The 133,663-nt window shown below is 41.1% G+C and overlaps 2 protein-coding genes across 5 annotated transcripts in view; one reads left to right on the top strand and one right to left on the bottom strand.

The window, feature by feature from the left end:
• The first annotated feature begins 16,092 nt into the window (after nt 1-16,092).
• Nucleotides 16,093-97,351, top strand: LOC129831697 (F-box/LRR-repeat protein 16-like). 4 transcript variants are annotated; one of them, XM_055895075.1, is made up of 6 exons: nt 16,093-16,544; nt 44,042-44,771; nt 71,274-71,516; nt 72,794-73,059; nt 73,717-73,801; nt 89,849-94,999. In XM_055895075.1, the coding sequence occupies exons 2-6, from the start codon at nt 44,049-44,051 to the stop codon at nt 90,224-90,226; spliced, it is 1,695 nt and encodes a 564-aa protein (XP_055751050.1). In that variant the 5' UTR covers nt 16,093-16,544; nt 44,042-44,048; the 3' UTR covers nt 90,227-94,999. The 4 variants fall into 4 exon arrangements, with proteins under 4 accessions (XP_055751050.1, XP_055751075.1, XP_055751058.1 ...); XM_055895100.1 differs by lacking the exon at nt 89,849-94,999 and adding an exon at nt 95,046-95,158 and having other exon boundaries at nt 16,101-16,544; XM_055895083.1 differs by lacking the exon at nt 16,093-16,544 and adding an exon at nt 41,187-42,781.
• An 8,410-nt stretch (nt 97,352-105,761) lies between these two features.
• The window catches only part of LOC129831719 (neuronal-specific septin-3-like), a 74,090-nt gene continuing 46,188 nt past the window's right edge, over nt 105,762-133,663 (bottom strand). Inside the window, exons 7-10 of the mRNA XM_055895113.1 lie at nt 132,812-132,907; nt 131,711-131,807; nt 128,855-128,906; nt 105,762-109,133 (exon numbers count right to left, since the gene is read on the bottom strand). Of these exons, the coding sequence (XP_055751088.1) occupies nt 108,941-109,133; nt 128,855-128,906; nt 131,711-131,807; nt 132,812-132,907 (438 nt within the window). The 3' untranslated portion in view covers nt 105,762-108,940. The remainder of the gene's footprint in view (nt 109,134-128,854; nt 128,907-131,710; nt 131,808-132,811; nt 132,908-133,663) is intronic.

Here is a 133,663-nt window from a genome sequence, read left to right as displayed (position 1 = left end):
TATTGTTTTAACCCAAGTCGTCACTCAAGGCATCGGCCAACGGTACAGTTCAATCTTTAACCAATATGTTCCAATATGGGGTTACCTACTGATCATAACAGGCTTGTATTAGAGACTCCATCTGGGGTTACCTACTGATCATAACAGGCTTGTATTAGAGACTCCATCTGGGGTTACCTACTGATCATAACAGGCTTGTATTAGAGACTCCATCTGGGGTTACCTACTGATCATAGCAGGCTTGTATTAGAGACTCCATCTGGCGTTACCTACTGATCATAACAGGCTTGTATTAGAGACTCCATCTGGGGTTACCTACTGATCATAGCAGGCTTGTATTAGAGACTCCATCTGGGGTTACCTACTGATCATAACAGGCTTGTATTAGAGACTCCATCTGGGGTTACCTACTGATCATAGCAGGCTTGTATTAGAGACTCCATCTGGGGTTACCTACTGATCATAACAGGCTTGTATTAGAGACTCCATCTGGGGTTACCTACTGATCATAGCAGGCTTGTATTAGAGACTCCATCTGGGGTCTAGGGTTACCTACTGATCATAACAGGCTTGTATTAGACACTCCATCTGCGGTCTGGGGTTACCTACTGATCATAACAGGCTTGTATTAGAGACTCCATCTGGGGTCTGGGGTTACCTACTGATCATAGCAGGCTTGTATTAGAGACTCCATCTGGGGTCTGGGGTTACCTACTGATCATAGCAGGCTTGTATTAGAGACTCCATCTGGGGTTACCTACTGATCATAACAGGCTTGTATTAGAGACTCCATCTGGGGTTACCTACTGATCATAACAGGCTTGTATTAGAGACTCCATCTGGGGTTACCTACTGATCATAGCAGGCTTGTATTAGAGACTCCATCTGGGGTTACCTACTGATCATAACAGGCTTGTATTAGAGACTCCATCTGGGGTTACCTACTGATCATAGCAGGCTTGTATTAGAGACTCCATCTGGGGTTACCTACTGATCATAACAGGCTTGTATTAGAGACTCCATCTGGGGTTACCTACTGATCATAGCAGGCTTGTATTAGAGACTCCATCTGGGGTTACCTACTGATCATAACAGGCTTGTATTAGAGACTCCATCTGGGGATACCTACTGATCATAACAGGCTTGTATTAGAGACTCCATCTGGGGTTATCTACTGATCATAGCAGGCTTGTATTAGAGACTCCATCTGCGGTCTTGGATTAGTTAATAACCTTTTCGCAATAGGGGGTGCTGTTTGCACTTTGTAATAATTTCGTTCCCAAATTAAACTGCCTCGTACTCAATTCTTGCTCGTACAATATGCATATTATTATTACTATTGGATAGAAAACACTCTCTAGTTTCTAAAACCGTTTGAATTATATCTGTGAGTAAAACAGAACTCGAGTTGGAGCAATTTTCCTATGAGGATGTGAGAATGCTGAATTCTGCTGGCTGTTCTGAGGTCGGTTTATTCATTTGCCTGTCTTCTATTGGTTGAGATGCACTGCATACGCCTTCCCCTGGATGTCAGCGAATAGTGAGAATTGAAATGGAGTTGCTGGGCAGATCTGAGAGCTTATAAATGGGCTGGCAACGTGGGGTCCTTCCTTTCTTCTCTTCGCGATGACGCAAAAAGGACCTCTGGATGTCGTTCTAGAAAGCTCCCGTTATAGCCCTTAGATATATCCGGCTCTGTTTTTATTCGATATAGGTGTTAAAGACATCATAATGTTGTTATTTTAAACCGAGTTATATCAGTTTATATCAGTATATTGCGATTTTCAGATATTTATTAGTGCTGCGTTATAGTGAGTTGGAAACGTCTTTGCCACATGGCTAATGTTTACTGCTAATTTCAACGTTGAAGACTACATTCTACAACCGAGCAACGATTCTTTTGGACAAAGGACAACTTGCCCAAGATTCTGATGGAAGCACATCAAAAAGTAAGAACTTTTTATGAAGTTAATTCGTTGTTCTGTTGAAAAATGTTAAACTCATGTTCCGCCATTAATTTCGGTGCGGTCTCGTTTTAACGCACGCTGTATGTCGTAGTAACGTTAATTTTAAAAATCTAACACAGCGATTGCATTAAGAACTAATGTATCTTTAATTTGCTGTCCAACCTGTATTTTTTAGTCAAGTTTAGGATTAGTTACTGATTAGATTAGGTGCCTCTCCCAAGATTTCTCCCGACATAATGTTGGCAGCTTGGCTACTTTTCTCATTGTATAACCACGATTTGTGCCGCTAAATATGCACATTTTCGAACAAACTCTACATGTATTGTGTAATATGATGTTATAGGACTGTCATCTGAAGAAGTTTGAGAAGGTTAGTGAAAAAATTAATATCCTTTGCTGGTTTATTCGTTATCGCTATTGTTGGCCTGAATCAATGCTGTTGTGTGGTTGGCTATTGTAGTAAGCTAATATAATGCTATATTGTGTTTTCGCTGTAAAACACTTAAAAAATCTGAAATATTGGCTTGATTCACAAGATCTTTGTCTTTCATTTGCTGTACGCTGTGTATTTTTCAGAAATGTTTTATGATGCGTATTTAGGTAATACACAATGGTCTCTGTAGTTATTCTAGTTGCTTTGGTGAGAGTTGTGATGGTGGCTGCAATGGTAAACTATGATTTATACCTGAAATATGCACATTTTTCTAACAAAACATATGCTATACAATAAATATGTTATCAGACTGTCATCTGATGAAGTTGTTTCTTGGTTAGTGGCTATTTATATCTTTATTTGGTCGAAATTGTGATAGCTACCTATGTAGGAAAAAAATGGTGGAGTAAGGTGTGTAGGGTGCCGTCTTTCGGATGGGACGTTAAACGGGTGTCCTGACTCTCTGAGGTCATTAAAGATCCCATGGCACTTATCGTAAGAGTAGGGGTGTTAACCCCGGTGTCCTGGCTAAATTCCCAATCTGGCCCTCACACCATCATGGTCACCTAATAATCCCCAGTTTACAATTGGCTCATTCATCCCCCTCCTCTCCCCTGTAACTATTCCCCAGGTCGTTGCTGCAAATGAGAACGTGTTCTCAGTCAACTTACCTGGTAAAATAACGGTAAAAAAAAAAAAAAAAAAAAAAAAAATTGTGTCTTTTGCTATCGTGGTTAGCTAATAGATTTACATATTGTGTCTTCCCTGTAAAACATTTTAAAAATCAGAAATGATTGCTGGATTCACAAGATGTGTATCTTTCATCTTTCATCTGGTGTCTTGGACTTGTGATTTTTTTTTTTTTTTTTTTTTTTTTTTTTTTAATTTTACCCCCTTTTCTCCCCAATTTTCGTGGTATCCAATCGCTAGTAATTACTATCTTGTCTCATCGCTACAACTCCCGTACGGGCTCGGGAGAGACGAAGGTCGAAAGTCATGCGTCCTCCGAAGCACAACCCAACCAAGCCGCACTGCTTCTTTAACACAGCGCGCCTCCAACCCGGAAGCCAGCCGCACCAATGTGTCGGAGGAAACACCGTGCACCTGGCCCCCTTGGTTAGCACGCACTGCGCCCAGCCCGCCACAGGAGTCGCTGGAGCGCGATGAGACAAGGAAATCCCTACCGGCCAAACCCTCCCTTACCCGGACGACGCTAGCCCAATTGTGCGTCGCCCCACGGACCTCCCGGTCGCGGCCGGCTGCGACAGAGCCTGGGGGCGAACCCAGAGACTCTGGTGGCGCAGTTAGCACTGCGATGCAGTGCTCTAGACCACTGCGCCACCCGGGAGGCCCCTGGACTTGTGATTTAATGATATTTAGATGCTAGTATTTACTTGTGACGCTATGCTAGGCTATGCTAGTCAGCATTTTTACTAATGGGGGTGCTCCCGGATCCGGGATTGTGATGAAGTAGAAGTTTAATCTAAATACCAGAAGTTTGATTTCAAACATGGATCTGATTGAAATTCTGGCTCCTTAATCCAACGTGGACATTCGGTAGTTTCTAAAACTTGGTTGAGTCATTCTGTGCTGGACTCTGATGTGTCTCTGTCCGGTTATAATGCTTACAGGTCAGACAGAATTGTCAGAGGTGGGGTTGTTGTCATAGTTACAAAGGACCATAGAAATGTTTCTGTATCTCACGTTACCTCAGTCCCCCAGCAGGTAGACTGTCTCATTGTTAATGTGGTTCTTGGGTCATAATAACCAGATGACACCAGTAGGACTGTATCACCCTCCTTTTGCTCCCTCATGTGCTCTTAACAAATGATCTGAATCGCTTTCTAAGTATGCTACATCTAAACTATTTATTTATTTTATTATTATTTTATTTTTTATTATTTATTGAATATTCAAAACATACAATATACTTGCAGTGAAGCCGCTCAATAACCACATCATACCAGTCATCCAACAGATTCCCATTCAGAGAGACACACAGAAGCATCCAGGGTCAATGCCCTGCTCAAGGGCATGTTGACCGATCTACCACCAGGCCAAAAAACGTGAACCCGAACCCTCCACGATCCCCCCACAGTTCCCCAATAGCTGTCCCTCAACCAATCGAGACCCCTCCCACAGTCCCCCCCCAGGAATAAAAATCAAATAAAAAATACGATTAATTCCAATCCCCACCCTCAAGAACCCCCCAATGCACCAACAACCAAGAGAACTAAAGAGAAAAAGGAAAAGACAGAAAACAGCAAACAACAATGAAATAAATAAATAATAATAATAATACATTTAAAACCAAGGACATCAAGAACAACTAAAATCATAACAGCAATGCCAACTGTATATGTTTGTGTGCATGTCTGGCACTAGTACATGTATGTGTGTGTTCTTGTCTGTGTTTATTTGAATGAGAGTGTGTGTATATGCATGTGTACAAACACCTGCACGGCATCAGTCTCAGGCAAACCGGCATTAGTTGTAAAAACATTGCCACTTAGTGTCATTCAAATGTACTTTTATTATGTTTTATTTAGACTTTTTTCCCCACTTTTTTACTTCTATCTTTGATCATCATTCTATCTCTCACACAGCAACTCCACTCCCACTTGTCTCCAATTCCACATCCAACCCTCAGCTTCCCTCAGCCCATCCCATCTATCTCTGCTGGCCACCCACTTCGGGTTTCTACGCAACACATATCTTTCAACTATGCTGTGATGTTTAACGTACAATTTCAATCTATCTAATCGAATAGAATCTACATATTGCGAGTTGAAGTTAAATACTTTAACTAAGAGTATTAGTATATTAGTAATTGACTGACCCGGTCTCTCCAGATCTCCTAACAGTACTGTTTCTAGGGTCAATTTTAGATCAATGCTATGCATTTTCAGAAATTCCTGAACCTGAGACCAGAAACAGGCTACCTGAGGGCAATACCAAAATAAATGGTCTATTGATTCTGTATCCTCACAACAAAATCTGCAGAGCTTCGATGATTTTATGCCCCAAATATTCAACATTTTGTTGGTGGCAAGAATTCTATATAAAACTTTTAGCTGAAAAGCACGAAGTCTTGAATCTTGCGTTGTTTTATATATCAACTCATACACCCTGTACCATGGAATCGGTACATCAAAACTGGCTTCCCAACCATTTTGCAATCTGTATGGCACAGTTGTCAACATTCTGGTCCTCAAATGAAACTGGTATACTTTCCTATTTATGCAAAAAAAATTCCCTCCGCCAGTTTTGATCCTTTATATTGGGCAGACAGAACAGTTACCTACCTCCTCCCGCTGCCACCCGCCTCCTCCATTTTCGGGGCAATGCTGTAATCAATTGGTTGTACTCCATAAAGGACATAACTCTTCCATTCCAATTTACAATATTATTTAAAAACAAAATACCCTTTTCAAACATCTTTCCCATAAATACAGGTATTTTATCAAACAGCACATTTTAGTTCAGCCATAATATTTGTTGTAATATTTGTTCTATCTTTTCAGGGGGATGAAATTGTAGCCAGCTCTGAAATGCTTGTTTGAAAAAGAGAGATACATTGAAAAAACGTATAATTTTCAATTAATCGAAAATGAGACATGGCAATCTGCTCAAAGGTAAAAAGGGCATTTTTAAACAATGGATGAGCTTTTCTTAGTAATCTACTTGAGAACCATTTAGGGTTCAAATAAAACTTTTGAATGAGTGAAGCTTTCAGAGAGATGATCAGTGGTTGTATATTTAATAATCTCAACCCACCCAATTCATATTCATGATATTGATAGGCACATTTTATTTTGTCTGGTTTAGCGTCCCAGATAAAGATAAATATTTTTTGCTCATATGATTTGAAAAACTAATCATCAGGAGTAGGCAGCACCATAAGTAAGTGAGTAAACTGAGATATGACTAAGGAGTTAATCAGGGCAATTTTTCCATAAATAGACAGGTTTTTACCTCTCCATGGTTGCAGGGTCTTGTCTATTTTTACAAGTTTTCTATTGAAATTCATTGTGGAGAGCTTATTTATATATTTTGTGATATGAATACCAAGTATGTCTACTTCACCATCAGCCCATTTTATAGGTAAACTGCAGGGTAATGTAAAAGTATTTTTTAAAGATCCAATACTTAATAGTGTACACTTATCATAATTAGGTTTTAGTCCAGAGAGTACAGAAAAGTTATCTAGATCTTCAATGAGACATTGCAGGGATCTAGCTTGTGGACTTAACATAAAACTTGAAGTATCAGCATACATGGACACCTTTGTTTTTAAGCCTAGGATTTCTAATCCTCTAATGTTGTTATTGGATCTGATTTTAATAGCTAGCATTTCAATGGCCATAACGAATAGATATGGTGACAGCGGACACCCTTGTTTAACTCCTCTTGACAATTCAAAACTCTCTGAGAAGTAACTGTTATTTACTATTTTACACCTGGGGTTGCTACACATTATTTTCTACCCATTTTATAAGAAAATTACCAAAATTGAAAAATTCCAGGCATTTATAAATAAAATCCAGTCTTACTCTATCAAATGCCTTTTCAAAATCCGCTATTAATACCATTCCTGGCTTCTTATATGTTTCATGATGTTCTATTATTTCTAGTGGTTGTTCTATATTATCTCCAATGTATCGTCCATGTAAAAAACCTGTCTGATCAGGATGAACAATACCTTGTAAAAGCCTTTTAATTCTGAGTGCTATGCATTTTGCTAGTATTTTGCATCACAACATTGACGTGTAAGGGGCCTCCAGTTTTTTAGCTAGACTGGGTCTTTATATTTGCCATCTGGGTCTGTTTTAATAATAGAGAAATCAGACCTTCCTGCTGAGTACCTGACATACTACCATTTCTATAGGAGTAGTTAAAACAATCTAACAAAGGAGCTTTAAGTATATCAAAAAATACTTGATATGTATGCAATCAAGCCCTTGGGTTTTTCCAGACTGAACAGATTTAATAGCCTCAAAAAGTTCTTCCTCTGTAATTTGGCCTTCGCACTGATCTTTCTGTACATTTGTTAATTTTCCATTTTTTATATTATTTGGAAAGAATTCCTTACCATAATCTTCATTCAGTGGGGAGGATGAGACGGAAAAGAGAACATCTGCCTGAAATAATTAGCTTCCTCTTTTAAAATACCATTCGGATAATCATAGATGACTCCGTCTTCAGTAACGAGTTTCTGCAAATTATTTTTGTTAGCGTTCCTGTATTGGATATTCAGGAAGAATTTTGTGCATTTTTCTCCATATTCCATCCAGTTTGCTTTATTTTTGTAATATATTACATTAGATCGTTCTTGAATAAGTTCCTCAAGTTCTTTTTGTTTTTCCTCAAACTTCTTTTGTATGTCTGTAGTATCATTTTTATTGCCATCTACCTGTACTGTTAGTTCATGGATTTCCCTTGTTAGTCTTGTCTCTTTAGCCAGAAACTGCTTTTTTATTGTTGATGAATATTGAATTGAATGACCCCTGAAGGTACATTTAAAAGGTATCCCAAACAATAAGGGGATTTGCTGAACCTATATTATACTGGAAAAATTCAGTTATAAATTATTTTGTCTTCGTTAAAAATAACTTATCCTCCAGTAAACTTTGATGAAATTTCCAATATCCCCATCCACGTGGAAAATATATAAGAGTTATGTGAAGGCCAATTAGATGATGATCCGATCACATTCTGTCTCCTATTAAAACTTTTATAACCTTTGCTTCAAGATAGAAAGAGATAAGAAAGTAGTCAAGACGACTAGCTTGATTAAGTCTCCTCCATGTATATCTCACTAGGTCGGGATATTAAGTCTCCTCCATGTATATCTCACTAGGTCGGGATATTAAGTCTCCTCCATGTATATCTCACTAGGTCGGGATATTAAGTCTCCTCCAGGTATATCTCACTAGGTCAGGATATTAAGTTCCTCCATGTATATCTCACTAGGTCGTTTTTTTTTGTCTCCTCCATGTATATCTCACTAGGTCGGGATATTAAGTCTCCTCCATGTATATCTCACTAGGTTGGGATATTAAGTCTCCTCCAGGTATATCTCACTAGGTCAGGATATTAAGTCTCCTCCAGGTATATCTCACTAGGTCAGGATTTTAAGTCTCCTCCATGTATATCTCACTAGGTCGGGATATTAAGTCTCCTTCATGTATATCTCACTAGGTCGGGATATTAAGTCTCCTCCATGTATATCTCACTAGGTCGGGATATTAAGTCTCCTCCAGGTATATCTCACTAGGTCAGGATATTAAGTCTCCTCCAGGTATATCTCACTAGGTCAGGATATTAAGTCTCCTCCATGTATATCTCACTAGGTCGGGATATTAAGTCTCCTCCATGTATATCTCACTAGGTCGGGATATTAAGTCTCCTCCAGGTATATCTCACTAGGTCAGGATATTAAGTCTCCTCCAGGTATATCTCACTAGGTCAGGATATTAAGTCTCCTCCATGTATATCTCACTAGGTTGGGATATTAAGTCTCCTCCATGTATATCTCACTAGGTCGGGATATTAAGTCTCCTCCAGGTATATCTCACTAGGTCAGGATATTAAGTCTCCTCCAGGTATATCTCACTAGGTCAGGATATTAAGTCTCCTCCAGGTATATCTCACTAGGTCGGGATATTAAGTCTCCTCCATATATATCTCACTAGGTCGGGATATTAAGTCTCCTCCAGGTATATCTCACTAGGTCAGGATATTAAGTCTCCTCCATGTATATCTCCTAGGTCGTTTTTTTTTGTCTCCTCCATGTATATCTCACTAGGTCGGGATATTAAGTCTCCTCCATGTATATCTCACTAGGTTGGGATATTAAGTCTCCTCCAGGTATATCTCACTAGGTCAGGATATTAAGTCTCCTCCAGGTATATCTCACTAGGTCAGGATATTAAGTCTCCTCCATGTATATCTCACTAGGTCAGGGTATGAAGTCTCCTCCATGTATATCTCATTAGGTCAGGATATTAAGTCTCCTCCATGTATATCTCACTAGGTTGGGATATTAAGTCTCCTCCAGGTATATCTCACTAGGTCAGGATATTAAGTCTCCTCCAGGTACATCTCACTAGGTCAGGATATTAAGTCTCCTCCATGTATATCTCACTAGGTCGGGATATTAAGTCTCCTCCATGTATATCTCACTAGGTCGGGATATTAAGTCTCCTCCAGGTATATCTCACTAGGTCAGGATATTAAGTCTCCTCCATGTATATCTCCTAGGTCGTTTTTTTTTTGTCTCCTCCATGTATATCTCACTGGGTCGGGATATTAAGTCTCCTCCATGTATATCTCACTAGGTTGGGATATTAAGTCTCCTCCAGGTATATCTCACTAGGTCAGGATATTAAGTCTCCTCCATGTATATCTCACTAGGTCAGGGTATGAAGTCTCCTCCATGTATATCTCACTAGGTCAGGATATTAAGTCTCCTCCATGTATATCTCACTAGGTCAGGATATTTAGTCTCCTCCAGGTATATCTCACTAGGTCAGGATATTAAGTCTCCTCCATGTATATCTCACTAGGTAGGGATATTAAGTCTCCTCCATGTATATCTCACTAGGTCGGGATATTAAGTCTCCTCCAGGTATATCTCACTAGGTCAGGATATTAAGTCTCCTCCATATATATCTCACTAGGTAGGGATATTAAGTCTCCTCCATGTATATCTCACTAGGTCGGGATATTAAGTCTCCTCCAGGTATATCTCACTAGGTCAGGATATTAAGTCTCCTCCAGGTATATCTCACTAGGTCAGGATTTTAAGTCTCCTCCATGTATATCTCACTAGGTCGGGATATTAAGTCTCCTTCATGTATATCTCACTAGGTCGGGATATTAAGTCTCCTCCATGTATATCTCACTAGGTCGGGATATTAAGTCTCCTCCAGGTATATCTCACTAGGTCAGGATATTAAGTCTCCTCCAGGTATATCTCACTAGGTCAGGATATTAAGTCTCCTCCATGTATATCTCACTAGGTCGGGATATTAAGTCTCCTCCATGTATATCTCACTAGGTCGGGATATTAAGTCTCCTCCAGGTATATCTCACTAGGTCAGGATATTAAGTCTCCTCCAGGTATATCTCACTAGGTCAGGATATTAAGTCTCCTCCATGTATATCTCACTAGGTCAGGATATTAAGTCTCCTCCATGTATATCTCACTAGGTCAGGGTATGAAGTCTCCTCCATGTATATCTCATTAGGTCAGGATATTAAGTCTCCTCCATGTATATCTCACTAGGTTGGGATATTAAGTCTCCTCCAGGTATATCTCACTAGGTCAGGATATTAAGTCTCCTCCAGGTACATCTCACTAGGTCAGGATATTAAGTCTCCTCCATGTATATCTCACTAGGTCGGGATATTAAGTCTCCTCCATGTATATCTCACTAGGTCGGGATATTAAGTCTCCTCCAGGTATATCTCACTAGGTCAGGATATTAAGTCTCCTCCATGTATATCTCCTAGGTCGTTTTTTTTTTGTCTCCTCCATGTATATCTCACTGGGTCGGGATATTAAGTCTCCTCCATGTATATCTCACTAGGTTGGGATATTAAGTCTCCTCCAGGTATATCTCACTAGGTCAGGATATTAAGTCTCCTCCATGTATATCTCACTAGGTCAGGGTATGAAGTCTCCTCCATGTATATCTCACTAGGTCAGGATATTAAGTCTCCTCCATGTATATCTCACTAGGTCAGGATATTTAGTCTCCTCCAGGTATATCTCACTAGGTCAGGATATTAAGTCTCCTCCATGTATATCTCACTAGGTAGGGATATTAAGTCTCCTCCATGTATATCTCACTAGGTCGGGATATTAAGTCTCCTCCAGGTATATCTCACTAGGTCAGGATATTAAGTCTCCTCCATATATATCTCACTAGGTAGGGATATTAAGTCTCCTCCATGTATATCTCACTAGGTCGGGATATTAAGTCTCCTCCAGGTATATCTCACTAGGTCAGGATATTAAGTCTCCTCCAGGTATATCTCACTAGGTCAGGATTTTAAGTCTCCTCCATGTATATCTCACTAGGTCGGGATATTAAGTCTCCTTCATGTATATCTCACTAGGTCGGGATATTAAGTCTCCTCCATGTATATCTCACTAGGTCGGGATATTAAGTCTCCTCCAGGTATATCTCACTAGGTCAGGATATTAAGTCTCCTCCAGGTATATCTCACTAGGTCAGGATATTAAGTCTCCTCCATGTATATCTCACTAGGTCGGGATATTAAGTCTCCTCCATGTATATCTCACTAGGTCGGGATATTAAGTCTCCTCCAGGTATATCTCACTAGGTCAGGATATTAAGTCTCCTCCAGGTATATCTCACTAGGTCAGGATATTAAGTCTCCTCCATGTATATCTCACTAGGTTGGGATATTAAGTCTCCTCCATGTATATCTCACTAGGTCGGGATATTAAGTCTCCTCCAGGTATATCTCACTAGGTCAGGATATTAAGTCTCCTCCAGGTATATCTCACTAGGTCAGGATATTAAGTCTCCTCCATGTATATCTCACTAGGTCGGGATATTAAGTCTCCTCCAGGTATATCTCACTAGGTCAGGATATTAAGTCTCCTCCATGTATATCTCCTAGGTCGTTTTTTTTTGTCTCCTCCATGTATATCTCACTAGGTCGGGATATTAAGTCTCCTCCATGTATATCTCACTAGGTTGGGATATTAAGTCTCCTCCAGGTATATCTCACTAGGTCAGGATATTAAGTCTCCTCCAGGTATATCTCACTAGGTCAGGATATTAAGTCTCCTCCATGTATATCTCACTAGGTCAGGGTATGAAGTCTCCTCCATGTATATCTCATTAGGTCAGGATATTAAGTCTCCTCCAGGTATATCTCACTAGGTTGGGATATTAAGTCTCCTCCAGGTATATCTCACTAGGTCAGGATATTAAGTCTCCTCCAGGTATATCTCACTAGGTCAGGATATTAAGTCTCCTCCATGTATATCTCACTAGGTCGGGATATTAAGTCTCCTCCATGTATATCTCACTAGGTCGGGATATTAAGTCTCCTCCAGGTATATCTCACTAGGTCAGGATATTAAGTCTCCTCCATGTATATCTCCTAGGTCGTTTTTTTTTTGTCTCCTCCATGTATATCTCACTGGGTCGGGATATTAAGTCTCCTCCATGTATATCTCACTAGGTTGGGATATTAAGTCTCCTCCAGGTATATCTCACTAGGTCAGGATAGTAAGTCTCCTCCATGTATATCTCACTAGGTCAGGGTATGAAGTCTCCTCCATGTATATCTCACTAGGTCAGGATATTAAGTCTCCTCCATGTATATCTCACTAGGTCAGGATATTTAGTCTCCTCCAGGTATATCTCACTAGGTCAGGATATTAAGTCTCCTCCATGTATATCTCACTAGGTAGGGATATTAAGTCTCCTCCATGTATATCTCACTAGGTCGGGATATTAAGTCTCCTCCAGGTATATCTCACTAGGTCAGGATATTAAGTCTCCTCCATGTATATCTCACTAGGTCGGGATATTAAGTCTCCTCCATGTATATCTTACTAGGTCGGGATATTAAGTCTCCTCCATGTATATCTCACTAGGTCGGGATATTAAGTCTCCTCCAGGTATATCTCACTAGGTCAGGATATTAAGTCTCCTCCAGGTATATCTCACTAGTTCGGGATATTAAGTCTCCTCCAGGTATATCTCACTAGGTCGGGATATTAAGTCTCCTCCATGTATATCTCACTAGGTCGGGATATTAAGTCTCCTCCAGGTATATCTCACTAGGTCAGGATATTAAGTCTCCATGTATATCTCACTAGGTCGGGATATTAAGTCTCCTCCATGTATATCTCACTAGGTCGGGATATTAAGTCTCCTCCATGTATATCTCACTAGGTCGGGATATTAAGTCTCCTCCAGGTATATCTCACTAGGTCAGGATATTAAGTCTCCTCCAGGTATATCTCACTAGGTCGGGATATTAAGTCTCCTCCATGTATATCTCACTAGGTCGGGATATTAAGTCTCCTCCATGTATATCTCACTAGGTCGGGATATTAAGTCTCCTCCAGGTATATCTCACTAGGTCAGGATATTAAGTCTCCTCCATGTATATCTCACTAGGTCGGGATATTAAGTCTCCTCCAGGTATATCTCACTAGGTCAGGATATTAAGTCTCCTCCAGGTATATCTCACTAGGTCAGGATATTAAGTCTCCTCCATGTATATCTCACTAGGTCGGGATATTAAGTCTCCTCCAGGTATATCTCACTAGGTCGGGATATTAAGTCTCCTCCAGGTATATCTCACTAGGTCAGGATATTAAGTCTCCTCCATGTATATCTCACTAGGTTGGGATATTAAGTCTCCTCCAGGTATATCTCACTAGGTCAGGATATTAAGTCTCCTCCAGGTATATCTCACTAGGTCAGGATATTAAGTCTCCTCCATGTATATCTCACTAGGTCGGGATATTAAGTCTCCTCCAGGTATATCTCACTAGGTCGGGATATTAAGTCTCCTCCATGTATATCTCACTAGGTCGGGATATTAAGTCTCTTCCAGGTATATCTCACTAGGTCGGGATATTAAGTCTCCTCCATGTATATCTCACTAGGTCGGGATATTAAGTCTCCTCCATGTATATCTCACTACGTCTGGGTTTTTTAGTCTCCAAATATCCACTATTTCTAATGTGTCCATCATATTTGGGATTTCCTTAAGGGCACGGTGATGATAGTTTATAGAGTGATTACCTTTACGGTCCATTGAGGTACTTAACACTGTGTTATAGTCTCCTACCATAATGAATAGATAATTTGTTGCCTTGTAAGTTCAATAAATTGGTATAAATGTTTTCGAAGAAGTGTGAATCATCCAGATTTGGACCATATAGATTAATGAGCGAAATCTCTTTTTCGTCCACTTTCATATTCAAAAGGATCCACCCTCCTTGCGAATGATTCCTGATTATTTGCACATTCAGATCAAATTTTTTGTTAATCAATATCATCACACCCTTTGAGTTCCTTTGTCCGTGACAGAAAATTATTTCACTTCCCCATTCCTTTTTCCACGCAACTTCATCTAAGGATGTAGAGTGAGTTTTCTGTAAACAGTATATGTTATATTCCTTTTCTTTTTGCCATGTAAAGACTGATCTTTTTTTATAATCTGCTAAACCGTTACAATTATAACTAGCTATACTAATTTCACCCCTTACCGTAACTAGATACTATTCTCAGTCTAAATTGACCATAATTAGTGCTTGTAAAGTTACTGCCATCAGAGGTATTATGAAGGTCAAAACTAGAGCTTTCAAATGTCTGATATTTAGAATTCAAGAAATAGGTTCTAGCAATATTTGTTTTATTCCCTTGCCTGAACTATCTGAACTATCTATTAATTCTGGCAGATTTTTTAAATATTGATTGAAGGACGCCAGTGTAAGATACACTGAAAGATATTTGCTCTGAGCTTAAGAAATATTCCAAAAGTATAGAAAACACATTATGTACCTGCGTTTAAAAAAACCACACAAATGAGCTTAAGAAACTAAGATTTAAAGTGAGCTTTATTTATTTTATTTTTGTTACAGAACCAGACCTCTCTCTAGTCACCAGGTTTAAAGTGAGCTTTATTTATTTTATTTTTGTTACAGAACCAGACCTCTCTCTAGTCACCAGGTTTAAAGTGAGCTTAATTTATTTTATTTTTGTTACAGAACCAGACCTCTCTCTAGTCACCAGGTTTAAAGTGAGCTTTATTTATTTTATTTTTGTTACAGAACCAGACCTCTCTCTAGTCACCAGGTTTAAAGTGAGCTTTATTTATTTTATTTTTCTTACAGAACCAGAACTCTCTCTAGTCACCAGGAAGCTGATGGTGCAGCCAACCTTTCTACCTGTTCTTGATTTACACTGAAACTGTTTATCAAAGAGGAGCTGCCTCTATTTTTAACCCCTTGGATGCTGTTTTTCATAGGATTTTTTAATATAATGAAGAATGTGTTTTGTTTTAGTTGACTGTGTTTTGTGTATATTGTGTGTTTTAATGTCTGTCTACGCCGTATATGTTGTGGTGTATTTTAGTAGTTTTATATTTTATTTTTTTAATCTATTTCATGAAATTGTACATGCAGGGCTCCCTTGTAAAAGAGACACTGGTTTCACTGGTGACTCCCTGACAAAACAAAGGTGCATAATGGCTGTACATGACAATATGAATGTTCAATACGCACAATAAACTGACTGGGAAGGTGATTTGCACAGTTAAAGTCTTGCAAAAAGACGATGACAGCTCTTTACAGGTGTGTTCTGTGGGTGTCACTGAGTAGGCTCATAGACCGTTTCATGGACCCCAGATCCATAGGTACGGCTGTACATTGTAATATAACTATGCCCCCAATGCAATCCTAAAGTCTATACATCCACAATGCGATTTCAACACATGTTTTTGTTCTTGTCAAATTGACTAATTATTGTATTTATTTGTATTTATATAACAAAACTCCAACCTTGTTTTGCGTGCTCTCGAGCAATTGTGGCAGGATTCCAATATTTTCACCCGTTTGCGTAGGTTTCAATACTATCTTTTATTTTGAAGGCGAATCGCCGATTCCACAAATTGTTGCTCAGGCTAATGTTGTTCACGACGTACACGTGAGAGGACGGCCAATAGGAGAGAGGAGGAGAGAGGAGGAGAGAGCGAGCAATCGAGAGAGAGCGAGAGAGGAAAATCACGCTTTTGTGTGACAGTGGACGCATATTGAATGAAGAGGTATCGGATGCCCCTTATTTGAGCGTTAACGGAGAGAGTAAAACATCTATTTTGCATAACAGACGCGTTTTTTTTGTATCCGCCTCCGGATTTAAGGATCGGATTGAGGCATCGATGGCATCAGTACCGGAGGGTGTCCCTCTTGCCTCCACCAGGCACAACCGGTAACGGGAAGGACTGCTGCTACTGCCGTTTTGGGGGTTATATATTTATTTATTCTCGTGCGAGCTGCAACGTTGAGGGAAACGTGACCAGAGTAAACCGGGACATTTCGCCGATCATGGAGTAATGCCCGAGTGAGCAGCGTATGAGAGGTAAGGGATGCACAGAGCATTCGGCGGTTTGATTCCTCTTATTCTCACCGAAGGACTGATGCTGATGAGCTAAACGGATACGTTGTGATCAGCCCTCTCAACCTGATAGCACATAGGCTACATTATCGATCATGTACCCATCCTGTCGTCAGTGAGATCATTCAGCGCCAGAGGAGTTTGGTCTAGCCTGCGGTCGGCTGGATGGATAACCGTTCATTTCTCAACAGCACAGAGATAGCCTAGGCTATTTATCTATTATGATTGGTAACGGGATTAGCAGATATAACATCGATAGAAGTGATTATGAAAACACAGAAAGTATCATTGTATTCCTGTTATCGCTGTATGTGTAGATGATGTCGCGAGTCTTTGTCCTGCCTCGGTACGCAGCACAGCGCGAGCCGCAGCAGCGGGCTGGGTAAATAGGACCAGCAACCGCAAACATATGACGCCAACCTTTCCCACGTCATTGACGTAAACGCGCTAATAGGCCTATTCTGTAAATTGTGCAGCCTTGTCTATTCTATACAGTATAATTGTATAACGGCGATTAGTCAGGCTTTTCTGACTATCTCCATGTGTTGGGCTACCAGTCCGAGGCCACACCAGTCCCCTCCCCTGTAACATAGGCATATAACAGTAGGCTATGTAACCGTGTTACAACATAGTTTATTAGGCTATTATCAGTGCAGCGTAGCAAAGCATAGGCCTAAATCAGTTCAGCCTAATGGTATTATAACATAGCTACAGTGCAGGGGAACTATATCTGCTATAGGATAAACGTCTGATTCTACATGAGGAACTGTTTCTGCTATAGGGTAAACGTCTGATTCTACATGAGGAACTGTATCTGCTATAGGATAAACGTCTGATTCTATATGAGGAACTGTATCTGCTATAGGATAAACGTCTGATTCTACATGAGGAACTGTTTCTGCTATAGGATAAACGTCTGATTCTACATGAGGAACTGTATCTGCTATAGGATAAACGTCTGATTCTACATGAGGAACTGTATCTGCTATAGGATAAACGTCTGATTCTACATGAGGAACTGTATCTGCTATAGGATAGACGTCTGATTCTACATGAGGAACTGGACATAGAATATAATAAAAATAGAATAGAATAGAGTTGATTGTCCTCACAGGAGGAAATTCTTTCCCACAGGTGTGTACATTCCACACCAACAAACCAACACCATCACCCAGACATTTACAAGTACACCCCCAGTTCCCAATAGTCCAACACCATCACCCAGACATTTACAAGTACACCCCCAGTTCCCAATAGCCCAACACCATCACCCAGACATTTACAGGTACACCCCAGTTCCCAATAGCCCAACACCATCACCCAGACATTTACAGGTACACCTCCAGTTCCCAATAGCCCAACACCATCACCCAGACATATACAAGTACACCTCCAGTTCCCAATAGCCCAACACCATCACCCAGACATTTACAGGTACACCCCAGTTCCCAATAGCCCAACACCATCACCCAGACATTTACAGGTACACCTCCAGTTCCCAATAGCCCAACACCATCACCCAGACATATACAAGTACACCTCCAGTTCCCAATAGCCCAACACCATCACCCAGACATTTACAGGTACACCCCAGTTCCCAATAGCCCAACACCATCACCCAGACATTTACAAGTACATCACCAGTTCCCAATAGCCCAACACCATCACCCAGACATTTACAAGTACACCCCCAGTTCCCAATAGCCCAATACCCAACACATACTGTATATTATAAATAATTGTAAAGTGCATATCATTCCAGAAGACAGGAGTCTACCCTTATGAATGCTGTATTCTCTGTAGAGTACAGTGCAGAAGAACTCCATCGACCAAGATGCAATAGGGCTATATACAGTACTTCCTGCTTGATCCCTAGAGAAATGGACAGCTGGAGGACACACCCTCCCTCTCCTCTCTAACTGCTTTCCCCTCCTTCCCTCTCCTCTCCCTTCCTCTCCTCCCTCCTCCTCCCTTCCTCTCCCCTTCTCTCCCCTCCTCTCCCCTACCCTCCTCTGTATCCCTCTCTAACCCTGGTGTGTTTAGCAGCCTAAACACAGGAAAATACCTTCTTAGTCCAGAGAAGCTTTCAGGAGACTGAAAGAGCTGATTAGCATTCTCTAAACAACTAAGCTAATGAAAGAGATGGAGAGGGAGAGAGAGGGGGGGTTGTTTATTTTTGACACCCCTATTGTTTTTTTCTCTCACTTTTGTTTATTATCTATTTCACTTGCTTTGACAGTGTTAACATATGTTTCCCATGACAATAAAGCTCCTTGAATTGAAATTGAATTGAATTGAGAGAGATTGAGAGAGCGGGAGGAAAGGGGGACAGAGAGCGGGGCTGTTGGGGAGAGAGGGGCTGGTGGGGAGAGAAAGAGAGAGATAGGGGGAGCGAAGAGGGACAGAGAGCGGGGCTGTTGGGGAGAGAGGGGCTGGTGGGGAGAGAAAGAGAGAGATAGAGAGAGGGGGAGGAAAGGGGGACAGAGAGAGGGGCTGTTGGGGAGAGAGGGGCTGGTGGGGAGAGAGGGGCTGGTGGGGAGAGAAAGAGAGAGATAGAGAGAGGGGGAGGAAAGGGGAGCAGAGAGAGGGGCTGTTGGGGAGAGAGAGATAGAGGGAGGGGGAGGGAAGAGGGACAGAGAGCGGGGCTGTTGGGGAGAGAGGGGCTGTTGGGGAGAGAGGGGCTGGTGGGGAGAGGAAGAGAGAGATAGAGAGAGGGGGAGGGAAGGGGGACAGAGAGAGGGGCTGTTGGGGAGAGAGGGGCTGGTGGGGAGAGAAAGAGAGAGATAGAGAGAGACAGAGAGAGAGAGAGAGACAGTGAGAGTAAGACAGAGAGACAGAGAGAGGGGGGACTTGTGGTGGGAGAGAGAGAGAGAGAGAGAGAGAAAACTACAGGCAGTGCATGCAGGGCAGAACTGGGACAATATCCACTAATAATACAACTAAAAAATTAGCAATTCAGTTTTGGAAACATTTAAAATACAATGACCTCCTTTCATGTCATTACCAAGCCCTGTAATGTCAAGAGCTGAGCAAAGAAAAGAGTCCCCTCTTCCAGCTGGTCCTGGGGCTGAGTTCACAAACCTGTTCTACTAACACAGATTATTTTGTGCCCAACAGAGATAAAAGTGACTCCAAAATGACACAGTACATTATGCATCCAACAAGTTTGTAGAGTCACAAGCTGGTTTCTGTAGTAATGAAACCAGCAGGTCATAAAGTATATGCAGTGGTATAAATACTTGGTAGAGCTGTAGTACTGAAACCAGCTGTTCATAAAGTCTGTCAGTGGTATAAATACTTGGTAGAGCTGTAGTACTGAAACCAGCTGTTCATAAAGTCTGTCAGTGGTATAAATACTTGGTAGAGCTGTAGTACTGAAACCAGATAAAGTCTGTCAGTGGTATAAATACTAGTTAGAGCTGTAGTACTGAAACCAGCAGCTCATGAAGTCTGTCAGTGGTATAAATACTTGGTAGAGCTGTAGTACTGAAACCAGATAAAGTCTGTCAGTGGTATAAATACTAGTTAGAGCTGTAGTACTGAAACAAGCAGCTCATGAAGTCTGTCAGTGATATAAGTACTTGGTAGAACAGCTGCCCTCTGAATGTACACATAGTGCTCTATTGGTGTGTAATCTTGGAAAAAATCATACTCTACTGAAAATAGTATATTAAAAATACCATAATTCCTATAACATCCTCCAATATTCTTAATGTGCAACTTGTTAAGGTGTTTTGGGTGCTTTAACATTGGTTTAAAGGATTTTGGTATTTTAAACCATGCTGCCAAAGCCTCTACCACTCCCAACAGTGATGCTAGTGCACCAGTCCCTCCTACAGCAAAGCACCCCCAAAACATGATGCTGCCACCCCCGTGCTTCACGGTTGGGATGGTGTCTTCTAAATAAAGAAAACTAAGCCTTATTTTTGGTCGCTGTCTCTCAGGATCACTTTTTGATGTGAATTGAATGCATTTTTTATCAATACAATTAAGTATAATTCAAATGTTGGTGTACTGCCACTTTAAATGGCAGTCGTTTTTACAACATAAATGACTAAATTAATATTTTCAGAATTTTGACATTTTGAAAAACTAAATGATACTATACTATATCACCCCCGCCCTTCGCTTCGAGTCCTTAGGAAACTGTGCACTATTTGTTTTTTTAATGTATTATTTCTTACATTGTTACCCCAGGAAATGTTAAGTCTTACTACATACAGCCGGGAAGAACTATTGGATATAAGAGCGAAGTCAACTTACTAACATTACGACCAGAAATACAACTTTCCCGAAGCGGCTCCTCTGTTTGGACCACCACCCAGGACAATCGACCTAGAATTCCTTACAATCCAATGCCGGCCATATTACCTCCCAAGAGAATTATCGGCATTTATCATCACAGCTGTGTACATTCACCCTCAAACAGACACCAAGACGGCCCTCATGGAACTTCACTGGACCCCATTGTAAACTGGAAACCATAAATCCTGAGGCTGCATTTATTGTAGCTGAGGACTTTAACAAAGCAAATTTGAGAACAAGGCTACCTAAATTCTTCCAGCATATTGATTGTACTACGCGCAGGGGTAATACACTCAATCACTGCAACTCTTAACTTCCGCGATTCATACAAAGCGCTGCCCTGCCCATCCCTTCGGCATAGCCGACCACGACGCCATCTTTCTCCTACCGTCTTATAGGCAGAAACTCAAACAGGATTTACAAGTGACTAGAACCATTCAACGCTGGTCTGACCAATCGGAATCCACGCTTCAAGATTGTTTTGATCACGCTGACTGGGATGTGTTCCGGTCAGCCTCAGATAACAACATCGATCTATACGCTGACTCGGTGAGTGAGTTTATAAAGAAGTGCATTGGAGATGTTGTACCCACTGTGACTATGAAAACCTACCCTAACCAGAAACCATGGATGGATGACATCATTCGCGCAAAACTGAATGCGCGAACCACCGCATTTAACCAGGGAAAGAGGTCTGGGAATATGGCTGAATATAAACAGTGTAGTTATTCCCTCCGCAAGGCAATCAAACAAGTGAAATGCCGGTTCAGGGACAAAGTGGAGTCGCAATTCAATGGCTAAGATACGAGACGTACAGTTGAAGTCGGAAGTTTACATACACCTTAGCCAAATACATTTAAACTCAGTTTTTCACAATTCCTGACATTTAATCCGAGTAAAAATTCCACTTCATTTTAAGAATGTGAAATGTCAGAATAATAGTACAGAGAATGATTTATTTAAGCTTTTATTTCTTTCATCACATTCCCAGTGGGTCAGAAGTTTACATACACTCAATTAGTATTTGGTAGCATTGCCTTTAAATTGTTTAACTTGGGTCAAACGTTTCGGGTAGCCTTCAACAAGCTTCCCACAATAAGTTGGCCCATTCCTCCTGACAGAGCTGGTGTAACTGAGTCAGGTTTGTTGGCCCCATGGCTTGCACACGCTTTTTCAGTTCTGCCCACACGTTTTCTACAGGATTGAGGTCACGGCTTTGTGATGGCCACTCCAATATCTTGACTTTGTTGTCCTTAAGCCATTTTGCCACAACTTTGGAAGCATGCTTGGGGTCATTGTCCATTTGGAAGACCCATTTGCAACCAAGCTTTAACTTCCTGACTGATGTCTTGAGATGTTGCTTCAATATATCCACATAATTTTCCGACCTCATGATGCCATCTATTTTGTGAAGTGCACCAGTCCCTCCTGCAGCAAAGCACCCACACAACATGATGCTGCCACCCCCGTGCTTCACGGTTGGGATGGTGTTCTTCGGCTTGCAAGCCTACCCCATTTTCCTCCAAACATAACGATGGCCAAACAGTTCTATTTTTGTTTCATCAGACCAGAGGAAATTTCTACAAAAAGTACGATCTTTGTCCCCATGTGCAGTTGCAAACCGTAGTTTGGCATTTTTTATTTTGAGTAGTGGCTTCTTCCTTGCTGAGCGGTCTTTCAGGTCATGTCGATATAGGACTCGTTTTATTGTGGATATAGATACTTTTGTACCTGTTTCCTCCAGCATCTTCATAAGATCCTTTGCTGTTGTTTTGGGATTGATTTGCACTTTTCGCACCAAAGTACGTTCATCTCTAGGAGACAGAACGCGTCACCTTCCTTAGCGGTATGACGGCTGCGTGGTCCCATGGTGTTTATACGTGCGTACTATTGTTTGTACAGATGAACGTGGTACCTTCAGGCGTTTGGAAATTGCTCCCAAGGATGAACCAGTCTTGTGGAGGTCTACAATGTTTTTCCTGAGGTCTTGGCTGATTTCTTTTGATTTTCCCATGATGTCAAGTAAAGAGGCACTGAGTTTGAAGGTAGGCCTTGAAATACATCCACAGGTACACCTCTAATTGACTCAAATTATGTCAATTAGCCTTTCAGAAGCTTCTAAAGCCATGACATCATTTTCTGGAATTTTCCAAGCTGTTTAAAAGGCACAGTCAACTTAGTGTATGTAAACTTCTGACCCACTGGAATTGTGATACAGTGAATTATAAGTGAAATAATATGTCTGTAAACAATTGTTGGAAAAATTACTTGTGTCATGCACACAGTAGATGTCCTAACCGACTTGCCAAAACTATAGTTTGTTAACAAGAAATTTGTGGAGTGGTTTTGAGTTTTAATGACTCCAACCTAAGTGTATGTAAACTTCCGACTTCAACTGTATGTGGCAGGGTCTACAGGAAATCACGGACTACAAAAACAAAACCAGCCACGTCACGGTTACCAACATCACGCTTCCAGACAATCTAAACACCTTCTTTGCCCGCTTTGAGAATAATACAGTGACACCGTCGCGGCCCGCTAACAAGGACTGCGCCCCCCCCCCTATCTCCTTCTCCGTTGCCGATGTGAGTAAAACATTTAAACGTGTTAACCCTCGCAAGACTGCTGGCCCAGACGGCATCCCTCGCCGCGTTCTCAGAGCATGCTCAGACCAGCTGGCTGGTGTGTTTACGGATATATTCAATCTTTCCCTATCCCAGTCTGCTGTCCCCACATGCTTCAAGATGGCCACCATTGTTCCTGTACCAAAGAGGGCAAAGATAACTGAACTAAATGACTATCGCCCCATAGCACTCACATCTGTCATCATGAAGTGCTTTGAGAGACTAGTCAAGGATTATATCACCTCCACCTTGCCTGACATCCTAGATCCACTCCCCAACAGGTCCACAGACGATGCAATCGCCATCACACTGCACACTGCCCTAACCCATCTGGACAAGAGGAATACCTATGTAAGAATGCTGTTCATTGACTACAGCTCAGCATTCAACACCATAGTATCCTCCAAGCTCATCATCAAGCTGGAGGCCCTGGGTCTCAACCCCGCCCTGTGCAATTGGGTTCTGGACTTTCAACAGGCTGCCCCCAGGTGGTGAAGGTAGGAAACAACAACTCCAATTTGCTGACCCTCAACACTGGGGCCCTACAAGGGTGTGTGCTCAGCCGCCTCCTGTACTCCCTGTTCACCAACGACTGCGTGGCCATGCGTGCCTCAAACTCAATCAATGCAGACGACACAACAGTAGTGGGCTTGATTACCAACAACGACGATGTTACGGCTGTCTAATTCCTCCTCCTCGGACGAGGAGAGGCGAGAAGGATCGGACCAATACGCGGAGTGGTTAGTGTCCATAATTTATTAGCATTGAACTGAACACTATATGAAGCAAGATAACAAAATGAAAATCAAAACCGATAAACAGTCCCGTGTGGCACAACGACTACACGGAAGACAAACACCCACAAAACACACGTGAAACCCAGGCTGCCTAAGTATGATTCTCAATCAGGGACAACGATTGACAGCTGTCTCTGATTGAGAATCATACCCGGCCGAACACAAACATCCCAACATAGAAAATCAAACATAGACAAACCCACCCCAACTCACGCCCTGACCAACTAAATAAATACAAGAAAAAGGAAAAACAGGTCAGGAACGTGACAGACGAGACAGGGAAGACTACAGGGAAGAGGGGAGGGAGAGTGTGGTGTCAGGAAAACAACCTCTCACTCAATGTCAACAAAACAAAGAAGATGATCGTGGACTTCAGGAAACAGAGGAAGGAGAACCCCTCCTATCATGCCACATCGACGGGACAGCAGTGGAGAAGGTGAAACATTTTAAGTTCCTCGGCGTACACATCACAGACAAACTGAAATGGTCCAACCACACAGATAGTGTGGTGAAGAAGACGCAACAGCGCATCTTCAACCTCAGGAGGCTGAAAGAATTTGGCTTGTCAGGTGTCACCCAAAACCCTGACAAACTTTTACAGATTCACAATCAAGAGCATCCTGTCACAGCCTGGTACGGCAACTGCACCGCCCTCAACTGCAAGGCTCTCCAGAGGGTGGTGCGGTCTGCACAACGCATCATCGTTGGCAAACCACCTGCCCTCAATGACACCTATAGTCGTGGCCAAAAGTTTTGAGAATGATCAAATATTAATTTCCACAAAGTTTGTTTATTCAGTGTCTTTAGATATATTTATCAGATGTTACTATGGAATACTGAAGTATAATTACAAGCATTTCATAAGTGTCAAAGGCTTTTATTGACAATGACATGAAGTTGATGCAAAGAGTCAATATTTGCAGTGTTGACCCTTATTTTTCAAGACCTCTGCAATCCGCCCTGGCATGCTGTTAATCAACTTCTGGGCCACATCCTGACTGATGGCAACCCATTCTTGCATAATCAAAGCTTGGATTTTGTCAGAATTTGTGGGTTTTTGTTTGTCCACCCGCCTCTTGAGGATTGACCACAAGTTCTCAATGGGATTACGGTCTGGGGAGTTTCCTGGCCATGAACCCAAAATATCGATCTTTTGTTCCCCAAACCACTTAGTTATCACTTTTGCCTTATGGCAAGGTGCTCCATCATGCTGGAAAAGGCATTGTTCGTCACCAAACTGTTCCTGGATGGTTGGGAGAAGTTGCTCTCGGAGGATGTGTTGGTACCATTCTTTATTCATGGCTGTGTTCTTAGGCAAAATTGTGAGTGAGCCCACTCCCTTGGCTGAGAAGCAACCCCACACATGAATGGTCTCAGGATGCTTTACTGTCATCCTCCAAAAGTCTTTGCCTCACTATGCGTGCAAATGCACTCACACCTGCCTGCTGCCATTCCTGAGCAAGCTCTGTACTGGTGGTGCCCCAATCCCGCAGCTGAATCAACTTTAGGAGACGGTCCTGTCACTTGCTAGATTTTCTTGGGCGCCCTGAAGCCTTTTTCACACCAATTGAACCCTTCTCCTTGAAGTTCTTGATGATCCGATAAATGGTTGATTTAGGTGCAATCCTACTGGCAGCAATATCCTTGCCTGCGAAGCCCTTTTTGTGCAAAGCAATGATGACGGCACGTGTTTCCTTGCAGGTGACCATGGTTGACAGAGGAAGAACAATGATTCCAAGCACCACCCTTCTTTTGAAGCTTCCAGTCTGTTATTCGAACTCAATCAGCATGACAGAGTGATCTCCAGTCTTGTCCTCGTCAACACTCACACCTGTGTTAACAAAATAATCACTGACATGATGTCAGCTGGTCCTTTTGTGGCAGGGCTGAAATGCAGTGGAGATGTTTTTGGGGATTCAGTTCATTTGCATGGCAAAGAGGGACTTTGCAATTAATTGCAATTAATCTGATCACTCTTCATAACATTCTGGAGTATATGCAAATTGCCATCATACAAACTGAGGCAGCAGACTTTGTGAAAATGTATATTTGTGTCATTCTCAAAACTTTTGGCCACGACTGTACAGCACCTGATGTCACAGGAAGGCCAAAAAGATCATCAAGGACCACAACCACCCAAACCACTGCTTGTTCACACCGCTATCATCCAGAAGGCGAGGTCAGTACAGGTGCATCACAGCTGGGACCGAGCGACCGAAAAACAGTTTCTATCTCAAGGCCATCAGACTGTTAAACAGCAATCACTAACTCAGAGAGGCTGCTGCCCACATTGAGACCCAATCACTGGCCACTTTAATAAATGGATCACTAGTCACTTTAAACAATGCCACTTTAAATAATGCCACTTTAATAATGTCTACATATCTTACATTACTCATATCACATGTATATACTGTATTTTATACCATCTACTGCACCTTGCCTATAACGCTCGGCCATCGCTCATCCAAATACTTATATGTACATATTCTCATTCACCCCTTTAGATTTGTGTGTATTAGGTAGTTGTTGGGAATTGTTAGATTACTTGTTAGATATTACTGCATTGTTGGAACTAGAAGCACAAGCATGTCGCTACACTCGCATTAACATCTGTTAACCATGTGTATGTGACCATTAACATCTGCTAACCATGTGTATGTGACCATTAACATCTGCTAACCATGTGTATGTGACCATTAACATCTGCTAACCATGTGTATGTGACCATTAACATCTGCTAACCATGTGTATGTGACCATTAACATCTGCTAACCATGTGTATGTGACCAATAATATCTGCTAACCATGTGTATGTGACCAATAACATTTTATTTGATTTATAATCAAATGATTTTAGTACTGATGTGGAAAAAAGCGGCACATTCTATAAAGGACAATTTTATATTTTAGTTTTTCAGAATATGCAAATGAACTAATTTTGTTAAAATAACAGTCTGTTTTGGCCATTTTCTATTTCAGATAACATTAATTACTTGTGTAATGATGTTTTGATAAGAAAGAAATTTATATTTTTTCTGTGATTGTAGCTTTTTCTAAAATCGTTTCTTCTTGGGGTCAAAATTACACCAGTTGTAACGGCTTTCGTCCTCTTCGTCTGAGGAGGAGTAGGAAATATCGGAGCAGTTGGTCCAGTTGGTAATCGATGTCAAATATGTCAATAACTTGAGGGTTAATATTGTAAATGAATCACTTAATTTCCAGAGTACGCTTTGGTACATTGTTACATCATGCCAGTAAAGCAATTTGAATTGAATTTAATTGAGAGAGAGAAGGAGAGGGGGTGGAGAAAGAAGGAGAGGGGGTAGAGAGAGATGGAGAGGGGGTGGAGAGAGATGGATAGGGGGTGGAGAGAGATGGAGAGAGAAGGAGAGGGGGTGGAGAGAGATGGAGAGGGGTGGAGAGAGATGGAGAGAGATGGAGAGGGGGTGGAGAGAGATGGAGAGGGGGTGGAGAGAGATGGAGAGGGGGTGGAAAGAGATGGAGAGGGGGTGGAGAGAGATGGAGAGGGGGTGGAGAGAGATGGAGAGAGATGGAGAGGGGGTGGAGAGAGATGGAGAGGGGGTGGAAAGAGATGGAGAGGGGGTGGAGAGAGATGGAGAGGGGGTGGAGAGAGATGGAGAGGGGTGGAGAGAGATGGAGAGAGATGGAGAGGGGGTGGAGAGAGATGGAGAGGGGATGGAAAGAGATGGAGAGGGGGTGGAGAGAGATGGAGAGAGATGGAGAGGGGGTGGAAAGAGATGGAGAGGGGGTGGAAAGAGATGGAGAGGGGGTGGGGAGAGATGGAGAGAGGGTGGGGAGAGATGGAGAGGGGGTGGAGAGAGATGGAGAGGGGGTGGAGAGAGATGGAGAGGGGGTGGAGAGAGATGGAGAGAGATGGAGAGGGGGTGGAAAGAGATGGAGAGGGGGTGGAGAGAGATGGGGAGAGATGGAGAGGGGGTGGAGAGAGATGGAGAGGGGGTGGGGAGAGATGTAGAGGGTGTGGAGAGAGATGCAGAGGGGGTGGAGAGAGATGGAGAGAGATGGAGAGGGGGTGGAGAGAGATGGAGAGGGGGTGGAAAGAGATGGAGAGGGGGTGGGGAGAGATGGAGAGGGGGTGGAGAGAGATGAAGAGAGATGGAGAGGGGGTGGAGAGAGATGGAGAGGGGGTGGAAAGAGATGGAGAGGGGTGGAGAGAGATGGAGAGGGTGTGGAGAGAGATGGAGAGGGGGTGGAGAGAGATGGAGAGAGATGGAGAGGGGGTGGAGAGAGATGGAGAGGGGGTGGAAAGAGATGGAGAGGGGGTGGAGAGAGATGGAGAGGGGTTGGAGAGAGATGCAGAGGGGGTGGAGAGAGATGGAGAGAGATGGAGAGGGGGTGGAGAGAGATGGAGAGGGGGTGGAAAGAGATGGAGAGGGGGTGGAGAGAGATGGAGAGGGGGTGGAGAGAGATGGAGAGGGTGTGGAGAGAGATGAAGAGGGGTTGGAGAGAGATGGAGGGGGGGTGGAGAGAGATGGAGAGAGAAGGAGAGGGGGTGGAGAGAGATGGAGAGAGAAGGAGAGAGTGTGGAAGGGGGTGGGGAGAGATGGAGAGGGGGTGGAGAGAGATGGAGAGAGAAGGAGAGGGGGTGGAGAGAGATGGAGAGGGGTGGAGAGAGATGGAGAGGGGGTGGAGAGAGATGGAGAGGGGGTGGAAAGAGATGGAGAGGGGGTGGGGAGAGATGGAGAGAGATGTAGAGGGGGTGGAGAGAGATGGAGAGGGGGTGGAGAGAGATGGAGAGGGGGTGGAGAGAGATGGAGAGGGGATGGAAAGAGATGGAGAGAGATGGAGAGGGGGTGGAGAGAGATGGAGAGGGGGTGGAAAGAGATGGAGAGAGATGGAGAGGGGGTGGAGAGAGATGGAGAGGGTGTGGAGAGAGATGCAGAGGGGGTGGAGAGAGATGGAGAGAGATGGAGAGGGGGTGGAAAGAGATGGAGAGGGGGTGGGGAGAGATGGAGAGAGATGGAGAGGGGGTGGGGAGAGATGGAGAGAGATGGAGAGGGGGTGGGGAGAGATGGAGAGAGATGGAGAGGGTGTGGAGAGAGATGGAGAGGGGGTGGAAAGAGATGGAGAGGGGGTGGAGAGAGATGGAGAGGGTGTGGAGAGAGATGGAGAGGGGGTGGAGAGAGATGGAGAGGGGGTGGAAAGAGATGGAGAGGGGGTGGAGAGAGATGGAGAGGGGGCGGAGAGAGATGGAGAGAGATGGAGAGGGGGTGGAGAGAGATGGAGAGGGGGTGGAGAGAGATGGAGAGGGTGTGGAGAGAGATGGAGAGGGGGTGGAGAGAGATGGAGAGGGGGTGGAGAGAGATGGAGGGGGGGTGGAGAGAGATGGAGAGAGATGGAGAGAGAAGGAGAGATGGAGAGGGTGTGGATGGGGGACAGAGGAGAAATATGGAGATGAGGAGGGAGGGAGGGAGGAGGGGCTGGGAGAGAACTGAGAAATCCACCCCTTCTTAATTTTCTCTCATTCTCTGTCTCTCTGTACTTCACAACTCTGATCTCTCTCCTTCTCTCATTCTATGTCTCTGTATTTCACAACTCTGATCTCTCTCCTTCTCTCATTCTCTGTCTTTCTGTACTTCACAACTCTGATCTCTCTCCTCTCTCTTTCTCTCCCTCTCCCCACCTCCCTTGCTTGACCGCCCCTGAGAGAGAGAAAAATACAAATAAACATGTTTTTCCTGTTGCAAAGAAGCAGGTTGGAATGGATTTGCAATGAAGCTGTGTTCTTGTCTATGTGTCAAGGCTGTACACATTGTCCAGCTGATCAATCCTTCTCCTTGGGATTAGAAGAACCTTGTTTTGGCTTACTCCAGAAACTTCTGCTTTCAGGCTTTGATTGAACAGCAGTGTCCTACACTTCAGGTCACCAGCTGGTCTAACACTGATAAGGCAGACTACTCTCTCCCTCCCCTCCCTCCCTCCTTCGCTCCCTCCTCTTCTCCATCTGCACTGGTAGAGAGAAAGTGGACAGAGAAATGCTTTTAAAGATCAAATCCTCTCAGACACTAACTGCCAAGACCATCCACTCTGAGGAACCTCTCTCTCCTTCTCTCACCCCCTCCCTCCATCCCTCCCTCCACCCTTCCTCTCTCTCCCCTATCCCCCACTGCTGAGTTGCCCTGGCACATATGGCAGTGGTCTCTCTTTTCTTTTTCTTTTTTCTCTCACACACTATCAGAACTCAGGATAAGATGCAGACAGTTCGAATCACAGATGTTTATTAACAAAACAGGGGGAAGGCAGAGGTCAGTAATCCAGGGTAGTGTTCGACAGGTACAGAACGGCAGACAGGGTCAGGGTCAGGGCAGGCAGAGGTCAGTAATCCAGGGTAGTGTTCGACAGGTACAGAACGGCAGACAGGGTCAGGGTCAGGGCAGGCAGAGGTCAGTAATCCAGGGTAGTGTTCGACAGGTACAGAACGGCAGACAGGGTCAGGGTCAGGGCAGGCAGAGGTCAGTAATCCAGGGTAGTGTTCGACAGGTACAGAACGGCAGACAGGGTCGGGGTCAGGGCAGGCAGAGGTCAGTAATCCAGGGTAGTGTTCGACAGGTACAGAACGGCAGACAGGGTCAGGGCAGGCAGAGGTCAGTAATCCAGGGTAGTGTACGACAGGTACAGAACGGCAGACAGGGTCAGGGCAGGCAGAGGTCAGTAATCCAGGGCAGTGTTCGACAGGTACAGAACGGCAGACAGGGTCAGGGCAGGCAGAGTAGTCAAAACCAGAACAACTAGAAAAACAGGAGTACAGGATGTCTGGTGGGGTAAGTGTGTGTGTCACATCCTGATCTGTTTGTCTTCTGTTTTTCTCCAGCCCCCCCCCCCCCAGGTGTCCCCATTTCCCCCATTATCCCCTGTGTATTTATACCTGTGTTTTCTGTTTTTCTCCAGCCCCCCCCCAGGTGTCCCCATTTCCCCCATTATCCCCTGTGTATTTATACCTGTGTTTTCTGTTTTTCTCCAGCCCCCCCCCCCCCCCAGGTGTCCCCATTTCCTCCATTATCCCCTGTGTATTTATACCTGTGTTTTCTGTTCGTCTTTTGCCTGTTCGTCTTGTCTCGTCAAACCATCGTGTTTTTCCCCACCAGTGGTCTTTTCACAGTCCCCAAATCCAGAACAAATTCAATAAAGCCGACAGTATCATATAGAGACATTATTGCATGGATCTCCCTTCCATCTCATGTTGCTCAAATTAACAGCAAACCTGGTTTTAATAAACAGATAAAGCAACACCTCGCGGCACAACGCCTCTCCTCTATTGGACGTAGATACTGTGTGTCTGTATTGATATGTAGGCTACGTGTGCCTTGATTTATAATTTTTTTGTATCTAGTTCTGTTCTTGTCTATTAATATTCTGTATTATGTCATGTTTCATGTTTTGTGTGGACCCCAGGAAAAGTAGCTGCTGCTTTTGCAACAGGCAATGGGGATCCTAATGAAATACCAAAAAGTTTCATCCTGGTCCTGGGGACCCAAAGGGGCCAACACTAGACTAGTTTCATCCTGGGGACCCAAAGGGGCCAACACTAGACTAGTTTCATCCTGGTCCTGGGGACCCAAAGGGGCCAACACTAGACTAGTTTCATCCTGGTCCTGGGGACCCAAAGGGGCCAACACTAGACTAGTTTCATCCTGGTCCTGGGGTCCCAAAGGGGCCAACACTAGACTAGTTTCATCCTGGGGACCCAAAGGGGCCAACACTAGACTAGTTTCATACTGGTCCTGGGGACCCAAAGGGGCCAACACTAGACTAGTTTCATCCTGGTCCTGGGGTCCCAAAGGGGCCAACACTAGACTAGTTTCATCCTGGGGACCCAAAGGGGCCAACACTAGACTAGTTTCATCCTGGTCCTGGGGTCCCAAAGGGGCCAACACTAGACTAGTTTCATCCTGGGGACCCAAAGGGGCCAACACTAGACTAGTTTCATACTGGTCCTGGGGACCCAAAGGGGCCAACACTAGACTAGTTTCATCCTGGTCCTGGGGTCCCAAAGGGGCCAACACTAGACTAGTTTCATCCTGGTCCTGGGGACCCAAAGGGGCCAACACTAGACTAGTTTCATCCTGGTCCTGGGGACCCAAAGGGGCCAACACTAGACTAGTTTCATCCTGGTCCTGGGGACCCAAAGGGGCCAACACTAGACTAGTTTCATCCTGGTCCTGGGGACCCAAAGGGGCCAACACTAGACTAGTTTCATCCTGGTCCTGGGGACCCAAAGGGGCCAACACTAGACTAGTTTCATCCTGGGGACCCAAAGGGGCCAACACTAGACTAGTTTCATCCTGGTCCTGGGGTCACAAAGGGGCCAACACTAGACTAGTTTCATCCTGGTCCTGGGGACCCAAAGGGGCCAACACTAGACTAGTTTCATCCTGGTCCTGGGGTCCCAAAGGGGCCAACACTAGACTAGTTTCATCCTGGTCCTGGGGACCCAAAGGGGCCAACACTAGACTAGTTTCATCCTGGTCCTGGGGTCCCAAAGGGGCCAACACTAGACTAGTTTCATCCTGGTCCTGGGGACCCAAAGGGGCCAACACTAGACTAGTTTCATCCTGGTCCTGGGGTCCCAAAGGGGCCAACACTAGACTAGTTTCATCCTGGTCCTGGGGACCCAAAGGGGCCAACACTAGACTAGTTTCATCCTGGTCCTGGGGTCCCAAAGGGGCCAATACTAGACTAGTTTCATCCTGGTCCTGGGGACCCAAAGGGGCCAACACTAGACTAGTTTCATCCTGGTCCTGGGGTCCCAAAGTGGCCAACACTAGACTAGTTTCATCCTGGTCCTGGGATCCCAAAGGGGCCAACATTAGACTAGTTTCATCCTGGTCCTGGGGACCCAAAGGGGCCAACACTAGACTAGTTTCATCCTGGTCCTGGGGTCCCAAAGGGGCCAACACTAGACTAGTTTCATCCTGGTCCTGGGGACCCAAAGGGGCCAACACTAGACTAGTTTCATCCTGGTCCTGGGGTCCCAAAGGGGCCAACACTAGACTAGTTTCATCCTGGGGACCCAAAGGGGCCAACACTAGACTAGTTTCATACTGGTCCTGGGGACCCAAAGGGGCCAACACTAGACTAGTTTCATCCTGGTCCTGGGGTCCCAAAGGGGCCAACACTAGACTAGTTTCATCCTGGGGACCCAAAGGGGCCAACACTAGACTAGTTTCATCCTGGTCCTGGGGTCCCAAAGGGGCCAACACTAGACTAGTTTCATCCTGGGGACCCAAAGGGGCCAACACTAGACTAGTTTCATCCTGGTCCTGGGGTCCCAAAGGGGCCAACACTAGACTAGTTTCATCCTGGTCCTGGGGACCCAAAGGGGCCAACACTAGACTAGTTTCATCCTGGTCCTGGGGTCCCAAAGGGGCCAACACTAGACTAGTTTCATCCTGGTCCTGGGGACCCAAAGGGGCCAACACTAGACTAGTTTCATCCTGGTCCTGGGGTCCCAAAGGGGCCAACACTAGACTAGTTTCATCCTGGTCCTGGGGACCCAAAGGGGCCAACACTAGACTAGTTTCATCCTGGTCCTGGGGTCCCAAAGGGGCCAACACTAGACTAGTTTCATCCTGGTCCTGGGGACCAAAAGGGGCCAACACTAGACTAGTTTCATCCTGGTCCTGGGGACCAAAAGGGGCCAACACTAGACTAGTTTCATCCTGGGGACCCAAAGGGGCCAACACTAGACTAGTTTCATCCTGGTCCTGGGGACCCAAAGGGGCCAACACTAGACTAGTTTCATCCTGGGGACCCAAATGGGCCAACACTAGACTAATTTCATCCTGGTTCTGGGGTCCCAAAGGGGCCAACACTAGACTAGTTTCATCCTGGTCCTGGGGACCCAAAGGGGCCAACACTAGACTAGTGTCATCCTGGTCCTGGGGTCCCAAAGGGGCCAACACTAGACTAGTTTCATCCTGGTCCTGGGGACCCAAAGGGGCCAACACTAGACTAGTTTCATCCTGGTCCTGGGGTCCCAAAGGGGCCAACACTAGACTGGTTTCATCCTGGGGTCCCAAAGGGGCCAACACTAGACTAGTTTCATCCTGGTCCTGGGGACCAAAAGGGGCCAACACTAGACTAGTTTCATCCTGGGGACCCAAAGGGGCCAACACTAGACTAGTTTCATCCTGGTCCTGGGGACCCAAAGGGGCCAACACTAGACTAGTTTCATCCTGGGGACCCAAATGGGCCAACACTAGACTAATTTCATCCTGGTTCTGGGGTCCCAAAGGGGCCAACACTAGACTAGTTTCATCCTGGTCCTGGGGACCCAAAGGGGCCAACACTAGACTAGTTTCATCCTGGTCCTGGGGTCCCAAAGGGGCCAACACTAGACTAGTTTCATCCTGGTCCTGGGGACCCAAAGGGGCCAACACTAGACTAGTTTCATCCTGGTCCTGGGGTCCCAAAGGGGCCAACACTAGACTGGTTTCATCCTGGGGTCCCAAAGGGGCCAACACTAGACTAGTTTCATCCTGGTCCTGGGGTCCCAAAGGGGCCAACACTAGACTAGTTTCATCCTGGTCCTGGGGTCCCAAAGGGGCCAACACTAGACTAGTTTCATCCTGGTCCTGGGGTCCCAAAGGGGCCAACACTAGACTAGTTTCATCCTGGTCCTGGGGACCCAAAGGGGCCAACACTAGACTAGTTTCATCCTGGTCCTGGGGTCCCAAAGGGGCCAACACTAGACTAGTTTCATCCTGTTCCTGGGGTCCCAAAGGGGCCAACACTAGACTAGTTTCATCCTGGTCCTGGGGACCCAAAGGGGCCAACACTAGACTAGTTTCATCCTGGTCCTGGGGTCCCAAAGGGGCCAACACTAGACTAGTTTCATCCTGGTCCTGGGGACCCAAAGGGGCCAACACTAGACTAGTTTCATCCTGGTCCTGGGGTCCCAAAGGGGCCAACACTAGACTAGTTTCATCCTGGTCCTGGGGACCCAAAGGGGCCAACACTAGACTAGTTTCATCCTGGTCCTGGGGTCCCAAAGGGGCCAACACTAGACTAGTTTCATCCTGGTCCTGGGGACCAAAAGGGGCCAACACTAGACTAGTTTCATCCTGGTCCTGGGGACCCAAAGGGGCCAACACTAGACTAGTTTCATCCTGGTCCTGGGGTCCCAAAGGGGCCAACACTAGACTAGTTTCATCCTGGTCCTGGGGTCCCAAAGGGGCCAACACTAGACTAGTTTCATCCTGGGGACCCAAAGGGGCCAACACTAGACTAGTTTCATCCTGGTCCTGGGGACCCAAAGGGGCCAACACTAGACTAGTTTCATCCTGGTCCTGGGGACCCAAAGGGTCCAACACTAGACTAGTTTCATCCTGGTCCTGGGGTCCCAAAGGGGCCAACACTAGACTAGTTTCATCCTGGTCCTGGGGTCCCAAAGGGGCCAACACTAGACTAGTTTCATCCTGGTCCTGGGGACCCAAAGGGGCCAACACTAGACTAGTTTCATCCTGGTCCTGGGGACCCAAAGGGGCCAACACTAGACTAGTTTCATCCTGTTCCTGGGGTCCCAAAGGGGCCAACACTAGACTAGTTTCATCCTGGTCCTGGGGACCCAAAGGGGCCAACACTAGACTAATTTCATCCTGGTTCTGGGGTCCCAAAGGGGCCAACACTAGACTAGTTTCATCCTGGTCCTGGGGACCCAAAGGGGCCAACACTAGACTAGTTTCATCCTGGTCCTGGGGTCCCAAAGGGGCCAACACTAGACTAGTTTCATCCTGGTCCTGGGGACCCAAAGGGGCCAACACTAGACTAGTTTCATCCTGGTCCTGGGGTCCCAAAGGGGCCAACACTAGACTGGTTTCATCCTGGGGTCCCAAAGGGGCCAACACTAGACTAGTTTCATCCTGGTCCTGGGGTCCCAAAGGGGCCAACACTAGACTAGTTTCATCCTGGTCCTGGGGTCCCAAAGGGGCCAACACTAGCTCTCTATATGTCCAGCTCAGTTGTAGAGGATGGTTCCAGGGTGGCACTGTGTATTGTGGTCTCTCTCTCTCTCGCTCTCTCTCTCTCTCTCTCTCTCTCTCTCTCTCTCTCTCTCTCTCTCTCTCTCTCTCTCTCTCTCTCTCTCTCTCTCTCTCTCTCTCTCTCTCTCTCTCTCTGTGTCTCTCTCTATCTCTCTCTCTCACTCTCTCTCTCTCTCTCTCTCTCTCTCTCTCTCTCTGTGTCTCTCTCTGTGTCTCTCTCTCTCTCTCTCTCTCTCTCTCTCTCTCTCTCTCTCTCTCTCTCTCTCTCTCTCTCTCTCTCTCTCTGCTGTGAAGTGTTGTAGTTTGGTTCAGTACTGTGTGTCCAGGGAACTTGATGACAGTAGCACTAGCCGTAGCTTTGACTATAACTGCTGTAAAGCTGTGCTGCTCTCCTTGGTGCTGAAGTTACCCTGAGAAAGGCCCTCTTTCTCTCTCTCATCCTCCCACTCTCTTTCTCCTTCTCTCTCTTCTTCCCCCTCTTCCACTCTCCCTCATTCTCTCTACCCCATTCTCTCAGTCCATCTCTACATCTATCAATCAATCACTCTCTCTCTCTCTCTCTCTCTCTCTCTCTCTCTCTCTCTTCCTCCCCCTCTTCCACTCTCCCTCATTCTCTCTACCCCATTCTCTCAGTCCATCTCTCCATCTATCAATCAATCTCTCTCTCCTGATCAAAAACATATGAACACAACATGTAAAGTGTCATGTTTCATGAGCTGAAATAAAATAACCCAGAAATGTTCCATACGCATGAAAAGCTTATTTCTCTCAATTTTTGTGCACCCATGTGTTTACATCCCTGTTAGTGAGGATTTCTTCTTTGCCAAGATAATCCATCCACCTGACAGGTGTGGCATATCAAGAAGCTGATTAAACAGCATGATCATTACACAGGTGCACTTTGTGCTGGGGATAATAAAAGGACACTCTAGAATGTTCAGTTTTGTCACACAACACAATGCCACATAAGTTTTGAGGGAGTGTGTAATTGTCATGAGGACTGCAGTAATGACCACCAGAGTTGATGCCAGAGAATTCAATGTTCATTTCTCTACCATAAGCCACCTCCAACTTTGTTTTAGAGAATTTGGCAGTACGTCCAACCCGGCCTCATAACCGCAGACCACGTGTACCATGTCAGCCCAGGACCTCCACATCTGTCTTCTTCTCCTGCGGGATTGTCTGAAGGGAGGTGAGGCGGGGTGATGAGGAGTATTTCTGTCTGTAATAAAGCCCTTTTTGTGGGGAAAAACTCATTCTGATTGGCTGGTCCTGGCTCCCCATTGTGTTTGTCTGGCTCCCAAGTGGGTGGGCCTTTGCCCTCCCAGGCCCACCCATGGCTGCACCCCTTCCAAAGTCATGTAAAATCTATAGATTAGGCCCTAAGGAATTTATTTCAATTGACTGATTTCCTTATGTGAACTGTAACTCAGTAAAATCTTTAATTGTTGCATGTTGCGTTTATATTTTTGTTCAGTTTATCTATCTATCGATCGTTTCGATCTCTCGATCGGTCAGTCGGTTGAATAATCAGTGATCTGTAGGAGGGACTGAGACCACCCAGATCAGACCAGGAATAATCACTGATCTGTAGGAGGGACTGAGACCATCCAGATCAGACCAGGAATAATCACTGATCTGTAGGAGGGACTGAGACCACCCAGATCAGACCAGGAATAATCACTGACCTGTAGGAGGGACTGAGACCATCCAGATCAGACCAGGAATAATCACTGACCTGTAGGAGGGACTGAGACCATCCAGATCAGACCAGGAATAATCACTGATCTGTAGGAGGGACTGAGACCACCCAGATCAGACCAGGAATAATCACTGATCTGTAGGAGGGACTGAGACTACCCAGATCAGACCAGGAATAATCACTGATCTGTAGGAGGGACTGAGACCACCCAGATCAGACCAGGAATAATCACTGAACTGTAGGAGGGACTGAGACCATCCAGATCAGACCAGGAATAATCACTGATCTGTAGGAGGGACTGAGACCATCCAGATCAGACCAGGAATAATCACTGACCTGTAGGAGGGACTGAGACCACCCAGATCAGACCAGGAATAATCACTGACCTGTAGGAGGGAATATGACCCATAGGGCTCTGGTCTAAAGTAGTGCACTATATAGGGAATATGACCCATAGGGCTCTGGTCTAAAGTAGTGCACTATATAGGGAATAGGATCCATAGGGCTCTGGTATAAAGTAGTGCACTATATAGGGAATGGGACCCATAGGGCTCTGGTCTAAAGTAGTGCACTATATAGGGAATAGGGTGCAGCAAATGACATCATGACTGGAACTAGCATGTCTCGTGCAGTGAGATGGTCTGATAGGGCCTAGATATCACATCAACACTCCTTTTTCTTCTTCCTCCTCCCTCAGCCTTCCTGTGTCCCCCTTCCTCCCTCTGTCTCTATGTCTCCCTTTCTGTCTCTCTCTCTGTCTCCCCTCTCTCTCTCTCTCTCTCTCTCTCTCTCTCTCTCTCTCTCTCTCTCTCTCTCTCTCTCTCTCTCTCTCTCTCGCTCTCTCTCTCCAGCCTTTGGGTTCTCTGGCTGACTGAGCTGTGTGTGTGTGTGTGTGTGTGTGTGTGTGTGTGTGTGTGTGTGTGTGTGTGTGTGTGTGTGTGTGTGTGTGTGTGTGTGTGTGTGTGTGTGTGTGTGTGTGTGTGTGTGTGTGTGTGTGTGTGTGTGTGTGTGGGTGGGTGGTGGTAAGGACCATGTGGGCTGTTAGTCTCACGTCAAGCTCTGCAGTCAGAGAGCAGAAGGAGCTATTTTAACATCCTGGTAGCCACAAGCAGCTGAACAGGAGGAGGGGGTTAGTGCAGAGTGTGTGTGTGTGTGTGACAGATAGATCTATTTTACAGCTGAGTTGTATGTACAGTGCTACACCAGCTCAGCAGCCTTGTGGTTAGAGTGTCCACCCTGAGATTGGAAGGTTGGGAGTTAGATTCCCAGCTAAGTCATAACAAAGTCTGTACAAATGGGACCTCTCTGCTTGGCCCTCAGCATTAAGGAGATAGACTGTATTTGGGGCTTTGTGACAGACTAGCGTCCCGGTGGCTTTTACATCACGCTGCATCACGCTACAGAAACATGAGAGGCTCTTCTGGCTGAGACAAGGCTCCTTACTTAGACCAGTTCAAACTCCTCTCCTGTCAGGATGGAATCACCATGGAGATACACCAACAGTTAAAACTTCTTATGGCTGCATCCCGCTACCGGGATATGACAACAGCCAGTGAACGTGCAGGGCGCCAAATTCAAACAACAGAAATCTCATAATTAAAATTCCTCAAACATACATGTGTCTTATATAATTTTAAAGGTAATCTTGTTGTTAATCCCAGCAAAGGGTCCGATTTCAAATATGCTTTTCAGCGAAAGCACTACAAACGATTATGTTAGGTCACCACCAAACCACAATAAGCACAGCCATTTTTCCAGCGAAAGATAGCAGTCAGAAAAAGCAGAAATAGAGATTAAATGAATCACTAACCTTTGATTATCTTCATCAGATGACACTCATAGGACTTCATGTTACACAATGCATGTTTTGTTTGATAAAGTTCATTTTTATAATAAAAAATCTGAGTTTACATTGGCGCGTTAGATTCACTAGTTGCAAAAACATCAAGTGATTTTGCATAGCCACATCGTTTCAACAGAAATACTCATCATAAATGTAGATGATAATACAAGTTATACACATAGAATTATAGATATACCTCTCCTTAATGCAACCGCTGTGTCAGATTTCAAAAAAACTTTACGGAAAAATAAACCATGCAATAATCTGAGACGGAGCTCAGAACAATAGCCAAATTAGCCGCCATGTTGGGGTCAACAGAAACCAGAAAATACATGATAAATGTTTCCTTACCTTTGATGAACTTCATCAAAATGCAGTCCTAGGAATCCCAGGTCCACAATAAATGCTTGATTTGTTCGATAATGTCCGTTATTTATGTCCAATTAGCTACTTTGGTTAGCGCCTCCACTATAACGTGACGAAATGTCCAAACGTCCGTAACAGTCAGTAGAAACATGTCAAACGATGTACTGAATCAATCTTTAGAATGTGAATAACGTTCCACCGGAGAATTAGATTGACTTCAGATGAGCGGTGGAACGGACGTCCTACTCATGTGAACACGCATGGTGAATGCGTGATCAGCTCGTGGCAGTGATCACTCATTCCTGTCTCCTTCCCCCTCCTTCACATTAGAGTCATCAGACAAAGTTCTATTGACTGTTGACATCTAGTGGAAGCCGTAGGAAGTGAAAACCCATCCATATCTCTGTATTTTCAATGAGAGCTTGGTTGAAAATCTGCCACCTCAGAAAAAATTCAAACAAGAAGTGGAACTTCTCAGGTTTTTGCTGCCATATGAGTTCTGTTATACTCACAGACATAATTCAAACAGTTTTAGAAACTTCAGAGTGTTTTCTATCCAATACGAATAATAATATGCATATATTAGCAACTGGGACTGAGGAGCAGGCCGTTTAATATGGGCACCTCTGTGCACCTTTCATCCAAGCTACTCAATACTGCCCCTGCAGCCATAAGAAGTTAACACAGTCTGTTGTTTAGTTCTAGACATGACACACACTCACACACACATATAGTTTGTGTTCAGAACATGAACCGGCTCTCCCTCATATTTGTGTCTCAGAGTGACAGTAGGATTTCTCAAAACTGTCTGGTATGTTCAAAGACAGGGTGAGAGAGAGAGAGAGAGAGAGAGAGAGAGAGAGAGAGAGAGAGAGAGAGAGAGAGAGAGAGAGAGAGAGAGAGAGAGAGAGAGGCAGAGAGAGAGGCAGAGAGAGAGGCAGAGAGAGAGAGAGAGAGAGAGACCTCCCTCTATTGAAAGCTGAACTGAATATTTTGTGTGTCCATGCTTGTAGGCAACACTAATATGAAAGGAGAAGGCTTTGCTACAGGTATGTGCTTTGTTTGAGATGTGTTAATAGTTGATACTCAGTAATAGATCTACTCTGTGTTTGAGATGTGTTAATAGTTGATACTCAGTAATATATCTGCTCTGTGTTTGAGATGTGTTAATAGTTGATACTCAGTAATATATCTACTCTGTGTTTGAGATGTGTTAATAGTTGATATACTCAGTAATATATCTACTCTGTGTTTGAGATGTGTTAATAGTTGATACTCAGTAATATATCTGCTCTGTGTTTGAGATGTGTTATGAGTTTTATACTCAGTAATATATCTACTCTGTGGTTCCAAATCGTTCACTTCCCTTGCTGGTAAACATGTAGCTGGTTGTTGCGGTGTGATACATGTTGCAGGCTATTCCGTAGCAATGCCAATGAAAAGCATATTGTGTTATGCTGTATGCCTACATGTACAGGCCAGACAGGCAGCTAGACTGGCAGGCAGTCTTTTAACAGTCTGGAAAATAGTCTTATTTTTGCCAGTCAAATAGGGGCAATGGCAGTCATTATTCGTGGGCTTTAGGCCTATGTGTACGTGTGTCTTTCAGAGGGAATGCTAGGCTTAAGGAAAGTCACATTTCTGTCGGACCTTGTGTGCAGTTGGACGGATGTATCTCCGTGTTAGACCATAGTGCAGTATAGGTTCGGGTTATGAGTCAGTCAGGGGGGTGAATGAATGAGCTTATTAACCCTTTGTTGTTGGGTGTTTGGTGCGCCCCAGGCTCCTTAGAGAGAGAGAGAGAGAGAGAGAGAAAATACCACCAATATGTATCAGTTTATTTATCCTCCTCTAGTATTTATACTACAACTATTTGCACATTGTTAAAACTTAGCTGATAATATATAACACTTAGAATGCCTTAATCTTTTTCGAACATTTGTGAGTGCAATGTTTACCGTTAATTTCTAATCAGTTTTTGTTGATATCTTTTTGTGTGTTCTCATTTTTGTTCAATTAAATTGCTCTGGTAATGTAAACATGCTTTATTGGCATGGGAAACATGTTGAACTAAAATTTAATTGAGGGAGAACGAAAGAGAGAGAGAGAGTACCGCCTCAGCCTCCTCTGTTGAGTTCCGCTGATGTCAGTGAGCCAGGCGATGTCATGTTGGTTTCTATTTACAGGGTTCTCGTTCTCTCTCTCTCTCTCCGACACTGATTCTAACGCACCACATATTTATATCCGCTGACACGGTGGAATGATGCGCCGATGAAACAAACAACACAGGACAATCGTCCCGATTTCACGCATATTCCCTCATATTCTGTCCTCGTCGCTTCCGATACCAAATGATGCACCTTTCAAGCGATTCGCATCGCGTCGTAGCTACAACAATTCAATAACATCCCCCGCTCTCCGCCATTCCCTGTGGATGCTGCTGGTAGTATGGTGATGCTGGCGATAAAATACAGCTCCGTTTGGTGAAAGACTTGCGAGGCTTCGGGTCAATCGGGGGAAGTGACGGGGTTCAGTCTAAAGGTAAGAGCAGTGCGATGCAGATTCATGCTGGCCGGAGCACTGCAATGCTATTTTTTTGTTTAGCGGTGCGAGAGAGCGGGAGGGAGGGAGGACTATAAGGGACGGGAGAATAGCCATCCCTTCCTTCGGTTAGCTTTTCTGCTGCAGCATCGCTTATAGCCGTTTCAGCTCTATTACACCGATATGTGTTACGTGCAGCACAAACCGAGTATTGGACCGATCACAAGCAGAGTGAAATGGGTTTAATATTCGATCCGTTTGTAATAGCCCAAGGCTAACGTCTGATGGTGTAGCCTATAGCCTAGGTTACTGTCGGCAGTCATAGACACGATTTGATGACGGGCATGCTATTCATTGTATAGTCGTCGATATCCTATGAATAATGATACCGACTGCATGTGAAGGTTTTGACACTGAAGGATGTATAGAGTTTATTTTATCTGCGATGATTGTTGATCAGGCGCTAACGTTACACCTCTCAGCATCAGCCATCGATTTCAACTGGTTATGTTTGGCCTTGGTATCTTTATTCAAAGTAAACACGTCCTATTGTAACTCACTGCTGTGCTACTGTGCCATCGGCATGACGTAATACTGTAGGCTAGCCTAGTAGGGATGCTTGCTTAGATATAGGCCCTGCCACTATAAACAACCGCTCTGTTCTATTTCCAATGCAAGCCTGCCAAGGGAGTGTCGCCAAGTGTTCTGTGAATTATTCAAACGAAAAAAAGGCTTTGTTTGCCCAGAAATCGTGTCTGTTTCTGTGCAGGCTATATTGTACATAACAGTGAGGCTCTCCAACATCAAGCACACGGGTTTTGGGAAACACAGCAGTCTGCAGCTCAGCTATCTACATAAGAAGTGCCTAGTGATGTTTATCTACTCAGGCCCTTGAGTGACAGACAGGCAGGTCCATAGACAATGTTTTACATGTATTTTTATTTAACCAGGTAAGTTGACTGAGAACACATTCCCATTCACAGCAACAACCTGGTGAATAGTGGAAGGGGTGATGAATGAGATGAATGAGCCAATTGGAAGCTGGGTATGATTAGGTAGCCATGATGGTATGAGGGCCAGATCACTACCTCGCTCTCGCTCTCTCTCTCTCTCTCTCTCTCTCTCTCTACATTTCTCCCTCTCGCTCTCTCTCTCTCTCTCTCTCTCTCTCTCTCTCTCTCTCTCTCTCTCTCTACCTTTCTCTCTCTCTCTCTCTGATCCAATGTTTACCATGTATTAATTCTCTCTCCCTCCTCCTAGGTTCCCAATGTTGAACATGTCGACCCCCAGCGAGCTCAAGTCTCCGTGTGTCCCGAGGAACGGCATGGTCAAGCTCCCCCCTCAGCCCAACGGTCTGGGCAGCGCCAGCATCACCAAGGGCACGCCCGCCGCCAAGAACCGTCTGTGCCAGTCCTCCTCCGTGCCCGGCATCCTACCCCCGCTTTCCCTGCCCTACCACCTGGATCCCCTCAACCCCCTGGGCTCCTTACCCACCGCAGCTTCTCTCCTGGGTCCAGACCTGGACCACAGCCCCCTGACGGCCCTCAAACCCCCGCTGCGCCAGGTCCCCCTCACCTTACCCAAGCCTCACCTTCCCCTCACCCTGCCTCTGGCCCTTCTGCTGCCCCTGGAGCGCCAGCTGGCCCTGGATGAGAAGCTGCTCAACAGGCTGCTGTGGTACTTCACCACGGCTGAGAAGTGTGTCCTGGCCCAGGTGTGTAGGACCTGGAGGAAGGTGCTGTACCAGCCTAAGTTCTGGGAGGGTGTCACGCCCATCCTCCATGCCAAGGAGCTGTACGCCCTGCTCCCCAGCGGAGAGAAGGAGTTTGTCAGCCTGCAGGCCTTCGCTCTCAGGGGGTTCCAGGCGTTCTGTCTGGTGGGAGTTTCGGACCTGGACATTTGTGAGTTCATTGATAACTACCCCCTGTCCAAGAAGGGGGTGAAGTCGGTCAGTCTGAAGAGGTCCACCATCACAGACGCAGGCCTGGAGGTGAGTCATTGTCATATATATATATAGTTACAGTCATGTGAGCACAAACATGTCATTTAGCACAGCCTTTCTCCATCCTCTCCTTGGGGACCAGCCTGTCCATGGATATGATCTATTCCCCAGCTAGGCATCTGATTCAACTGGTCAACTAATCATCAACTAATCATTATTAATCATCAACTAATCATTATTAATCATCAACTAATCATTATTAATCATCATTAATCATCAACTAATCATCATTAATCATCAACTAATCATCAAGCCCTTGACTACTTGAATCAGGTGAGCTGGTTAATTAATCATCAACTAATCATCATTAATCATCAACTAATCATCAAGCCCTTGACTACTTGAATCAGGTGAGCTGGTTAATTAATCATCAACTAATCATCAAGCCCTTGACTACTTGAATCAGGTGAGCTGGTTAATTAATCATCAACTAATCATCATTAATCATCAACTAATTATCAAGCCCTTGACTACTTGAATCAGGTGAGCTGGTTAATTAATCATCAAATAATCATCATTAATCATCAACTTATCATCAAGCCCTTGACTACTTGAATCAGGTGAGCTGGTTAATTAATCATCAACTAATCATCATTAATCATCAACTAATCATCAAGCCCTTGACTACTTGAATCAGGTGAGCTGGTTAATTAATCATCAACTAATCATCAAGCCCTTGACTACTTGAATCAGGTGAGCTGGTTAATTAATCATCAACTAATCATCATTAATCATCAACTAATTATCAAGCCCTTGACTACTTGAATCAGGTGAGCTGGTTAATTAATCATCAAATAATCATCATTAATCATCAACTTATCATCAAGCCCTTGACTACTTGAATCAGGTGAGCTGGTTAATTAATCATCAACTAATCATTATTAATCATCAACTAATCATCAAGCCCTTGACTACTTGAATCAGGTGAGCTGGTTAATTAATCATCAACTAATCATCATTAATCATCAACTAATCATCAAGCCCTTGACTACTTGAATCAGGTGAGCTGGTTAATTAATCATCAACTAATCATCATTAATCATCAACTAATCATCAGTTCAGGGCTACAGTAAAACTGTGAAACGTCCGAGACTCCCTGAGGAAAAAAAGCATGTAGTGTGTGCATGCAATGGGAATCAACAATGTGTCCTACAGTACATGTAGCTTCCATTAGTCCTACAGTACATGTAGCTTCCATTAGTCCTACAGTACATGTAGCTTCCATTAGTCCTACAGTACATGTAGCTTCCATTAGTCCTACAGTACATGTAGCTTCCATTAGTCCAGTATATGTATCTTCCATTAGTCCTACAGTACATGTAACTTCCATTAGTCCTACAGTACATGTAACTTCCATTAGTCCTACAGTAGATGTAACTTCCATTAGTCCTACAGTATATGTATCTTCCATTAGTCCTACAGTAGATGTAACTTCCATTAGTCCTACAGTAGATGTAACTTCCATTAGTCCTACAGTAGATGTAGCTTCCATTAGTCCTACAGTACATGTAGCTTCCATTAGTCCAGTAGATGTAGCTTCCATTAGTCCTACAGTAGATGTAACTTCCATTAGTCCTACAGTACATGTAACTTCCATTAGTCCTACAGTACATGTAACTTCCATTAGTCCAGTAGATGTAGCTTCCATTAGTCCTACAGTAGATGTAGCTTCCATTAGTCCTACAGTAGATGTAGTTTCCATTAGTCCTACAGTAGATGTAGCTTCCATTAGTCCTACAGTAGATGTAACTTCCATTAGTCCTACAGTACATGTAACTTCCATTAGTCCAGTAGATGTAACTTCCATTAGTCCAGTAGATGTAGCTTCCATTAGTCCTACAGTAGATGTAGCTTCCATTAGTCCTACAGTAGATGTAGCTTCCATTAGTCCTACAGTAGATGTAACTTCCATTAGTCCTACAGTAGATGTAACTTCCATTAGTCCTTCAGTAGATGTAGCTTCCATTAGTCCTACAGTAGATGTAACTTCCATTAGTCCTACAGTAGATGTAACTTCCATTAGTCCTACAGTACATGTAACTTCCATTAGTCCAGTAGATGTAACTTCCATTAGTCCAGTAGATGTAGCTTCCATTAGTCCTACAGTAGATGTAGCTTCCATTAGTCCTACAGTAGATGTAGTTTCCATTAGTCCTACAGTAGATGTAGCTTCCATTAGTCCTACAGTAGATGTAACTTCCATTAGTCCTTCAGTAGATGTAGCTTCCATTAGTCCTACAGTAGATGTAACTTCCATTAGTCCAGTAGATGTAGCTTCCATTAGTCCTACAGTAGATGTAACTTCCATTAGTCCTACAGTACATGTAGCTTCCATTAGTCCTACAGTACATGTAGCTTCCATTACTCCTACAGTAGATGTAGCTTACATTAGTCCTACAGTACATGTAGCTTCCATTACTCCTACAGTACATGTAGCTTCCATTAGTCCTACAGTACATGTAACTTCCATTAGTCCAGTAGATGTAGCTTCCATTAGTCCTACAGTAGATGTAGCTTCCATTAGTCCTTCAGTATATGTAGCTTCCATTAGTCCTACAGTACATGTAGCTTCCATTAGTCCTACAGTAGATGTAGCTTCCATTAGTCCTACAGTAGATGTAGCTTCCATTAGTTCTACAGTAGATGTAGCTTCCATTAGTCCTACAGTAGATGTAGCTTCCATTAGTCCTACAGTACATGTAGCTTCCATTAGTCCTACAGTACATGTAGCTTCCATTACTCCTACAGTAGATGTAGCTTCCATTAGTCCTACAGTACATGTAGCTTCCATTACTCCTACAGTACATGTAGCTTCCATTAGTCCTACAGTACATGTAACTTCCATTAGTCCAGTAGATGTAGCTTCCATTAGTCCTACAGTAGATGTAGCTTCCATTAGTCATTCAGTACATGTAGCTTCCATTAGTCCTACAGTACATGTAGCTTCCATTAGTCCTACAGTACATGTAGCTTCCATTAGTCCTACAGTACATGTAGCTTCCATTAGTCCTACAGTAGATGTAACTGCTATTAGTCCTACAGTACATGTAGTTTCCATTAGTCCAGTAGATGTAGCTTCCATTACTCCTACAGTAGATGTAGCTTCCATTAGTCCTACAGTAGATGTAACTTCCATTAGTCCTACAGTACATGTAGCTTCCATTAGTCCTACAGTAGATGTAGCTTCCATTAGTCCTTCAGTACATGTAGCTTCCATTAGTCCTACAGTACATGTAGCTTCCATTAGTCCAGTAGATGTAGCTTCCATTACTCCTACAGTAGATGTAGCTTCCATTAGTCCTACAGTAGATGTAGCTTCCATTAGTCCAGTAGATGTAGCTTCCATTAGTCCTACAGTAGATGTAGCTTCCATTAGTCCTACAGTAGATGTAGCTTCCATTAATCCTACAGTCAAGGGTGTAAACAGGCTTACTGTACAGATGGGATCAATCCTCATTGCTGTCCTACAGTGATGCTGTGAAGCTCTACGGGCCCTGGACAGAAGTAGTGTCGTATAGGAATATGGTGTCTTTATAGTAATATAACACCTTACTTTATAGTAATATAATGCAATACACTTTATAGTAATATAATGCAGTACTTTATAGTAATATAACACAATACTTTATAGTAATATAACACAATACTTTATAGTAATATAACACACTACTTCATAGTAATATAACACCTTACTGTATAGCAATATAATGCAATACTTCATAGTAATATAACACAATATTTTAAAGTAATATAACACCTTACTTTATAGTAATGTAATGCAATACTTTATAGTAATTTAACACCTTACCTTATAGTAATATAATGCAATACTTTTTAGTAATATAACGCAAATCTTTATAGTAATATAACGTGTTACCTTATAGTAATTTAATGCAATACACTTTATAGTAATATAATGCAATACTTTATAGTAATATAACACACTACTTCATAGTAATGTAACACAGTACTGTATAGTAATATAACACAATACTTTATAGTAATATAACACAATGCTTCATAGTAATATAACACCTTACTGTATAGTAATATAGTGCAATACTTCATAGTAATATAACACAATATTTTATAGTAATATAACACCTTACTTTATAGTAATGTAATGCAATACTTTATAGTAATATAACGCAATACTTTATAGTAATATAACGTGTTACCTTATAGTAATTTAATGCAATACACTTTATAGTAATATAATGCAATACTTTATAGTAATATAACACCTTACTTTATAGTAATATAACATGTTACTTTATAGTAATATAATGCAATACTTTATAGTAATATAACACACTACTTCATAGTAATATAACACAATACTTTATAGTAATATAACACCTTACTTTATAGTAATGTAATGCAATACTTTATAGTAATATAACACAATACTTTATAGTAATATAACGTGTTACTTTATAGTAATATAATGCAATACACTTTATAGTAATATAATGCAATACTTTATAATAATATAACACCTTACTTTATAGTAATATAACGTGTTACTTTATAGTAATATAATGCAATACTTTATAGTAATATAACACCTTACTTTATAGTAATATAACACAATACTTTATAGTAATGTAACACAGTACTGTATAGTAATATAACACAATACTTTATAGTAATATAACACAATACTTCATAGTAATATAACGCAATACTTTATAGTAAAATCTCGCATTACTTTATAGTAATATAACGGGTTACTTTATAGTAATATAACACAATACTTTATAGTAATATAATGCAATACTTTATAGTAATATAACGGGTTACTTTAAAGTAATATAACGTGTTACTTTTGTTAATCCTCGGCATCAATATCAACACAATGCACTCCCTGAACTCGGAAAGCCTGCCACCCCACCGCTGCGTAACCTAGTAACAGTCACTGGGCGAGCTGGATTCCGCTGTAGCTGGGCACCATGTCAACTAGGTCACCAGGGATCACATGGAATGTGGAATGTCACATCACATGACCTTGCTCACTGGTCACATGATCATGGGACAGAGAGAGGAGAGATGTTTTATTAGAATGGTTAATGGTTAAGGTTAGTGTTTGAGGCTGGTGAGCTGGTCCTAGATCTGTGGAACGTTTATCCCCAGCAGGTAAACAATCGATAGAGTGAGTAGAATGAACATGAGTCTCTATGAAACGTGAGATGTCACAGGTGTGACTGTAAATGCAACCATTGTCTATTATAATAACAATAGCATAGCTGAGTTTCTGATTGTCTATGTAAACACAGCATCACCGAAGGAGAAAATGTTTGGTAAAGTGACTTGGCATTCCATTCCAAAACACCCCTCATACATGGAATCAGAATAGTCAACGATCCACACTGCTTGTCTGTGGTGGTGGTGGTGGTGTGAGTATGGACTACTGTGGTGGTGTTGTGAGTGTGGACTACTGTGGTGGTGTTAATATGGACTACTGTGGTGGTGTTAGTATGGACTACTGTGGTGGTGTTGTGAGTATGGACTACTGTGGTGGTGTTAGTATGGACTACTGTGGTGTTGTGAGTATGGACTACTGGGGTGGTGTTAGTATGGACTACTGTGGTGGTGTTAGTATGGACTACTGTGGTGGTGTTAGTATGGACTACTGTGGTGGTGTTAGTATGGACTACTGTGGTGGTGTTAGTATGGACTACTGTGATGTTGTGAGTATGGACTACTGTGGTGGTGTTGTTATTATGGACTACTGTGGTGGTGTTGTGTGTATGGACTACTGTGGTGTTGTTAGTATGGACTACTGTGGTAGCGTTGTGTGTATGGACTACTGTGGTGGTGTTGTGAGTATGGACTACTGTGGTGGTGTTAGTGTGGACTACTGTGGTGGTGTTGTGAGTATGGACTACTGTGGTGGTGTTAGTATGGACTACTGTGGTGGTGTTAGTATGGACTACTGTGGTGGTGTTAGTATGGACTACTGTGGTGGTGTTGTGTGTATGGACTACTGTGGTGGTGTGAGTATGGACTACTGTGGTGTTGTTAGTATGGACTACTGTGGTGGCGTTGTGTGTATGGACTACTGTGGTGTTGTTAGTATGGACTACTGTGGTGGTGTTGTGTGTATGGACTACTGTGGTGGTGTTAGTATGGACTACTGTGGTGGTGTTGTGAGTATGGACTACTGTGGTGGTGTTAGTGTGGACTACTGTGGTGTTGTGAGTATGGACTACTGTGGTGGTGTTAGTATGGACTACTGTGGTGGTGTTAGTATGGACCACTGTGGTGGTGTTAGTATGGACTACTGTGGTGGTGTTAGTATGGACTACTGTGGTGGTGTTAGTATGGACTACTGTGGTGGTGTTAGTATGGACTACTGTGGTGGTGTTAGTATGGACTACTGTGGTGGTGTTAGTATGGACTACTGTGGTGGTGTTAGTATGGACTACTGTGGTGGTGTTAGTATGGACTACTGTGGTGGTGTTAGTATGGACTACTGTGGTGGTGTTAGTATGGACTACTGTGGTGGTGTTAGTATGGACCACTGTGGTGGTGTTGTGATTGTGGACTACTGTGGTGGTGTTGTGAGTATGGACTACTGTGGTGGTGTTAGTATGGACTACTGTGGTGGTGTTAGTATGGACTACTGTGGTGGTGTTAGTATGGACTACTGTGGTGGTGTTGTGATTGTGGACTACTGTGGTGGTGTTGTTAGTATGGACTACTGTGGTGGTGTTAGTATGGACTACTGTGGTGGTGTTAGTATGGACTACTGTGGTGGTGTTGTTAGTATGGACTTCTGTGGTGGTGTTGTGAATATGGACTACTGTGGTGGTGTTGTTAGTATGGACTACTGTGGTGGTGTTGTGAGTGTGGACTACTGTGGTGTTGTTAGTATGGACTACTGTGGTGTTGTTAGTATGGACTACTGTGGTACAACTCTGATATAACTATAACTCTGATATAACTATAACTCTGATATAACTCTGAAATAACTCTGATATAACTCTGATATAACTCTGATATAACTCTGATATAACTATAAGTCTGATATAACTATAACTCTGATATAACTCTGATACAACTCTGATATAACTATAACTCTGATATAACTCTGATACAACTCTGATATAACTATAACTCTGATATTACTCTGATATAACTATAACTCTGATATAACTCTGATACAACTATAACTCTGATATTACTCTGATATAACTATAACTCTGATATAACTCTGATACAACTCTGATATAACTATAACTCTGATATAACTCTGATATAACTATAACTCTGATATTACTCTGATATAACTATAACTCTGATATAACTCTGATACAACTCTGATATAACTATAACTCTGATATAACTATAACTCTGATATAACTATAACTCTGATATAACTATAACTCTGATACAACTCTGATATAACTCTGATATAACTATAACTCTGATATAACTCTGATATAACTATAACTCTGATACAACTCTGATATAACTATAACTCTGATATAACTCTGATATAACTATAACTCTGATACAACTCTGATATAACTCTGATATAACTCTGATATAACTATAACTCTGATATAGCTCTGATATAACTATAACTCTGATACAACTCTGATATAACTCTGATACAACTCTGATATAACTCTGATATAACTCTGATATAACTATAACTCTGATATAACTCTGATATAACTACAACTCTGATATAACTATAACTCTGATATAACTATAACTCTGATATAACTATAACTCTGATATAACTATAACTCTGATATAACTATAACTCTGATATAACTATAACTCTGATATAACTCTGATATAACTATAACTCTGATATAACTCTGATATAACTATAACTCTGATATAACTATAACTCTGATATAACTCTGATAGAACTCTGATATAACTCTGATATAACTCTGATATAACTCTGATATAACTATAACTCTGATATAACTCTGATATAACTATAACTCTGATATAACTATAACTCTGATATAACTCTGATATAACTCTGATATAACTCTGATATAACTATAACTCTGATATAACTCTGATATAACTATAACTCTGATATTACTCTGATATAACTATAACTCTGATACAACTCTGATATAACTCTGATATAACTCTGATATAACTCTGATATAACTCTGATATAACTCTGATATAACTCTGATATAACTATAACTCTGATACATTCTGATATAACTCTGATATAACTATAACTCTGATACAACTCTGATATAACTCTGATATAACTATAACTCTGATATAACTATAACTCTGATACAACTCTGATACAACTCTGATATAACTCTGATACAACTCTGATATAACTCTGATATAACTCTGATATAACTCTGATATAACTATAACTCTGATACAACTCTGATACAACTCTGATATAACTCTGATATAACTATAACTCTGATACAACTCTGATACAACTCTGATATAACTCTGATATAACTATAACTCTGATATAACTCTGATATAACTCTGATATAACTATAACTCTGATATAACTATAACTCTGATACAACTCTGATATAACTCTGATACAACTCTGATATAACTATAACTCTGATATAACTCTGATATAACTCTGATATAACTATAACTCTGATATTACTATAACTCTGATATAACTCTGATATAACTATAACTCTGATATAACTATAACTCTGATACAACTCTGATATAATTCTGATACAACTCTGATATAACTATAACTCTGATATAACTCTGATATAACTATAACTCTGATATAACTCTGATACAACTCTGATATAACTATAACTCTGATATAACTCTGATATAACTCTGATATAACTCTGAAATAACTCTGATATAACTCTGATATAACTATAACTCTGATACAACTCTGATACAACTCTGATATAACTCTGATATAACTATAACTCTGATATAACTCTGATATAACTATAACTCTGATACAACTCTGATATAACTATAACTCTGATACAACTCTGATATAACTATAACTCTGATATAACTCTGATATAACTATAACTCTGATACAACTCTGATATAACTCTGATATAACTATAACTCTGATATAACTCTGAAATAACTATAACTCTGATACAACTCTGATATAACTCTGATATAACTCTGATATAACTCTGAAATAACTCTGATATAACTCTGATATAACTATAACTCTGATACAACTCTGATATAACTATAACTCTGATATAACTCTGATATAACTCTGATATAACTATAACTCTGATACAACTCTGATATAACTCTGATATAACTCTGATATAACTATAACTCTGATACAACTCTGATATAACTCTGATATAACTATAACTCTGATATAACTCTGATATAACTATAACTCTGATATAACTCTGATATAACTATAACTCTGATATAACTATAACTCTGATATAACTATAACTCTGATACAACTCTGATATAACTATAACTCTGATACAACTCTGATTTAACTCTGATATAACTATAACTCTGATATAACTCTAACTCTGATACAACTATAACTCTGATATAACTATAACTCTGATATAACTATAACTCTGATATAACTCTGATATAACTATAACTCTGATATAACTCTAACTCTGATACAACTATAACTCTGATATAACTATAACTCTGATATAACTATAACTCTGATATAACTATAACTCTGATATAACTCTGATATAACTATAACTCTGATATAACTCTGATATAACTATAACTCTGATATAACTATAACTCTGATATAACTATAACTCTGATATAACTATAACTCTGATACAACTCTGATATAACTATAACTCTGATACAACTCTGATATAACTCTGATATAACTATAACTCTGATATAACTCTGAAATAACTATAACTCTGATATAACTCTGATATAACTATAACTCTGATATAACTCTGATATAACTATAACTCTGATATAACTATAACTCTGATACAACTCTGATATAACTATAACTCTGATACAACTCTGATACAACTCTGATATAACTATAACTCTGATACAACTCTGATATAACTCTGATATAACTATAACTCTGATACAACTCTGATATAACTCTGATATAACTATAACTCTGATATAACTCTGAAATAACTATAACTCTGATACAACTCTGATATAACTCTGATATAACTCTGATATAACTATAACTCTGATACAACTCTGATACAACTCTGATATAACTATAACTCTGATACAACTCTGATATAACTATAACTCTGATATAACTCTGATATAACTATAACTCTGATATAACTCTGATATAACTCTGATATAACTATAACTCTGATATAACTCTGAAATAACTATAACTCTGATACAACTCTGATATAACTCTGATATAACTATAACTCTGATATAACTCTGATATAACTATAACTCTGATATAACTATAACTCTGATACAACTCTGATATAACTATAACTCTGATATAACTCTGATATAACTATAACTCTGATATAACTCTGATATAACTCTGATATAACTATAACTCTGATATAACTCTGAAATAACTATAACTCTGATACAACTCTGATATAACTCTGAAATAACTATAACTCTGATACAACTCTGATATAACTCTGATATAACTATAACTCTGATACAACTCTGATATAACTCTGATATAACTCTGATATAACTAGAACTCTGTTACAACTCTGATATAACTATAACTCTGATATAACTATAACTCTGATACAACTCTGATATAACTATAACTCTGATACAACTCTGATATAACTATAACTCTGATATAACTCTGATATAACTCTGATACAACTCTGATATAACTATAACTCTGATACAACTCTGATATAACTCTGATACAACTCTGATACAACTCTGATACAACTCTGATATAACTCTGATATAACTCTGATATAACTAGAACTCTGTTACAACTCTGATATAACTATAACTCTGATATAACTATAACTCTGATACAACTCTGATATAACTATAACTCTGATACAACTCTGATATCACTATAACTCTGATATAACTATAACTCTGATATTACTATAACTCTGATATAACTCTGATATAACTATAACTCTGATATTACTATAACTCTGAGATAACTCTGATATAACTATAACTCTGATATAACTATAACTCTGATACAACTCTGATATAACTCTGATATAACTATAACTCTGATATAACTCTGATATAACTATAACTCTGATATAACTCTGATACAACTCTGATATAACTCTGATATAACTCTGATACATTCTGATATAACTCTGATATAACTCTGATATAACTATAACTCTGATATAACTCTGATATAACTATAACTCTGATATAACTCTGATATAACTATAACTCTGATATAACTCTGATATTACTCTGATATAACTATAACTCTGATATAACTCTGATATTACTCTGATATAACTCTGATATTACTCTGATACAACTCTGTTACAACTCTGATATAACTCTGATACAACTCTGATATAACTCTGATATAACTATAACTCTGATACAACTCTGATATAACTCTGATATAACTATAACTCTGATACAACTCTGATATAACTCTGATACATTCTGATATAACTCTGATATAACTATAACTCTGATATAACTATAACTCTGATATAACTATAACTCTGATACAACTCTGATATAACTCTGATATAACTATAACTCTGATACAACTCTGATATAACTATAACTCTGTTACAACTCTGATATAACTCTGATACAACTCTGATATAACTCTGATATAACTCTGATACATTCTGATATAACTCTGATATAACTATAACTCTGATATAACTCTGATATAACTCTGATATAACTATAACTCTGATACATTCTGATATAACTCTGATATAACTATAACTCTGATACAACTCTGATATAACTATAACTCTGATACAACTCTGATACAACTCTGATACAACTCTGATATAACTATAACTCTGATACAACTCTGATATAACTATAACTCTGATACAACTCTGATATAACTCTGATATAACTATAACTCTGATATAACTATAACTCTGATATAACTATAACTCCGATATTACTATAACTCTGATATAACTATAACTCTGATACAACTCTGATATAACTCTGATATAACTATAACTCTGATATAACTATAACTCTGATACAACTCTGATATAACTCTGATATAACTATAACTCTGATACAACTCTGATATAACTCTGATACAACTCTGATATAACTCTGATATGACTATAACTCTGATATAACTCTGATATAACTATAACTCTGATATAACTCTGATACAACTCTGATATAACTATAACTCTGATATAACTCTGATATAACTCTGATATAACTCTGATATAACTATAACTCTGATATAACTCTGATACAACTCTGATATAACTATAACTCTGAAATAACTATAACTCTGATATAACTCTGATATAACTCTGATATAACTATAACTCTGATACAACTCTGATATAACTCTGATATAACTCTGATATAACTATAACTCTGATATAACTCTGATACAACTCTGATATAACTATAACTCTGATATAACTCTGATATAACTCTGATATAACTCTGATATAACTATAACTCTGATATAACTCTGATACAACTCTGATATAACTATAACTCTGAAATAACTATAACTCTGATATAACTCTGATATAACTCTGATATAACTATAACTCTGATACAACTCTGATATAACTCTGATATAACTATAACTCTGATATAACTCTGATACAACTCTGATATAACTATAACTCTGATATAACTCTGATATAACTATAACTCTGATACAACTCTGATATAACTCTGACATAACTCTGATATAACTATAACTCTGTTACAACTCTGATATAACTATAACTCTGATATAACTCTGATATAACTATAACTCTGATATAACTCTGATATTACTCTGATATAACTATAACTCTGATATTACTCTGATATAACTATAACTCTGATATTACTCTGATATAACTCTGATATAACTATAACTCTGTTACAACTCTGATATAACTATAACTCTGATATAACTATAACTCTGATATAACTATAACTCTGATATAACTATAACTCTGATACAACTATAACTCTGATATAACTCTGATATAACTCTGATATAACTATAACTCTGATATAACTATAACTCTGATATAACTCTGATATTATTCTGATATTGTCACGATCGTCAAAGGGAGAGAGAGAGGACCAAGGTGCAGCGCGTGAAAAATACATCTTCTTTTTATTATAAGAAGGAAAAAACAACTCTGATACAACTCTGATATAACTCTGATATAACTCTAACTCTGATACAACTCTGATATAACTCTGATATAACTCTGATATAACTATAACTCTGATATAACTCTGATATAACTATTACTCTGATATAACTCTGATATAACTCTGATATAACTATAACTCTGATACAACTCTGATACAACTCTGATATAACTCTGATATAACTATAACTCTGATATAACTCTGATATAACTCTGATATAACTATAACTCTGATACAACTCTGATATAACTCTGATATAACTCTTATATAACTATAACTCTGATACAACTCTGATACAACTCTAAAATAACTATAACTCTGATATAACTCTGATACAACTCTGATATTACTCTGATATAACTCTGATATAACTATAACTCTGATATAACTCTGATATAACTATAACTCTGATACAACTCTGATACAACTCTGATATAACTATAACTCTGATACAACTCTGATACAACTCTGATATAACTCTGATATAACTATAACTCTGATATAACTATAACTCTGATACAACTCTGATATAACTCTTATACAACTCTGATATAACTCTGATATAACTATAACTGATATAACTATAACTCTGATATAACTCTGAAATAACTATAACTCTGATACAACTCTGATATAACTCTGATATAACTCTGATATAACTATAACTCTGATATAACTATAACTCTGATACAACTCTGATATAACTATAACTCTGATACAACTCTGATATAACTAGAACTCTGATATAACTCTGATATAACTCTGATATAACTATAACTCTGATATAACTCTGATATAACTATAACTCTGATATAACTCTGATATAACTATAACTCTGATATTACTCTGATATAACTATAACTCTGATATAACTATAACTCTGATATAACTATAACTCTGATATAACTCTGATATAACTCTGATATAACTATAACTCTGATATAACTCTGATATAACTCTGATATAACTCTGATATAACTATAACTCTGATATAACTCTGATATAACTAGAACTCTGATATTACTCTGATATAACTATAACTCTGATATTACTCTGATATAACTCTGATATAACTATAACTCTGATATAACTCTGATATTACTCTGATATAACTCTGATACAACTCTGATATAACTCTGATATAACTATAACTCTGATATTACTCTGATATAACTCTGATATAACTATAACTCTGTTACAACTCTGATATAACTATAACTCTGATATAACTCTGATATTACTCTGATATAACTATAACTCTGATATTACTCTGATATAACATAACTCTGATATTACTCTGATATAACTCTGATATAACTATAACTCTGTTACAACTCTGATATAACTACAACTCTGATATAACTATAACTCTGATATAACTATAACTCTGATATAACTCTGATATAACTCTGATATAACTATAACTCTGATATAACTATAACTCTGATATAACTATAACTCTGATATAACTCTGATATAACTATAACTCTGATATAACTCTGATATAACTATAACTCTGATATAACTCTGATATTACTCTGATATAACTCTGATATAACTATAACTCTGATAGAACTCTGATATAACTATAACTCTGATATAACTCTGATATAACTCTGATATAACTCTGATATAACTATAACTCTGATAGAACTCTGATATAACTCTGATATAACTCTGATATAACTCTGATATAACTATAACTCTGATATAACTCTGATAGAACTCTGATATAACTCTGATATAACTATAACTCTGATATAACTCTGATATAACTATAACTCTGATATTACTCTGCTATAACTATAACTCTGATACAACTCTGATATAACTGATATAACTCTGATATAACTCTGATATAACTCTGATATAACTCTGATATAACTATAACTCTGATACATTCTGATATAACTCTGATATAACTATAACTCTGATATAACTATAACTCTGATCTAACTATAACTCTGATACAACTCTGATATAACTATAACTCTGATACAACTCTGATATAACTCAGATATAACTATAACTCTGATATAACTCTGATAACTCTGATATAACTCTGATAAAACTCTGATACAACTCTGATATAACTCTGATATAACTCTAACTCTGATATAACTCTGATACAACTCTGATACAACTCTGATACAACTCTGATATAACTCTGATACAACTCTGATATAACTCTGATATAACTCTGATATAACTCTGATATAACTATAACTCTGATACAACTCTGATACAACTCTGATATAACTCTGATATAACTATAACTCTGATACAACTCTGATACAACTCTGATATAACTATAACTCTGATATAACTCTGAAATAACTATAACTCTGATACAACTCTGATATAACTCTGATATAACTATAACTCTGATATAACTATAACTCTGATATAACTCTGAAATAACTATAACTCTGATACAACTCTGATATAACTCTGAAATAACTATAACTCTGATACAACTCTGATATAACTCTGATATAACTATAACTCTGATACAACTCTGATATAACTCTGATATAACTATAACTCTGATATAACTCTGATATAACTATAACTCTGATACAACTCTGATATAACTCTGATATAACTCTGATATAACTATAACTCTGATATAACTCTGATATAACTATAACTCTGATACAACTCTGATATAACTATAACTCTGATATAACTCTGATATAACTATAACTCTGATATAACTCTGATATAACTATAACTCTGATACAACTCTGATATAACTCTGATATAACTCTGATATAACTATAACTCTGATACAACTCTGATATAACTAGAACTCTGTTACAACTCTGATATAACTATAACTCTGATATAACTATAACTCTGATACAACTCTGATATAACTCTGATATAACTCTGATATAACTATAACTCTGATATAACTCTGATATAACTATAACTCTGATATAACTATAACTCTGATATAACTATAACTCTGATATAACTAGAACTCTGATATAACTCTGATATAACTCTGATATAACTATAACTCTGATATAACTCTGATATAACTATAACTCTGATATAACTCTGATATAACTATAACTCTGATATTACTCTGATATAACTATAACTCTGATATAACTATAACTCTGATATAACTATAACTCTGATATAACTCTGATATAACTCTGATATAACTATAACTCTGATATAACTCTGATATAACTCTGATATAACTCTGATATAACTATAACTCTGATATAACTCTGATATAACTAGAACTCTGATATTACTCTGATATAACTATAACTCTGATATTACTCTGATATAACTCTGATATAACTATAACTCTGATATAACTCTGATATTACTCTGATATAACTCTGATACAACTCTGATATAACTCTGATATAACTATAACTCTGATATTACTCTGATATAACTCTGATATAACTATAACTCTGTTACAACTCTGATATAACTATAACTCTGATATAACTCTGATATTACTCTGATATAACTATAACTCTGATATTACTCTGATATAACATAACTCTGATATTACTCTGATATAACTCTGATATAACTATAACTCTGTTACAACTCTGATATAACTACAACTCTGATATAACTATAACTCTGATATAACTATAACTCTGATATAACTCTGATATAACTCTGATATAACTATAACTCTGATATAACTATAACTCTGATATAACTATAACTCTGATATAACTCTGATATAACTATAACTCTGATATAACTCTGATATAACTATAACTCTGATATAACTCTGATATTACTCTGATATAACTCTGATATAACTATAACTCTGATAGAACTCTGATATAACTATAACTCTGATATAACTCTGATATAACTCTGATATAACTCTGATATAACTATAACTCTGATAGAACTCTGATATAACTCTGATATAACTCTGATATAACTCTGATATAACTATAACTCTGATATAACTCTGATAGAACTCTGATATAACTCTGATATAACTATAACTCTGATATAACTCTGATATAACTATAACTCTGATATTACTCTGCTATAACTATAACTCTGATACAACTCTGATATAACTGATATAACTCTGATATAACTCTGATATAACTCTGATATAACTCTGATATAACTATAACTCTGATACATTCTGATATAACTCTGATATAACTATAACTCTGATATAACTATAACTCTGATCTAACTATAACTCTGATACAACTCTGATATAACTATAACTCTGATACAACTCTGATATAACTCAGATATAACTATAACTCTGATATAACTCTGATAACTCTGATATAACTCTGATAAAACTCTGATACAACTCTGATATAACTCTGATATAACTCTAACTCTGATATAACTCTGATACAACTCTGATACAACTCTGATACAACTCTGATATAACTCTGATACAACTCTGATATAACTCTGATATAACTCTGATATAACTCTGATATAACTATAACTCTGATACAACTCTGATACAACTCTGATATAACTCTGATATAACTATAACTCTGATACAACTCTGATACAACTCTGATATAACTATAACTCTGATATAACTCTGAAATAACTATAACTCTGATACAACTCTGATATAACTCTGATATAACTATAACTCTGATATAACTATAACTCTGATATAACTCTGAAATAACTATAACTCTGATACAACTCTGATATAACTCTGAAATAACTATAACTCTGATACAACTCTGATATAACTCTGATATAACTATAACTCTGATACAACTCTGATATAACTCTGATATAACTATAACTCTGATATAACTCTGATATAACTATAACTCTGATACAACTCTGATATAACTCTGATATAACTCTGATATAACTATAACTCTGATATAACTCTGATATAACTATAACTCTGATACAACTCTGATATAACTATAACTCTGATATAACTCTGATATAACTATAACTCTGATATAACTCTGATATAACTATAACTCTGATACAACTCTGATATAACTCTGATATAACTCTGATATAACTATAACTCTGATACAACTCTGATATAACTATAACTCTGATACAACTCTGATATAACTCTGATATAACTATAACTCTGATATAACTCTGAAATAACTATAACTCTGATACAACTCTGATATAACTCTGATATAACTATAACTCTGATATAACTCTGATACAACTCTGATATAACTATAACTCTGAAATAACTATAACTCTGATACAACTCTGATATAACTCTGATATAACTCTGATATAACTAGAACTCTGTTACAACTCTGATATAACTATAACTCTGATATAACTATAACTCTGATACAACTCTGATATAACTCTGATATAACTCTGATATAACTATAACTCTGATATAACTCTGATATAACTATAACTCTGATATAACTATAACTCTGATATAACTATAACTCTGATATAACTATAACTCTGATATAACTCTGATATAACTATAACTCTGATATAACTATAACTCTGATATAACTATAACTCTGATACAACTCTGATATAACTATAACTCTGATATAACTATAACTCTGATATAACTATAACTCTGATACAACTCTGATATAACTATAACTCTGATACAACTCTGATATAACTCTGATATAACTATAACTCTGATACAACTCTGATATAACTCTGATATAACTATAACTCTGATATAACTCTGATATAACTATAACTCTGATATAACTATAACTCTGATATAACTCTGATATAACTATAACTCTGATATAACTCTGATATAACTATAACTCTGATATAACTCTGATATAACTATAACTCTGATATAACTCTGATATAACTATAACTCTGATATAACTATAACTCTGATATAACTATAACTCTGATATAACTCTGATATGACTATAACTCTGATATTACTCTGATATAACTATAACTCTGATATAACTCTGATACAACTCTGATACAACTCTGATATAACTCTGATACAACTCTGATACAACTATAACTCTGATATAACTCTGATATAACTATAACTCTGATATAACTCTGATATAACTATAACTCTGATATAACTCTGATATAACTATAACTCTGATATAACTATAACTCTGATACAACTCTGATATAACTATAACTCTGTTACAACTCTGATATAACTATAACTCTGATACAACTCTGATATAACTCTGATATAACTATAACTCTGATACAACTCTGATATAACTCTGATATAACTCTGATATAACTATAACTCTGATATAACTCTGATATAACTATAACTCTGATACAACTCTGATATAACTCTGATATAACTATAACTCTGATATAACTCTGATATAACTAGAACTCTGTTACAACTCTGATATAACTATAACTCTGATACAACTCTGATATAACTATAACTCTGATATAACTCTGATATAACTCTGATATAACTCTGATATAACTATAACTCTGATATAACTCTGATATAACTCTGAAATAACTATAACTCTGATATAACTCTGATATAACTCTGATATAACTATAACTCTGATACAACTCTGATATAACTCTGATATAACTATAACTCTGATATAACTCTGATATAACTATAACTCTGATACAACTCTGATATAACTATAACTCTGATATAACTCTGATATAACTCTGATATAACTCTGATATAACTATAACTCTGATATAACTCTGATATAACTCTGAAATAACTATAACTCTGATATAACTCTGATATAACTCTGATATAACTATAACTCTGATATAACTCTGATATAACTATAACTCTGATATAACTCTGATATAACTATAACTCTGATACAACTCTGATATAACTATAACTCTGATACAACTCTGATATAACTATAACTCTGATATAACTCTGATATAACTATAACTCTGATACAACTCTGATATAACTCTGATATAACTCTGATATAACTATAACTCTGTTACAACTCTGATATAACTATAACTCTGATATAACTCTGATATAACTATAACTCTGATATAACTCTGATATAACTCTGATATTACTATAACTCTGATATTACTCTGATATAACTCTGATATAACTATAACTCTGTTACAACTCTGATATAACTATAACTCTGATATAACTATAACTCTGATATAACTATAACTCTGATATAACTCTGATATAACTCTGATATAACTATAACTCTGATATAACTATAACTCTGATATAACTCTGATATTACTCTGATATTGTCACGATCGTCAAAGGGAGAGAGAGAGGACCAAGGTGCAGCGCGTGAAAAATACATCTTCTTTTTATTATAAGAAGGAAAAAACAAAACTAACCAGACGACCGTGAAGCTATACAAACAAAAGTGCTGACACAAAACACTTCGACATAGACAATTCCCCACAAACAGCTAAAGCCTATGGTTGCCTTAAATATGGCTCCCAATCAGAGACAACAATAACCAGCTGTCTCTAATTGAGACCCAATTCAGGCGACCATAGACTTTCCTAGATACCTACACTCAACCATAGACACAGGTAGACTTCTATACTAAACATAAACCCAACTACTCTAATAAACCCCCTAAACCTTACAACCACCCTAGACACTACAAAAACACATACATTCCCCATGTCACACCCTGACCTAACTAAAATAATTAAGAAAACAAAGAATACTAAGGCCAGGGCGTGACAGATATAACTATAACTCTGATATAACTCTGAAATAACTATAACTCTGAGACAACTCTGATATAATTCTGATACAACTCTGATATAACTATAACTCTGATATAACTATAACTCTGATATAACTATAACTCTGATATAACTCTGATATAACTATAACTCTGATATTACTCTGATATAACTCTGATATTACTCTGATATAACTCTGATATAACTCTGATATTACTCTGATATAACTCTGATATTACTCTGATATTACTATAACTCTGATATAACTATAACTCTGATATTACTCTGATAGAACTCTGATATAACTATAACTCTGATATAATTATAACTCTGATATAACTCTGATATAACTATAACTCTGATATAACTCTGATATAACTATAACTCTGATATAACTCTGATATAACTATAACTCTGATATAACTCTGATATTACTCTGATATAACTATAACTCTGATATAACTATAACTCTGATATAACTCTGATATAACTATTACTCTGATATAACTCTGATATAACTATAACTCTGATATAACTCTGATATAACTCTGATATAACTATAACTCTGATATAACTCTGATATAACTATAACTCTGATATTACTCTGATATAACTATAACTCTGATATTACTCTGATATAACTATAACTCTGATATAACTCTGATATTACTCTGATATAACTATAACTCTGATATAACTATAACTCTGATATAACTCTGATATAACTATAACTCTGATATAACTCTGATATACAGTGATCCCTCGCCACTTCGCGGTTCACTTATCGCGGATTCGCTATTTCGCGGATTTTCATAATGCATTTTTTATTTTTTTTTGGTGCATTGTGCTCTGCATTCTGATTCGCTAAAAACTCACTCCCGCTTCTTGTATCAAAACATGCTACGAATTGTGCTATCATTTTGTCGTCTCGTGCAGTTATGTGTACGTACATGAAACAGCTTGGCAAATTTACATTAAGTTGGCCAAATTATCTTGTAATTTCGAACATCTCCTAAACCCATAATGTCGACGAAACGCTCTGAAGAGCAGTGAAACGGCCTACACGTGAGTCACTGTATTTGTATACATGTAATAGTTGCTAATTGTAAAAAAAAAAAAAGTTTTCTATTTCGCGGATTTCACTTATCGCGGGTCATTTTCGGAACGTAACCCCCGCGATAAACGAGGGATTACTGTAACTATAACTCTGATATTACTCTGATATAACTATAACTCTGATATAACTCTGATATAACTCTGATATAACTCTGATACAACTCTGATACAACTCTGATATAACTATAACTCTGATATAACTCTGATACAACTCTGATATAACTCTGATGTAACTATAACTCTGATATAACTCTGATATAACTATAACTCTGATACAACTCTGATATAACTATAACTCTGATATAACTATAACTCTGATATAACTATAACTCTGATATAACTATAACTCTGATATAACTCTGATATAACTCTGATATAACTATAACTCTGATATAACTCTGATATAACTATAACTCTGATATAACTCTGATATAACTATAACTCTGATATAACTCTGATATAACTATAACTCTGATATAACTCTGATATAACTATAACTCTGATATAACTCTGATATAACTATAACTCTGATATAACTCTGATATAACTATAACTCTGATATAACTCTGATATAACTATAACTCTGATATAACTCTGATATAACTATAACTCTGATATAACTCTGATATAACTATAACTCTGATATAACTCTGATATAACTATAACTCTGATATAACTATAACTCTGATATAACTATAACTCTGATATAACTCTGATATAACTATAACTCTGATATAACTCTGATATAACTATAACTCTGATATAACTCTGATATTACTCTGATATAACTATAACTCTGATATAACTATAACTCTGATATAACTCTGATATAACTATAACTCTGATATAACTCTGATATAACTATAACTCTGATATAACTATAACTCTGATATAACTCTGATATAACTATAACTCTGATATTACTCTGATATAACTATAACTCTGATATTACTCTGATATAACTATAACTCTGATATAACTCTGATATTACTCTGATATAACTATAACTCTGATATAACTATAACTCTGATATAACTCTGATATAACTATAACTCTGATATAACTCTGATATACAGTGATCCCTCGCCACTTCGCGGTTCACTTATCGCGGATTCGCTATTTCGCGGATTTTCATAATGCATTTTATTTTATTTTTTTGGTGCATTGTGCTCTGCATTCTGATTCGCTAAAAACTCACTCCCGCTTCTTGTATCAAAACATGCTACGAATTGTGCTATCATTTTGTCGTCTCGTGCAGTTATGTGTACGTACATGAAACAGCTTGGCAAATTTACATTAAGTTGGCCAAATTATCTTGTAATTTCGAACATCTCCTAAACCCATAATGTCGACGAAACGCTCTGAAGAGCAGTGAAACGGCCTACACGTGAGTCACTGTATTTGTATACATGTAATAGTTGCTAATTGTAAAAAAAAAAAAAAGTTTTCTATTTCGCGGATTTCACTTATCGCGGGTCATTTTCGGAACGTAACCCCCGCGATAAACGAGGGATTACTGTAACTATAACTCTGATATTACTCTGATATAACTATAACTCTGATATAACTCTGATATAACTCTGATATAACTCTGATACAACTCTGATACAACTCTGATATAACTATAACTCTGATATAACTCTGATATAACTCTGAAATAACTATAACTCTGATATAACTCTGATATAACTCTGATATAACTCTGATATAACTATAACTCTGATATAACTCTGATATAACTATAACTCTGATACAACTCTGATATAACTATAACTCTGATATAACTATAACTCTGATATAACTATAACTCTGATATAACTATAACTCTGATATAACTCTGATATAACTATAACTCTGATATAACTCTGATATAACTATAACTCTGATATAACTCTGACTATAACCTATAACTCTGATATAACTCTGATATAACTATAACTCTGATATAACTCTGATATAACTATAACTCTGATATAACTCTGACTATAACCTACCGCAACTCTGATATAACTCTGATATAACTATAACTCTGATATAACTCTGATATAACTATAACTCTGATATAACTCTGATATAACTATAACTCTGATATAACTCTGATATAACTATAACTCTGATATAACTCTGACTATAACCTATAACTCTGATATAACTATAACTCTGATATAACTATAACTCTGATATTACTCTGATATAACTATAACTCTGATATAACTATATAACTGATATAACTCTGATACTAAAGTGTATTCAGACCCCTTGACTTTTTCCACATTTTGTTACGTTACAGTTGTATCAGAGTTATATCAGAGTTATATCAGAGTTATATCAGAGTTATATCAGAGTTATATCAGAGTTGTATCAGAGTTATATCAGAGTTATAGTTATATCAGAGTTATATCAGAGTTATATAAGAGTTATAGTTATATCAGAGTTATATCAGAGTTATATCAGAGTTGTATCAGAGTTATATCAGAGTTATAGTTATATCAGAGTGATATCAGAGTTATATAAGAGTTATAGTTATATCAGAGTTATATCAGAGTTGTATCAGAGTTATATCAGAGTTATAGTTGTATCAGAGTTATATCAGAGTTATAGTTATATCAGAGTTATATCAGAGTTATAGTTATATCAGAGTTGTATCAGAGTTGTATCAGAGTTATAGTTATATCAGAGTTGTATCAGAGTTATATCAGAGTTATAGTTATATCAGAGTTATATCAGAGTTGTATCAGAGTTATATCAGAGTTGTATCAGAGTTGTATCAGAGTTATAGTTATATCAGAGTTGTATCAGAGTTGTATCAGAGTTATAGTTATATCAGAGTTGTATCAGAGTTGTATCAGAGTTGTATCAGAGTTATAGTTATATCAGAGTTATATCAGAGTTGTATCAGAGTTGTATCAGAGTTATATCAGAGTTATATCAGAGTTATATCAGAGTTGTATCAGAGTTATATCAGAGTTGTATCAGAGTTATAGTTATATCAGAGTTATATCAGAGTTATAGTTATATCAGAGTTATATCAGAATTATAGTTATATCAGAGTTGTATCAGAGTTATAGTTATATCAGAGTTATATCAGAGTTATATCAGAGTTGTATCAGAGTTATAGTTATATCAGAGTTATATCAGAGTTATAGGTATATCAGAGTTATATCAGAGTTGTATCAGAGTTATATCAGAGTTGTATCAGAGTTATAGTTATATCAGAGTTATATCAGAGTTATAGTTATATCAGAGTTATATCAGAGTTATAGTTATATCAGAGTTGTATCAGAGTTATAGTTATATCAGAGTTGTATCAGAGTTATAGTTATATCAGAGTTATATCAGAGTTATAGTTATATCAGAGTTATATCAGAGTTATATCAGAGTTATATCAGAGTTATAGTTATATCAGAGTTGTATCAGAGTTATAGTTATATCAGAGTTGTATCAGAGTTATAGTTATATCAGAGTTATATCAGAGTTATATCAGAGTTATATCAGAGTTATAGTTATATCAGAGTTATATCAGAGTTATAGTTATATCAGAGTTATATCAGAGTTATATCAGAGTTGTATCAGAGTTATAGTTATATCAGAGTTATATCAGAGTTATAGTTATATCAGAGTTATATCAGAGTAATATCAGAGTTATAGTTATATCAGAGTTATATCAGAGTAATATCAGAGTTATAGTTATATCAGAGTTATAGTTATATCAGAGTTATATCAGAGTTATAGTTATATCAGAGTTATAGTTATATCAGAGTTATATCAGAGTTATAGTTATATCAGAGTTATATCAGAGTAATATCAGAGTTATAGTTATATCAGAGTTATAGTTATATCAGAGTTATATCAGAGTTATAGTTATATCAGAGTTATATCAGAGTAATATCAGAGTTATAGTTATATCAGAGTTATATCAGAGTTATAGTTATATCAGAGTTATATCAGAGTTATAGTTATATCAGAGTAATATCAGAGTTATATCAGAGTTGTATCAGAGTTATATCAGAGTTATAGTTATATCAGAGTTATATCAGAGTTATATCAGAGTTGTATCAGAGTTGTATCAGAGTTATATCAGAGTTGTATCAGAGTTATATCGTTGTAAAGTCAGTGTGTGTTCTCTGTGGTGTGTGTAGGTGATGCTGGACAGGTGTGTGTGTATTGTGTAAACTCAGTGTGTGTTCTCTGTGGTGTGTGTAGGTGATGTTGGACAGGTGTGTGTGTATTGTGTAAACTCAGTGTGTGTTCTCTGTGGTGTGTGTAGGTGATGTTGGACAGGTGTGTGTGTATTGTGTAAACTCAGTGTGTGTTCTCTGTGGTGTGTGTAGGTGATGTTGGACAGGTGTGTGTGTATTGTGTAAACTCAGTGTGTGTTCTCTGTGGTGTGTGTGTGTGTAGGTGATGCTGGAACAGATGCAGGGTCTAATGCACCTGGAGTTGGCCGGTTGTAATGACTTCACGGAGGCCGGTCTGTGGTCCAGCCTGAACGCACGGCTCACCTCGCTCAGCGTCAGCGACTGTATCAACGTAGCAGACGACGCCATCGCTGCCATCTCACAGCTACTGCCCAACCTGTCAGAGCTCAGCCTGCAGGCCTACCACGTAACCGACACAGCCATGGCTTACTTCACAGCCAAACAGGTAGGTTTCAATCCTACACTGTTATAGAGAGCACACAGGTAGTGGTACACACACACACTTCTTCCCTTCCCCCTCTCTCCGTCCTCTCTGTAGGCCCGCAGATCAGTTCCCCTACCGGCCGGAGGGGCCCCCATTCATCATCAAATGTCATGTAAAAAAACCGAGTAGAATTGCGTGAAATGAGTTATAAAATTGGAAAGTCTTCTCTCCGCTCCATGGCAACATGGGTAGAAATACAGGAAATTAACCTGTTTTTCCTTCACTGTCCTTCATGATGAGTTCAGATTACTGTGGTCCTCTCATGATGAGTTCAGATTACTGTGGTCTCATAATGAGTTCAGATTACTGTGGTCCTCTCATGATGAGTTCAGATTACTGTGGTCTCATAATGAGTTCAGATTACTGTGGTCCTCTCATGATGAGTTCAGATTACTGTGGTCCTCTCATGATGAGTTCAGATTACTTTGGTCCTCTCATGATGAGTTCAGGTTACTGTGGTCCTCTCATGATGAGTTCAGATTACTGTGGTCTTCTCATGATGAGTTCAGATTAATGTGGGTGTCATGATGAGTTCAGATTACTGTGGTATTATGATGAGTTCAGATTACTGTGGGTGTCATGATGAATTCAGATTACTGTGATCCTCTCATGATGTGTTCAGATTACTGTGGTCTCATGATGAGTTCAGATTACTGTGGTCCTCTCATGATGAGTTCAGATTACTGTGGTCTCATGATGAGTTCAGATTACTGTGGGTGTCATGATGAATTCAGATTACTGTGGTCCTCTCATGATGAGTTCAGATTACTGTGGTCTCATGATGAGTTCAGATTACTGTGGTCCTCTCATGATGAGTTCAGATTACTGTGGTCTCATGATGAGTTCAGATTACTGTGGGTGTCATGATGAATTCAGATTACTGTGGTCCTCTCATGATTACATTTACATTACATTTAAGTCATTTAGCGTGCGCTCTCATGCATGAGTTCAGACTTACTGTGGTGCTTCACCTGATGACATCCAGTGGACTGCCACTTTCAGATAGTGCATCTAAATCTTTTAAGGGGGGGGGGGGGGTGGTGGGGTGCTCATGATGAGTTCAGATTACTGTGGGTCTCTCATGATGAGTTCAGATTACTGTGGGTGTCATGATGAGTTCAGATTACTGTGGTCTCATGATGAGTTCAGATTACTGTGGGTGTCATGATGAATTCAGAGATATAATCCTAAACCGCTCTCTCTCTTTCTCTCCCTCTCCCTCCCTCCCTCCCCCTCAGGGCTACACCACTCACACGCTACGTCTCCACTCGTGTTGGGAGATCACCAACCACGGTGTGGTTAACATGGTCCACAGCCTGCCCAACCTCACGGCTCTGAGCCTGTCAGGCTGCTCTAAAATCACTGATGACGGGGTGGAGCTGGTAGCAGAGAACCTGAGGAAGCTGCGGAGCCTGGACCTCTCCTGGTGCCCACGCATCACTGACATGGCCCTGGAGTACATCGCCTGTGACCTCCACAAACTAGAGGAGCTGGTACTGGACAGGTGAGAGTGGAGTAGAGTATAGTATAGTAGAGTGTAGTATAGTATAGTATAGTATAGTAGTGTTTAGTATAGTAGTGTGTATTATAGTAGGGTATAGGGTGTAGTATAGTAGTGTGGAGTATAGTAGTGTGTATTATAGTAGGGTATAGGGTGTAGTATAGTAGTATAGTAGTGTGTATTATAGTAGGCTATAGGGTGTAGTATAGTGGTGTGGAGTATAGTAGGTAGTAGTATAGTCGTGTGTAGTATAGTGTGTGGTGGGGGGGTCCGGGATCTGCTGAGTAAAGGCCTATACTACCTTATTTCAGAAAGAAAACCAGTATAGTATGAAAAGTATCATTATGGTCTCTCTCTCTCTCTCTCTCCCTCTCTCTCTGTCTCTGTCTCTGTCTCTCTCTCTGTCTCTCTCTCTCTCTATCTCTCTCTTCTCTCTCTCTATCTCTCTCTCGTCTCTCTCTCTCTCTCTCCCCTCTCTCTCTGTCTCTCTGTCTCTCTCTCTCTCTCTCTCTCTCTCTCTCTCTCTCTGTCTCTCTCTCTCTCTCTCCCCTCTCTCTCTCTCTCTCTCTCTCTCCCCTCTCTCTCTCTCTGTCTCTGTCTCTGTCTCTCTCTCTCTCTCTCTCTCTCTCTCTCTCTCTCTCTCTCTCTCTCTCTCTCCAGATGTGTGAGGGTAACAGATACAGGTCTCGGGTACCTGTCCACCATGTCTTCTTTGAGGAGTCTCTACCTGCGCTGGTGCTGTCAGGTACAGTACACACTAGACCCTTACACCAGGGATCATCAACTACATTCAGCCAGGAACATAATTACAAATCATTTGTAGACTGAAAATGGACCTCAAGAAGCCCAAACAGATATAATATTGGACTAAAACACAATAATTTCAAACTTTTGTAAGAATCATATACACTTAGTGGCCAGTTTATTAGTACCTGGTCGGACGATTTGCTTCCAGAACAGCCTGAATTCTCTGGGGCATGGAAATGTTGCTCAATTGGTATCATTTCAAACCTTTGTAAAAAATCACATACACTTAGTTGCCAGTTTATTAGGTACACCCATCTAGTACCTAGTCCGACCCTTTGCTTTCAGAACAACCTGAATTCTTCGCGGCATGGAAACGTTGCTCAATTGGTATCAAGGGACCTAACGTGTGCCAGTAAAACATTCCCCACACCTTTACACCACCACCACCAGCCTGTACTGTTGACACCAGGCACCATTACACCACCTCCACCAGCCTCTACTGCTGACACCAGGCAGGATGGGTCCATGGACTCATTCTGCTTACGCCAATTCCTGACTCTGCCATCAGCATGACGCAATAGGAACTGGAAGTCATCAGACCAGGCAATATTTTTTCTCTCTTCAGTTGTCCAGTGTTGGTGAACACGTGCCCACTGGAGCCGCTTCCTTGTTTGTAGCTGATGGGAGGGGAACCCGGGGTGGTCGTCTGCTGTAACAGCCCATCCATGACAAGGACTGAGGAGTTGTCTGTTCTGAGCTGCTCTGTTATTTGGCTGTTTGTGGTCCGCCTGTCAGCTTGCACCATTCTTACCGTTCTCCTTCATCATTTAGTTGTTTTCTCCCAAAGGACTGCCGCTGACTGGCTGTTTTCTCCCAAAGGACTGCTGCTGACTGGCTGTTTTCTCCCAAAGGACTGCTGCTGACTGGCTGTTTTCTCCCAAAGGACTGCTGCTGACTGGCTGTTTTCTCCCAAAGGACTGCCGCTGACTGGCTGTTTTCTCCCAAAGGACTGCTGCTGACTGGCTGTTTTCTCCCAAAGGACTGCTGCTGACTGGCTGTTTTCTCCCAAAGGACTGCTGCTGACTGGCTGTTTTCGCCCAAAGGACTGCCGCTGACTGGCTGTTTTCTCCCAAAGGACTGCTGCTGACTGGCTGTTTTCGCCCAAAGGACTGCCGCTGACTGGCTGTTTTCTCCCAAAGGACTGCCGCTGACTGGCTGTTTTCTCCCAAAGGACTGCCGCTGACTGGCTGTTTTCTCCCAAAGGACTGCCGCTGACTGGCTGTTTTCTCCCAAAGGACTGCCGCTGACTGGCTGTTTTCTCCCAAAGGACTGCCGCTGACTGGCTGTTTTCTCCCAAAGGACTGCCGCTGACTGGCTGTTTTCTCCCAAAGGACTGCTGCTGACTGGCTGTTTTCTCCCAAAGGACTGCTGCTGACTGGCTGTTTTCTCCCAAAGGACTGCCGCTGACTGGCTGTTTTCTCCCAAAGGACTGCTGCTGACTGGCTGTTTTCTCCCAAAGGACTGCTGCTGACTGGCTGTTTTCTCCCAAAGGACTGCTGCTGACTGGCTGTTTTCTCCCAAAGGACTGCTGCTGACTGGCTGTTTTCTCCCAAAGGACTGCCGCTGACTGGCTGTTTTCGCCCAAAGGACTGCCGCTGACTGGCTGTTCTCGCCCAAAGGACTGCTGCTGACTGGCTGTTCTCGCCCAAAGGACTGCTGATGACTGGCTGTTCTCGCCCAAAGGACTGCCGCTGACTGGCTGTTTTCGCCCAAAGGACTGCTGCTGACTGGCTGTTTTCGCCCAAAGGACTGCTGCTGACTGGCTGTTCTCGCCCAAAGGACTGCCGCTGACTGGCTGTTTTCGCCCAAAGGACTGCCGCTGACTGGCTGTTCTCGCCCAAAGGACTGCTGCTGACTGGCTGTTCTCGCCCAAAGGACTGCCGCTGACTGGCTGTTTTCTCCCAAAGGACTGCTGCTGACTGGCTGTTCTCGCCCAAAGGACTGCTGCTGACTGGCTGTTCTCGCCCAAAGGACTGCTGCTGACTGGCTGTTCTCGCCCAAAGGACTGCTGCTGACTGGCTGTTTTCGCCCAAAGGACTGCTGCTGACTGGCTGTTCTCGCCCAAAGGACTGCTGCTGACTGGCTGTTTTCGCCCAAAGGACTGCTGCTGACTGGCTGTTTTCGCCCAAAGGACTGCCGCTGACTGGCTGTTTTCTCCCAAAGGACTGCCGCTGACTGGCTGTTTTCTCCCAAAGGACTGCCGCTGACTGGCTGTTTTCTCCCAAAGGACTGCCGCTGACTGGCTGTTTTCTCCCAAAGGACTGCCGCTGACTGGCTGTTTTCTCCCAAAGGACTGCCGCTGACTGGCTGTTTTCTCCCAAAGGACTGCCGCTGACTGGCTGTTTTCTCCCAAAGGACTGCTGCTGACTGGCTGTTTTCTCCCAAAGGACTGCTGCTGACTGGCTGTTTTCTCCCAAAGGACTGCCGCTGACTGGCTGTTTTCTCCCAAAGGACTGCTGCTGACTGGCTGTTTTCTCCCAAAGGACTGCTGCTGACTGGCTGTTTTCTCCCAAAGGACTGCTGCTGACTGGCTGTTTTCTCCCAAAGGACTGCTGCTGACTGGCTGTTTTCTCCCAAAGGACTGCCGCTGACTGGCTGTTTTCGCCCAAAGGACTGCCGCTGACTGGCTGTTCTCGCCCAAAGGACTGCTGCTGACTGGCTGTTCTCGCCCAAAGGACTGCTGATGACTGGCTGTTCTCGCCCAAAGGACTGCCGCTGACTGGCTGTTTTCGCCCAAAGGACTGCTGCTGACTGGCTGTTTTCGCCCAAAGGACTGCTGCTGACTGGCTGTTCTCGCCCAAAGGACTGCCGCTGACTGGCTGTTTTCGCCCAAAGGACTGCCGCTGACTGGCTGTTCTCGCCCAAAGGACTGCTGCTGACTGGCTGTTCTCGCCCAAAGGACTGCTGATGACTGGCTGTTCTCGCCCAAAGGACTGCCGCTGACTGGCTGTTTTCGCCCAAAGGACTGCTGCTGACTGGCTGTTCTCGCCCAAAGGACTGCTGATGACTGGCTGTTCTCGCCCAAAGGACTGCCGCTGACTGGCTGTTCTCGCCCAAAGGACTGCCGCTGACTGGCTGTTCTCGCCCAAAGGACTGCTGCTGACTGGCTGTTCTCGCCCAAAGGACTGCCGCTGACTGGCTGTTCTCGCCCAAAGGACTGCCGCTGACTGGCTGTTCTCGCCCAAAGGACTGCTGCTGACTGGCTGTTCTCGCCCAAAGGACTGCTGATGACTGGCTGTTCTCGCCCAAAGGACTGCCGCTGACTGGCTGTTCTCGCCCAAAGGACTGCCGCTGACTGGCTGTTCTCGCCCAAAGGACTGCTGCTGACTGGCTGTTCTCGCCCAAAGGACTGCTGCTGACTGGCTGTTCTCGCCCAAAGGACTGCTGCTGACTGGCTGTTCTCGCCCAAAGGACTGCCACTGACTGGCTGTTCTCGCCCAAAGGACTGCTGCTGACTGGCTGTTCTCGCCCAAAGGACTGCTGCTGACTGGCTGTTCTCGCCCAAAGGACTGCTGCTGACTGGCTGTTCTCGCCCAAAGGACTGCTGCTGACTGGCTGTTCTCGCCCAAAGGACTGCTGCTGACTGGCTGTTCTCGCCCAAAGGACTGCTGCTGACTGGCTGTTCTCGCCCAAAGGACTGCTGCTGACTGGCTGTTCTCGCCCAAAGGACTGCTGCTGACTGGCTGTTCTCGCCCAAAGGACTGCTGCTGACTGGCTGTTCTCGCCCAAAGGACTGCTGCTGACTGGCTGTTTTCGCCCAAAGGACTGCCGCTGACTGGCTGTTCTCGCCCAAAGGACTGCCACTGACTGGCTGTTCTCGCCCAAAGGACTGCTGCTGACTGGCTGTTCTCGCCCAAAGGACTGCTGCTGACTGGCTGTTCTCGCCCAAAGGACTGCTGCTGACTGGCTGTTCTCGCCCAAAGGACTGCTGCTGACTGGCTGTTCTCGCCCAAAGGACTGCTGCTGACTGGCTGTTCTCGCCCAAAGGACTGCTGCTGACTGGCTGTTCTCGCCCAAAGGACTGCTGCTGACTGGCTGTTCTCGCCCAAAGGACTGCTGCTGACTGGCTGTTCTCGCCCAAAGGACTGCTGCTGACTGGCTGTTCTCGCCCAAAGGACTGCTGCTGACTGGCTGTTCTCGCCCAAAGGACTGCTGCTGACTGGCTGTTTTCGCCCAAAGGACTGCTGCTGACTGGCTGTTTTCGCCCAAAGGACTGCTGCTGACTGGCTGTTCTCGCCCAAAGGACTGCTGCTGACTGGCTGTTTTCGCCCAAAGGACTGCCGCTGACTGGCTGTTCTCGCCCAAAGGACTGCCGCTGACTGGCTGTTCTCGCCCAAAGGACTGCCGCTGACTGGCTGTTCTCGCCCAAAGGACTGCTGCTGACTGGCTGTTCTCGCCCAAAGGACTGCTGCTGACTGGCTGTTCTCGCCCAAAGGACTGCTGCTGACTGGCTGTTCTCGCCCAAAGGACTGCCGCTGACAGTTTGTTTTGCTTTTTGTTGCACCATTCTCGGTAAACCCGGGACACTGTCGTGCGTGAAAATCCCAGGAAGCCGGATGTTTCTGAGATACTGGAACCGACGATCGTACCGCGTTCGAAATCGCTTAAATCACACGTTTTAGGCCATTATCAAATTGAGTCCAATCAAACAGTAACTGAATGCCTTGATGCCTGTCTGCCTGCTTCACATAGCCACGACCACGTGACTCACTGTCTGTAGGAGCGAACCATTTTCGTGGGAGGTGTACCTAATAAACTGTTCCTAATACACTGGGAATAAGTTGATTTACTAAATTAAAATCAATTGGAGATGCTTTGCTGGTGTTTTTACAGTCTTTTATGTCAAACAATAAAACATTAAATGAAAAGGTTTTTGTTATGTTGGGGAACTGCCCTAGACCCTACACCCTTTATAATAATACACTACACCCTAGACCCTACACCCTTTATAATAATATACTACACCCTAGACCCTACACCCTTTATACTAATACACTACACCCTAGACCCTACACCCTTTATAATAATACACTACACCCTAGACCATACACCCTTTATCCTAATACACTACACCCTAGACCCTACACCCTTTATAATAATATACTACACCCTAGACCCGTTATACTAATATACTACACCCTAGACCCTACACCCTTTATACTAATACACTACACCCTTTATAATAATACACTACACCCTTTATACTAATACACTACACCCTACACCCTTTATACTAATACACTACACCCTAGACCATACACCCTTTATACTAATATACTACACCCTAGACCATACACCCTTTATAATAATATACTACACCCTAGACCCGTTATACTAATATACTACACCCTAGACCCTACACCCTTTATACTAATACACTACACCCTTTATACTAATACACTACACCCTTTATACTAATACACTACACCCTTTATAATAATACACTACACCCTTTATACTAATACACTACACCCTAGACCCTTTATACTAATACACTACACCCTAGACCCGTTATACTAATATACTACACCCTAGACCCTACACCCTTTATACTAATACACTACACCCTTTATACTAATACACTACACCCTTTATACTAATACACTACACCCTTTATACTAATACACTACACCCTTTATACTAATACACTACACCCTTTATAATAATACACTACACCCTAGACCATACACCCTTTATACTAATACACTACACCCTAGACCCTACACCCTTTATACTAATACACTACACCCTTTATACTAATACACTACACCCTTTATACTAATACACTACACCCTTTATACTAATACACTACACCCTTTATAATAATACACTACACCCTAGACCCTACACCCTTTATACTAATACACTACACCCTTTATACTAATACACTACACCCTTTATAATAATACACTCCACCCTTTATACTAATACACTACACCCTACACCCTTTATACTAATACACTACACCCTTTATACTAATACACTACACCCTTTATAATAATACACTACACCCTTTATAATAATACACTACACCCTTTATACTAATACACTACACCCTTTATACTAATACACTACACCCTTTATAATAATACACTACACCCTTTATACTAATACACTACACCCTTTATAATAATACACTACACCCTAGACCATACACCCTTTATACTAATATACTACACCCTAGACACTACACCCTTTATACTAATACACTACACCCTAGACCCTACACCCTTTATACTAATACACTACACCCTACACCCTTTATAATAATATACTACACCCTAGACCCTACACCCTTTATACTAATACACTACACCCTAGACCCTTTATACTAATACACTACACCCTAGACCCTACACCCTTTATAATAATACACTACACCCTTTATACTAATACACTACACCCTTTATACTAATACACTACACCCTTTATAATAATACACTACACCCTTTATACTAATACACTACACCCTACACCCTTTATACTAATACACTACACCCTTTATAATAATACACTACACCCTTTATACTAATACACTACACCCTTTATACTAATACACTACACCCTTTATACTAATACACTACACCCTAGACACTACACCCTTTATAATAATACACTACACCCTTTATACTAATACACTACACCCTTTATACTAATACACTACACCCTTTATAATAATACACTACACCCTAGACCCTACACCCTTTATACTAATACACTACACCCTTTATAATAATACACTACACCCTAGACCCTACACCCTTTATACTAATACACTACACCCTTTATAATAATACACTACACCCTAGACCCTACACCCTTTATACTAATATACTACACCCTAGACACTACACCCTTTATACTAATACACTACACCCTTTATACTAATACACTATACCCTAGACACTACACCCTTTATACTAATACACTACACCCTTTATAATAATACACTACACCCTAGACCCTACACCCTTTATACTAATATACTACACCCTAGACACTACACCCTTTATAATAATACACTACACCCTAGACCCTACACCCTTTATAATAATACACTACACCCTAGACCCTACACCCTTTATACTAATACACTACACCCTAGACCCTACACCCTTTATACTAATACACTACACCCTAGACCCTACACCCTTTATAATAATACACTACACCCTAGACCCTACACCCTTTATAATAATACACTACACCCTAGACCCTACACCCTTTATAATAATACACTACACCCTAGACCCTTTATACTAATACACTATACCCTAGACACTACACCCTTTATACTAATACACTACACCCTTTATACTAATACACTACACCCTTTATACTAATATACTACACCCTAGACACTACACCCTTTATAATAATACACTACACCCTTTATACTAATACACTACACCCTTTATACTAATACACTACACCCTAGACACTACACCCTTTATACTAATACACTACACCCTAGACCCTTTATACTAATACACTACACCCTAGACCCTACACCCTTTATAATAATACACTACACCCTAGACCCTACACCCTTTATACTAATACACTACACCCTAGACCCTACACCCTTTATACTAATACACTACACCCTTTATACTAATACACTACACCCTTTATACTAATACACTACACCCTAGACACTACACCCTTTATACTAATACACTACACCCTAGACCCTTTATACTAATACACTACACCCTAGACCCTTTATACTAATATACTACACCCTAGACACTACACCCTTTATACTAATACACTACACCCTAGACACTACACCCTTTATACTAATACACTACACCCTAGACACTACACCCTTTATACTAATACACTACACCCTACACCCTTTATAATAATACACTACACCCTAGACCCTACACCCTTTATACTAATACACTACACCCTAGACCCTACACCCTTTATACTAATACACTACACCCTTTATACTAATACACTACACCCTTTATACTAATACACTACACCCTAGACACTACACCCTTTATACTAATACACTACACCCTAGACCCTACACCCTTTATACTAATACACTACACCCTTTATACTAATACACTACACCCTTTATACTAATACACTACACCCTACACCCTTTATACTAATACACTACACCCTACACCCGTTATACTAATATACTACACCCTAGACACTACACCCTTTATACTAATACACTACACCCTTTATACTAATACACTACACCCTTTATAATAATACACTACACCCTTTATAATAATACACTACACCCTAGACACTACACCCTTTATACTAATACACTACACCCTTTATAATAATACACTACACCCTTTATAATAATACACTACACCCTAGACACTACACCCTTTATACTAATACACTACACCCTTTATAATAATACACTACACCCTTTATAATAATACACTACACCCTTTATAATAATACACTACACCCTAGACACTACACCCTTTATACTAATACACTACACCCTTTATAATAATACACTACACCCTTTATAATAATACACTACACCCTTTATACTAATACACTACACCCTTTATACTAATACACTACACCCTTTATACTAATACACTACACCCTTTATACTAATACACTACACCCTTTATACTAATACACTACACCCTTTATAATAATACACTACACCCTTTATACTAATACACTACACCCTTTATACTAATACACTACACCCTTTATAATAATACACTACACCCTTTATACTAATACACTACACCCTTTATAATAATACACTACACCCTTTATACTAATACACTACACCCTTTATACTAATACACTACACCCTTTATACTAATACACTACACCCTTTATAATAATACACTACACCCTTTATACTAATACACTACACCCTAGACCCTACACCCTTTATACTAATACACTACACCCTAGACCCTTTATACTAATACACTACACCCTTTATACTAATACACTACACCCTAGACCCTACACCCTTTATAATAATACACTACACCCTAGACCCTACACCCTTTATAATAATACACTACACCCTAGACCCTTTATACTAATACACTATACCCTAGACACTACACCCTTTATACTAATACACTACACCCTACACCCTTTATACTAATACACTACACCCTAGACCCTTTATACTAATACACTATACCCTAGACACTACACCCTTTATACTAATACACTACACCCTAGACCCTTTATACTAATACACTACACCCTTTATACTAATACACTACACCCTAGACCCTACACCCTTTATAATAATACACTACACCCTAGACCCTTTATACTAATACACTACACCCTAGACCCTACACCCTTTATACTAATACACTACACCCTAGACCCTTTATACTAATACACTACACCCTTTATACTAATACACTATACCCTAGACACTACACCCTTTATACTAATACACTACACCCTAGACACTACACCCTTTATACTAATACACTACACCCTTTATACTAATACACTACACCCTAGACACTACACCCTTTATACTAATACACTACACCCTTTATACTAATACACTACACCCTACACCCTTTATAATAATACACTACACCCTTTATAATAATACACTACACCCTAGACACTACACCCTTTATAATAATACACTACACCCTAGACACTACACCCTTTATCCTAATACACTACACCCTTTATACTAATACACTACACCCTAGACCCTTTATACTAATACACTACACCCTAGACCCTTTATACTAATATACTACACCCTAGACCCTACACCCTTTATACTAATACACTACACCCTTTATACTAATACACTACACCCTAGACCCTTTATACTAATACACTACACCCTAGACACTACACCCTTTATACTAATACACTACACCCTTTATACTAATACACTACACCCTAGACCCTACACCCTTTATAATAATACACTACACCCTAGACCCTACACCCTTTATACTAATACACTACACCCTAGACCCTACACCCTTTATAATAATACACTACACCCTAGACACTACACCCTTTATCCTAATACACTACACCCTAGACCCTACACCCTTTATACTAATACACTACACCCTAGACACTACACCCTTTATACTAATACACTACACCCTAGACCCTACACCCTTTATAATAATACACTACACCCTAGACCCTACACCCTTTATACTAATACACTACACCCTACACCCTACACCCTTTATACTAATACACTACACCCTTTATACTAATACACTACACCCTTTATACTAATACACTACACCCTTTATACTAATACACTACACCCTTTATAATAATACACTACACCCTAGACCATACACCCTTTATACTAATACACTACACCCTAGACCCTACACCCTTTATACTAATACACTACACCCTTTATACTAATACACTACACCCTTTATACTAATACACTACACCCTTTATACTAATACACTACACCCTTTATACTAATACACTACACCCTAGACCCTACACCCTTTATACTAATACACTACACCCTTTATACTAATACACTACACCCTTTATACTAATACACTACACCCTTTATACTAATACACTACACCCTTTATAATAATACACTACACCCTTTATACTAATACACTACACCCTTTATACTAATACACTACACCCTAGACCATACACCCTTTATAATAATACACTACACCCTTTATACTAATACACTACACCCTTTATACTAATACACTACACCCTTTATACTAATACACTACACCCTAGACCCTACACCCTTTATACTAATACACTACACCCTTTATACTAATACACTACACCCTTTATACTAATACACTACACCCTTTATACTAATACACTACACCCTAGACCCTACACCCTTTATACTAATACACTACACCCTTTATACTAATACACTACACCCTAGACCCTACACCCTTTATAATAATACACTACACCCTACACCCTTTATACTAATATACTACACCCTAGACCCTACACCCTTTATACTAATATACTACACCCTAGACCCTACACCCTTTATACTAATACACTACACCCTAGACCCTTTATACTAATACACTACACCCTACACCCTTTATACTAATACACTACACCCTACACCCTTTATACTAATACACTACACCCTAGACACTACACCCTTTATACTAATACACTACACCCTAGACACTACACCCTTTATCCTAATACACTACACCCTAGACACTACACCCTTTATCCTAATACACTACACCCTAGACACTACACCCTTTATCCTAATACACTACACCCTTTATACTAATACACTACACCCTTTATACTAATACACTACACCCTACACCCTTTATACTAATACACTACACCCTAGACACTACACCCTTTATACTAATACCCTACACCCTTTATACTAATACACTACACCCTAGACACTACACCCTTTATACTAATACACTACACCCTTTATACTAATACACTACACCCTAGACACTACACCCTTTATACTAATACCCTACACCCTTTATACTAATACACTACACCCTAGACACTACACCCTTTATAATAATACACTACACCCTTTATAATAATACACTACACCCTTTATAATAATACACTACACCCTTTATAATAATACACTACACCCTTTATACTAATACACTACACCCTAGACACTACACCCTTTATACTAATACACTACACCCTTTATAATAATACACTACACCCTTTATACTAATATACTACACCCTAGACACTACACCCTTTATAATAATACACTACACCCTTTATACTAATACACTACACCCTTTATACTAATACACTACACCCTTTATAATAATACACTACACCCTTTATACTAATACACTACACCCTTTATACTAATACACTACACCCTTTATAATAATACACTACACCCTTTATACTAATACACTACACCCTTTATAATAATACACTACACCCTTTATACTAATACACTACACCCTAGACACTACACCCTTTATACTAATACACTACACCCTTTATACTAATACACTACACCCTTTATACTAATACACTACACCCTTTATACTAATACACTACACCCTAGACCATACACCCTACACCCTTTATCCTAATACACTACACCCTAGACCCTACACCCTTTACACTAATACACTACACCCTAGACCCTACACCCTTTATCCTAATATACTACACCCTAGACCCTACACCCTTTATAATAATACACTACACCCTAGACCCTACACCCTTTATACTAATACACTACACCCTAGACCCTACACCCTTTATCCTAATATACTACACCCTAGACCCTACACCCTTTATAATAATACACTACACCCTAGACCCTACACCCTTTATCCTAATACACTACACCCTAGACCCTACACCCTTTATACTAATACACTACACCCTACACCCTTTATCCTAATATACTACACCCTAGACACTACACCCTTTATAATAATACACTACACCCTTTATACTAATACACTACACCCTAGACACTACACCCTTTATCCTAATACACTACACCCTAGACCCTACACCCTTTACACTAATACACTACACCCTAGACCCTACACCCTTTATCCTAATACACTACACCCTAGACCCTACACCCTTTACACTAATACACTACACCCTAGACCCTACACCCTTTATACTAATACACTACACCCTAGACACTACACCCTTTATACTAATACACTACACCCTAGACCCTACACCCTTTATACTAATACACTACACCCTACACCCTTTATAATAATACACTACACCCTAGACCCTACACCCTTTATACTAATACACTACACCCTAGACACTACACCCTTTATACTAATACACTACACCCTAGACACTACACCCTTTATCCTAATATACTACACCCTAGACCCTACACCCTTTATCCTAATACACTACACCCTAGACCCTACACCCTTTACACTAATACACTACACCCTAGACCCTACACCCTTTATCCTAATATACTACACCCTAGACCCTACACCCTTTATAATAATACACTACACCCTAGACCCTACACCCTTTATACTAATACACTACACCCTAGACCCTACACCCTTTATCCTAATATACTACACCCTAGACCCTACACCCTTTATAATAATACACTACACCCTAGACCCTACACCCTTTATACTAATACACTACACCCTAGACCCTACACCCTTTATCCTAATATACTACACCCTAGACCCTACACCCTTTATACTAATACACTACACCCTAGACCCTACACCCTTTATACTAATACACTACACCCTAGACACTACACCCTTTATACTAATACACTACACCCTTTATACTAATACACTACACCCTACACCCTTTATACTAATACACTACACCCTTTATAATAATACACTACACCCTTTATAATAATACACTACACCCTAGACCCTACACCCTTTATACTAATACACTACACCCTTTATACTAATACACTACACCCTTTATAATAATACACTACACCCTTTATAATAATACACTACACCCTAGACCCTACACCCTTTATAATAATACACTACACCCTTTATACTAATACACTACACCCTTTATACTAATACACTACACCCTAGACCCTACACCCTTTATAATAATACACTACACCCTTTATACTAATACACTACACCCTTTATAATAATACACTACACCCTTTATAATAATACACTACACCCTAGACCCTACACCCTTTATAATAATACACTACACCCTTTATACTAATACACTACACCCTTTATACTAATACACTACACCCTAGACCCTACACCCTTTATACTAATACACTACACCCTTTATACTAATACACTACACCCTACACCCTTTATACTAATACACTACACCCTTTATACTAATACACTACACACTACACCCTTTATACTAATACACTACACCCTAGACCCTTTATACTAATACACTATACCCTAGACACTACACCCTTTATACTAATACACTACACCCTTTATACTAATACACTACACCCTAGACACTACACCCTTTATACTAATACACTACACCCTTTATACTAATACACTACACCCTTTATACTAATACACTACACCCTACACCCTTTATAATAATACACTACACCCTTTATACTAATACACTACACCCTTTATACTAATACACTACACCCTTTATACTAATACACTACACCCTACACCCTTTATACTAATACACTACACCCTTTATACTAATACACTACACCCTTTATACTAATACACTACACCCTTTATACTAATACACTACACCCTTTATAATAATACACTACACCCTTTATAATAATACACTACACCCTTTATAATAATACACTACACCCTAGACCCTACACCCTTTATAATAATACACTACACCCTAGACCCTACACCCTTTATACTAATACACTACACCCTACACCCTTTATACTAATACACTACACCCTTTATACTAATACACTACACCCTTTATACTAATACACTACACCCTTTATAATAATACACTACACCCTTTATACTAATACACTACACCCTTTATACTAATACACTACACCCTAGACCCTACACCCTTTATACTAATACACTACACCCTTTATACTAATACACTACACCCTACACCCTTTATACTAATACACTACACCCTTTATACTAATACACTACACACTACACCCTTTATACTAATACACTACACCCTAGACCCTTTATACTAATACACTACACCCTTTATACTAATACACTACACCCTAGACACTACACCCTTTATACTAATACACTACACCCTTTATACTAATACACTACACCCTAGACACTACACCCTTTATACTAATACACTACACCCTTTATACTAATACACTACACCCTACACCCTTTATACTAATACACTACACCCTTTATACTAATACACTACACCCTACACCCTTTATAATAATACACTACACCCTTTATACTAATACACTACACCCTTTATACTAATACACTACACCCTTTATACTAATACACTACACCCTACACCCTTTATACTAATACACTACACCCTTTATACTAATACACTACACCCTAGACACTACACCCTTTATACTAATACACTACACCCTTTATACTAATACACTACACCCTTTATACTAATACACTACACCCTTTATACTAATACACTACACCCTACACCCTTTATACTAATACACTACACCCTTTATACTAATACACTACACCCTTTATAATAATACACTACACCCTTTATAATAATACACTACACCCTAGACCCTACACCCTTTATAATAATACACTACACCCTTTATACTAATACACTACACCCTACACCCTTTATACTAATACACTACACCCTTTATACTAATACACTACACCCTTTATAATAATACACTACACCCTTTATAATAATACACTACACCCTTTATACTAATACACTACACCCTTTATACTAATACACTACACCCTTTATACTAATACACTACACCCTTTATACTAATACACTACACCCTTTATACTAATACACTACACCCTTTATAATAATACACTACACCCTTTATACTAATACACTACACCCTAGACCCTACACCCTTTATAATAATACACTACACCCTTTATACTAATACACTACACCCTTTATACTAATACACTACACCCTTTATACTAATACACTACACCCTTTATACTAATACACTACACCCTAGACCCTTTATACTAATACACTACACCCTAGACCCTACACCCTTTATCCTAATACACTACACCCTAGACACTACACCCTTTATACTAATATACTACGCCCTAGACCCTACACCCTACACACTCCTGTGGACAAGCATGTGTCTAATGAGTTAGACCTGCTCAGACTATCAGACCAGTCCTGCTGCTGTCTATCTAATAAGACCTGCTTAGTTTTAATTTATGTTTTCTTATTATTAATGATTACTCGGTTTGTGTGTGCGTGCGTGTGTGTGCGTGTGTGTGTGTGTGTGTGTGTGTGTGTGTGTGTGTGTGTATAGGTGCAGGACTTTGGGCTACAGCACCTGTTTGGTATGAGGAGTCTGCGTCTTCTCTCTCTCGCAGGTATTCACTCAATCTCTCTCTCTGTCTGTCTCTCTCTCTCTCTCGCTCGCTCTCTCTATGTCTCTCTGTCTCTCTCTCTCGCAGGTATTCACTCAATCTCTCTCACTCTCTCTGCTTCCCTTCTCTCTCTCTCTCTCTGTCTGTCTCTCTCTCTGTCTCACTCTCTCTCTGTCTGTCTCTCTCTCTGTCTCACTCTCTCTATGTCTCTCTGCTTCCCTTTTCTCTCTCTATGTCTCTCTGTCTCTCATTCTCAATTCAATTCAAGGGGCTTTATTGTCATGGGAAATATATGTTTACATTGCCAAAGCAAGTGAAAAAGTTAATAAACAAAAGTGAAATAAACAATAAAAAATGAACAGTAAATATTACACTCACAGAAGTTCCAAAAGAATAAAGACATTTTAAATGTCATATCATGTCTATATACAGTGTTGTAGCGATGTGTTAAAGTACAAAAGAGAAAATAAATAAATATGGGTTGTATTTACAATGGTGTTTGTTCTTCACTGGTTGCCCTTTTCTTGTGGCAACAGGTCACACATCTTGCTGCTGTGATGACACACTGTGGTATTTCACCCAGTAGATATGGGAGTTTATCAACAACAACAAAATTGAATTCTTTGTGGGTCTGTGGAATTCTTTGTGGGTCTGTTGAATTCTTTGTGGGTCTGTTGAATTCTTTGTGGGTCTGTGGAATTCTTTGTGGGTCTGTGGAATTCTTTGTGGGTCTGTGGAATTCTTTGTGGGTCTGTGGAATTCTTTGTGGGTCTGTGGAATTCTTTGTGGGTCTGTGGAATTCTTTGTGGGTCTGTGGAATTCTTTGTGGGTCTGTGTAATCTGATGAGCAGTTCAAATTCAACACATGTTGCCATGGTGTTCACCATGTTGCCATGGTGTCCCAGGGGCCCCATGGAAGTCGGAATGTGCCCTGCGTGCCCGGTTGGTAACCCGGCCCTGCACTTACTTACCACGAAACTCACCATTTACTGTAATACTGTTACAGTAGCAGGTATTTACCTGGTAGATATACAGTGCATTCTGAAAGTATTCAGACCCCTTGACTTTTTCCACGTTTTGCTACTTTACAGCCTTATTCTAAAATGGATTAAACAGTTTTTTCCCTCCACTTCATCAATCTACACACAATACTCCATAATGACAAACAAAAAACAGGTTTTTAGAAATGTTTCCAAATATCACATTTACATTAGTATTCAGACCCTTTACTCAGTACTTTGTCGAAGTAACTTTGTCAGCGATTACAGTCTAGAGTATTCTTGGGTATGACGCTACAAGCTTGACACACCTGTATTTGGGGAGTTTCTCCCATTCTTCTCTGCAGATCCTCTCAAGCTCTGTCAGGTTGGATGGGGAGTGTCGCTATTTTCAGGTCTCTCCACAGATGTTCGATCGGGTTCAAGTCTGGACTCTGGCTGGGCCACTCAAGGACATTCAGCGACTTGTCCCAAAGCCATTCCCGAGTTGTCTTGGGTCATTGTCCTGTTGGAAGCTCTAGAGCAGGTTCTCTTCAAGGATCTCTCTGTACTTTGCTCCGTTCATCTTTCCCTCAATCCTGACTAGTCTCCCAGTCCCTGCCACTGAAAAACATTCCCACAGCATGATGCTGCCACCACCATGCTTCACTGTAGGGATGGTGCCAGGTTTCTTCCAGACGTGAAGCTTGGCATTCAGGCCAAAGAGTTCAATCTTGGTTTCATCAGACCAGAGAATCTTGTTTCTCATGGTCTGAGAGTCTTTAAGTGCCATTTGACAAACTCCAAGCGGGCTGTCATGTGCCTTTTACTGAGGAGTGACTTCCGTCTGGCCACTCTACCATAAAGGCCTGATTGGTGGAGTGCTGCAGAGATGGTTGTTCTTCTGGAAGGTTCTCCCATCTCCACAGAGGAACTCTGGAGCTCTGTCAGAGTGACCATTGGGTTCTTGGTCACCTCCCTGAACAAGGCCCTTCTCCCCCGACTGCTCAGTTTGGCCGGGCGGCCAGCTCAAGGAAGAGTCTTGGTGGTTCCAAACTTCTTCCATTTAAGAATGATGGAGGCCATTGTGTTCTTGGGGACCTTCAATGCTGCAGAATTTATTATTCTACCCCTCCCCAGATCTGTGCCTCAACACAATCCTGTCTTCAAGTTCTACGGACAATTCCTTCGACCTCATGGCTTGATTTTTGCTCTGACATGCACTGTCAGCCGTGGGATCTAATATAGACAGGTGTGTGCCTTTCCAAATCATGTCCAATCAATTGAATTTACCACAGGTGGACTCCAATCAAGTTGTAGAAACATCTCAAGGATGAACAATGGAAACAGGATGCACCTGAGCTCAATTTTAAGTCTCATAGCAAAGGGGCTGTATACTTATGTAAATAAGGTATTTCTGTTATTTTTGTTGTTTTTTTCAAATCCATTTTAGAATAAGGCTGTAACGTAACAAAATGTGAATAAGGTCCAGGGGTCTGAATACTTTCTGAAGACACTCATAGGAACTACTGGCCTTTGGTTTTATCATCGTCACACAGTCGTTCCCTCTCTCTTCCTCTCTGCTATTATCCCTCCGTTCCAAAGGCAGATAGTCTGAACAGGGACAGAGATAATCCATGACACAGGAGCTGACATGTCCTCCTTCTGATCCATAATGAGGGAACTTCAAAAGAACCAAGACACACACACACACACACACACACACACACACACACACACACACACACACACACACACACACACACACACACACACACACACACACACACACACACACACACACACACACACACACACACACTCTCTCTTCCTCTACCTGGCTGGGTAAATCTATATGGTATTCTATAGAAGGAGAGAGTTCAGTATATCATCTCTGACTACAATACATGAATCATCTCTGACTACAGTACATGAATAATCTCTGACTACAGTACATGAATCATCTCTGACTACAGTACATGAATCATTTCTGACTACAGTACATGAATCATCTCTGACTACAGTACATGAATCATCTCTGACTACAGTACATGAATCATCTCTGACTACAGTACATGAATCATTTCTGACTACAGTACATGAATCATCTCTGACTACAGTACATGAATCATTTCTGACTACAGTACATGAATCATCTCTGACTACAGTACATGAATCATTTCTGACTACAGTACATGAATCATCTCTGACTACAGTACATGAATCATCTCTGACTACAGTACATGAATCATCTCTGACTACAGTACATGAATCATCTCTGACTACAGTACATGAATCATTTCTGACTACAGTTCATGAATCATCTCTGACTACAATAAATGAATCATCTCTGACTACAGGCTACAGTACATTACAATGTGTGTGTGAGGAGAGGAAGCATTTTGTAGACTATTGAGAAGCAGTCATACACAGAGGGGGTGTTTCCTAATAATATGTCCTTTCTCCTGGATTGTACACCCGTTTACTACTTCCCACAAATCTGAAAGCATTGGATTGGTGGAGACATGGGCTAGTGGGAGTTTCCACCATATTTCTTATACCAGTCATTTCCTTTCAACTCAGTGAAGGGAAGTGAACAAGTGCATATTTTGAAAGGAAGGAGAGATGATTGGTACACAACCATGGGGAGAATCTTAATTGCATGTCCTTGATTCCCCGCGTCCTCCATCCAGAACCCATTCAATGAGAAGGTTCATCCCCTCTGTACCTTCTCATCCAAAAGGGTTTGACAAGGAGAGAGGACATACAATTAAGATCCATGGACTTCCTGTGTTTCTCCTCTGTCCTGTCTGTCTCTGCACCACTCCTCCCCCTGCTGACCAACTCTGGTATCTTAAGACAGCTCTTTATTCAGATTGAATGGAATGTTTTATATTGCTATATGAATATAATGATAGGATATTTAGAATGATAGAATATTTAGAATGATAGAATAGATAGAAGGATAGAAGGGTAGAATGATAGAAGGGTAGAATGATAGAATGGATATAATAGATAGAAGGATAGAATGATATAATAGATAGAAGGATAGAATGATATAATAGATAGAAGGATAGAATGATATAATAGATAGGATAGAATGGATATAATAGATAGAAGGATAGAGTGATTGACTATATTAGAAACACAAGTCAGACTATACCATCTACTATATTAGTCTGACTTGTGTTCCTGCTCTCTTTCTCCTCTCTCTACCTCCCTCCCTCTTCTCTCTTTCTCCTCTCTCTACCTCCCTCCCTCCTCTCTCTACCTCCCTCCCTCTTCTCTCTTTCTTCTCTCTCTACCTCCCTCCCTCTTCTCTCTTTCTCCTCTCTCTACCTCCCTCCCTCTTCTCTCTTTCTCCTCTCTCTACCTCCCTCCCTCTTCTCTCTTTCTTCTCTCTCTACCTCCCTCCCCATCTCTCTTTCTCCTCTCTACCTCCCTCCTTCCCCTCTCTTTCTCCTCTCTCTACCTCCCTCCTTCTTCTCTCTCTCTACCTCCCTCCCCCTTCTCTCTCTTTCTCCTCTCTCTACCTACCTCCCTCCCTCTTCTCTCTTTCTTCTCTCTCTACCTCCCTCCCTCTTCTCTCTTTCTCCTCTCTCTACCTCCCTCCCCCTTCTCTCTCTTTCTCCTCTCTCTACCTCCCTCCCCCTTCTCGCTCTTTCTCCTCTCTCTACCTCCCTCCCCTCTCTTTCTCCTCTCTCTACCTCCCTCCTTCTTCTCTCTACCTACCTACCTCCCTCCCTCTTCTCTCTTTCTTCTCTCTCTACCTCCCTCCCTCTTCTCTCTTCTCCTCTCTCTACCTCCCTCCCTCTTCTCTCACTTTCTCCTCTCTCTACCTCCCTCCCCATCTCTCTTTCTCCTCTCGCTACCTCCCTCCCCCATCTCTCTCTTTCTCCTCTCGCTACCTCCCTCCCCCATCTCTCTCTTTCTCCTCTCGCTACCTCCCTTCCCCATCTCTCTCTTTCTCCTTTGTCACTCTTTCTCTGCCTCCCTCCCCCATCTCTCTCTTTCTCCTTTCTCTCTCTTTCTCTCCTCTCTCTACCTCCCTTTCTCCTCCCTCTCTCTCCACCTCTATTTTTCTCCTTCTCTCCCCCCCCCCCTCTCTCTTGCTCCTCTCTCCACCTCTCTCTCTATCTCTCTGCCCCCCCCCCCCCAGGTTGTCCACTCCTAACCACTACAGGTCTATCTGGTTTGATCCAGATCCAGGATCTAGAGGAGTTGGAGTTGACGAACTGTCCTGGAGCCACAGCTGAACTCTTCAAGTACTACTCACAACACCTGGCACGCTGCATGGTCATCGAGTAGCCCCCCCCCCCCGGATCCCCATCACACCCCCCTCTAACCTACCACCCTATCCAACTACCAACTGACCTGCCTACCAATCCCCTACCCACCTACCCCAACTACCGACCACTCCCTTACTTCAGCCCAACGGACGCAGAGGACGAATGATGACGATGTGCGATGGAGCCAGCCAGGATCTCTGCTCCAGCCAGGATCTCTGCTCCAGCCAGGATCTCTGCTCCAGCCAGGATCAACCAGGGAACGTTTACAGGAAAGAGGGGATTTTTTGTAGAGGGATAAACTTTAATAAAAAGGGAATTTATCGGATTGGAGGGATGTTCTGTACAGACCAGATATGACAGTTTAACATGGCTGTGATGGACTCAAAGTGGAGAAAGGGATCAGTCTGGGACGCGTTCCACGCAGGATCATTGAACACACACACACTGTACACACACACACTGTACACACACACACACACTGTACACACACACGAAACATGTAACTCCACCAGACGACCAGACTTAGCGGTGACATGGTGACATGTCTGTGTGAGAATGGGGTGACGTCAGACCCTTCTCCTCCATCTCCATGTGTCTGTGTGAGAATCGGGTGACGTCAGACCCTTCTCCTCCATCTCCATGTCTCTGTGTGAGAATGGGGTGACGTCAGACCCTTCTCCTCCATCTCCATGTGTCTGTGTGAGAATGGGGTGACGTCAGACCCTTCTCCTCCATCTCCATGTCTCTGTGTGAGAATGGGGTGACGTCAGACCCTTCTCCTCCATCTCCGTGTCTCTGTGTGAGAACGGGGTGACGTCAGACCCTTCTCCTCCATCTCCATGTCTTAGCAAAGAACTAAAGAAGAAAAATGCCTCTGTAGAATAACGCGCCAGAGCTGCACGCTTTACCCGCTCGTTGTCATGCCGATTCATCTCTCTCTTTTTGTTGTTGATATTACTACTACTATTGTTTTATTTTTGTAAACATTATTTTGGGAATCTGAGGACAACTGAGAATGAATTCCTGTGTGGAGCGAGGACACGTGTCTGAGGCTTTACAGTACAGGACCAGGACAACTACACTACCCAGGAAACATTGGGGTTTTGGAGGGTCAACCCTGAGGATTCTACCCAGAGGTCACCTGATCAGACCCTGCAGAGGTCAGGGTCAGGACAGACTGAGACTACAAAGACTCTATTCCACTTTACATACACTAGCTGATGCTGATTGGTTAAGTTTGGCCTTTCCAACCATTCCGTTTGCCATTCCATTCTGTGGTCCGTTTAATATTAGTGGTTAGATGGGAGAGGAGGAACGTTATATAAATCCTTTGTGCCATGGTTTTACCTGCCAGCATCATGACTTACTTCAACGTCTTGATGCTATGTGGCAACACCTCTGTTTACACTGTCTGTTACAGTAATACACACACACACACACACACACACACACACACACACACACACACACACACACACACACACACACACACACACACACACACACACACACACACACACACACACACACACACACACACACACACACACACACACACACACACACACACACACACATACACGGTCGTTGTGTCTCTGAATCAACTCAACACAAACTGACTATGTGTGTGAGACTGAGGACGGTCCACAACAGTGAGGGAGGGAACGATGGCCTCCTGTTATATTAGAGATTTAAGACCAGGTTAACAACTGATACAGGGTCAGATATTTTGACTTTCTCCTAATGGGCAAGGTTAGGATGTGGGTAGAGCAAGCTGATCCTAGATCTGTGAATATGAGTCCCCTAATGGTTAAGGTTAGGATGTGGGTAGAGCAAGCTGATCCTAGATCTGTGAATATGAGTCCCCTAATGGTTAAGGTTAGGATGTGGGTAGAGCAAGCTGATCCTAGATCTGTGAATATGAGCAACGTCTACCCTGACCACTACTACGACTGAGCCCTTTACCCAGCATGCTTTGTGGTCCTCATTCAAGATGGCGGCTCTGTCAAAGGGCCAAGTTTTGCAGTCCTGTAATATCTAATTTCTATTCTGATCTTCACCTGGTGAACCAGCTCTCCTTACTGCTGTGTGTCCTCTCTCTACACCTTACTGCTGTGTGTGTGTGTGTGTGCGTGTGTGCGTGCGTGCGTGTGTGTGTGTGTGCGTGGGGGGGGGGGGGGGGTCTCAGCTTGCTTCCTTTTGAGGATTTGTTTCATAATGACGTCCAGGTTGATCTCCACTGTAACAGTTGTTTCATAATGACGTCCGGGTTGAGCTCCACTGTAACAGTTGTTTCATAATGACGTCCAGGTTGAGCTCCACTGTAACAGTTGTTTCATAATGACGTCCAGGTTGAGCTCCACTGTAACAGTTGTTTCATAATGACGTCCAGGTTGAGCTCCACTGTAACAGTTGTTTCATAATGACGTCCAGGTTGAGCTCCACTGTAACAGTTGTTTCATAATGACGTCCGGGTTGAGCTCCACTGTAACAGTTGTTTCATAATGACGTCCAGGTTGATCTCCACTGTAACAGTTGTTTCATAATGACGTCCAGGTTGAGCTCCACTGTAACAGTTGTTTCATAATGACGTCCAGGTTGAGCTCCACTGTAACAGTTGTTTCATAATGACGTCCGGGTTGAGCTCCACTGTAACAGTTGTTTCATAATGACGTCCAGGTTGAGCTCCACTGTAACAGTTGTTTCATAATGACGTCCAGGTTGAGCTCCACTGTAACAGTTGTTTCATAATGACGTCCAGGTTGAGCTCCACTGTAACAGTTGTTTCATAATGACGTCCAGGTTGAGCTCCACTGTAACAGTTGTTTCATAATGACGTCCAGGTTGAGCTCCACTGTAACAGTTGTTTCATAATGACGTCCAGGTTGAGCTCCACTGTAACAGTTGTTTCATAATGACGTCCGGGTTGAGCTCCACTGTAACAGTTGTTTCATAATGACGTCCAGGTTGAGCTCCACTGTAACAGTTGTTTCATAATGACGTCCAGGTTGAGCTCCACTGTAACAGTTGTTTCATAATGACGTCCAGGTTGAGCTCCACTGTAACAGTTGTTTCATAATGACGTCCAGGTTGAGCTCCACTGTAACAGTTGTTTCATAATGACGTCCAGGTTGAGCTCCACTGTAACAGTTGTTTCATAATGACGTCCGGGTTGAGCTCCACTGTAACAGTTGTTTCATAATGACGTCCGGGTTGAGCTCCACTGTAACAGTTGTTTCATAATGACGTCCGGGTTGAGCTCCACTGTAACAGTTGTTTCATAATGACGTCCAGGTTGAGCTCCACTGTAACAGTTGTTTCATAATGACGTCCAGGTTGAGCTCCACTGTAACAGTTGTTTCATAATGACGTCCAGGTTGAGCTCCACTGTAACAGTTGTTTCATAATGACGTCCAGGTTGAGCTCCACTGTAACAGTTGTTTCATAATGACGTCCAGGTTGAGCTCCACTGTAACAGTTGTTTCATAATGACGTCCAGGTTGAGCTCCACTGTAACAGTTTACAGCGTAGCTTACACCTCCTTACGCCACACAGGGTAATTTTCTCATGCTATATTTAGGTATCGCCTGGGTACACACACAACACACACACACACACACACACACACACACACACACACACACACACACACACACACACACACACACACACACACACACACACTGCATCCCACCGCCAGACCCCCAGGCAGACAGCTGTTGTAACATTCTTTCAGCTCCAGTCCTAAAGGTAACAGTTTGTACTTGGCCCTCAGGTGAAGGTGACAGGGGTGATATGGGTGAGATAGAGGTACAGGCCAGCCCCCCCCCCCCCCCAGCCGATAGCAGGTTATAGGCATTTCTGCTTTTAAAGGCATTATCCCATTGAGCCGCCATATGTAGTGTTTACCGTGAGTGGGATCACCCGAACCCGGAAACATTGCCTTTAAAAGCCTCACTGCCTCTAACCTTAAGTATTCATGTAGTGAGCTTGGGGGGTCCTGACTGTCTGGTTTCCTGCTTCACACAAACACTACAGGCCAGGCTTTTAACCAACTGGTCCCACTTTGATTTATTCACCTTCAATGATGTGCTGTACATAATGTATTTATCTATTTATTTATTTATTTATTGACTGAGGATTGTGATTGGTTGAGACAGTCTTTCAGCCAATCAGACCAGTTTAAAGCTGAGCCTGTTGGTTTGGTGTGTCATGATACTGGTCAGTGGATGGCGGCTCATTTAGGTTACGGGCAAATCTGAAATGGCTCCCTATTACCTATGTAGTGCACTACTTTGCGCCAAAAGAAGTGCCCTATTTGAGGAAGGAATATTTATAGGAATAGTATAGGGATAAGAGGAGCTTTTGAGCAATACCTGAAGATACCTGAAGAACCTGTTCCCTATCTTAGCTGTGGCTGCTGGTCCACTAGGGGATTATAGCTCTTAGCTGTGGCTGCTGGTCCAATAGGGGATTCTAGCTCTTAGCTGTGGCTGCTGGTCCACTAGGGGATTCTAGCTCTTAGCTGTGGCTGCTGGTCCACTAGGGGATTCTAGCTCTTAGCTGTGGCTGCTGGTCTACTAGGGGATTCTAGCTCTTACCTGTGGCTGCTGGTCCACTAGGGGGATTCTAGCTCTTAGCTGTGGCTGCTGGTCCACTAGGGGATTCTAGCTCTTAGCTGTGGCTGCTGGTCCACTAGGGGGATTCTAGCTCTTAGCTGTGGCTGCTGGTCCACTAGGGGATTCTAGCTCTTAACTGTGGCTGCTGGTCCACTAGGGGATTCTAGCTCTTAGCTGTGGCTGCTGGTCCACTAGGGGATTCTAGCTCTTAGCTGTGGCTGCTGGTCCACTAGGGGATTCTAGCTCTTAGCTGTGGCTGCTGCTCCACTAGGGGATTCTAGCTCTTAGCTGTGGCTGCTGGTCCACTAGGGGGATTCTAGCTCTTAGCTGTGGCTGCTGGTCCACTAGGGGATTCTAGCTCTTAGCGTTGGCTGCTGGTCCACTAGGGGATTCTAGCTCTTAGCTGTGGCTGCTGGTCCACTAGGGGATTCTAGCTCTTAGCTGTAGCTGCTGGTCCACTAGGGGATTCTAGCTCTTAGCTGTGGCTGCTGGTCCACTAGGGGATTGTAGCTCTTAGCTGTGGCTGCTGGTCCACTAGGGGATTCTAGCTCTTAGCTGTCGCTGCTGGTCCACTAGGGGATTCTAGCTCTTAGCTGTGGCTGCTGGTCCACTAGGGGATTCTAGCTCTTAGCTGTGGCTGCTGGTTCACTAGGGGATTCTAGCTCTTAGCTGTGGCTGCTGGTCCACTAGGGGATTCTAGCTCTTAGCTGTGGCTGCTGGTCTACTAGGGGATTCTAGCTCTTACCTGTGGCTGCTGGTCCACTAGGGGGATTCTAGCTCTTAGCTGTGGCTGCTGGTCCACTAGGGGGATTCTAGCTCTTAGCTGTGGCTGCTGGTCCACTAGGGGATTCGAGCTCTTAGCTGTGGCTGCTGGTCCACTAGGGGATTCTAGCTCTTAGCTGTGGCTGCTGGTCCACTAGGGGATTCTAGCTCTTAGCTGTGGCTGCTGGTCCACTAGGGGATTCTAGCTCTTAGCTGTGGCTGCTGGTCCACTAGGGGATTCTAGCTCTTAGCTGTCGCTGCTGGTCCACTAGGGGATTCTAGCTCTTAGCTGTGGCTGCTGGTCCACTAGGGGATTCTAGCTCTTAGCTGTCGCTGCTGGTCCACTAGGGGATTCTAGCTCTTAGCTGTGGCTGCTGGTCCACTAGGGGATTCTAGCTCTTAGCTGTGGCTGCTGGTTCACTAGGGGATTCTAGCTCTTAGCTGTGGCTGCTGGTCCACTAGGGGATTCTAGCTCTTAGCTGTGGCTGCTGGTCTACTAGGGGATTCTAGCTCTTACCTGTGGCTGCTGGTCCACTAGGGGGATTCTAGCTCTTAGCTGTGGCTGCTGGTCCACTAGGGGGATTCTAGCTCTTAGCTGTGGCTGCTGGTCCACTAGGGGATTCGAGCTCTTAGCTGTGGCTGCTGGTCCACTAGGGGATTCTAGCTCTTAGCTGTGGCTGCTGGTCCACTAGGGGATTCTAGCTCTTAGCTGTGGCTGCTGGTCCACTAGGGGATTCTAGCTCTTAGCTGTGGCTGCTGGTCCACTAGGGGATTCTAGCTCTTAGCTGTGGCTGCTGGTCCACTAGGGGATTCTAGCTCTTAGCTGTGGCTGCTGGTCCACTAGGGGATTCTAGCTCTTAGCTGTGGCTGCTGGTCCACTAGGGGATTCTAGCTCTTAGCTGTGGCTGATGGTCCACTAGGGGATTCTAGCTCTTAGCTGTGGCTGCTGGTCCACTAGGGGATTCTAGCTCTTAGCTGTGGCTGCTGGTCCACTAGGGGATTCTAGCTCTTAGCTGTGGCTGCTGGTCCACTAGGGGGATTCTAGCTCTTAGCTGTGGTTGCTGGTCCACTAGGGGATTCTAGCTCTTAGCTGTGGCTGCTGGTCCACTAGGGGATTCTAGCTCTTAGCTGTGGCTGCTGGTCCACTAGGGGATTCTAGCTCTTAGCTGTGGCTGCTGGTCCACTAGGGGATTCTAGCTCTTAGCTGTGGCTGCTGGTCCACTAGGGGATTCTAGCTCTTAGCTGTGGCTGCTGGTCCACTAGGGGATTCTATTTCTTAGCTGTGGCTGCTGGTCCACTAGGGGATTCTAGCTCTTAGCTGTGGCTGCTGGTCCACTAGGGGATTCTAGCTCTTAGCGTTGGCTGCTGGTCCACTAGGGGATTCTAGCTCTTAGCTGTGGCTGCTGGTCCACTAGGCGATTCTAGCTCTTAGCTGTGGCTGCTGGTCCACTAGGGGATTCTAGCGCTTAGCGTTGGCTGCTGGTCCACTAGTGGATTCTATTTTTGTTCTGATCGCTATCTTGACTTTTGTGTCCAGCTTTACTTCAACAGTACTTGATTGCAATTTTATAAATTCACATTGAATCTCGAGGGTGCCGTGAAAATAGTGAGCTGTTGTGGGCTTACAGATTTGTAACGGCCGGGAGAGCCCAGCACAGAATGTTTTCTTTCAGTAGTCTTTTCCCCGACACCCCTGGACTCCTAGCTAAGCTAGCTGGATTGGTTAGCTTAACTAGCTGCATACTGTCAGTTTAGCTAAGCTAGCTGGATTGGTTAGCTTAACTGGCTGTATACTGTCAGTTTAGCTAGGATAGCTGGATTGGTTAGCTTAACTAGCTGCATACTGTCAGTTTAGCTAGGATAGCTGGATTGGTTAGCTTAACTAGCTGCATACTGTCAGTTTAGCTAGGATAGCTGGATTGGTTAGCTTAACTTGCTGCATACTGTCCGGTTAGCTAAAATGGCTGGATTACTGACATCATCACTCCTCAACCTCAACCCTGTACAGCCCTACTGACTTACTGTACTGTACCTATGTTAAGGCCAAGCACCAAGCTGACAGCACTCCCCCCCCCCTCCCCTCTATCTCTAACAGAAGAAGTGTCCAGGGGCATTTGTCATCACCCACCAATTATCTCTCTCTCTCTCTCTCTCTCTGTCTAACAGAGGAAGAGTCCAGGGACATGTTTGATGTATTTTTTCACATGGAGACCAACCCAAACAGGTTAAAACTCTGTACTGAATAAGACACTGTATAATAACTATAACAATAAAAGTATGTTGGAACTACTTCTGATTCACACAGAGGAACATGTTTAGAGGGTTAAAAGACATCAGTCTGCAGAACACTGTCAACAACTGGTTTACACTGATCTGGTAGGAAGAGCGTCTGAAGACTGGACAGTAACATGCTATTCAGAATGTCTATGGAGCGTCTGAAGACAGGACAGTAACATGCTATTCAGAATGTCTATGGAGCGTCTGAAGACAGGACAGTAACATGCTATTCAGAATGTCTATGGAGCGTCTGAAGACAGGACAGTAACATGCTATTCAGAATGTCTATGGAGCATCTGAAGACTGGACAGTAACATGCTATTCAGAATGTCTATGGAGCGTCTGAAGACAGGACAGTAACATGCTATTCAGAATGTCTATGGAGCGTCTGAAGACAGGACAGTAACATGCTATTCAGAATGTCTATGGAGCGTCTGAAGACTGGACAGTAACATGCTATTCAGAATGTCTATGGAGCGTCTGAAGACAGGACAGTAACATGCTATTCAGAATGTCTATGGAGCGTCTGAAGACAGGACAGTAACATGCTAGTCAGAATGTCTATGGAGCGTCTGAAGACTGGACAGTAACATGCTAGTCAGAATGTCTATGGAGCGTCTGAAGACAGGACAGTAACATGCTAGTCAGAATGTCTATGGAGCGTACAAAGGGAAAACGGTTGCTGATTTAACATGTAACTTCTATCCAGATCTCCTTTGGCGTCAGTTCAACTGTTTCAAATCAACTGAGTTTACAGTGATCTGCCGATACGGTATGGTGGCTCGGGAGGGACACTGGTCTACGGGACGTTGTGGGGTATTTAGGGCCGGGATTCAATCCACAGAGCGCTCTCGGCTATGCAGCTTTTAAAGGCCCATGTTACTCTTAGGAACAACTGTACATCTCTTGTCTGTCTGCCACACTCCCTTACCTACATTCCTATATAATGGGGACTATTCTGGTATCTCTCTGTTTATTATTTGTGACACAGAGGTCGTATGAAGACTTTTTTTGGAGGGTTTGTTTCTTTTATTATGTTTTGCTCATTGTTTTGTGTAAATACTGATACTGTGGTGATGATATGAAACATTTGATTGGACAGGAGAGAAAGTGGTGTGGTGAATCTAACGGATTTGATTGGACAGGAGAGAAAGAGGTGTGGTGATTCTGAAGGATTTGATTGGACAGGAGAGAAAGTGATGTGGTGAATCTAAAGAATTTGATTGGACAGGAGAGAAAGTGATGTGGTGAATCTAAAGAATTTGATTGGACAGGAGAGAAAGAGGTGTGGTGATTCTGAAACATTTGATTGGACAGGAGAGAAAGAGGTGTGGTGAATCTAAAGGATTTGATTGGACAGGAGAGAAAGAGGTGTGGTGAATCTGAAGGATGGCTGTAGTGCCTTGTCACAGAGCAGCAGTTGTTTTGACATGGTTTTGGTTCCAGTCTGCACCGTTTTAGTAAAAGTTGTACAAAACTAAACCGCGTGCCTCATCTCCTTCTTTTCATCCTCCTACATCTGTACAGCTGTACAACTTGTGTACGTGGCCTTATAGGGAGAACCTCGATCGCGTTTCCCGTGATCCCTCGTGTTCTCTCTCCTCACCGCCTCCTCAAAACCCATTGGATGAGAAGGTCAGAGGTCCTTCCTTTTTGGCATTCTCGTCCAACGGGTTTTGAGAAAGAGGCGAGTAGAAAGGACTCGAGGAATCAAGGAAATGTAATTGTGATTCTCCCCTGTGTCTGGGTCATTGTGAGTCACAGGGCCCCACCACTCAGACGTGTAACAGTGATTCTCCCCTGTGTCTGGGTCATTGTGAGTCACAGGGCCCCACCACTCAGACGTGTAACAGTGATTCTCCCCTGTGTCTGGGTCATTGTGAGTCACAGGGCCCCACCACTCAGACGTGTAACAGTGATTCTCCCCTGTGTCTGGGTCATTGTGAGTCACAGAGCCCACCACTCAGACGTGTAACAGTGATTCTCCCCTGTGTCTGGGTCATTGTGAGTCACAGGGCCCCACCACTCAGACGTGTAACAGTGATTCTCCCCTGTGTCTGGGTCATTGTGAGTCACAGGGCCCCACCACTCAGACGTGTAACAGTGATTCTCCCCTGTGTCTGGGTCATTGTGAGTCACAGAGCCCACCACTCAGACGTGTAACAGTGATTCTCCCCTGTGTCTGGGTCATTGTGAGTCACAGGGCCCCACCACTCAGACGTGTAACAGTGATTCTCCCCTGTGTCTGGGTCATTGTGAGTCACAGGGCCCACCACTCAGACGTGTAACAGTGATTCTCCCCTGTGTCTGGGTCATTGTGAGTCACAGGGCCCCACCACTCAGACGTGTAACAGTGATTCTCCCCTGTGTCTGGGTCATTGTGAGTCACAGGGCCCACCACTCAGACGTGTAACAGTGATTCTCCCCTGTGTCTGGGTCATTGTGAGTCACAGGGCCCCACCACTCAGACGTGTAACAGTGATTCTCCCCTGTGTCTGGGTCATTGTGAGTCACAGGGCCCACCACTCAGACGTGTAACAGTGATTCTCCCCTGTGTCTGGGTCATTGTGAGTCACAGGGCCCCACCACTCAGACGTGTAACAGTGATTCTCCCCTGTGTCTGGGTCATTGTGAGTCACAGGGCCCCACCACTCAGACGTGTAACAGTGATTCTCCCCTGTGTCTGGGTCATTGTGAGTCACAGGGCCCCACCACTCAGACGTGTAACAGTGATTCTCCCCTGTGTCTGGGTCATTGTGAGTCACAGGGCCCCACCACTCAGACGTGTAACAGTGATTCTCCCCTGTGTCTGGGTCATCGTGAGTCACAGGGCCCCACCACTCAGACGTGTAACAGTGATTCTCCCCTGTGTCTGGGTCATTGTGAGTCACAGGGCCCCACCACTCAGACGTGTAACAGTGACAATCATTTTGATGGTAAATCAACGGTGTTTATTAATGTGTAAAACAAGGTCTATCCGGATGCAGCTTACAGAACATTAGGCTACAACACTATAAACATCAGAGGCAGGAGATAAACATCAACACAAACATTGTCACGGCATGGGTGTGTGTGGATGTGTGTGTGTGTGTGGATGTGTGTTTGTGTGTGTGTCTGTGTGTGTGTGTGTGCCTGTGTGTGTGTGTGTGTCTGTGTGTGTGTGTGTGTGTGTGTGTGTGTGTGCGTGCCTGTGTGTGTGTGTGTGTGTGTGTGTGTGTGCCTGTGTGTCTGTGTGTGTGTGTGTGTGTGTGCGTGCCTGTGTGTCTGTGTGTATGTTTGACTGTTATAGGCAGCCCACAGCTGAAGAGGCTGTGTACCAGGTCAACACTAGGTATGTACATGAGGGAGGGATGTACCTTTTAATGGACAACAGATCTAGTGATGTGGTCTGAAAACAGACAGCTGATCAGCAGTTGAAGAAGAGGCAGTCAGTCTGTGAAGACACGACAGGCTTTGAACGGGCAAACACACACACATACCTGGTTATCATAGGACCAGTTTCCCCAACACAGATTAAGCCTAGTCTTGGACTACGAAACACTTTCAATGGAGAAGCCTTATAGGACCAGGTGGGCTTTATCTGTGTCCGGAAAGCGGCCTCCTAGCATCACATTCACATGTTAACGTTAAACAGGAAGTCTGGCTCTCTAAGTTAGGCACATCCAAAGACATAAAACAGAGGAGGGTAAAGTGGGCTGATCTAATCCTGTCTGTATTATTCCTGTCTCTCCCAAAACATAGTATCATTGAGAGCTACTGGGAATTTTGCAACCCTAGACACTTTGGTGAGAGTACAGTTTGTATCTTCTTGTCTCTGACTCCGGTCATTCCTCCACTTGGCCTCTAGGTGGAGCCCTCTCTCCAAACAGCACAGCTCACCATCGGGGGAAGGAGACAGAAAGGATCTAGGATTCCCTCCATACACAACACAGAAAGGCCCTTGGATGTTAACTGGACTGTGTACGTATGGATGGACAAGTGTGTATGGATATGTATGTGTGCATCGACGTTTACCGCAGGTGGAAAAGGTAACAAAACAAAAAAAACTTTTCTGGAAAAAATATACTTTTTTTTTTTTTAAGTCAACATGCGTATTAAATGAAATGAAGCGTCTGAATATATTACAGGCCTATGCCTGTGTTATAGAGAGAGGTTCATAAGCCATACATAGGCTAGGCTACGGCTCTGCCAGTATTCATACAGTGTTAAAAAGGCTGCCGTCCTTTGAGAGATGGAGAAACGGGGCGGAATTCAAACAAAGCCACATTACAGTATTCACACAGTAGCATACAGACCACGTGTCTAACTCATTCCACGGAGGGCAGAGTGGCTGCAGGTTTTCGCTCCACCCTTGTCCTTGCTGGAGGAATTAAGGTCACTAATTAGTAAGGATCTCCCTTCACCTGGTTGTCTAGGTTTTAATTGAATGGAACAAAAACAAAACCCACAGACACTCGACCCTCAGTGGAATGAGTTTGACAAATCTGATATAGACCATATCATTTCTGCTGTGGCCAAATAACACCCAGAATGGACGTGGGTACTCTAGAATACAGGAGGCTGTAGATGAATGGACGTGGGTACTCTAGAATACAGGAGGCTGTAGCTGAATGGACGTGGGTACTCTAGAATACAGGAGGCTGTAGCTGAATGGACGTGGGTACTGTAGAATACAGGAGGCTGTATCTGAATGGACATGGGTACTGTAGAATACAGGAGGCTGTAGCTGAATGGACGTGGGTACTCTAGAATACAGGAGGCTGTAGCTGAATGGACGTGGGTACTGTAGAATACAGGAGGCTGTAGCTGAATGGACGTGGGTACTGTAGAATACAGGAGGCTGTAGCTGAATGGACGTGGGTACTGTAGAATACAGGAGGCTGTAGCTGAATGGACGTGGGTACTGTAGAATACAGGAGGCTGTAGCTGAATGGACGTGGGTACTCTAGAATACAGGAGGCTGTAGCTGAATGGACGTGGGTACTCTAGAATACAGGAGGCTGTAGCTGAATGGACCTGGGTATTCTAGAATACAGGAGGCTGTAGCTGAATGGACGTGGGTACTCTAGAATACAGGAGGCTGTAGCTGAATGGGCGTGGGTACTCTAGAATACAGGAGGCTGTAGCTGAATGGACGTGGGTACTCTAGAATACAGGAGGCTGTAGCTGAATGGACGTGGGTACTCTAGAATACAGGAGGCTGTAGCTGAATGGACGTGGGTACTCTAGAATACAGGAGGCTGTAGCTGAATGGACCTGGGTATTCTAGAATACAGGAGGCTGTAGCTGAATGGACGTGGGTACTCTAGAATACAGGAGGCTGTAGCTGAATGGACGTGGGTACTGTAGAATACAGGAGGCTGTAGCTGAATGGACGTGGGTACTCTAGAATACAGGAGGCTGTAGCAGAAGGGACCTGGGTACTGTAGAATACAGGAGGCTGTAGCTGTGTTAGCTACAGTATACTGTAAATCACTCTCAGGCAGGTGATTCCAGTTTTCTGAATTCCAGGGGTGGTATGAGTGTAAACAATGATACTGCATAAACATCGGTATTGCAGAAATAACATTGTCTGAGCACATAACACACCTCCTCTCTCTCCCCCTCTCTATTTTTATCTCTTCCTCTCTCTCTCCATCCCTCACTCTCCCCCTCTCTCTCTGTTTTTATCTCTCTCTCTCCATCTCTCACCCTACCCCTCTCTCCCTCTCTGTTTTCATTTCTCTCCATCCCTCACTCTCCCCCTCTCTTTTTCTGTTTTTCTCTCTCCATCTCTCTCTGCTCTTCCAGCCCCGTGTGACCCTGCTTCCAGGAAATATAAACTCATTCTGAGAAAATATATTCATATATGAAGTTTAAATGCATTTCTTATCAATAATGTCTTTAGTAAAACTCAATAAAATGTTCAAAATCCAAGGTGTGTGGTGGCCACCGAAAACATCTCTCCTTTGTTAAAAAAAAGCTCCTCTTTCTTTCTTTCGCTCTCTTTCTCGTGTTCCGTTTGGGGGAAACAGTCGACCAACCATTTTGCAGTCAAAACAGGAAACAGGAAGCTGTGAGCAGGAAGCTGGAGCTGCTGCTGTGTGCGACGCACTCTGTGGTCCCCCTCAGAGGTGGCTCTCTGAGTCACTCCTGTCCGAGGTTCCATTGGTTCCGTTGGTTCCGTGGGTCCCGTTCTCCATTGGAAAGCAGGACAGGGCCAGACCGTGGACGGTCAGGTTACTCTCGTTCAGCCTCCTGACGCGGAATGTCTCATAGTGGATGTTGTGGGTCACGTCCTTCAGGTCCTGCAGGTGGGACCTTTAGGGAAACACAGACAAACACAAACACACTCATTTATGTGCATGTTTATTTATGTAAATAGGTTAAAATATACAATGTTGTAGACAAAAAAATATAAACATCAGGGCAGATAGACAGCTAGATGATAGACAACTGATATGATGAAGAATAGACAGCTGATATGATGAAGGATAGACAGCTGATGTGATGAAGGATCGACAGCTGATATGATGAAGGATAGACAGCTGATATGATGAAGGATAGACAGCTGATATGATGAAGGACAGACAGCTGATATAATGGATGATGAAGGATAGACAGCTGATATGATGAAGGATAGGCAGCTGATATGATGGACAGACAGCTGATATGATGGATGATGAAGGATAGACAGCTGATATGATGGATGATGAAGGATAGACAGCTGATATGATGAAGGATAGACAGCTGATATAATGGATGATGAAGGATAGACAGCTGATATGATGAAGGATAGACAGCTGATATGATGGATGATGAAAGATAGACAGCTGATATGATGGATGATGAAAGATAGACAGCTGATATGATGGATGATGAAGGATAGACATCTGATATGATGGATGATGAAGGATAGACAGCTGATATGATGGATGATGAAGGATAGACAGCTGATATGATGAAGGATAGACAGCTGATATAATGGATGATGAAGGATAGACAGCTGATATGATGGATGATGAAAGATAGACAGCTGATATGATGGATGATGAAGGATAGACATCTGATATGATGGATGATGAAGGATAGACAGCTGGTATGATGAAGAATAGACAGCTGATATGATGGATGATGAAGGATAGACAGCTGATATGATGAAGGATAGACATCTGATATGATGGATGATGAAGGATAGACAGCTGACATGATGAAGAATAGACAGCTGATATGTTGGATGATGAAGGATAGACAGCTGATATGATGGATGATGAAGGATAGACAGCTGATATGATGAAGGACAGACAGCTGATATGATGAAGGATAGACAGCTGATATGATGGATGATGAAGGATAGACAGCTGATATGATGGATGATGTATAGCCAGCGGGTATGATGAAGGATAGACAGCTGATATGATGAAGGATAGACAGCTGATATGATGGATGATGAAGGATAGACAGCTGATATGATGAATGATAGACAGCTGATATGATGAAGGATAGACAGCTGATATGATGAAGGATAGGCAGCTGATATGATGAAGGATAGACAGCTGATATAATGGATGATGAAGGATAGACAGCTGATATGATGAATGATAGACAGCTGATATGATGAAGGATAGACAGCTGATATGATGAAGGATAGACAGCTGATATAATGGATGATGAAGGATAGACAGCTGATATGATGGATGATGAAAGATAGACAGCTGATATGATGGATGATGTAGGACAGACAGCTGATATGATGAAGGATAGACAGCTGATATGATGAAGCACAGGCAGCTGATATGATGAAGGATAGACAGCTGATATGATGGTTGATGAAGGATAGACAGCCGATATAATGGATGATGAAGGACAGACAGCTGATATGATGGATGATGTAGGACAGACAGCTGATATGATGGATGATGAAGGATAGACAGCTGATATGATGAAGGATAGACAGCTGATATGATGAAGGATAGACAGCCGATATAATGGAAGATGAAGGACAGACAGCTGATATGATGGATGATGTAGGACAGACAGCTGATATGATGGATGATGAAGGATAGACAGCTGATATGATGAAGGATAGACAGCTGATATAATGGATGATGAAGGATAGACAGCTGATATGATGAAGGATAGACATCTGATATGATGGATGATGAAGGATAGACAGCCGATATAATGGATGATGAAGGATAGACAGCTGATATGATGGATGATGTAGGACAGACAGCTGATATGATGGATGATGAAGGATAGACAGCTGATATGATGAAGGATAGACAGCTGATATAATGGATGATGAAGGATAGACAGCTTATATGATGGATTATGAAGGATATACTGCTGATATGATGAAGGATAGACAGCTGATATGATGGATGATGAAGGATAGACAGCTGATATGATGGATGATGAAGGATAGACAGCTAATATGATGAAGGATAGACAGCTGATATGATGAAGGATAGACAGCTTATTTGATGGATGATGAAGGATATACAGCTGATATGATGAAGGACAGACAGCTGATATAATGGATGATGAAGGATAGACAGCTAATATGATGAAGGATAGACAGCTGATATGATGAAGGATAGACAGCTTATATGATGGATGATGAAGGATATACAGCTGATATGATGAAGGATAGACAGCTGATATAATGGATGATGAAGGATAGACAGCTGATATAATGGATGATGAAGGATAGACAGCTGATATGATGGATGATAAAGGACAGACAGCTGATATGATGGATGATGAAGGATAGACAGCTGATATGATGGATGATGTAGGACAGACAGCTGATATGATGAAGGATAGACAGCTGATATAATGGATGATGAAGGATAGACAGCTGATATGATGGATGATGAAAGATAGACAGCTGATATGATGGATGATGAAGGATAGACATCTGATATGATGGATGATGAAGGATAGACAGCTGGTATGATGAAGAATAGACAGCTGATATGATGGATGATGAAGGATAGACAGCTGATATGATGAAGGATAGACATCTGATATGATGGATGATGAAGGATAGACAGCTGACATGATGAAGAATAGACAGCTGATATGATGGATGATGAAGGACAGACAGCTGATATGTTGGATGATGAAGGATAGACAGCTGATATGATGGATGATGAAGGATAGACAGCTGATATGATGAAGGACAGACAGCTGATATGATGAAGGATAGACAGCTGATATGATGGATGATGAAGGATAGACAGCTGATATGATGGATGATGTATAGCCAGCGGGTATGATGAAGGATAGACAGCTGATATGATGAAGGATAGACAGCTGATATGATGGATGATGAAGGATAGACAGCTGATATGATGAATGATAGACAGCTGATATGATGAAGGATAGACAGCTGATATGATGAAGGATAGGCAGCTGATATGATGAAGGATAGACAGCTGATATAATGGATGATGAAGGATAGACAGCTGATATGATGAATGATAGACAGCTGATATGATGAAGGATAGACAGCTGATATGATGAAGGATAGACAGCTGATATAATGGATGATGAAGGATAGACAGCTGATATGATGGATGATGAAGGATAGACAGCTGATATGATGGATGATGTAGGACAGACAGCTGATATGATGAAGGATAGACAGCTGATATGATGAAGGACAGGCAGCTGATATGATGAAGGATAGACAGCTGATATAATGGATGATGAAGGATAGACAGCTGATATGATGGTTGATGAAGGATAGACAGCCGATATAATGGATGATGAAGGACAGACAGCTGATATGATGGATGATGTAAGACAGACAGCTGATATGATGGATGATGAAGGATAGACAGCTGATATGATGAAGGATAGACAGCTGATATGATGAAGGATAGACAGCCGATATAATGGAAGATGAAGGACAGACAGCTGATATGATGGATGATGTAGGACAGACAGCTGATATGATGGATGATGAAGGATAGACAGCTGATATGATGAAGGATAGACAGCTGATATAATGGATGATGAAGGATAGACAGCTGATATGATGGATGATGAAGGACAGACAGCTGATATGATGGATGATGAAGGATAGACAGCTGATATGATGGATGATGTAGGACAGACAGCTGATATGATGGATGATGAAGGATAGACAGCTGATATGATGAAGGATAGACAGCTGATATAATGGATGATGAAGGATAGACAGCTTATATGATGGATTATGAAGGATATACTGCTGATATGATGAAGGATAGACAGCTGATATGATGGATGATGAAGGATAGACAGCTGATATGATGGATGATGAAGGATAGACAGCTAATATGATGAAGGATAGACAGCTGATATGATGAAGGATAGACAGCTTATTTGATGGATGATGAAGGATATACAGCTGATATGATGAAGGACAGACAGCTGATATAATGGATGATGAAGGATAGACAGCTAATATGATGAAGGATAGACAGCTGATATGATGAAGGATAGACAGCTTATATGATGGATGATGAAGGATATACAGCTGATATGATGAAGGATAGACAGCTGATATGATGGATGATGAAGGATAGACAGCTGATATAATGGATGATGAAGGATAGACAGCTGATATGATGGATGATAAAGGACAGACAGCTGATATGATGGATGATGAAGGATAGACAGCTGATATGATGGATGATGTAGGACAGACAGCTGATATGATGAAGGATAGACAGCTGATATGATGAAGGACAGCCAGCTGATATGATGAAGGATAGACAGCTGATATGATGGATGATGAAGGATAGACAGCTGATATGATGGATGATGAAGGATAGACAGCTGATATAATGGATGCTGAAGGATACACAGCTGATAGGATGGATGATGAAGGATAGACAGCTGATATGATGGATGATGAAGGATAGATAGCTGATATGATGAAGGATAGACAGCTGATATGATGGATGATGAAGGATAGATAGCTGATATGATGGATGATGAAGGATAGACAGCTGATATGATGGATGATGAAGGACAGACAGCTGATATGATGGATGATGAAGGATAGACAGCTGATATGATGGATGATGACTGATAGACAGCTGATATGATGGATGATGAAGGATAGACAGCTGATATGATGAAGGATAGACAGCTGATATGATGGATGATGTAGGACAGACAGCTGATATGATGGATGATGACTGATAGACAGCTGATATGATGGATGATGAAGGATAGACAGCTGATATGATGGATGATGAAGGATAGACAGCTGATATGATGGATGTTGAAGGATAGACAGCTGATATAATGGATGATGAAGGATAGACAGCTGATATGATGAAGGATAGACAGCTGATATAATGGATGATGAAGGATAGACAGCTGATATGATGGATGATGAAGGATAGACAGCTGATATGATGAAGGATAGACAGCTGATATAATGGATGATGAAGGATAGACAGCTGATATGATGGATGATGAAGGACAGACAGCTGATATGATGGATGATGTAGGATAGACAGCTGATATAATGGATGATGAAGGATAGACAGCTGATATGATGAAGGATAGACAGCTGATATGATGGATGATGAAGGATAGACAGCTGATATGATGAAGGATAGACAGCTGATATAATGGATGATGAAGGATAGACAGCTGATATGATGAAGGATAGACATCTGATATGATGGATGATGAAGGATAGACAGCCGATATAATGGATGATGAAGGACAGACAGCTGATATGATGAAGGACAGACAGCTGATATAATGGATGATGAAGGATAGACAGCTAATATGATGAAGGATAGACAGCTGATATGATGAAGGATAGACAGCTTATATGATGGATGATGAAGGATATACAGCTGATATGATGAAGGATAGACAGCTGATATGATGGATGATGAAGGATAGACAGCTGATATAATGGATGATGAAGGATAGACAGCTGATATGATGGATGATAAAGGACAGAGAGCTGATATGATGGATGATGAAGGATAGACAGCTGATATGATGGATGATGTAGGACAGACAGCTGATATGATGAAGTATAGACAGCTGATATAATGGATGATGAAGGATAGACAGCTGATATGATGGATGATGAAAGATAGACAGCTGATATGATGGATGATGAAGGATAGACATCTGATATGATGGATGATGAAGGATAGACAGCTGGTATGATGAAGAATAGACAGCTGATATGATGGATGATGAAGGATAGACAGCTGATATGATGAAGGATAGACATCTGATATGATGGATGATGAAGGATAGACAGCTGACATGATGAAGAATAGACAGCTGATATGATGGATGATGAAGGACAGACAGCTGATATGTTGGATGATGAAGGATAGACAGCTGATATGATGGATGATGAAGGATAGACAGCTGATATGATGAAGGACAGACAGCTGATATGATGAAGGATAGACAGCTGATATGATGGATGATGAAGGATAGACAGCTGATATGATGGATGATGTATAGCCAGCGGGTATGATGAAGGATAGACAGCTGATATGATGAAGGATAGACAGCTGATATGATGGATGATGAAGGATAGACAGCTGATATGATGAATGATAGACAGCTGATATGATGAAGGATAGACAGCTGATATGATGAAGGATAGGCAGCTGATATGATGAAGGATAGACAGCTGATATAATGGATGATGAAGGATAGACAGCTGATATGATGAATGATAGACAGCTGATATGATGAAGGATAGACAGCTGATATGATGAAGGATAGACAGCTGATATAATGGATGATGAAGGATAGACAGCTGATATGATGGATGATGAAGGATAGACAGCTGATATGATGGATGATGTAGGACAGACAGCTGATATGATGAAGGATAGACAGCTGATATGATGAAGGACAGGCAGCTGATATGATGAAGGATAGACAGCTGATATAATGGATGATGAAGGATAGACAGCTGATATGATGGTTGATGAAGGATAGACAGCCGATATAATGGATGATGAAGGACAGACAGCTGATATGATGGATGATGTAAGACAGACAGCTGATATGATGGATGATGAAGGATAGACAGCTGATATGATGAAGGATAGACAGCTGATATGATGAAGGATAGACAGCCGATATAATGGAAGATGAAGGACAGACAGCTGATATGATGGATGATGTAGGACAGACAGCTGATATGATGGATGATGAAGGATAGACAGCTGATATGATGAAGGATAGACAGCTGATATAATGGATGATGAAGGATAGACAGCTGATATGATGGATGATGAAGGACAGACAGCTGATATGATGGATGATGAAGGATAGACAGCTGATATGATGGATGATGTAGGACAGACAGCTGATATGATGGATGATGAAGGATAGACAGCTGATATGATGAAGGATAGACAGCTGATATAATGGATGATGAAGGATAGACAGCTTATATGATGGATTATGAAGGATATACTGCTGATATGATGAAGGATAGACAGCTGATATGATGGATGATGAAGGATAGACAGCTGATATGATGGATGATGAAGGATAGACAGCTAATATGATGAAGGATAGACAGCTGATATGATGAAGGATAGACAGCTTATTTGATGGATGATGAAGGATATACAGCTGATATGATGAAGGACAGACAGCTGATATAATGGATGATGAAGGATAGACAGCTAATATGATGAAGGATAGACAGCTGATATGATGAAGGATAGACAGCTTATATGATGGATGATGAAGGATATACAGCTGATATGATGAAGGATAGACAGCTGATATGATGGATGATGAAGGATAGACAGCTGATATAATGGATGATGAAGGATAGACAGCTGATATGATGGATGATAAAGGACAGACAGCTGATATGATGGATGATGAAGGATAGACAGCTGATATGATGGATGATGTAGGACAGACAGCTGATATGATGAAGGATAGACAGCTGATATGATGAAGGACAGCCAGCTGATATGATGAAGGATAGACAGCTGATATGATGGATGATGAAGGATAGACAGCTGATATGATGGATGATGAAGGATAGACAGCTGATATAATGGATGCTGAAGGATACACAGCTGATAGGATGGATGATGAAGGATAGACAGCTGATATGATGGATGATGAAGGATAGACAGCTGATATGATGGATGATGAAGGATAGACAGCTGATATGATGGATGATGAAGGATAGACAGCTGATATGATGAAGGATAGACAGCTGATATGATGGATGATGAAGGATAGATAGCTGATATGATGGATGATGAAGGATAGACAGCTGATATGATGGATGATGAAGGACAGACAGCTGATATGATGGATGATGAAGGATAGACAGCTGATATGATGGATGATGACTGATAGACAGCTGATATGATGGATGATGAAGGATAGACAGCTGATATGATGAAGGATAGACAGCTGATATGATGGATGATGTAGGACAGACAGCTGATATGATGGATGATGACTGATAGACAGCTGATATGATGGATGATGAAGGATAGACAGCTGATATGATGGATGATGAAGGATAGACAGCTGATATGATGGATGATGAAGGATAGACAGCTGATATGATGGATGATGAAGGATAGACAGCTGATATGATGGATGATGAAGGATAGACAGCTGATATGATGAAGGATAGATAGCTGATATGATGGATGATGAAGGATAGACAGCTGATATGATGGATGATGAAGGATAGACAGCTGATATGATGGATGATGAAGGATAGACAGCTGATATGATGAAGGATAGACAGCTGATATAATGGATGATGAAGGATAGACAGCTGATATGATGGATGATGAAGGATAGACAGCTGATATGATGAAGGATAGACAGCTGATATAATGGATGATGAAGGATAGACAGCTGATATGATGGATGATGAAGGACAGACAGCTGATATGATGGATGATGTAGGATAGACAGCTGATATAATGGATGATGAAGGATAGACAGCTGATATGATGAAGGATAGACAGCTGATATGATGGATGATGAAGGATAGACAGCTGATATGATGAATGATAGACAGCTGATATGATGAAGGATAGACAGCTGATATGATGAAGAATAGGCAGCTGATATGATGAAGGATAGACAGCTGATATAATGGATGATGAAGGATAGACAGCTGATATGATGAATGATAGACAGCTGATATGATGAAGGATAGACAGCTGATATGATGAAGGATAGACAGCTGATATAATGGATGATGAAGGATAGACAGCTGATATGATGGATGATGAAGGATAGACAGCTGATATGATGGATGATGTAGGACAGACAGCTGATATGATGAAGGATAGACAGCTGATATGATGAAGGACAGGCAGCTGATATGATGAAGGATAGACAGCTGATATAATGGATGATGAAGGACAGACAGCTGATATGATGGTTGATGAAGGATAGACAGCCGATATAATGGATGATGAAGGACAGACAGCTGATATGATGGATGATGTAAGACAGACAGCTGATATGATGGATGATGAAGGATAGACAGCTGATATGATGAAGGATAGACAGCTGATATGATGAAGGATAGACAGCCGATATAATGGAAGATGAAGGACAGACAGCTGATATGATGGATGATGTAGGACAGACAGCTGATATGATGGATGATGAAGGATAGACAGCTGATATGATGAAGGATAGACAGCTGATATAATGGATGATGAAGGATAGACAGCTGATATGATGAAGGATAGACATCTGATATGATGGATGATGAAGGATAGACAGCCGATATAATGGATGATGAAGGACAGACAGCTGATATGATGGATGATGAAGGATAGACAGCTGATATGATGGATGATGTAGGACAGACAGCTGATATGATGGATGATGAAGGATAGACAGCTGATATGATGAAGGATAGACAGCTGATATAATGGATGATGAAGGATAGACAGCTTATATGATGGATTATGAAGGATATACTGCTGATATGATGAAGGATAGACAGCTGATATGATGGATGATGAAGGATAGACAGCTGATATGATGGATGATGAAGGATAGACAGCTAATATGATGAAGGATAGACAGCTGATATGATGAAGGATAGACAGCTTATTTGATGGATGATGAAGGATATACAGCTGATATGATGAAGGACAGACAGCTGATATAATGGATGATGAAGGATAGACAGCTAATATGATGAAGGATAGACAGCTGATATGATGAAGGATAGACAGCTTATATGATGGATGATGAAGGATATACAGCTGATATGATGAAGGATAGACAGCTGATATGATGGATGATGAAGGATAGACAGCTGATATAATGGATGATGAAGGATAGACAGCTGATATGATGGATGATAAAGGACAGACAGCTGATATGATGGATGATGAAGGATAGACAGCTGATATGATGGATGATGTAGGACAGACAGCTGATATGATGAAGGATAGACAGCTGATATGATGAAGGACAGCCAGCTGATATGATGAAGGATAGACAGCTGATATGATGGATGATGAAGGATAGACAGCTGATATGATGGATGATGAAGGATAGACAGCTGATATAATGGATGCTGAAGGATAGACAGCTGATAGGATGGATGATGAAGGATAGACAGCTGATATGATGGATGATGAAGGATAGACAGCTGATATGATGGATGATGAAAGATAGACAGCTGATATGATGGATGATGAAGGATAGACAGCTGATATGATGGATGATGAAGGACAGACAGCTGATATGATGGATGATGAAGGATAGACAGCTGATATGATGGATGATGACTGATAGACAGCTGATATGATGGATGATGAAGGATAGACAGCTGATATGATGAAGGATAGACAGCTGATATGATGGATGATGTAGGACAGACAGCTGATATGATGGATGATGACTGATAGACAGCTGATATGATGGATGATGAAGGATAGACAGCTGATATGATGGATGATGAAGGATAGACAGCTGATATGATGGATGATGAAGGATAGACAGCTGATATAATGGATGATGAAGGATAGACAGCTGATATGATGAAGGATATACAGGTGATATGATGGATGATGAAGGATAGACACCTGATATGATGGATGATGAAGGATAGACAGCTGATATGATGGATGATGAAGGATAGACAGCTGATATGATGGATGATGAAGGATAGACAGCTGATATGATGGATGATGAAGGATAGACAGCTGATATGATGAATGATGAAGGATAGACAGCTGATATGATGAAGGATAGACAGCTGATATAATGGATGATGAAGGATAGACAGCTGATATGATGGATGATGAAGGATAGACAGCTGATATGATGAAGGATAGACAGCTGATATAATGGATGATGAAGGATAGACAGCTGATATGATGGATGATGAAGGACAGACAGCTGATATGATGGATGATGTAGGATAGACAGCTGATATAATGGATGATGAAGGATAGACAGCTGATATGATGAAGGATAGACAGCTGATATGATGGATGATGAAGGATAGACAGCTGATATGATGGATGATGAAGGACAGACAGCTGATATAATGGATGATGAAGGATAGACAGCTGATATAATGGATGATGAAGGATAGACAGCTGATATAATGGATGATGAAGGATAGACAGCTGATATAATGGATGATGAAGGATAGACAGCTGATATGATGGATGATGAAGGATAGACAGCTGATATGATGAAGGATAGACAGCTGATATGATGAAGGATAGACAGCTGATATGATGGATGATGAAGGATAGACAGCTGATATGATGGATGATGAAGGACAGACAGCTGATATAATCGATGATGAAGGATAGACAGCTGATATAATGGATGATGAAGGATAGACAGCTGATATAATGGATGATGAAGGATAGACAGCTGATATGATGGATGATGAAGGATAGACAGCTGATATGATGGATGATGAAGGATAGACAGCTGATATGATGGATGATGAAGGATAGACAGCTGATATGATGGATGATGAAGGACAGACAGCTGATATGATGGATGATGAAGGATAGACAGCTGATATGATGGATGATGAAGGATAGACAGCTGATATGATGGATGATGAAGGATAGACAGCTGATATGATGGATGATGAAGGATAGACAGCTGATATGATGAAGGATAGACAGCTGATATAATGGATGATGAAGGATAGACAGCTGATATGATGGATGATGAAGGATATACAGCTGATATGATGAAGGATAGACAGCTGATATAATGGATGATGAAGGATAGACAGCTGATATGACGGATGATGAAGGACAGACAGCTGATATGATGGATGATGTAGGATAGACAGCTGATATAATGGATGATGAAGGATAGACAGCTGATATGATGAAGGATAGACAGCTGATATAATGGATGATGAAGGATAGACAGCTGATATGATGGATGATGAAGGATAGACAGCTGATATGATGGATGATGAAGGATAGACAGCTGATATGATGAAGGATAGACAGCTGATATGATGGATGATGAAGGATAGACAGCTGATATGATGGATGATGAAGGATAGACAGCTAATATGATGAAGGATAGACAGCTGATATGATGAAGGATAGACAGCTTATTTGATGGATGATGAAGGATATACAGCTGATATGATGAAGGACAGACAGCTGATATAATGGATGATGAAGGATAGACAGCTAATATGATGAAGGATAGACAGCTGATATGATGAAGGATAGACAGCTTATATGATGGATGATGAAGGATATACAGCTGATATGATGAAGGATAGACAGCTGATATGATGGATGATGAAGGATAGACAGCTGATATAATGGATGATGAAGGATAGACAGCTGATATGATGGATGATAAAGGACAGACAGCTGATATGATGGATGATGTAGGACAGACAGCTGATATGATGAAGGATAGACAGCTGATATGATGAAGGACAGCCAGCTGATATGATGAAGGATAGACAGCTGATATGATGGATGATGAAGGATAGACAGCTGATATGATGGATGATGAAGGATAGACAGCTGATATAATGGATGCTGAAGGATACACAGCTGATAGGATGGATGATGAAGGATAGACAGCTGATATGATGGATGATGAAGGATAGATAGCTGATATGATGAAGGATAGACAGCTGATATGATGGATGATGAAGGATAGATAGCTGATATGATGGATGATGAAGGATAGACAGCTGATATGATGGATGATGAAGGACAGACAGCTGATATGATGGATGATGAAGGATAGACAGCTGATATGATGGATGATGACTGATAGACAGCTGATATGATGGATGATGAAGGATAGACAGCTGATATGATGAAGGATAGACAGCTGATATGATGGATGATGTAGGACAGACAGCTGATATGATGGATGATGACTGATAGACAGCTGATATGATGGATGATGAAGGATAGACAGCTGATATGATGGATGATGAAGGATAGACAGCTGATATGATGGATGATGAAGGATAGACAGCTGATATGATGGATGATGAAGGATAGACAGCTGATATGATGAAGGATAGATAGCTGATATGATGGATGATGAAGGATAGACAGCTGATATAATGGATGATGAAGGATAGACAGCTGATATGATGGATGATGAAGGATAGACAGCTGATATGATGAAGGATAGACAGCTGATATAATGGATGATGAAGGATAGACAGCTGATATGATGGATGATGAAGGATAGACAGCTGATATGATGAAGGATAGACAGCTGATATAATGGATGATGAAGGATAGACAGCTGATATGATGGATGATGAAGGACAGACAGCTGATATGATGGATGATGTAGGATAGACAGCTGATATAATGGATGATGAAGGATAGACAGCTGATATGATGAAGGATAGACAGCTGATATGATGGATGATGAAGGATAGACAGCTGATATGATGAATGATAGACAGCTGATATGATGAAGGATAGACAGCTGATATGATGAAGAATAGGCAGCTGATATGATGAAGGATAGACAGCTGATATAATGGATGATGAAGGATAGACAGCTGATATGATGAAGGATAGACAGCTGATATGAAGGATAGACAGCTGATATAATGGATGATGAAGGATAGACAGCTGATATGATGGATGATGAAGGATAGACAGCTGATATGATGGATGATGTAGGACAGACAGCTGATATGATGAAGGATAGACAGCTGATATGATGAAGGACAGGCAGCTGATATGATGAAGGATAGACAGCTGATATAATGGATGATGAAGGACAGACAGCTGATATGATGGTTGATGAAGGATAGACAGCCGATATAATGGATGATGAAGGACAGACAGCTGATATGATGGATGATGTAAGACAGACAGCTGATATGATGGATGATGAAGGATAGACAGCTGATATGATGAAGGATAGACAGCTGATATGATGAAGGATAGACAGCCGATATAATGGAAGATGAAGGACAGACAGCTGATATGATGGATGATGTAGGACAGACAGCTGATATGATGGATGATGAAGGATAGACAGCTGATATGATGAAGGATAGACAGCTGATATAATGGATGATGAAGGATAGACAGCTGATATGATGAAGGATAGACATCTGATATGATGGATGATGAAGGATAGACAGCCGATATAATGGATGATGAAGGACAGACAGCTGATATGATGGATGATGAAGGATAGACAGCTGATATGATGGATGATGTAGGACAGACAGCTGATATGATGGATGATGAAGGATAGACAGCTGATATGATGAAGGATAGACAGCTGATATAATGGATGATGAAGGATAGACAGCTTATATGATGGATTATGAAGGATATACTGCTGATATGATGAAGGATAGACAGCTGATATGATGGATGATGAAGGATAGACAGCTGATATGATGGATGATGAAGGATAGACAGCTAATATGATGAAGGATAGACAGCTGATATGATGAAGGATAGACAGCTTATTTGATGGATGATGAAGGATATACAGCTGATATGATGAAGGACAGACAGCTGATATAATGGATGATGAAGGATAGACAGCTAATATGATGAAGGATAGACAGCTGATATGATGAAGGATAGACAGCTTATATGATGGATGATGAAGGATATACAGCTGATATGATGAAGGATAGACAGCTGATATGATGGATGATGAAGGATAGACAGCTGATATAATGGATGATGAAGGATAGACAGCTGATATGATGGATGATAAAGGACAGACAGCTGATATGATGGATGATGAAGGATAGACAGCTGATATGATGGATGATGTAGGACAGACAGCTGATATGATGAAGGATAGACAGCTGATATGATGAAGGACAGACAGCTGATATGATGGATGATGAAGGATAGACAGCTGATATGATGGATGATGAAAGATAGACAGCTGATATGATGGATGATGAAGGATAGATAGCTGATATGATGGATGATGAAGGATAGACAGCTGATATGATGGATGATGAAGGACAGACAGCTGATATGATGGATGATGAAGGATAGACAGCTGATATGATGGATGATGACTGATAGACAGCTGATATGATGGATGATGAAGGATAGACAGCTGATATGATGAAGGATAGACAGCTGATATGATGGATGATGTAGGACAGACAGCTGATATGATGGATGATGACTGATAGACAGCTGATATGATGGATGATGAAGGATAGACAGCTGATATGATGGATGATGAAGGATAGACAGCTGATATGATGGATGATGAAGGATAGACAGCTGATATAATGGATGATGAAGGATAGACAGCTGATATGATGAAGGATATACAGGTGATATGATGGATGATGAAGGATAGACAGCTGATATGATGGATGATGAAGGATAGACAGCTGATATGATGGATGATGAAGGATAGACAGCTGATATGATGGATGATGAAGGATAGACAGCTGATATGATGGATGATGAAGGATAGACAGCTGATATGATGAAGGATAGACAGCTGATATAATGGATGATGAAGGATAGACAGCTGATATGATGGATGATGAAGGATAGACAGCTGATATGATGAAGGATAGACAGCTGATATAATTGATGATGAAGGATAGACAGCTGATATGATGGATGATGAAGGACAGACAGCTGATATGATGGATGATGTAGGATAGACAGCTGATATAATGGATGATGAAGGATAGACAGCTGATATGATGAAGGATAGACAGCTGATATGATGGATGATGAAGGATAGACAGCTGATATGATGGATGATGAAGGACAGACAGCTGATATAATGGATGATGAAGGATAGACAGCTGATATAATGGATGATGAAGGATAGACAGCTGATATAATGGATGATGAAGGATAGACAGCTGATATAATGGATGATGAAGGATAGACAGCTGATATGATGGATGATGAAGGATAGACAGCTGATATGATGAAGGATAGACAGCTGATATGATGGATGATGAAGGATAGACAGCTGATATGATGAAGGATAGACAGCTGATATGATGGATGATGAAGGATAGACAGCTGATATGATGGATGATGAAGGACAGACAGCTGATATAATCGATGATGAAGGATAGACAGCTGATATAATGGATGATGAAGGATAGACAGCTGATATAATGGATGATGAAGGATAGACAGCTGATATGATGGATGATGAAGGATAGACAGCTGATATGATGGATGATGAAGGATAGACAGCTGATATGATGGATGATGAAGGATAGACAGCTGATATGATGGATGATGAAGGACAGACAGCTGATATGATGGATGATGAAGGATAGACAGCTGATATGATGGATGATGAAGGATAGACAGCTGATATGATGGATGATGAAGGATAGACAGCTGATATGATGGATGATGAAGGATAGACAGCTGATATGATGAAGGATAGACAGCTGATATAATGGATGATGAAGGATAGACAGCTGATATGATGGATGATGAAGGATATACAGCTGATATGATGAAGGATAGACAGCTGATATAATGGATGATGAAGGATAGACAGCTGATATGACGGATGATGAAGGACAGACAGCTGATATGATGGATGATGTAGGATAGACAGCTGATATAATGGATGATGAAGGATAGACAGCTGATATGATGAAGGATAGACAGCTGATATAATGGATGATGAAGGATAGACAGCTGATATGATGGATGATGAAGGATAGACAGCTGATATGATGGATGATGAAGGATAGACAGCTGATATGATGAAGGATAGACAGCTGATATGATGGATGATGAAGGATAGACAGCTGATATGATGGATGATGAAGGATAGACAGCTGATATGATGGATGATGAAGGATAGACAGCTGATATGATGAAGGATAGACAGCTGATATGACGGATGATGAAGGATAGACAGCTGATATAATGGATGATGAAGGATAGACAGCTGATATAATGGATGATGAAGGATAGACAGCTGATATAATGGATGATGAAGGATAGACAGCTGATATGATGGATGATGAAGGATAGACAGCTGATATGATGAAGGATAGACAGCTGATATGATGAAGGATAGACAGCTGATATGATGGATGATGAAGGATAGACAGCTGATATGATGGATGATGAAGGACAGACAGCTGATATAATCGATGATGAAGGATAGACAGCTGATATAATGGATGATGAAGGATAGACAGCTGATATAATGGATGATGAAGGATAGACAGCTGATATGATGGATGATGAAGGATAGACAGCTGATATGATGGATGATGAAGGATAGACAGCTGATATGATGGATGATGAAGGATAGACAGCTGATATGATGGATGATGAAGGACAGACAGCTGATATGATGGATGATGAAGGATAGACAGCTGATATGATGGATGATGAAGGATAGACAGCTGATATGATGGATGATGTAGGATAGACAGCTGATATGATGGATGATGAAGGATAGACAGCTGATAGGATGGATGATGAAGGATAGACAGCTGATATGATGGATGATGAAGGATAGACAGCTGATATGATGAAGGATAGACAGCTGATATAATGGATGATGAAGGATAGACAGCTGATAGGATGGATGATGAAGGATAGACAGCTGATATGATGGATGATGAAGGATAGACAGCTGATATGATGAAGGATAGACAGCTGATATAATGGATGATGAAGGATAGACAGCTGATATGATGGATGATGAAGGATATACAGCTGATATGATGAAGGATAGACAGCTGATATAATGGATGATGAAGGATAGACAGCTGATATGACGGATGATGAAGGACAGACAGCTGATATGATGGATGATGTAGGATAGACAGCTGATATAATGGATGATGAAGGATAGACAGCTGATATGATGAAGGATAGACAGCTGATATAATGGATGATGAAGGATAGACAGCTGATATGATGGATGATGAAGGATATACTGCTGATATGATGAAGGATAGACAGCTGATATGATGGATGATGAAGGATAGACAGCTGATATGATGGATGATGAAGGATAGACAGCTGATATGATGAAGGATAGACAGCTGATATGATGAAGGATAGACAGCTGATATGATGGATGATGAAGGATAGACAGCTGATATGATGGATGATGAAGGATAGACAGCTGATATGATGGATGATGAAGGATAGACAGCTGATATGATGGATGATGAAGGATAGACAGCTGATATGATGGATGATGAAGGATAGACAGCTGATATGATGAAGGATAGACAGCTGATATGATGGATGATGAAGGATAGACAGCTGATATGATGGATGATGAAGGATAGACAGCTGATATTCTATTATCATCATATTCTATTATGGCTGTAGTTAACAGCGTGGTTGTTGCCATGCGTCATCAGGACAGGTACAGCGTAACTACAGTGTGGAAGTGTACTAGGAACCAGTGGTGGAAAAACTACCCAACTGTCATTCTGGAGTAAAAGTAAAGATACCTTCATAGAAAATGACTCAAGTAAAAGTAAAAGTCACTCAGTAAAATTATACTTGAGTAAAAGTCTAAAAGTATTTGGTTTAAAATATACTTAAGTATCAAAATAAAAGTATAAATAATTTCAAATTCTTTATATTTAGAAAACCAGATGGCACCATTTTCTTGTTATTATTTACTTATGGAAAGCAGGGACACTCCAAACACTCAGACATCATTTACAAACAAAGCATGTGTGTTTAGTGAGTCTGCCAGATCAGAGGCAGTAGGGATGACCAGGGATGTTCTCTTGATAAGTGTGTGAATTGGAAGAGGTGAAAGGTAGGAGAGTGATGGAAGAGGTGAAAGGTAGGAGAGTGATGGAAGAGGTGAAAGGTAGCAGAGTGATGGAAGAGGTGAAAGGTAGGAGAGTGATGGAAGAGGTGAAAGGTAGGAGAGTGATGGAAGAGGTGAAAGGTAGGAGAGTGATGGAAGCGGTGAAAGGCAGGAGAGTGATGGAAGAGGTGAAAGGTAGGAGAGTGATGGAAGAGGTGAAAGGTAGGAGAGTGATGGAAGAGGTGAAAGGTAGGAGAGTGATGGAAGAGGTGAAAGGTAGGAGAGTGATGGAAGAGGTGAAAGGTAGGAGAGTGATGGAAGCGGTGAAAGGTAGGAGAGTGATGGAAGAGGTGAACGGTAGGAGAGTGATGGAAGAGGTGAACGGTAGGAGAGTGATGGAAGAGGTGAAAGGTAGGAGAGTGATGGAAGAGGTGAACGGTAGGAGAGTGATGGAAGAGGTGAAAGGTAGGAGAGTGATGGAAGAGGTGAAAGGTAGGAGAGTGATGGAAGAGGTGAAAGGTAGGAGAGTGATGGAAGAGGTGAACGGTAGGAGAGTGATGGAAGAGGTGAACGGTAGGAGAGTGATGGAAGAGGTGAAAGGTAGGAGAGTGATGGAAGGCTGGATTCCAACCCATGCTGTCAGCGGTACATCGTACCTGTGCTCCAGAGGCAGAGGCTTGGACCTCTAAACCACCCCAGGCAGCATGTGTGTGTACATGTGTGGGTGAGTGATTGTACATGTAACTGGAACTCACCTAATCAGCAGATCTCTCAAGTTGGTAAACTCACAATGCGCCACGTTTTCAACTATGGACAGACAGAATAGAACAGATTGACTAAAACAGGTTAAAACCAGTCATTACATCACATCCATGGAACACCAACCCTTAAAACCAGTCATTACATCACCTCCATAGAACACCAACCCTTAAAACAAGTCATTACATCACATCCATGGAACACCAACCCTTAAAACCAGTCATTACATCACTTCCATAGAACACCAACCCTTAAAACCAGTCATTACATCACTTCCATGGAACACCAACCCTTAAAACCAGTCATTACATCACATCCATGGAACACCAACCCTTAAAACCAGTCATTACATCACATCCATGGAACACCAACCCTTAAAACCAGTCATTACATCACTTCCATGGAACACCAACCCTTAAAACCAGTCATTACATCACATCCATGGAACACCAACCCTTAAAACCAGTCATTACATCACATCCATGGAACACCAACCCTTAAAACCAGTCATTACATCACATCCATAGAACACCAACCCTTAAAACCAGTCATTACATCACTTCCATGGAACACCAACCCTTTGTCTCTCTCTCATTTCAATGTGAATTTAAGGGATTTATTGTCATGGGAAACATATGTTTACATTGCCATAGCAAGTGAAATAAATAATAAACAAAAGGGAAATAAACAAGAAAAATGTACAGTAAACAGTAAACATTACACAGAATAAAGACTTTTCAAGTCTCTCTCTCGTAATACATGTCTGCCTCCTGCTCTGCAACTTCCTCACTACTACCACTAGAGGGCAGTTGAGCACGTGACTCCAGAATGAAACTGCATAGGGATATTTAGGGAATATTTAACCTATATTTAACTAGGCCTGTCAGTTAAGAACAAATTCTTATTTAATAATGACGGCCTACACCGGCCAAACCCTCTCCTAACTCGGACGACGCTGGGCCAATTGTGCGCCGCCCTATGGGACTCCCGATCACGGCCGGTTGTGATACAGCCCAGGATCAAACCAGGGTCTGTAGTGACACCTCTAGCACTGCGGGGCAGTGCGTTAGACCGCTGCCCCACTCAGGATCCCTATATGTGGTTTATTTTATGTACAACAGTGCTGCATATACCAGCATCATATTCATATTCTTTTTATTACTACTCATTATGCATATTATTAGGTGTTCAGAAACAAAACTAAATAAAATAATCCCAATCAATTTCCACTCTATGATTTAGGTTGATGTATGTATAAAATATGGCAAATAAACTCAAAACATGAAACACATACTCTATAATAATGTAAACACACTCTCCCTCTATAATATATTAATAATGTAAACACACTCTCTCTTTAATGTATTGATCAAGTGAACACACTCTCCCTCTATGATAATGTATTTATACTGTAAACACACTCTCCCTCTATGATAATGTATTGATAATGTAAAGACACTTCCCTCTATGATAATGTATTGATCATGTGAACACACTCTCCCTCTATGATAATGTATTGATCAAGTAAACACACTCTCCCTCTATGATAATGTATTGATCATGTAAACACACTCTCCCTCTATGATAATGTATTGATCATGTAAACACACTCTCCCTCTATGATAATGTATTGATCATGTAAACACGCTCTCTCTCTTTAATGTATCAATAATGTAAACACACCTCCCTCTATGATAACGTATTGATCATGTGACACACTCTCCCTCTATGGTAATGTATTGATAATGCAAACACACTCTCCCTCTATGGTAATGTATTTATAATGTAAACACACTCACCCGCTATGATAATGTATTGATCATGTAAACACACTCTCCCTCTATGATAATGTATTGATAATGTAAACACACGCACCCTCTATGGTAATGTATTTATAATGTAAACACACTCTCCCTCTATGATAATGTATTTATAATGTAAACACACTCACCCTCTATGATAATGTATTGATCATGTAAACACACTCTCCCTCTATGATAATGTATTTATAATGCAAACACACTCTCCCTCTATGATAATGTATTTATAATGTAAACACACTCACCCTCTATGATAATGTATTGATCATGTAAACACACTCTCCCTCTATGATAATGTATTTATAATGTAAACACACTCTCCCTCTATGATAATGTATTTATAATGTAAACACACTCACCCTCTATGATAATGTATTTATAATGTAACCACACTCTCCCTCTATGGTAATGTATTTACAATGTAAACACACTCACCCTCTATGGTAATGTATTTATAATGTAAACACACTCTCCCTCTATGATAATGTATTGATAATGTAAACACACTCACCCTCTATGATAATGTATTGATAATGTAAACACACTCACCCTCTATGATAATGTATTGATAATGTAAACACACTCACCCTCTATGATAATGTATTGATAATGTAAACACACTCTCCATCTATAGTAATGTATGTATAATGTAAACACACTCTCCCTCTATGATAATGTATTGATAATGTAAACACACTCACCCTCTATGATAATGTATTGATAATGTAAACACACTCACCCTCTATGATAATGTATTGATCATGTAAACACACTCTCCCTCTATGATAATGTATTGATAATGTAAACACACTCTCCCTCTATGATAATGTATTGATAATGTAAACACACTCTCCATCTATGGTAATGTATTTATAATGTAAACACACCCACCCTCTATGATAATGTAAACACACTCACCCTCTATGATAATGTATTTATAATGTAAACACACTCACCCTCTATGATAATGTATTGATAATGTAAACAGACTCACCCTCTATGATAATGTATTGATAATGTAAACACACTCACCCTCTATGATGCCCCATTTGGTTTTCCTGCCCAGGACCTTGTTCCCGTTTACCTGGTGTTCCTTGTCTGTCCCCACCACCGCAAACGGAATGTTTTCCTGCACACAGAATACCAGGAGAGGGTGAAGGTAAGAGAGGAGTACCAGGAGAGGACCAGACAGGGGAAAGGTAAGAGAGGAGTACCAGGAGAGGACCAGAAAGGGGAAAGGTAAGAGAGGAGTACCAGGAGAGGACCAGACAGAGGAAAGGTAAGAGAGGAGTACCAGGAGAGGACCAGACAGAGTGAAGGTAAGAGAGGAGTACCAGGAGAGGACCAGACAGGGGAAAGGTAAGAGAGGAGTACCAGGAGAGGACCAGACAGGGGAAAGGTAAGAGAGGAGTACCAGGAGATGACCAGACAGGGGAAAGGTAAGAGAGGAGTACCAGGAGAGAACCAGACAGGGTGAAGGTAAGAGAGGAGTACCAGGAGAGGACCAGACAGGGGAAAGGTAAGAGAGGAGTACCAGGAGAGGACCAGACAGGGGAAAGGTAAGAGAGGAGTACCAGGAGAGGACCAGACAGGGGAAAGGTAAGAGAGGAGTACCAGGAGAGGACCAGACAGAGGAAAGGTAAGAGAGGAGTACCAGGAGAGGACCAGCCAGGGGAAAGGTAAGAGAGGAGTACCAGGAGAGGACCAGACAGAGGAAAGGTAAGAGAGGAGTACCAGGAGAGGACCAGCCAGGGGAAAGGTAAGAGAGGAGTACCAGGAGAGGACCAGACAGGGGAAAGGCAGGAGAGTTGACACCAAACCCTGGTTCCAGATCTATACTCTTATGTGCTTTGGCCAGTGAGTTCCTTTGACTATAGATACCAAACTACTTACAGTGTGTGTGTGTGTGTGTGTGTGTGTGTGTGTGTGTGTGTGTGTGTGTGTGTGTGTGTGTGTGTGTGTGTGTGTGTGTGTGTGTGTGTGTGTGTGTGTGCGTGCGTGCGTGCGTGCGTGCGTGCGTGCGTGCGTGCGTGCGTGCGTGTGTGTGAATACGTGCGCACATGGTTGTATGTTTGTGTGTTTGCGTGTGAATGCCTGCACGAATGCTTGTGTGTGTCTGTGTGTGTGTCTCACCCTGATCTTGTCGTTGAGGATCCTGTCCTCTGGATCTTCGTCGTTCTCAGTCTGAGGGTATACTCGGATCCCATTGGCCTTCAGGTCCTGTCTTATCTACACAGGGGTCAGATGGTAGGGGTTACAGGGGTCATTCAGAGGTCATGAGGTCAACATGATGATACAGATGTTTACATGCTACTATTGTGTATGAGTGTCAGTTATGTTTACACATGACCCTGTTCCTAGAGAGATACCCTGTAGGTTTACACAGGGCTCTATGACCCTGTTCCTAGAGAGATACCCTCCTGTAGGTTTACACAGGGCTCTATGACCCTGTTCCTAGAGAGATACCCTCCTGTAGGTTTACACAGGGCTCTATGACCATGTTCCTAGAGAGATACCCTCCTGTAGGTTTACACAGGGCTCTATGACCCTGTTCCTGGAGAACTACCCTCCTGTAGGTTTACACAGGGCTCTATGACCCTTTTCCTAGAGAGATACCCTCCTGTAGGTATACACAGGGCTCTATAACCCTGTTCCTAGAGAGATACCCTCCTGTAGGTTTACACAGGGCTCTATGACCCTGTTCCTGGAGAGATACCCTCCTGTAGGCTTTTAACTCCAACCCTGTTCCTGGAGCTAAATGTTAGAATTAAAAATAGAACAGATATTGCCCACTCAATGTGAATCAGAATCAGGAGGGTAGATAGATCTCTAGAACAGGAACAGGGTTGGAGAGCCCTGGTATAAACCTACAGGAGGGTAGATAGATCTCTAGAACATGAACAGGGTCATAGAGCCCTGGTATAAACCTACAGGAGGGTAGGTAGATCTCTAGAACAGGAACAGGGTTGGAGAGCCCTGGTATAA

The sequence above is a fragment of the Salvelinus fontinalis genome, chromosome 2 (genome assembly GCF_029448725.1).
Source record: "Salvelinus fontinalis isolate EN_2023a chromosome 2, ASM2944872v1, whole genome shotgun sequence".
Lineage (NCBI taxonomy): Eukaryota > Metazoa > Chordata > Actinopteri > Salmoniformes > Salmonidae > Salvelinus > Salvelinus fontinalis.
The sequence above is the reverse complement of the archived record's forward strand: the minus strand, read 5'-3'. Positions and strand labels throughout refer to the sequence as shown.

Bases quoted from the DNA above. Each gene is read 5' to 3' on its own strand.
- LOC129831697 (XM_055895075.1), top strand. From the start codon at position 44,049: ATGTTGAACATGTCGACCCCCAGCGAGCTCAAGTCTCCGTGTGTCCCG. The intron at 71,517-72,793 runs GTAGGTTTCAAT...CCTCCCCCTCAG, and splicing joins CTTACTTCACAGCCAAACAG to GGCTACACCACTCACACGCT. The intron at 73,060-73,716 runs GTGAGAGTGGAG...CTCTCTCTCCAG, and splicing joins GAGGAGCTGGTACTGGACAG to ATGTGTGAGGGTAACAGATA.